This window comes from Mesoplodon bidens, assembly GCF_964165515.1.
Source record: "Mesoplodon bidens genome assembly, chromosome: 6".
Taxonomy (NCBI): domain Eukaryota; kingdom Metazoa; phylum Chordata; class Mammalia; order Artiodactyla; family Ziphiidae; genus Mesoplodon; species Mesoplodon bidens.
Window position 1 is genome coordinate 111,975,688 of NC_138162.1, and position 121,896 is coordinate 112,097,583.

The window sequence follows — 121,896 nt, forward strand, 5'->3', positions numbered from 1 at the left end:
TGTAACCAATCAAAATTATTTTAAAGAATTAAATTTAAAAAATAAAATACACAACAAAGTCCTACTGTACAGCACAGGGAACTATATTCAATATCCTGGGGTAAACCACAATAGAAAAATATATTAAAAAGAGTGTATATATGTATATAACTGAGTCACTTTGCTGTACAGCAGAAATTAACACAACAGTGTAAATCAACTATACTTCAATAAAAAAATAAATTAAATAAACAAAAAATAAAAAGTAAATTGTACTTGGATATCTGTAAAAACACAAAAAATTTATAATAGCCCCATCATTTTTCATGTCTTCACTTTTAAGCAATATGAAAAAAGTCACAGTGATTAAAAAACAAAACATAACACCTGACATTCACTTAAAAGGAGAGTAAATCCTTGAATTAGAAAAAGGCAGGAATTAAAGACACTGGTTTTAAAATATAAATAATATAATTTATCTTGAATCACAATTGAAAATAAATGCTACCTGTAACGATATTTCTGACTGTTAGGTTTTGGCTAGTTTCTATTTTAAGGCATTATTCAATATGTAAAAAATTGGATTGAGAGTTTGGGGTTAGTAGATGCAAACTATTATATATAGAATGGATAAACAACAAGGTCCTACTGTATAGCACAGGGAACTGTATTCAATATCCTGTGATAAAGCACAATGGAAAGGAATATAAAGAGGAATGTACATAGATATATATATAACTGAATCTCTTTGCTGTACAGCAGAAATGAACACATTGTAAATCAACTATACTTCAATAAAAAATAAACAAATTAAAAAGTAAAATAAGAATAATAAAAATTAAAATTTTTAATAAAATAAAAATAAATTTAAATTTTTAAAATTTAAAATTAAAAAATAGAATAAAAATATTTTTTTTATTTCAAAACTTAAAAAATAAAATAAACCATGTCAACCAAAAAAATTATTTTAATGACAAAAGGAGATCCTTGGATGCTTGGGACCATGCGTAAGTAGTAAAGGGGAATCTGAGAGTTAGCAGGGTGGGAGGGAGGGAGGGGAGCAGGGGATCAAATGCCTGAGAAGTGACTGTGAGAGTGAATGAAAACAGTACTTGGCAAAGGCCAAGGCCATGCAGATCCAAAGCCCACTTCCCTGAAGAGCAACTCAAGAAGCAGAACCAGGGTTTGGGCCATGCTGGAAACTCAGGAGCCAGAACCAAGGGAAGTTTGAGCAGCCTGTGGGGAAGCAAAGAGGGTGGGCTTGGGGATAGAGACCAGACAGAAGCGCTGCTCGGTGTACACTGTGGTGCCCCCTTCCATGTGGCCCGCATGACACCATCCGATTAGGATCACAGGCATAAAGCCAGCTCTACAACCTAAGGGTGGTCGTGCTGGAGGCAGCACAGGCAAGTGTGAGTGCACGTGCACACATATGTGCATTTGGTGTCAGCAAAGCGGATGGGGTCCTTGGAGAGACAACACACCAATATTAGTGGAAACAGAGAGCTGACCAACTAAAAGTGAGTTCAGTACAACTTAACCCATGAAAAGCAGACCCACGTGGTAATTTAACTTAAGGGCATATAGCTGTACCTCTCAATGGTCTTGGAGGACATCACTGTGTTATTTACTACAAGGTACAAGACAGAATGCTTAGGAGGACTCTTTATCATCAAGAAAAAGTTACATAGTACCCTTTATTCAGGGAACCAAGGAACTATGTGCCACTTTTAGGGTCATCAAACATTATTAACTTTTTTAAAGTTATGTTTTCCAGGAGTGTCACTGATTAGTATATTAGTGCTACAAAGATGCCATGTACAAACAAATGGCTACATAACTGAAGGTGACTATAATAGAAAGACTGAATGAGTTTATTCCCAGGGTAAATCAAAGCTGTTGCCATATATATTTTGTTTATTTTTCTACATTTCAAAAACTCGACAATTCTTGGGTCCAAAGAAAACCAGGGAAAGCATGAAGAAATGTTTTTGATCATTATCAAAAATTATTAATGACTACTAAAGTCCTTAGAGGTGTATTTAGTTGGCATCCAAAAGAGCCACTAAGAGACACATTTGAAAAATGACTTCTGTATGTGGACTGAAATATATTTTTCTTGCAAAGAACATATGTGTGTACTATATGTGTTATTAGAATAAGGAGTGGGGGAAGATAGGATGCCATCTATCTTATTTTATTGAATGAGCTTTTGTGTCCATCCTGCCATCCCCAAACACCTGATGCATCTGAAAGCAGTCCTTTCTGGATTTGCAATGCCATCTTTAACACTTCTTCTCTAGGTTATGGTGTGATGCATCTCCCTGGACATCCACCTGTAATCCTAGCTTGACCTCTAAGAAAGTTAGGACTTTAGGTTGCATGTTACAGAAATCAGCTGAAGTTAGCTTAAGCCATAAGGAGAATTTATGATAAGGGTGCAGAGTCTCTTCCATGATCTCAGGACAGAAATGCAGAGGAAACACAGCTGAGCTTAAGAAAGGCCCTGGGGCTCTCTCCATCTCACCACTGAGCTTTACTGGATGAGTCCATTTCACTCTTCTTTCTCAGCAAAGCACCCTTCTGGGCTATAATGTCCCAAAGAAGGATGAGATAGGAAAGATGGCTGCCACAGTCACAATTCCAGATATACAGAAAAACAGACACCCAATCTCCCAAAACTAAAGGTGTCCCCTGCAAAGTCTAGCCCTCCTTCTTCATAGCAGCCCTTCAAATGCCCCAAGTTCAAGGTCATGCCACCTTTGAATTCAGCCAACAATTCTTCAGTCATCTGTCGCCTGATCTGGCTGTGTGCCCCCTCCCCATCCCAACAATTATCTAAAAGAACTAGTGCCTCAATGATTGGCAATGTAGGTATTTGTAGATACTTGACAAAATCTCCAACATAATGACTATTCTCCCGTGGCCCTAGCTAGGGAGCTGGTCTGTGGGTTTCCACACCACCTAAGAGACACCTCTCACCCAGATGACATGAGCCTAGGGAGTAAAGGTACACACAAGTGATAGGAACCAGTACAAGTGGTTCAAATGTTCACACTGGGAGGTCTCCTGGAGAATAATTTGTTCCAACATTCTCATATTACAGGAAAGACACATGACAGCCAGAGATAAGAAAAGATTTGCCATGTACACAGGTTAATTGAGAGATTAAACAACAGCTGTCCCCTGATTCTCACTCTTCTGGCTCACATCATGTCTGGGGTCCAGGATCTCAGCTTCTCACAAAACTATGTGAATTTATACAATCAAACTGGGTCCCCCATGATATTTGTCCCAGCCGCAGCTTCATGAGACAAACAGGCTTCACATGCCTGCTTCCTCATCTGTAACATGAGGATAATGACAGATTTCACAGAGTTGTTGCAAGGGTAAAATGAAAGATTGTATGTATTCTCACACCGTATGTGATCAATGAATGAATCATTATCATCACCATCATCCTTATTATTACTGTCATTATGAAACCCAACTTCATAGAATAGAAGAGATTCAAGGCCACAGAGCAACAGGGTCATCACTTATTCAACAACTGAGCATCTTCCATGCACAAGTTCCTGTCCACCTGCTCTCCTTCAGGGACTCCAATTAGATGTATGTTAGACCACTTGACATTGTCCCACAGTTCATTGATATTCTGGCAGATTTTCTAGTCTTTTTCTCTGTGTTTCATATCAAATAGTTTCTATTGCTATTTCTTCAAGTTTACTAATATTTTCTTCTTTAATGTTTAATCTGCTGTTAATCTCATCCAGTCTAGATTTTATCTCAGACATTGGTTTTTTTCCATCTCTAGAAGTTATGTTTGAATATTTTTTATGTCTTCCATGCCATGGTCATGCTTTTCTCTATCTTCTTCAACTATAGAATATACTTATAATAACTATTTAATGTCATTGTCTCCTAATTCTATCACCCATATCATTTCTGGGTCTGTTTCTATTGATTGATAGTTCTCTTCATTGTGGGTCATATTTTCCTGCTTCTTTGCATGTTTGGTGATTTTTAATTGGCTAAAAGACATTGTGAATTTTACCTTCTCAAGTGTTGGATATTTTTGAATTCCTTTCAGTGTTCTTGAGTTTTGTCCTGAGATTCAGTTCAGTTGCTTGGGAACAACTTGTTCCTTTCAAGGCATATGTGTAAGATTTGTTAGTTAGGACCAGAGCAGTCTTAAGTCTAGGTCTATTCAGACTTATTGCCACTCTAGAGGCTACAACCTTCTAAGTACTCGACCCAGTCCACAGGTATTATTAGATTTTTCACTCTGCCTTGTGGGGACATGAACTATCCCTGATCTGTGTGAGTTCTGGGGATGGTTATGTCTATTCCTTTAAGAGGTTCTTCCCCCAACTCCAGTAGTTCCCTTACGTGAATGCATCCGTCCACTGCGCTGCTGGATACTTGAGGGGGACCCTCTGCAGGTCTCCAAAGCCCTCTCTCTGGCCAGCTCTCTCCTGTCCATTAGTCTGTCCTGTGAACTCTAGTTGTGTGGCCTCCCCTTGGACACTGCCAGGCTCTACCTGGGTCTCCCCTGCGGTGCTTCAGCCTAGAAACTCTCTCCTGTTCCTCTTCTCTCAGGAATCCCTGTTTTGCACTGCCTGTTATTCATTGTCTAAAGGCCATTGTTTCATACAGTGTGTCCTGTTCTTAGTTGTTTAAGGTGGAGTTGAATCTGGTCCCTGTCACTCCATCTTGATTAGAAATGGAAGTTTCTTCAACCCTTAGAAAGGTATTCCTCCTCCCTGAGCTTGGACCTCAGAGCACCAGGGATTGGTCTCCAAGGAGGCTGAGCCTAAAGCCAACACAGTGGAAGGCAGAGCCAGAGAGATGGAGAGAAACAGGGTCCCAGTGACATCATCTGGGCCCTGAATCAAGCTGCTCTGTTAGACATCTTTGCTGCATGAGAAAAAAAAGAAAAAAGAAAAAATCCCTTTGCTCAGGCCAGTTGGGGTCAGGGTTTTCTAGCATTTGAAGCGAATGAGTCTTAAGTGATTTGCTTCTCTGTTTAAAAGTACATATGGGGCCTCCCTGGTGGCGCAGTGGTTGAGAGTCCGCCTGCCGATGCAGGGGATACGGGTTCGTGCCCCGGTCTGGGAGGATCCCATATGCCGCGGAGCGGCTGGGCCCGTGAGCCATGGCCGCTGAGCCTGCGCGTCCGGAGCCTGTGCTCCGCAACGGGAGAGGCCACAACAGTGAGAGGCCCGCATACCGCAAAAAGAAAAAAAAAAAAAAAAAAAAAAAAAAAAGTACATATGAATAACCACACATGCCTTTTAGAACCAAGACAAAGGATAAGAAAATATACTGTATAAAAGGGCCTGTCACCCCGGTATAGAGTAGGTGCCTAGTAAATGCTGTTCCTGTCCTGTCCTTGGATATCTGCTTTGAGCTATTGATCTGACCTTCAAAATGGACCCAGTTCTCTCTTCTGCCACCCCTGAAACTCCCCTTTCTGTCCAATGAGTAGCAGATCTGTTCCTCGGTTTCCCTCCGAGCAGAAGGAGGGCTTTACAGTTAATATCCTGCCGCTTCTGATTGCAGCTTTAAGAGGTGTAACATTTGATAAGCTCCATTTAGCTTGGCTGGGCTGCATTGTTTAAATTATTCAGACAGATTGCTCCCTTGCCCTCCCCCACCCTCCACCCTGAGAATTTCTGCTCTCCTGAGCCTGCCGCCTGCAACTTACCAGGAAATACGGAAGGGGAATCAGCAGGGCGGTTTCTCACTGCAGGGCTGAAAATTAGTTACAGCCTGTTGTTCGACACCCATCACACCCCATTATTCCTTGCTAATTGCAAGCCTGCTATGCGGGTTAATTCTTTGAGAACAATGCCCGCTTTGATGGCCAAGGAGATGCAGGGCTGCCCCTCCATCCCTCTCCCTCCATCCTCAGCTGACTGGGCCTGTCTGGGATTCCAAAGGTCTCACTTTGAGGAAGAGGACATGTGAAGAACGGCTCGTTCCCCAGGCGTTCTGAGTGGGGGGCGTGAAGCGGGGAGCGGAGCATCTGGGGACAGAGCCTGTACCTAAATGATGACGGAGAGCAGACAGCCCAGACTCAGCACCTACCCCCCTGCCTAGGCTGCCAGCTCCTCCTGGCCCAAAACAAGGATGGAGAGCATCAGGCATCTCCCAGGGACATATCATTCACTGGGACAGTTTGCTTAAAAGACACTGAATAAATGCAGATGATCGGCAGGCACTGTGAATGGGGAAAGGTCCTGGGGGGACGATTTATGTCCATCTACAGAATCCACTGGCCTAGATTTGACAGCCATTCACTTAGAACAAGTACAAATAATTGTAAGGGAGGGCACACGGCCTGCAAAGACTAAAATATCTACTCTCTGGTCCTGTACAGAAAAAGTTTGCCGACCCCTGACCTTGAATCTGGATTAAAAGACACTGAGGCCACAAGGCCACTAAATATAGCTCGTGAGCCTGTCTTGAATTGGATCTTGGACCAGAAAAATGTCCATTAGTGGAATAGTTGGAAAATTTGAATAAGACCTGCAGATTAGATAAGAAAGTTCATCCACGTCCATTTCTTCATTTTGATCATTATACTGTGGTTCTGTAAGATGTTAACATTTGGGGAATCTCGGTATGTGGGAGTTCTTTGTACGATTTTTGCAACTCTTTTGTAAGTTTAAAATTATTCTGAGGAAAAAAAAAAGCTCTACAGGAAATGATTTCAAGGAGATGGAGGGTCTTCCTCTCCAGAATCCAGGCACTGGGAGAAGACAGCCTTAGGGTAGGGAAGCATCCTTAGGGTACGGAGGCATCCGGGAGAGGAATACTTAGAGCTCAGGAGGCTACCCTCCACAGAGGGCCCGAGGGTGAGCTGAGGGACCTAGATGCTGCAGAGAACACAGGTTTGGGGAATGGATGGGAAGTGAGGGGGGAGGGGAAGTAAGACAGTGGAAGGATGTCCATGTGGTGAGCCCTCCATAAAACCTAAAGCCTCAGGCAATTTACTAACCTTACAAAATACAAGCGTGATTAGATTTCTCATGTAAGTGAAGGGCCCAAAGTGGTGCCACCTGGCAGGAGGGTGAATGGAGCTGGCACACCAGGATGCAGGGGCAGAGACGAGCGCCATAAGGAAGTGAGGCTGGCCATTCACAGAAATCTCAAGAGGCCTCAGGCTTTACCCCGGCTGGGAAACAGGATGGGAGCCAAGTGCACTTAAATTGTCAAGGGGCAGAGAGATCCCAAGTGCTGGGTTACCTCCTCAGGCACTATGGAACACAAGATGTGCATACATCCTTGCAAGTGGTAACCCAGATCTCCCTTAAGATGCCACAACGGCATCAGGACGATAAGCGGGGCACCGGTGAATCACCCCATCAGACTGGATAATGCCCGAGTCGCTCACAGCCACTCCCAGGACTATTTGCTTTCTCCAGCCCTCAGAACCTGGGAACCAAGCTCTGGACGAGGTCCATTTGCTGTGCTATAAGCAGCACGATTGATCTCTGGATTCCGCAGCTAGTAACTAGCAACAAAACAGAAAGTCCTGCCCCTGTGAAAGCGTCTTTCAAAAAAGAGGGCGTAAAGAGAGCAGGAGATTCTGTTCAGGTACAAAAATGGCCAGACGGGCAGTGTGGCCGTGAGAATGCGCCTTGCAGACCAGCCAATGGTTGAATGATGTGGCACACCAGGCAAGATCCCTCGGACGCCCAGATGCCTCTGATGGCCAGCTGAGCTCGAAGACCCCTCTACTGCCCCTCTAAATCTGCCTTCGATGGCGTGCGAGGCTAGAAACTCCCACCCAGTTTCTCTCCCTCTCCTCCACTCCGTCTAGACTTGCTTTGCAGACTGACAACTCTCCCAGCTTTCCCAAACCTCTCCGCGTTTACTCTCCCACAGGCAAAAATTCCCTTTTGGTATCTGCTTCTTGGAGGATATCAAGGCCAGCCCAGGAGGCTTTGGCATGCCCCACTCTGTTTCATGAGTGCCTTTCCCCACATGCCACCTCTGAGACACCAATCCCACCCAATACAGAAGGAGGGGAGGGGGCAGGGTGCAACAGACTTTGGGCAGGAAGGTATTTTTGTTAATAAAGTACAAAATTTCAAAGATAGAATCTTTACTGGGATTATAAGAAGGAATGGTAAAGGATTCACTCTAGAAAAAACCCATCAAGCTATTGATTTCTGACGACTACTGTCTGAGGTGGTTATCACTTCTGTGCTACTTAGTGGCTATGTCTTCAAATGTTTGGTTAGACAATTACTGAAGGCAATTTCTAAGGAAAAGCATCATCCCCATCCCTCTCCTCAAGAGAAGTCCGAAACTATTCCAGATGAACAAGCCTCAGATTTAGGAATCATAAGGGGTTTGAAAACACAGGGTAAGAACATCAGGCTGATGTAACCTCTGTTTCAACAATGACAAAACATTCACAACACACAACTGTCAAAGCGATACATTTTTTTAGTTTGTCTTTACTTACCTCTCTGCAAACATTTTCTCCAAAATAAAAATATACCACCATGGGCTTCCCTGGTGGCGCAGTGGTTGAGAGTCCACCTGCCGATGCAGGGGACACGGGTTTGTGCCCCGGTCCGGGAGGATCCCACATGCCGTGGGGCGGCTGGGCCCGTGAGCCATGGCCGCTGAGCCTGCGCGTCCAGAGCCTGTGCTCTGCAACGGGAGAGGCCACAACAGTGAGAGGCCTGCGTACCGCAAAAAAAAAAAAAAAAAAATATATATATATATATATATATACCACCAGCTAAGTCTATTTATGAAGCAGGGAGCTGCTTCAGAAACAGCATGTTTAAATGGAAAGTAAAGGGAAGAGTAGGAAGGAAAGGGAGAGACGAAGACAGAGAGGAGGGAATGGAGGAAGAGCTGCTGCTCAGCGCCAGGCGTGGGTGAGCGTGGGTGCCTTGCATCTGGGTGCTGGAAGGGCCACTGACACTGCAGCTGGAGAGCCCCTCCAGAAGACAAAGCCAGGGGACGTCTGGCATTGCCAATCTGGCTGCTGACCAGAGTGCCAGCCAAACTGTCCATGATGTTCCCCCACATTCTCTGAATGGGTGGAAGCTGTCGGCATACAGGGAGAAACTTATTTTCCGGAGAAGCAAAGGGAAATGTCTGGAAAACCTCTCCATCTCCACACACCCCAAGGATGCTGAGGGCACCAGTGGGGGCCCAGGAGGAGGGAGTGGCTAGTGGCAGTGTGGGTGGTGTCACCCCCAGAGCAGTGGTCCCGAAGTGCCAGAAGACAGCGTGGCCTCAGGCCCAGCTCCTCCCACACCAAGGAAGCCCAAACGGTGCCCTAAGAAGAGCCAAAGAGGTCATGAACCCCAGAATGTTAGCACTGGGAGAGGCCTTGGACCCCAGGGGAGCCAACCCACTGCATTGGGCGTTAGAAAGTGAGGCTAAGAGCTGCTAAGTCGAGAGCTGGGATTCGAACCTGTCTGACGGTACAGTGTTGATGTCATGACACCCGTCATGTGACTCAAGAAGGCATTTCTGGGCTCCCTGCCTTGGCGACTTGGTCCGCACTCACTTCCTTGGCTGGATTTTGGACTCAAAGCTGCCCGAGTGATGAAATCACGTTGGTCTTTACCTAAAGCAGCACTTTAGATTTTTTTTTTAAAGCACAACTCACAGTAAGAAACATCTTTTTCATTGCAATCCAATACACCTACACATGCTGAAGTGTATAACATATCTGAAACAAAAGTCACACAAACTGATACTCACCCTATGTGCCATGCATTCTAGTACTTCCTCTTCCTGTCTCTTCTCTATCATGAAAAGAAATGTTACTTGTAGTCAAACACTGGCTAAAGGGAGGACCGTGGTGACCTGAGAGGCCCCCGAAGAGACGGCAGGTAACCAATGAGGCTGTAGTCGGATGTGGCTGGAGGTCATCATCAGGAAGCTGGAATTATGACCCCAGAGGTCCCCATAGCCTCCATGGGTCACCCCACTGCCTTAGGTCCAAGGGACATGCCTCAACTCAGATGTCCATACAGCCTTGGACTACAACAGCAACAATTTATACTTAACTCACATACATTCTCTCACTAGAAATCCCTTAGAACAACAAGCAGAATAGGTGATGTTATTCCCTTGTGTAACTGACGAGAAAAGTAAAAATCTGACTGTCTAGGAGACTTGCCCAAGGTCACCTGCAGCCAGGGCTGAGACCTGGGTCTTCTGATGCTCTTTCCAACACGACCCTCCCCCAATATTTTGATGATTCTCTGTTAACACTGGGGGAATCCTCTCTCTCCCTTTAGAAATCTCTCCTGGTTCTCAGGCTCGGGGAGGTCCTTGAGTAGGAGAAATTTCTTTAATCATCTTGCATCAGTCTATCCAACAGATAGCCCCCCAACAGGGGCTTCCAGCAAGCACATGAGCACATGCTGAGGATTTATAGAGATGGTGGATCGCTCAAGAGGAAATATGGGAGTTCTGCCTGGGAGCTCTTTTAAGCTGCTGAGGTCAGAAGGGATTTGCAAAGCCCTCCAAGAAACTTAACCGAAAGACGCCGTGTGCTGGGGGTTAATGTTTTTATTAATTGGTTGTGTTTGCAGCTTCTTGAAAATATTGTCCACCCACTGGCATCTGCCCCCAGTCGCACTATAACAGCCTCCACCCAACTCTCCATTTATCATCCCAACTGCATCAAGAGATCACCTCCTGGCCTCATCCATCAAACAGGCCACTGTCCGCAGACATTCCGGGATTTGTTGTATTTGGGATTAAATGTGAATGCTGGGGGGTGGTAAAATTAACAGGGTTTCTATAAATATAACTTCTCTGGCTCTTGTTAAAACTCTGGGGGTCACAGGAAATCTCTGGTTTCAAACAACTCCATGTGCAGTGATCCTGTTTACTTGAAATGTCTAGCCAAGATCTAACTTTGCCCTATTAATACTAAATAAATAATTTCTACAGAAGCTATTTTTTGGTCATCTTTGCCAAAAATTTTGAGAAGAGGGGCCAGCACAGAAGCCTTACACGCATGTTTCATGTAAAAGCCACAAGATCAGTGGGAACCAGGCTTCCTTATTTTTTTAAGCTGTTTTGTGACAGATAAAACTCAGCTGGTGAACCAATCCATACAAAATGACCCATCAGGGCTACCGTACTGCTATGAAAGAAAAAAAATAATCAATGGCCCTTGTTACAGATGGGAAGGCTGACTTTATTCAGGACCATCACAACAGGTGTAAGGACCAATGCAATGGGATTTCACAGTAGGCTAGAGAGATGGGGTGAACTGAGCACAGCACACCAGCAAGTGGGCATTTATAGCCAAGGAGCCTGGTGGGGGTCAGTGGCTGGAAAATTACTGGGAGGAAACATCAGGGCTGAGGGAGGATCTTGATGAATTGATGTAACAGGGGACCGCGCTGGTGGTCCAGTGGGTAAGACTCTGCGCTTCCAATGCAGGGGGCCCAGGTTCGATCCCTGGTCGGGGAACTAGATCCCACATGCGTGCCACCACTAAGAGTCCACGTGCCGCAACTAAGGGGCCTGCATGCCACAACTAAGGAGCCAGTGCAGCCAAAAGAAAGAAAGAAATATTTAAATTGACGTAACAGGATTCTTGATGAATTCGAGATAGGACAATCAGACATCACCTGGGGCATGGTGGGGGATAAGGAACCTGATCAGATGTCAAGGGTGATCAGATACTGAGGTTGGGGGGATTTGCTTAAACTGACTCAGCAAGGTTCTTGATAAAACTAGATTTTACAAGGAAGCGCACAGATAGGCCTGGGAGAAGGTTCAGGAACCTGACTAAAGTTTGGTCAAGCGAAGAGTCTTTGTCACTGGTTACCACCAAGAGGCCGTTCCATGAGCTCTACATTCTCCTCCTATCCAAGCAGCTCCCTGAAAAGAGCCTAACAAACGTATCAGTATTTACTTAAGATGGCAAATGGCTGTTAAGTTGGGCGGGCCAGATGGAGCACGTAAAAATGCAGAATGTCCAGTTAGATTTGATTCCAGATGAACAACGAATAAGTTTTATTGTAAGTCTATTCTGTGCAGTATTGAGAGCACACTTATGCTGAATTATTTGCTATTCATCTGAAATTCAAATTTAATTGGGCATCTTGTATTTTATCTTGCAACTCTACTTGGTAAGGCCCAATATGCTACCTTTTCAAGGGCATTTGATTTTTAAGAGGACAAGAGTAGACAGGCAGTTAGAAGGGAGTCTCTGTGGGTCTGTGTTGGTTTGCCAGGTAAGAGGCCTTTCTTGCCCAAGAACTTGCTTTGATTCAGAAAGAGCAGCTTGTCCGCTGTCGTCTGCCTTGTGGCTGAATGACCAAGTTCTGCGCCTCGGCCCCTAGGACGGATAAGAGCTGATGTTCCTGAGCGCCTGGCACTTGACATTCACAGTGAAGTAGATATTCTGACCCCATTTTCACAAAAGAGGAAACTGAGGGCAGGAAGATCAGAAAACAGCCCCAGTTCAACCCCAAGAAATAGTCCCCCAGAGCCAGTCGAGGTTAGCTTGGGAGGGCACCTGTTCTTCCTTGAGCCCCCAGGCTGGACCTGTGAGGGACAGAGGTGGACAGGGATGCAGAGGGATGCCCAGATGCTTAGTGGACAAACCTAATAAAATGAGCTCTCCACAAAGTGCTCAGAGGATGCTGATACTTACTGGGGGGGATAGATGGAGCCTCAGGGCCAAAGTGATCTTGGGAAAAATCTGTAAAGAAAAAGAGAAAATTGAATTTGGAGGTGAAACGGGTGCCGATCCAATTTCTGAAAATCATAATCCCGACCACTGTCTGAGCCTCTGCTTGGTAAAACTGTGTACTCTCCCACTGGGTGTGTACCCAATTCAATAGGAAACTCCAGCCAAAATTTCAGAAAAAAAGAGTTTCATCAACTTCATCCCTAGGAAAGGACCCCCTGCCTGGCTGCCACTTTCTCACAGGGCCCACTGCAGCACATAGTCTTCAAAATGGCTATTTTTCTCTGATTCGTGCTCTAACAAAATCAGCATCAGTGTCCTTCCAACCTTGGATATGCCGACAGTGTTTCTCTCAAGAGGTTCAGAGATCACAGCAGGCCTCACGGTGGTTCTCCACTGGGGTGATTCTGTGCCAGGGGAGATTCGACCGTGACTGGAGATGTATGAGCTGTTACAACTTGAGAGCGGTAGGGCTTCTCTCTCCAGGGGGCAGAGGCCAGGGATGCTGCTAGAAGTCCTACGACGTTCAAGAATCCCCACAAGAAGGAACTCTGTGGCCCCAAACCCTGGCCTAAACTGCTCAACTAACCCCTGCGTTTGAGAAGCAGCTACTGGACACCCATCCGGCCAGATGTGGGACCAGATGCTTGGAAGGTGAGCTGAGTCAGGCCTGGTCCTTGATCTCATTCACTCACACTCTGGGTGGGAAGGAAGACAGAACAACTCAAAACTGTGTGTAGGAGGCTGTGCACAGGTCCACGTGGGCAGAGAGAAGAGGAAGGGGTGATCCTGATCTCCAAAGGTCCAGGAGGGCTTCCAAGAAAGGAACATTAGAAGAGGGCTGTGACGAATGAATAGGAGTTTGACGGCAGGGAAGGGAGGAAGAGTACTCAAGCAGTGGGCCAGAGGTTCAGAGGCATGAGGGTATACGAGTAACACGGTGTGTTCCAGAAACCATGGAGGGTCTGTGCAGCTAGAGCATAGCTGCCATGAAGGAGATAGGAGGGGCCCAGCAGGGGGGGAGGGGCCCAGTCTTGGGATCACATTTGAACTTGAAAAATGACCTGTGTGCAGACAGTGAGAGAGGATGCAGTGGCGATAAAGCAGAGGGTGAAGCTGGCTGAGGGGTTGACGGTGATGGGAAAAGCTGGGACGTTTTAGGTCTTAGGGACTGATTCTACAGGGGCGGGGGGTGAGGAGAAGGGAGCACGTCCATGTGGTTGATGTGGAGTGGGTTTTCTATGGGGACTTGCATTAGTTTGCGCAGCCCAGGGGCGTCAACAACAGAGATTTATCCTCTCACAGTTCTCGAAGCTGGAGGTCTGAGATCAAGGTGTCAGCAGGTTTGGTTGCTCCTGAGGCCTCTCTCCCTGGCTTGTCGATGGCCGTCTTCTCCCTGGGTCCTCACACAGTCGTCCCTCTGTGTGTCTGTGTCCTTATCTCTTCTTATAAGGACCCCAGTCACACTGCATTAGGCCCCACCCATATGACCTCATTTTCATGTAATTGCCTCTCTAAAGACCCGATCTTCAAATACAGTCACGTTCTGAGGTCCTGAGAGGCAGGACTTCAACATCGGAACCTGGGGGGCAGGGACCACATCAGCCCCTAACAGGAAAGGACCGAGTTCTGTCTCCTCCAGCCATTCCCCGGGAGCCATCAATGTCCCACTGTTAACAGACACTGACTCAACAGCCGGGAGACTGGAGCGACGTCCAGGGACCAGGCGGCCAACAGTTTCTCTGGTTCAGAAAACAAGAAATGCCCGTTTATCAAGCAACTGCCGTGTGATGAGTACATTCCGTGGGTACATTCCATCCTCAGAGGAGGATGCAGGCCACTGCTGTCATCCTTGTCCTAGAGACTAGGAGACCAAGGTCCAGAGAGCTCAAAACACTTGCCCGGGTTCCCACAGCTCACAGGAGCGAGTTAGCCTGCGCATCTGCCCAGCTGCCCGCCAGGCCCGGACTCCACTCAGGACCTCGCACCGTATCCCTTAGGGGGACCCTTTGCCTCTGTGTCATCCATCTCTTGGCTGGCAGAGCCCAGGCCAGACAAAGGTGCCCCTACTTCGCCAGAGATGTGCCCGTGGAAACAACAGGTAGCTCCTGGGCCATCGGCGCCTCCGGTCAATATTTACCCAGTAATTCAAGCAAGCAATAAACAGCTTACAGGTAGCTTTCTTCACACACACCATGCAAGCTTCCTCAGCCATTGGACTGGGCCCAGCCCTTGTGAGTCTGGGCCGGGGCCTTCTCTCTTCGGCCCTAGGGGAGCAGCGGCTCCAGCCCTGCTGTGCAGGAAAGCCCCCAGGGGAGCTTTGGAAAATCCTGGTGCCCAAGCCACCCTAGACCAGTGAAATCAGAGCCTTGGGGGTAGGATTCAGGCCTCAGACTCCAGTGTTCTTATAAGGCTCCCCAGTGTGCAGCCAAGGCCGAAAAGATGCAGCAAGACTCCTTACCGTCCCTGTCCCCAAGGGGTGTGACACTCAGCACAGCGTCCCCTCCCCTGCACATTCCCACCTCCAGCCGCCATCATACAGATGGACACATTCACTCGTGGGTGTACACACACAGTCAGGCACACGCACGCACACGCCGGGACCGTCCCTCCTAAGCCCGCAGGAGACCAGTCTGTCAAAGGCCAGAGTTAGGTTCTCCGGGTCACAGAGCACGAGTCACTCACCCTAGTTCACCCTCCAGCACCCCAGCACGGACGACCCTAGCAGGCGGGCTCAGCCCTCTGTGCCAGCAGAATAAAGGTGCCAGGCCCAGCCCCCGAGATGCCCATTCCAGGAAGGGATATTCCGACAGGTAGCCAGCACGGAGCATCAGAGTTGGGGAATGAGAGGGGACTTGGCAATGGTGCCAGCCCCTCTTTTCTGTGGTCCAGAGAGGTGCAGGGATGTAGCTGGGGCCACACAGGAAAGGGCCGGCAGAATGACACTGACGACCATCGTAGCTGTCAGCATCACTGGCCGCCGCTCTGGACCAACCACTTCTCTCTGGGGATGGCTCTGTTCACACGTTCAACCCTCACAACCTCAGAAGTAGGGGAGGCTTTTTTCCCCATTTTAGAAATGAGGAACCTGAAACTGAGGACTTTTTTCCCTCTCTCTTTTTTTTCAATTGATGCACATAACATAAAATTTACCATGTTAACTATTTTTAAGTCTACAGCTCAGTGGCATTAAGTACATTTACACTGTTGTACAACTATCACCACCATCCATCTCCAGAACTTTTTCTTCTTCCCAAACTGGCATTAAACCCTAGCTCTCCCTTCCCCTCCCCCTCCCCCCAGCCCCTGGCAGCCACCATTCTACTTGCTGTCTCTATGAGTTTGTCTACTCTAGTTACCTCATATAAGTGGAACCAAACCGGATTTGTCTTTTTGTGACTAGATTATCTCACTTAGCATAACTTTCTCAAGGTCCATCTATGTTGCAGCATGTCCGAATTTCCTTCCTTTTGTGTTGTTTGTGGGTCTTCGTTGTTGTGCGCAGGCTTTCTCTAGTTGCGGCGAGCAGGGGCTACCCTTCTTTGCGGTGCGTGGGCTTCTCACTGCGGTGGCTTCTCTTATTGAGGAGCACAGGCTCTAGGTGTGTGGGCTTCAGTAGTTGTGGCACATGGGCTCTAGAGCGCAGGCTCAGTAGTTGTGGCCCATGGGCTTAGTTGCTCCGCGGCATGTGGGATCTCCCCGGACCAGGGTTCGAACCCGTGTCCCCAGCATTGGCAGGCGGATTCTTAACCAGTGCACCATCAGGGAAACCCTCCTTCCTTTCTAAGGTTGAATGATATTGCATTGTATGGATATAGAATTTGTTTCTCCATTTTTTTATTGGTGGGCATTTGGGTTGTTTCCACGTTTTGACTATTGTGAATAATGCTGCTATGACACGGGTGTACAAGCATCTGTTCAAGTCTCTGCTTTCAGTTCTTTTGTGTATATACCCAGAGTGGAATTGCTGGATCAAATGGTAATTTTATGTTTAAATTTTTAGAGGAACCGCCATACAGGCAGACGTCAGAGATATGGCGGGTTCAGTTCCAGACCACCACAGTAAAGTGAATTTCACAATAAAATGAGTCACACGAGTATTAATGCATATAAAAGTTATGTTTACACTGTGTTCATCAGTGGTATTGGCCTATAATTTTCTCTTTTGTGATATTTTTGTGTGTTTTGGGTATCAGGATACTGCTGGACTTATAGAAGGAGCTTGGAAGCATTCCTTCCTCTGTAATTTTTTGGAATAGTTTCAGAAAGATGGGTGTTAGTTCCTCTCTAAATGTTTGGTAGAATTCACCTGTGAAGCCGTCTGGTCCTGGACTTTTGTTTGTTGGGAGTTTTTAAATTACTGATTCAATTTCATTACTGGTATTAGGTCTGTTCGTATTTTCTATTTATTCCTGGTTCAGTCTTGGGAGATTGTACCCTTCTAAGAATTTGTCCATTTCTTCTAGGTTGTCCTTTTTATTGGCACAGAGTTGTTCCTAGTAGTCTCTTATGATCATTTGTGTTTCTGTGGTGTTGGTTGTAACTTCTCCTTTTGCATTTCTGATTCTATTGATTTAAGCCCTCTCCCTTTTTTTCTTGATGAGTCCATTAAGTGTGCAATAGCATTATCTCTAAAAAAAAAGTTATATCTTCATTAAGAAATACTTTATTGCTAAAGAATTCTAACCATCATCTGACAATGAAGGGTTGCCACAAACCTTCAACCTTTAAAAAAAAATGCAGTATCTGTGAAGTGCAATAAAATGAGGTCTGCCTGTACAGTTTTCCACAGCAGCTGCATTATTCCCACCAATAGTGCATAAGGGTTCCAATTTCTCCACATCTTCATCAGCACTGGAAGGGTGAAGTTCACACCCAAACATCTAAGTGCAAGAACTTGCTTTGAACCATTGAAATAACACATGTGGAGCTCTTGAAACAGTGGCTTAGGTGGATTAAGTGTTCAGCTATTACTGCCATTAACTGTGCTGCTACTAGTAACAGTACTACTACCATTAATATTACCTTTACTATTGCTCTCATTACTGTTGCTACTAGTAACAGTACTACCACCATTACTACCACTAACGGTACCACTGCTATCACTATGACTCCTGTCGCTGCTGCTACCACAAGGCTCCCAAGACAGGAATCAGCCGGATCTGTGTCACCACACAGCTGTGACCCCAGCCCTGTATCTGGGGTATTATTATTATCATGGTTGGCGCTGAAGGAGAAAAGATCAAGGACCACCAGGGCTTTGTGATTGACTCTCTATTTCAGCATTTCTCAGCAAGTAGACTGTTGCCCGCCTGGATCAGAATAACCTGTGATGCTGGCTTTAAATTCAGATTCTGGGTCTCCCCCTCAGACTGCCTGGGGTGGGAGGGGAGCAGGTGAACACTTGCTGGATGCAAGCCCCCAGGGGACTCTCCACTCAGTAGGACAGAGCAACCTGGCCCACTGGTGCTGGGGCAGGAGCCCCATGCATAGCCTTTCGGTTTTGGTAATAATGATCCCTCACCAAAAAAAAAAAAGAAGAAGAAGAAGAAGAAGAACAAGAACAAGAAGGTGTGATTTACCTTCTTTTCCCTGCACTTGTGAATTTCTGAATTTCTCTGGTGATCCTGTATTAGTTTTATACTGAAAAGTAAACATTTTTTAAAAGCAACTAGAAATTCTGAGGCACTTATACTCTTTTTAATAGCTTTATGGAAGTATAACCCATACACAATAACTGCACTTATGTAAGTGTACAATTTGATCCATTTTGACACATGTATGTACCCATGAACCCACTTCCATATTCACAATAGTGAACATATTCATATCCCAAAAAAGTCTGTCGTGTCTCTTTGTGTAGGCACCGTTTGTAGTGTCCTCTGGCCACTCCCTTCCGCCCATGTACTCTCCACCTCTCCCCAAGACCTCCAGCATCAGAATTTGTAGGTTATTAGGAAAAAAAGGTGTCTGTACCGTTTGCCAATGAGCACTGCTGTCAAAACAACCTTGGTGACTACCTGGAATTACAGACCAAGTCTCAGCCACTGGGAACAAACTAAGCAGGAAGCAGCCCAGGGGAGCGTGGGCTGAAGCGAACAGCGAGGCGCCACGGGGAACAGAGAGATGGGATAGGTCACCGAGTGCATTGGCAGGCAGCGGGCTCTGTGTCTGGAGTGCCCTCCTCTGGCATCATCCAACTTTCAAACTCTTATTCATCCTTCAGAATCCACTTCTCCTTCTGAGAAAGCTCACTTGGTCTCTATCCCCCCAGTGGCCTTTGCTCAGGGATGGTGTCCAATGGCAGGGAGCATCTTCTGCTGAGCATTAAACAGGCTCGGAGGACTTGGGACATCGTCCCGGCCACCTCCCAACAGCAGGAACTGTGATTTCTAAACCTGCCCCAAAAGACAGACCTCTCTCTCCTTTTCTGTAGACCTTCCAAGGAAGGGTCACAGATGCCCATGGCAGTGTCTAGCAGCCTCTTCAGTTATGGCCTTGGCTACTCCAGCCTGACACTTGGCCCTGCCCACCCTCCCAAAATCCCCCGTTGGAGTCTCCCTGGCTGGCCCTGCTCCCAGCGCCCCTGCCAGCTCCTGAGCATAAGGTCGCTGGAACCAGGCCTATGGCCCCTCCAGCCACCTGTAGGGAGAGGGCCAAGGGGAGGAAGGGAGGCAAGCAGGACTGCGGAGAAGTCAGACCCGCGTTCTGCTCTCTCAGGGTCAGGACAGCTGTGGTGCAGTGCGCACGGGCTGACTTCCCTGGGGACAGTGCACATCTGGCCTCCCTACCAGACTGCGCATTCCTCCACCCAGGGACTTTGACAGAAGCACCGCGATAACCACCACGCCAGCAGCTGAGATCTGCTGAGCTCTTGCTACGTACCCAATCCTCCTGCACACGGTATCTCAGTGACTCCTTGCAGAAACCCCGTAAGATGGGCTGTTATTCTCACCACTCCTCTCAGGAGGCATAGAGGGCCGACTTGCCCAGTCACACAGCTGAGGGGGTCAGAACCAGGATCTGTGGGCCTCCCTGAGAGTTTCCCTCCCCCGGAATCCCACACCCAGTATGTAACAAATGTAAAATCAGTCTGCACACCTGACCGTGGAGCTCTCCCTCTGGGGTCAGCCTCCAGCCTGGGCACACCATCCCCAAGGCTTTGGGACAGAGCTGTGTCCTGTGCTGTTGCAGAGCCAAGGCCAGACGGCCACAGCCCGCTGGAGGCCCTCGTCCCCGGAGCCGACCCGCAGGTCCTGGTAAGTGCTGGAGATTGTGATGGTGGCTGAGCCCTCGTCTGCGCTCTCCTGGCTGCACGACATTCTCTCCGTTTGTTTACAGGAGAAGCCTTTACTGGGTCTTCTCAGAAGAGAAGTTGACTACCCACCTCCCCAAGCAGCCAGACACAGAGCTGCCTTGTCGCGCGTAATAAACTGAAAGGTATTTTGAGTTTCTGGGCAACCACACAAGGAGGAAACAGAGAGTCTGGGAGGAGGAAGGTGAGACCAGGAGGAGGGTCTGGTTAGAGGGGACAGCATGGCAGCTGGTGCCCTGCACGTGGCAGCTGCCACCACAAAATCCTCCTGCACGGTGGCCACAGAACCCCGGACAATATGCCCCATAGCGCATTTAAACGTGTCTGCTGTGTTGTCCCGAGAGGTGAATGTCCCCTCCCTGTTATCCAAGCCTTGAGCAAAGGTCAACCTCCCCCAATAGTGGTACTTCTTTGGTGCTTTGGGATGTGAAGGAAGAAGAACGTCATCCAGTGGGTCTGAGAGAAGACCCTCCTGTCAGTCATTCCCACCCCCCGAGTCAATTCTGCCGATACCCGTGTCCTCAGCTCTTTTTAAAAATTAACTACAGGGCTTCCCTGGTGGCGCAGTGGTTGAGAGTCCGCCTGCCGATGCAGGGGACGCGGGTTCGTGCCCCGGTCCGGGAGGATCCCACATGCCGCGGAGCGGCTGGGCCCGTGAGCCATGGCCGCTGAGCCTGCGCGTCCGGAGCCTGTGCTCCGCAACGGGAGAGGCCACAACAGTGAGAGGCCCGCGTACCGCAAAAAAAAAAAAAAAAAAAAATTAACTACAGTAACTGAAACGGAAACTCTGTATCCATTAAACACTAACTCTCCATCTCCCCTCCTCTCAGCCCCTGGCAACCTCCATTCTACTTTCTGTCTCTATGAGTTTGACCTCTCTGGGTACCTCATGTAAGTGGAATCTACAGTATTGGTCCTTTGTGACTGGATTCCTCACTTACCATAATGTCCCCAAGGCTCATCCATGTTGTAGCCTGTGTCAGCATTTCCTTCCTTTTGAAGGCCAAAACGTATTCCATTGTATGGATGGACCACCTTTGGTTTATCCATTCATCCACTGATGGACACTTGAGTTTTTTCCACCGTTTGGCTTCTGTGAATAAAGCTGCCATGAACATGGATGTCAAAATATTTTTTCAGAATCTTGTTTTCAATTATTTTGGGTTTATACTCAAAAGAGGAAAGGCTGGATTATCTGGCAATTCTATGTTTAATTTTTTGAAGAACCGCCGTACTGTTCGCCACAGCGGCTTCCCCATCTCACATTCCCACCAGCAGTGCACAAGGGTTCCAATTTCTCCACATCCTCTCCACGCTTGTTACTTTCTGTTTTCTCAGCTCTTTTTACCTCACTACAGCTCTCGCCCTCTCTCCACTTACTGCCAGTGAAAAGTGGAAATATTCACTCTTTCAATGTATTTTTCCTCCAGAACTCCCAATTTCTGTACGGTTCCTTGTGCTCAATGTTTTACTTAATATAAAATAAAATCCAGATGACTTAATGCTTCCTGCCTCATCTTGTTTGGCTCTGGTCCGGATCTGGAAGGAGGTTACTTTGACCTGTATGTGGGCGTCCCGATGGCCACTGACCCTGGGCCTCAACTCTGGAAAGGGCTGGCTGTGAGCTAAGGGCTATTAAGAGGTCTTCACCTCTGTCGCTGATTGGGTAAAAAAACCTCTCCGTTCATTGGTGGAATGTGGAGTTTTTACAGAGATATCCCTAAGCTTAATCAGAAAAAGACAGTCCCAAAGAGGCCGCCACACATAAAAGGGCCGCCCTGGTGAGAACCAGCATTTTAAGATTAAAGGACCTTCAGAAGATTTTATGTCCTTGCCCTCTCTCAAAAACTCCATGGCAGAAGAATGTCTGCCCTCTTCTTACAAATATTAAAGGAGAGAAAAGAGCTTTCTGTGTATTTCTTAAGTTATACTGCTATGGTCTGAAAGTTTGTGTCCCCTCCAAATTCATATGTTAAAAATCCTAACCCCCAAAGTGGTAGTATTTGGAGTTGGGGCCTTTGGGAGGTGATTAGGTCATGAGGATAGAGCCCTCATGAAAGGGATTAGTGCCCTTATAAAGGAGACACCACAGAACTTCCTAACCCTTCAGTCCTATGAGGACACAGCCATCTACGAGGAAGCTGGCTCTCAACAGACACCGAGTCTGCTGGCACCTTGATCTTGGACATCCCAGCCTCCAGAACTGTGAGAAATAAATGTCTGGTGTTTAAGCACCACCCACCCCGCCCCCCAGTCTATGATATTCTGTTATAGCAGCCTGAATGCACTGACACATAACACTGGGGGAAAAAAAAAAAGCAGAGATGGTGGGAGGCTAGGGAAAGTAACAGCAGCTGTTGAATAGCTACTCTGTGCAAACACCATGCTCAGTGTTTTATATATTCTATATCATAGAACTCTCACACTCCTGAGGGATATGTAGTATTAGCCCATTTTACAGATTAGGAAGCCGAGGCTTACAAGGAGTTAGCAGCTTGCTCATTAATGATGGTGAGGCAAGCCCAGATGTATCCGCCCCCCAAAATTATGCTTCTTCCAAACAGCCACTTGCTGCCAACCAATACGAGCTACTCTCTGCTGTGACGGGAAGAGGGGACGTGGGCGTAGGTGCTGAGCCTTCAGCCCCTGGACCTCTGCTCCTCAGGCTCAGGGCTGGACATTCACTTTCCCCCCCAAGTGAGCAGTCTCTGGAGGTCTGGCCTCTGCTCAGAGAAGACTGACTTGAAAACAGGGTAATGTTTATCCACTTATTATGACCAGATGGTGACAGGATGCCTGGCTCCCAATCAGCGACCATCTCCTGGCTCAGGAAGTCAAATCAAGGCCAGAGCCAGACTGATACGCAGAGAGTCCATGCAAAGTGAAATCAGGCTTTTTAATGCATTTTTTGTTGTGGTAAAACACACATAAGATGTCCCATCTTAACTATTTTCAAGTGCACAGCTCAGTGGCATCAAGTACACACACACTGCTGTGCTACCATCACCACCATCCATCTCCAGGACTTTGTCATTTGTCCGAACTGAAACTCCATCCCCATTAACCCTTAATTCCCCCTCCCCCTCCCCCAGCCCCTGGCACCCACCCTTCTACTTTCTGTCGGTGTGTATCTGACTACTCTAGGACCTCCTATAAGTGGAATCATGCAGCATTCGTCCCTTTGTGGCTGGCTTATTTCACGTACCATAACGACCTCAAGGTGGAATTTAGGAATTTTAAGAATCCTTTGCACAAAGTGCTGTGGCCTGGTGAATCACCCGCTCTGCTGAGGGGCTCCACGCCCTTCGGCCTGCACTAGATAAGCACCCAGAAACCCACGCTGGCCTCTCCCCGCGGACCACACCTTCAGCAGAGCCTGTCAGAGAGCAGCGCTCCTCTTCACTTCTGCACACTTCCAGACCTCGCAAAAGCCCCCAGGTGTCCGGATTACTTTTCACTAACTGGTTTTAGAGGATTCTTCCCTGGTAAGAGCTGCACAGGCCCCTTAATCTCATCAGGATTAAATGCATTCCCAGCCACACGGGGGAGGGCGTGTTCCCTGGGGCAGGCATCCTGAATCAGCAACCGCCTCCTGGAGCTGGAGGCTTTTGGTTGCTTCCTGTAGAGCGGGGCACTTGCCCACCTTATTCTAGTCTTCTGCCCACTTGCGCCATCCACTCAACTACAAACCCCTTCCTGGAATTCTCCAAACTGAAGACGACCCCTGGGACCCTCCCCACACTGCCTCACTCCAGCTGCCCCACCATCTGGCCCACCTCACTGCTCCGAGGACAGACTCTCCATCAGTCACTCCTTGGGGGTCAAGGTCACTCATCCCTCCCACTTACCGCCCCACCCCGGCTGCCCAGACTCCCCAGGCAGCTCCACCCCACACTCCCAGGAGCAGAGACCCAGGATTGCATCACCCACACCTTTAGACCGCCAGTGCCACATGGGCAAGGACTCTGCTATTTGTCTTGGCTACACCTTTTTCATTAATTCCCCGCTGCCCTCGTTTAAGGCCCCATAAAACGACAGGATTAGAGAGAAATAAATAACCAATTGGCCGTTGGCGCTCCCTTTACAGGGAGGAGATTGGAGGGCCCTCCTGTCCCAGTTCAGAAGTAAAAATGGCATCTTTCACCTCAATAAGGAGAGGAGTCTAGGAGGCCTTGTGGAGCTCGCCAGGCTTCCCTCCGAGCCCCGACCTGTCTCCCTCCAAAAAGCCTTCCGCCCCAAGCGAAGTCGCCCGCAGGACGCCTCTACATCTCTCCTCTCATCCCATCTCCCACGTTCCGACTCCCCACTGCCTTGTTACCCGCAACTGTCCAGAGCTGCTCCCTTCCCCCCACACCGTAGGCTTCACCACCACCCCATTTTCCTTCCCGGATCCCAGACTGATGAGGTCCTCCCCTTTTCCTGCTTTCCCAAGAAATCTGCTCTACGGGGCCTCTCTCACCTTATTAGTAACTGGTGGAGAATAAAACCAAGGGATCTTCCCCGTAAGCATCCTCCTTATCTTGTCCCAAGCCTAGGGGCAGGGTGGACCACCCGCCCCAGGGGGCTGCAGGGGGAGAGGCAGGGCCAGCCTGCCCTGGTCCCCAGGGAGCCTTGGACCTCTCGTGCCCCCATCAGTTATCCTGGTCGACTCTCTGGAAGACCCAGGTGACAAACGTCATCACTTCTCTCTGCGGCAGAAGCCTCCCTTCCAGAACAACTTCTCACCTCTGCCTTGTGGAAGCCGCCTGCCTTTTCACCTTACTCTCTGGCTCCTTTGTAAAAAAGTGAGGGAACCCCCTTTTCATAGACACTCAGACGCACTGCTGTCGTCCTCTCCCATCTGGTCTGGGACGCTGACCGCCCCCCCCCCCGCAGCAGCTCACCCCACGCCTCCTCAGTGCTGCCAGGGTAACCTCAGCCGGGCAACACCGGGAGCCAGAAACCCTGAATGATTCCCTGTCTCACACAGAATGAAGCACTCGAAGCCCTGAGCACTCTGACCCCAGCTGCCCTTTCCAGAACTGCCTCCATGACCTCAGTATAAGTATCTCACAGCTGAGTACCTGCTCCTCCTTCCAAGAATGGGTACGGTCTTCCCTTCTTTCAGGGAAATGTGCACTTAAGCAAGGGAGAAGTTAAAGAAGGGGGCTATCATAGTGTGCCTGATGGTGGTGGGAGTGATCCAGGAGAGGAAGAACTGGTGAGTCTAACGGGAGAGGGGAGGTTTGCTAAAGCCACGTCCTTGAGCACCAGGAAAAAATGGGGTCCAGGCCCCAGGGCGAGGAGGGAGTGGCCTCATATAAGAGCAAGGACAGCGTGGCCATGCCCAGGCAGGAAGGAAGCAACAGATACCGGGCTGGGAGCACAGGGGGGCTTCGGTTTCCTCGGCGACAGAAGAAGCTGAGACAGAGTGGGTGGGTAGGGGTGTCGGAGGTCCAGGGAGACAGAAGGAACGAAATACAGGATGAGACCAACCATGAAAACATACGTCTACATATGCGTAGCTCTGTTTCTCCGTCTACTTAACTATCTGTCTACATACCAGCCCCCTCTCCCCCTGTCAAGCCTGGAGAGAAATACGTCGGAAGGTAATGTGAGGCTGCATCTGTTTTATGGGGGTGGGGCTCCTGTTTCCTTCTTTGCATATGTTTATATTTTCCAAGATGTATCCAGTGAGCCTGAATTAATTTCATGGTTAAAATGGAACTTTTCACAATAAAACTAAAATGAATTACAAGTTGGTATCTGAAGTAGAACAGAATGGTCTCCTTAGAGAGCAAGTTAGGAGAATCTTAAACCAGATCAGCCTTGAAGGGAAAAGGCAGGTTCTAACCCAAATATGAACAGAGTGGGGTCTGCTTCCTCCATGGGGGAAGAGGCTAAGTAGTCATAATCAATCTCAGTCTCTCTCTACACACACACATGCATGCACACACGCACACGCATGCACACACACTCACACGCATACACACCAGGGGATGTGGGGCTGGGGAGAGGACAGGGCTAAAATGCTGGGCTCGTCCCTCTGTCTGGAGCCCCGCATTCATGGAAATCCCATGTCCCTGGCTCTCCAAGACCAGCCCAAGTCTCACAGTCTGTCCAGTTGACGCCATAAGGACCCTGAAGCTGTCCACACGAGTGGTCTCTGCACGTGTACCTCTCAGGAAAGCAGCAGGGCACACAATGTAGAAACTTGCAACCTGGGAAAGAAAGACGACAGCGCACCATTGAGATAAGGCTGGGCTGGCTGAGCTTCCGGAAGAAACAAACACCAAGAATGAGCCTCAAATTTTGCCCATGACTGCTGAGAGACGATGGTCCTAGGCCGTTGAGGTTGTCGCCATCTGGACCCTGAGTGTACACGGCAGTAAACGTCACAAAGATACATGACAGAAGGCCTCTCTCCAAGCTGGGCTAATGTTCCAAGCCCTGGTTGCCTTACAGACCAACAAGAATGAGTTAAAACTAAGACAGGGCGACACTAAAGCACAGGCAACAAAAGAAAAAAAATCAGCTGGATGACAGCAAACCTAGGTGCATCTAAAGACTGGGATTCCAGGCTTTCACTTCCGTGTGGTGGGTTCAATCCCTGTTCGGGAAACTGAGATCCCGCAAGCCACACAGCGCAGCCAAAAAGAAAAAAAGACACAGTCAACAGAGTGAAAGGGCATGCTACAGAATGGCAGGAAATATGTGCAAATTCTATTTCGGATTAGGGGCTAACACCCAGACTCTATCAAGAACTCCTACAACTCAACAACAACAACAAAACCAAGCAACCCCATTAAAAATGAGCAAAGGACTTGAGTACACATTTCTCCAGAGAAGACACACAAAGGGCCAATAAGTATATGAAAGTAGCTCCACATCACTCATCATTAGGCAAATGCATATCAGAACTAAGGAAGGAAAATAAATTTAGGTTAAATAGCTGGAGGGAAGATGCGGGCAGGCCTGTGCAATTCTGAAACGGTCTATCCTGGAGGAGTGAGGCGTCTGTTTCATTGGCGTGTTTGAAGCGTGAGATTAGACTCCCTGCTCACCCCGCGTGAGTTCCGGGGCCATGAACTCGAAATCCGGCAGAGCATGCGCTGTTGCTGCCCTCCTGCACCCCTGGGCACGCTCGCCAAGGACCAGCTGTGAAGCCGGGGAGGGGCCTCGCAGCAAGCGGGAGCCCCGCCCAGGTCTCTGACCCCACCTCCCGCCGTCCACTCAGTACCGCCAGCTGCCACCTGCCTGACACCAGCGTCTTGAGAGGCCACCAACATCTCAGCCACCTCTTCATGTCTAATTGCAGCCCCTCTCCCTCCTCCGATCCTCTTCGCCTCTCTGCCTCAGTCCTCATTTCTATTTCTTTATTACCAGAATCAGACTCCCTGCTCACCCGAGGCTCCGTCTCCCGTGGCTGTTGCGGGTGTTCTCTTTTCTGCACAAGTTCGCTGCCCACGTGACCCAGCCGCTTCCCCCTTCCAGTCTGTTCTTTCCCACCAGGGCCCTTGAACCTCACGGAGCAAGGGGGCCAGTTGTTTGCTTTTTTTTAAAAAACATCTTTATTGGAGTATGATTGCTTTACAATGGTGGGTTAGTTTCTGCTGTATAACAAAGTGAATCAGCTCTATGTATACATATATCCCCATATCCCCTCCCTCTTGCGTCTCCCTCCCACCCTCCCTATCCCACCCCTCTAGGTGGTCACAAAGCACCGAGCTGATCTCCCTGTGCTATGCGGCTGCTTCCCATGAGCTATCTATTTGGGACCAGTTTTTAAGTCCCTCAAATCTACAAGACTTCTCCCATCAAGCGAGATGGTACCTGTCCTCTCCCCTGGGGTAGTCTAAACACACATCTCAAGAAAAAGACATTTATTGCCTAGACAATTGGAGATAAGAAAAGATCGTCTGTCTGTCCAAATGGCTTGGGCTGGGCCAGAGTTGGGGCATTGTCAGAGTGATTTTAGTACAGACCCTGCTAGACATTAGGCTCTTACAAACTCTAGATAAGGACCTGGTCTTTATAAGGCTTGGAGGAGTGGAAGGGAGGCCGGGAGTTGCATGAGAGTTGCCACTGTAGATAAGGAGAATATATATTTTGTTTAACCAGACCTGTCCTTTGGCTGGAAACCCCAATGAAGTAGCATCCATCAAATCCTTTTCTGATTTACACGAATCCCTGATTCCCCTGATAAGGAAAAGTGTAAGTCAACACAGCTCTGTTGTAATTGGGTGTTACCTGCCCAGATACCAGACTTTTTATCTACAGATTCTTTTGCAGGTTCCCTTCAGCTTTATCTGCCTTGTAGGTGCGACCAAATTATCATGTGTGTGTGTGTGTGTGTGTTCCAAGGGCCCATTCATGAATATGTCCCAAAGAAATGCCACAGAGAATTAGTGACTTGGAATCCAACGAGGAAAAAAAAAGGGAGGGTGGCAGGGAGATGATGGATCTATTTAATAATCATACCTAAGCCTTCCCATATTTTCTGCTCCACGGAGATATCTGCAATCCATCACCCGTAACACGGGGAAGCCAACCCCAGGGCTGCCCTGATAAGAGGCCAAGGCTGTGGTAAATCACCCCACACCTCTGGACTCAGTTTCTCCATCTATGAAAGGGAAAATTGTATCTACCACCATGTAGCTATCATGAGGATAAATGAGCTGCGTTACACCAAGTGATCTTAAAACAGGAAGGCTGGTGGATTAAATAAAGATTTACAAAGAATTATGTCTAAATGATCATTATGTATGATGTGCTTCATGACGCTGATAAATGATGCCTGGAGGGGACCCCAGAGAGAACCTACTTCCAGTGTCTCATTTTCCAGATGAAAAAAAGAGCACACCACCTCCACCCCCGCTCTTCCTCTGCTGGTCAGGTCAGTACCCAGGGAAGATAAGTTCAAGCTGCAAGTCACTGGTAGCTCAAAGTCCATCCTTCTACCCTGAAGAGTGATACTTAGAATTTTTAGCAAGGCAGAGAAACAGCTATGACACAATGTTAAGCAGCATAGGAGAATACAAACCAGGACACATCCAGTGACTGCAGCTGTGCTGTGTGTGTCCCTGGGAGAAGCAGTATTTCAAAATGAAAGAAAATACTTGTGTCGGAGAGTGGGTTTTAGTTTAAAATTTCGTCTCCAGTGTTACTGCTTTGGTACCAGTCTCTTAACAAGTTGGGACACTCTCTTTGCCACAGTGTTTTTTTGTTTTATTTATTTTATTTTTGGCTGTGTTGGGTCTTCATTGCTACACACGGGCTTTCTCTAGCTGCGGCGAGCAGGGGCTGCTCTTCATTGGGGTGCACAGGCTTCTCATTGCGGTGGCTTCTCTTGTTGCAGAGCACGGGCTCTAGGCGAACGGGCTTCAGTAGTTGTGGCACTCAGGCTCAGTAGTTGTGGTGCACGGGCTTAGTTGCTCCGCAGCATGTGGGATCTTCCCGGACCAGGGCTCGAACCCGTGTCCCCTGCATTGGCAGGCGGATTCTTAACCACTTAGCCACCAGGGAAGCCCCTGCCAAAGTGGTTTTTTTTTTGTTTTTTTTGTTTTTTTTGCTGTACACGGGCCTCTCACTGTCGTGGCCTATCCCGTTGCGGAGCGCAGGCTCCGGACGCGCAGGCTCAGTGGCCATGGCTCACGGGTCCAGCCGCTCCGCGGCATGTGGGACCTTCCCGGACCGGGGCACAAACCTGCGTCCCCTGCATCGGCAGGCGGACTCTCAACCACTGCACCACCAGGGAAGCCCTACCTGCCAAAGTGTTTTTATACAGAAGTGTAAAAAGTACAAAGGTGCCCCTGCTCTGACACCCCAATCCTGTTCTCCCCTGGGGTAACTAGCTTTAAGTTGGCAGTGTCTTTCCAGACATTTCTTAGATACAAACCTAGCTCTAAATGTTTGTATCGATGAGCTTTTTCATTGAAAAGCAAGTGAGCCTCTCTGGTCTTGGTCTTGCTACTCAACAACCAGGAACAACCCATCCTGGGACAACAGCGGAGGCGGGTGGTGTGGAGGATGTGCTCTCCACCCATAGACCAGGAAAATGTGACTGTGGACCAGGGTGAGGACAGTTCATTCACCTTTCTAAGGGGAGACTTTACTCCCAGAAAGCACTGACTCAGCCTGGCTCCTCCCGGCCCAGCTTCTTCTCCTTCAGCCCGAAAGCACCCAAGTTGTTGGCCTGTGGACTCAGCCACCACTGCTGAATCAGACGCCAGCTTGAAGGAGGGAGGGTCTGAGGCAGCTGTGAGTCAGTGTGCGTGAGTGACTTGAGAAAAACCATTAAACAAGAACTGTGGGGACAGCAAGTGGAGTGGGAAGACACTATGTGCAACGTAGTATGTTCTGTGTGTGAGTAATATTCCTGGGAAATCCACCATCCTCCAGGACCCAATTCAAACACCATCTTCATAAAATATTCATTTATTCTCAACTCTGGGTGCTCATAATTACTCATCCAAACGTTGGAATAGGGGACTTTCAGGATGTGCTGCCCCAGCACCCCCAAGTATAAAGACCCCCCTCATTCATGCGCCATCCCCATCAACACACACCCCCCATCCATTGACCCCAAAACAATTGTTGCAGGTTCTCCATATTTAGAGTTGCCACATTTAGCCAAAAAAAAAAACCACAAGACACCCAGTTGAATTTTAATTTCAGATAAACAGCCAATCCTGTTTTAGTGTAAGTACGTCCCATACAACATTTGGAATATACTTAGACTAAAACAGGATTGGTTGTTTATCTGAAATTAAAATTTAACTGGGGGGGCTTCCCTGGTGGTGCAGTGGTTGAGAGTCCGCCTGCCAATGCAGGGGACACGGGTTCGTGCCCTGGTCCGGGAAGATCCCACATGCCGTGGAGCAGCTAGGCCCGTGAGCCATGGCCACTGAGCCTGCGCGTCCGGAGCCTGTGCTCCGTAACGGGAGAGGCCACAACAGTGAGAGGCCCGCGTACCGCAAAAAATAAATAAATAAATAAATAAATAAAATAAAATAAAATAAAATAAAATTTAACTGGGTATCCTGAATTTTATCTGGCGACTCTATCCAAATTCTATATTCTCCACTGTCCAGACTACTTAATAATTTTATCTGATAATTTTATTTGTTCAAAAAGCGTATTCTAAAGACCGGGTAGTACCCTCTCAGAAATGGAAGCTTCCTTAAGAATATTTGCTACAATGACAAATAATCGTTTTTGAAACCTCCGAAAATTTGTTATAATCTTGATGTTACCTACTTCTCCCCAAGCATCCAATAAATCCTGGTCAAAATGTACACACTCAAAATAATTCCTTTGCACATTTAGTCAGAAAGGTGCAGTGGTACCTCATTTAGTCCTTGAAATAAATTACACAGATATCTTAACATACATCTCTGTTTAGATATCTCAACCATGTGTTATATAACTGTGGACAAAACTAACCTTCATCATCTCAGCTAACATTTATATAGTTTGTAGTTTATACAATACTTTCTAATTATGTTGTGCAATTGAATACAATCTATATGAAAACTCTGTAAGGTAAGCATTTATTATCATCACCATGTTCAAGTGGGAAAACCTTATTTTATTTTTATTTTTATTTTTATTTTTACTTTTACTCACAGGGACTTTTTATCAAAGAGGGGGGTTCAGAGGAACTGGGTATCCTGTTCGACAGCAACACAAAGGGTAAATGAGAAAACTAGGTCTTAAGCCAGGGTCTTCCTATTCTAAATCCTATTCTTTTTCATCTCCACACATCCCTGATGTAAAAATAAAAAAGTTAGTAGTACATAATCTTTGCAGAAAAATTGGAAAATATGGAAAAAGAAAAAATGTAAATCACTAGATGTGTCATCACCCAAAACAACCACTGTTAAAATGTTAAAATTAACTGTATCTCCTTCCAGATATTTTCCAACACAAACAGATCATCTAAGTATGTAGACATATAGATATAGATATAGATAGATACGTAACTGGTCTTTCTGCATACTCTATATTCACCACACCTTACTAAAGTGAGCTTTTCAAAATATCTACCTGATCATGTAATTCTCTTGATTAAAACTCTTCAAAGACGTCCCTTTTTTCCAGAGATAAAACGCAGAATCCTTACCATGGTTTACATAGCCATGAACTGGCCCAAGTCTATCTCTCCAGGCTCATCTTGATTCAGTCCTCTCTCACCTTACTCTACTCTCCAGCCACACTGACCATCTTTCATCTTTGTTAATCCAATTCACAAAAATGCTATCTCACTTATGTTTTAATTTGCATTTATATAAATTATTAGTGAAGCTTAACTTTTTTCACAGGTTAATCGGAAATTTTCATTTCTTTTTTGTGTGAAATGTCTGTTCATGTCCTTCATCTAATTTTCTGTTGAAGCCTTGTCTTGTTCTTATTGATTTGTAAGAGCTTTTTATATATTAAAAATGTTGACCCTTGTCTGACAGTTAAGTTGAAAACAACTTCTTCCCATGTCTTATAGTAATATCTTGCCATACAGAGTTTAAAATTTTTATCTATATAAACCTATAAATATTTTCCTTTATAGTTTCTATCTTTGATGTCATGCATAGAATTGTGTTTCCTACCCTGAGGTTATATAAATGTTTGGTATATTTTTTTCTACAATTTTTGTGGTTTTATTTTTTTAATTATATATTTGACCCAACTGAAATTTATTTATGTATACAGTATGAGACAACATTTGTCATTATACTTTGTTTACATATGGTTACCCAGTTGTTCACATGCCATTTATTGAATTATCTGTTTTTTTCTGAAATGCCACACTTATGTAGTAAACCCCTATGTATATTTCTGAACTACCTATTCCTGTTCCATTGATCTGCCTACATATTATTAAGTCAATACCACATTGCTTTGATTACAGCTTTATAATGCTTTTTAATATTTGGTGGTCAAGTCCTCTGTGATTACTCTTCTTTCATGGCTGTTCTCATCCTTTTATCTTTTCAAATAAACTTCAGGGTAAATTTGTAAAGTTCTAAAAAGTATTAGTGTATCTTTCAACATTGAGTCTCCCCATCTAAGAGAACAGTATATTTCTCCATTTATGCCACCTATTTTTTCCTCCCTCAATAGAGTTTAAAATTTTTTATGATGCTCCCATCTCTGCATTGTCAATGAAGACCACATAGGAAGCCTCACAGCCCCACCTAGTAGTAGTGAGGCAACCACACTCTCTACTGGGATGGTGTCAGAAGAAGCATAATGGACTCTCACCACCACACATGGATAAGGAGGCTACCCTTCTTCTTGTGGCGTGAGTAGAGGGCCCATGGATGAAAGTAACAAGACACCTCTGATGACCCCAGACAGAATGGCATCAATAGAGGCTTAGTGGGGAGCCTGAACTCCCCATAGTGTCAGAGACCTACTGTAACAGAAGATCTAAATAAAATCCAGTTTTGTAATGTAATAGGCAAAATGTCCAAGTTTCAACTGACAATCATTCATTATACCAAGAAACAGAAAAAATTCAATTTGATAAGGAGAACCAATCAACCAAGATGACACAGATGTTAGAATTATCTGACAAAGATTTTATAGCAGCCAGAATAGAAATGCTTCAACAAGTGATTACGAAGACACTTGAAATGAATGAAAGAGCAAAAACTCTTAGTAAGGAAAGAGAAGATAAAGAAGAATCAATCAAATGGAAATTTTAGAACTGAAAAACACATTAACCAAAAGAAAAATGTCGGTAGATGGACTCACTAGCAGAATGGAGGGGACTGAGGTAAGAATCAGAGAACTTGAGAACAGAGCAATAGAAATTATCACCCAATCTGAACAATAGAGAGAAAATAGACTTAAAAATGAACAGAAGGGACTTCCCTGGTGGCGCAGTGGTTAAGAATCTGCCTGCCAATGCAGGGGACACAGGTTCGAGCCCTGGTCCGGGAAGATCCCACATGCTTCGGAGCAACTAAGCCCATGCGTCACAACTACTGAGCTTGCGCTCTAGAGCCTGCAAACCACAACTACTGACCCCGTGTGCCACAACTACTGAAGCCCACGCACCTAGAGCCCGTACTCCGCTACGAGAAGCCACCCCAATGAGAAACCCGCAAACCACAACACAGAGTAGCCCCCGCTCGCCACAACTAGAGAAAGCCCATGTGCAACAATGAAAACCCAATGCAGCCCAAAAAAATCAAATAACTAAATTAATTAATTAAAAAAATAATCAGAAATTCATAGACAATGGGATAATAACAAAAAAATTTTAACATTCAGTTCATTGGCATCCCAGAAGAGAGAAGAAAGGGGCAAAGTGGAAAAAGAATTCAAAAAAGACTGAAAATTTCCAAATTTGGCAAAAGATATAAACTTAGAGATTCAAAAAGTTGAGTGAACCTCAAACAGGATAAATCTAAAGAAATCCATGCCAAAACTCATCACAGTGAAACTTTGAAAAAATAAAGACAAAGTCTTGAAAGCAGTGAGAGGAAAATGATATCCTATCTATGGGGAAAAACTACTGGAATGACAGTAAACTTCTCAGTGAAAACCATAGAGGCCAGAAGAAGTGGCATAATATTTTCTAAGTGCAAAAAGAAAGGAATTGTCAACCCAGAATTCTATATTCAGCAAAAATATCCATCAAGAATGAGGGTAGGGCTTCCCTGGTGGCGCAGTGGTTGAGAGTCTGCCCGCCAATGCAGGGGACACGGGTTTGAGCCCTGGTCCAGGAAGATCCCACATGCCACAGAGCAACTAAGCCCGTGCGCCACAACTACTGAGCCCGCATGCTACAACTACTGAAGCCCGCGCGCCTGGAGCCCGTGCTCCGCAACAAGAGAAGCCACTGCAATGAGAAGCCTGTGCACTGCAACAAAGACCCAATGCAGCCAAAAATAATTAATTAATTAATTAATTTTTAAAAAGCCAAACTCACAAGGTCACATACTGTATGACTTCATTTATATAACATGCTCAAAATAACTAAGTTACAGAGATGGAGAAAATTGGTGGTTGCCAGGGATTTGGGATGCTGGGAGGGAGGGGAATGAGTGTGACTATGAGCGAGTGGCACGAGGCGGGTCTTTGTGGCGATGGAAGAGTTCTGTATCTTGACTGCAGCAGTGGTGACATGAATCTACATGTGAGAAAATGACACAGAACTACACATACTGCACCATGTCAATTTCCTGGTTTTGATATTATACTCTAACTATGTCAGATGTAATCACTGAGGGAAACTGGGTAAAGAGCTCATGTACTCTGTGACTTTATATATGTATGCAAATCCGTGGTGTATCAGCAGTCAAGGGACTTTCCTATGAGAAAAGCCTGTAAAGGGAAGAGCACCGGTAATGAGTCTTCTCCTCACACTTTAGTAGCACGTATCTCTTTGAATTAAGCGTGGGTGCTGGTCTGGGATGAGAACAATGACCGCACCTTCTTCCTTTGGAAACATGGAATGTCAAAGGAAGGCTTGATCATTTAGGATGTGATATAAATCGCTTGTCCCACCATAAGAAGAAAGGAGGTTTCGTTTATTTGATTCCACAGCCTCCTCGTTTGTAAGGACCCATCAGTCAACAAGATGATGGATTATTCTGTGTGTGCAGTCCTGTGTTAGGACTTTTTTATCTCCAAGTGCCTAAAACAATTCAGATTAGTTTAATAAAGGCAGAGTTGAATCTAGGGATTAAAATATGTCAAAAGGGGGCTTCCCTGGTGGCGCAGTGGTTGAGAGTCTGCCTGCCGATGCAGGTGACACGGGTTTGTGTCCCGGTCCGGGAAGATCCCACATGCCGTGGAGCGGCTGGGCCCATGAGCCATGGCCACTGAGCCTGCGCGTCCGGAGCCTGTGCTCCGCAACGGGAGAGGCCACGACAGTGAGAGGCCCGCGTACCGCAAAAAAAAAAAAAAAAAAAAATGTCGTAAGGGCCCTCATGACCCAGCAGGCTCTCTTCCATGAGTAGAACCTGAAGATGCACGTCCCACCAGCTTTGGAGCCCAGCTGGGATAAACAGAGCTTTCTCACCATTGTCTCCAGTTAGAAAGTCTCGGGAAAATTCTGAGTACATCTTCAAATTGGCCAACTTGGGACATTTGCTCCAACTAAGCCTAAGTGTCCCATAGAAAAAAGGATTCTGCCACGTGAAGAAGGTATGAGAGAGGCCAAGACCTGGGACCAGCCCTCCAAAGGAGTCCTCTCTGTCCTTGAAAAGGAAATTATCAGGTGGTCCCCATGCCTGCAGGCTTGGTGCCCCAAAGAAAAAACAAGATGAACCCAAATGCACAATTTACATATAAACATGAGAGGTAGGAGACGGCAAATATGCACACATAGAACCTCAGCTTTATGAAGACCTTGATCTGAGAGGATGCCAGTGAAGTGTGAATAAGGAAATGCTGAACTGGTCTCTGAAGTGCCTGGAGGGGCTGGACTCAGATGGCTCTCGTGCGGAGAGACACCCAGGAGCAGTTCCAAAGGAGGGAAATGGTTTTGCCTCTTGAACACACAAGATTAATGGGAGGGTCCAATGAGAAGACAGATGTGATCGTTTGGTCACTGTCACCTGCAACCCAATGTGTTGTTGCTGTGATTTCACAGACAGCGTTAGAAGGAGGACATCCCCAACCTGAGGAGGGCACAGTGAGGGGTTCAGAGTCAGCGGGCACAGTGAGAAACGTGTCAGGGTTCAAGTGCCTTCTGTGAAACGAGGTAAAATAAAAGGATAAGAGAACGTGCACATGAAGAGCTCAGGGTGGCGTGTGGTGCACGGTGAGAACCCAGAGTACAGCCACCGTGCACAGCCATGGTCCTGGTTCCACAAGCCAACGTGGGGGACAGGAGGGAGAAGGTGTGGTCAGAAATAGGAGGCCAATCCGGAAGATGAAGCCAGAATGGGGTTAAACCAACAAAACCCCGAGGGCCACTCCAACTAGAGAGCCTGGGATTTTCGCTAAGAAACTCTCAGTAAACATTGATTAGATCCAACCAAGTTACAGCCCGGGTGATGGGAACGCTCTGGATTTAGACAGTGGTGATGGTGGCACAGCCCTGGGAATATACTAAAAACCACCAAACTCTACATTTTAAAATAAGGAATTTTATGATATGTGAAACATATCTCAATTTTTTAAAAAACCAAAGCCTGACAGGCTGGAGCAGAGAGCAAAGGTCAGAACAGAGCGGACATACAGAGTCAAGTCAGAGCCTGTCCCAGAGGCCACTTGTCTTCAAACTGTCACTACCTCTGCCCACGTCTCAGGGACTTCAGGTAATTCTTCAGGCAATGAGGTCTTCTGGAGACCCAGGCCCAAATAGAGTGCCCACCCTGACCAGCATTTAGTCACCTTGCGACCTCCTGGTCTCCAGGGGACACTCTTACCAGCAGTAATGTCACCACAGTGGGGGGAGCCACCACCAAGCACAGCATAGCCATGAGCTCCTGGGCCTGCAGGAGGGTTCCCGGACAGACAGCTGGAACTTGTCAGACGGCTGTCCACAGATCTCCTGCCTGGACACAGGTCAGCATAGGTAGCCAGAACAGGATCACTGGGCTGAATACAAGCCTCCTCTTCCGCCCACAGCTAATAACATTAATAACATTTATTTGTTTGTTTGTTTGTTTATTCATTTATGTGCCAGGCATCACACTAAGTGATTCCCATCTCATTTAACCTTCTCAGGAACCCTCTGAGATAAAAATTATTATTATACCCATTTAACAGATTTGAAAATTGAGTCCTAAAGATGTTCATTAGTTTGCTCACACAAGAGTAAGAAATGTAATTACTGGAGACTGTCTTTTAATTACATGTTCAATATCAAACAGCCCAGAAAAAGGACAGTCTTCAGAAGAAAAGTCAGAATTTTAGAGTGATCTGGTGAAGGGGGAGGGGCTGGTGGCGACAAAGACTGTCGCTTTCTACCTTGTACAGTACTTTTAATTTTAGCAGTGAATATGTAACAGTTCAACAATAAAAACTAATAAAAAGTGTGTGTGTGTGTGTGTGTGTGTGTGTGTGTTTGAAGACCAGGGACAGCAGACCTAAAACAGGTGATCCTCAGAAAGTCTCTCTCTGGACCTCTCCCTGGGGTGGGTTTTGAGTGGTTTTTAGAGAGTTCTGGCTGGCTTTGTCAGTAATTACATCATCTTCATCATCCCTGGGGTTTACCCTCTGACAGAATAGGACAACCAGGGGAGTGTATGTGACAATAAGCCAGGCCAGCACGGTAAGGAACAGCTGGCAGGGGGCTTCCTTACCCCTTCCCTAACCTGGGTTCCGGGGCACCTCTCACCACACCACCCCCTGTGCAGTGAGGGCCCGAGGGCTCCCATCCCTCCCAGGAAAGGCTGGCGGTGGCCTGGGCTGGATCCCTAGAGCCCCAAGCTAGGCCTCAGGACGATAGAGTTTCAGGTTCCCTCAAATATATAAAACCTCTGGAAAGTTTGAAACCACAAGGGACAAAAAATGGGCTTCCCTCCACCTCCCAAAAAAGTTCAGTAATGGAGAACCAAAAATACGTGAAGTTTCGTTAATGCTCCCATGATTATTTTTACTTTTTAAATTTCTGAACATGAAAACATGCCATCTACAACTTGTGTTTCTTTCCTTGACATCGCTGGCTGGGCAGGGATGCTGTGAGGCCCCTGACTTGTGGTCGCACGTAGAAGACAGAGGCAAAAGACAGCAGAGCTGAAGTTGGGAACTTCTGAGCAGGCAGGGAGACCTGCCCGGATAGAGCCCCACCTGAGGCGGAGGTGGGGTGGGTGTTGTAAGTGGCTGTTGCCGTCCCAGCTCTTCACTTCTTAGGGGGAGGGAGACCTCCTCTCCCCATTTTAGATCAGAACTCCACAAGGGGTAGAAAAAACAGTATGGTGGCTTCTCAAAAAATTTAACCTACACTGGTCCATATGATCCAGCAATTCCACTTCTGGGGATATACCCCAAAGGAGATGTTTGCACACCCCTATGCATAGCAGCATTCTTTGCAATAGCCAGAATGACCATCCACGGATAAGGGGTAAACAAAAGTGTTAGATACATACAATGGATTATTATTCAGCCTTCAAAAGGAAGGATATTCTGACACAGGCTACAACATGGATGAACCATGAAGACATTGTGCTGAGTGAAATAAGCCAGTCACGAAAGGACAAACACTGTTTGATTCCACTTACATGCGGTACCCAGAGTAGTCAAATTCATAGAGACAGGAAGTAGAATGGTGGGTACCAGGGGCTGCGGGGAGGAGGGGATGCGGAGCTGTTATCTAATGGGGACGGAGTTTAGGTTGGGAAGATGAAGAAGTTCTGTAGGTGGATGGTGGTGACGGTTGTACAGCAACCTGAATACACTGAGTGAACTGAACTTAAAAATGGTTAAGATGGTAAATTTTATGTTATATATATATATATATTTATTACCATAATAATTTTTTAACATCTTTATTGGAGTATAATTGCTGTACAATGGTGGGTTAGTTTCTGCTGTATAACAGAGTGAATCAGCTATACATATACATATGTCCCCATATCTCCTCCCTCTTGCATCTCCCTCCCACCCTCCCTATCCCACCCCTCTAGGTGGTCACAGAGCACCGAGCTGACCTCCCTGTGCTATGCGGCTGCTTCCCACTAGCTATCTATTTTACATTTGGTAGTGTATATATGTCCATGCCACTCTCTCACTTTGCCCCTGCTTACCCTTCCCCGTGTCCTCAAGCCCATTCTCTATGTCTGCGTCTTTATTCCTGTCCTGCCCCTAGGTTCTTCAGAACCACTTTTTTTTTTAGGTTCCATATATATATGTGTTAGCATACGGTATTTGTTTTTCTCTTTCTGACTTACTTCACTCTGTGTGACAGACTTTAGGTCCATCCACCTCACTACAAATAACTCAGTTTTTTTTCTTTTTATGGCTGAGTAATATTCCATTGTATATATGTGCCACATCTTCTTTATCCATTTGTCTGTCGATGGGCATTTAGGTTGCTTCCATGTCCTGGCTATTGTAAATAGTGCTGCAAAGAACATTGGGGTGCATGTGTCTTTTTGAATTACCATAATAATTTTTAAACTACATGAAGGGAGGCTCCATGGGAACAGTCCTCTGGTAAATATAAGACCCCCCTGAAGAAAGCAGGCATGGCTCTGCTTCTGCACCTCCGTTTTGCCCTGCTCAGCCCCACACTTTAGGAATTTTAATGATCTGACGCCACAGGGAGTTGTACACTAAAATCTTCCTGTGGCATAGTTTCTACAAGTTATTTGGCAGGAGAAGAGTATAAAGACAGATAACAATAATAGACACCTTACTTAGCACTTCCAAAAATATTCATAACTAAAAATTCTTGGAAGGGAAAAATATCCATTTTCCCTTATGCTTTCCCTTTTTTCCCAGGCCTTCATCTCTCTAGTTCCTTTTCCACCAAACATTTGTTCTTTGACTTCTGGCAATTCATTTACCTTTTCTGTCTCAGGTTCCTAGTCTACATTTGGAAATCAGTAATAACTTTTATGTTCTCTCCTTTCCTTGCAGAGATTGTTGTAAGAATCCTGGAGCCTGGGAAGAGGGAAATATGTAAAAATAGAAAGCCATTGTGTTTATTCTTACTATTCTTAAGAACTGCCTTTGGGAGATACTGACTCCTCAGGTGAGACTTACCCTAAAGGATGCCAGACGTGACCCAAGAGAATTACACAGCAGGCCTGTCAAGAGAGATCTCTGTCAAGGGAGCTGCTGCTCCCTGTTTCTTTCTGTGTGCCTAGCACAGCCCCGCAATCCTGGGTCATTTGTGGGGCAGGGAAACGTGGTAGCCAGTAGCACTGTACATCCCTGCAGTGTGAAGGGATGAACTCCCCATCACCAGGAGTATTCAAATAGAGTGCAGATAATCACATCGCAGGGAATTCCTGCTTTGGGTAGGAGGTTGAAATTCTGTGTTCTCTTCCAATGCTAAGAATCCTTTGATTTCTTTATTACTGGATTAGGAATCAATTGATCTGAATCCAGTGTGGGCTCCATCCGCTTCCTTGCTATGTGACTAGCCATGTTCCTAACCCCTCCGAGCTCAGTTGCCTCAGTTATCTCTTATTATGTAATCTGCCCAACTGCTCCTGTCCTGAGGAGCCCAGGAAATGCTACCCGAGCAAGGGCTCTGAAAATCTGTTATTTTTTATTGCCATGCTAGGAAGAATATAGTACTGCTGTTATTATCATTCCTGCCCCCCGAGGATGACAGCATGACCCAAGCAAAGACCACAGAGCAGCCCTCCCTGCTCAGAAGGAAAGGACTAGAGCCTGGAAGGGACTTTGGCTGGAGAAGCCGCACTCCGAATCAGCATTTCTCCCCAAGAACAGTGATTCCTTCCGTTTCTTTCTTGTTGATCTCCGGTCCTTCCGGGTGACCTTTCAGAAGCATCCCTGGAACCTTGTGAACATTGACTTTTTTTTTTTTTAATGTCCAACCAGGGCTTCAATCCCTAGCAGGGTTTCCTTCTACTTGTACACATACCAAAAAAGAAAAAAAGGCTTGCTGAATTAATGAACCACTTCCCTTATCTATTTTTCCTGTTATCTAATTCCGAGGGGAAAGCTGGGAGTTCCGAGGGAGCTGGGAGACAGCTCACAACGCCTCCCTCCCACACGCTGAGAATAGCCTGGAGTCCCCGGGACTGAGGGACGCTGTGAGGAGCCGCAGGGACACCGCTCCCACCGCGGGTGAGTCCCCTCCTGGCCCCCTTGGTGACCCCTTCATCAGGGCAGAGAGGGAGATGCACCGAGGGAGCCGGGAGGGCCCGGAGCAGGGGGCTGGAGGATAGAAGGTCGGTGGGGGAAGGGGGGCAGGGAGAGGACCAGCCAGTGTGGACTGAGGGTGTGCAGAGGCTCTCAGGCCTTGGGGACAGGAAGGATGAGATTCTTTGCAGGCCAAGCCACAGAGCCAAGGCTTGCTCTCCTACTCTCGCTCTCTGGTTTATTTTCTTGGTTTCTTTTTCTTACAGTTGGGCGTCATTTTAGTTTCGCCATTTTCTGGTTCGGCTTCCCACTTGAACAATCAGAAATTGATGGGGATGGGCAGTCTCTCAAGAAAAAACAAATAAATTCACGCCACACGAAAAGTCAAACGATCTGACCAGGTGCCCCTGGGTCCTCTTGCCTTTGCTTCCTCCAACCCTCCCAGATCGCATGGCTTTCCCCTGGGGTCCCTGCTGTGGATGCTCTGTCTTGAGAACTGGTTAGAAAGTTTAGGAGAACCCTTCCTGACCCAGGTCAGACCTGCCTGGGATGCTTTCAGGGCAGAAAATCTCACTGGCGTTTTTTGTTGGTTTCACTGGTGGGTTAGTAAACAGGCCTCGTGGCCTTCAGGATCTGATAATTTTCTTCACCTATTCACAGGTCAAGGGTCAGTCAGGCTTGGTGTCGGGTTTAATTTTCCCTTAATTCTGGAGCCAGACATGTGATGGGAAGGAGGGGGTGAAGGTGGGTCTTAACAGGTGTACCTCAATGATGGTATTTCTCTTCCCCGAGCCCACTTTGCGCTTTCAAGAGCTTGGTTGCATATGCTTTTTGCAAACAAATCGAAATTACCTCTGCTACCTATAAACCCACTGTTCGGGCAAATGAGCTTGGCATCTTATTTGTAGCTGAGAAAAGGGCTCAGTCGGAAAGAAAAGGAGATACGGTGGTAAAGACAGCGGGGCAGGTTTGAAAGCACACGGGTAGAGAATGGCCAACCATTGCTTAAAAACGAAGGCTCTGGGGGAGTTTGAAACCACGCAGGTTATCTGAGCTTCGTCCACTTGCCCAAAGGTTGAAAACACACAATGCAGTATTTTAACTCTGTAGCCTTAGGAGGACTAAACATGCGCTCATCTGGAATTGGGAAGGATTTAGCGCAAAGTCTCTTGGTGTCTGAATAGTTACTGCAAATATTAACTGCAAAGCAGAGAATGGAAACGTGTTCCTTCTGCTACGTTTCCCTCACGCCGGCTTCCAGCGGGGTGATTCAAAAGCTGTCTCAAAACTCACCCTGATCTGCCTTACTTATCTTTCCCCTGCCCAACTCTGGTTCCCTTAACCCTCCCCATTTCCCCCCAGGGCTGATATTCTCATTCTTCTGTGTGTTCTCCAAAATTAAGGGAATTTGAGAGGTTTTTTTTAGCAGGGCAAAATCAGGGAAGCGCCCTTCTGAATTGAGGGAAAAGCTTACTGTGAAAGGCTACTGGAATCCCATCACAAAATTGATTTGGCTTTTTTATTAATAGTAGCAATGTGCTGGATTTTGTTTGTTTGTTTCTGTTAGTCTTATTTGATTAAATCAGCCTAGCGTAAAAGGATATTTAAAAGCCCCACTTTATGAACCTTTTTTTTCCTACAGAATCATTAGAATTCATGTTTAGCAAACTAGACATTTCCTGTTTCTTCTAAAGCATTTGTCTCTGAAAGTGACTGCATTTCTGAATTCGATTGGCAGGGAGCGGGGAAATCTTAGTTTTGTGGGCTTGGTACTGAGGAAATGTTAAGTTGCTCTTTATCCCTGTCCTATTCCTCAAACCCAATAAAATATCCATTTCAAATGACTTTCTAATGCCTTGTTATATTTGCCAAGTGATTTATGGGACGGAAAATTCTAGTTCGGCATGTGTAAGTCCAGAGATGGTTTAGGGCTGGGGCAGCACAGAGACTGAAGCAATTCAAGCGATCAATCTCCAGCTGTCTAAACACAGCACCAAGTGGAGATTCGAGACAATTATCCGAATAATTGGGGGGGGAGGCACTTTCACCTGAACTATCTAGATAAAGGGGCGACACGGGAAAATGTGCGTGGCCCTGAGGGCTCTGCCTCGGCTCTCTCCACGTCCACGCGAATTCGGGAGATTTTTCTCTAGGTTCTCCGATTAGAGGTGCGCGTGGGAAAGGAAGGAGAGGTTTCTAGAAAAGCTTAAAAGGGGCTCCCGCCGCGCCACTGGGAGAGGGGGGCCTGCGCCGCGGGACGCCCCCGCTGGGTCTGATAAAGTCCCGAAGCCGATCTAAGGTCAATAAACCAGGCGGCGTCAGGCTCCGGCGGAGGGTCGGAAAGGACAGGGGCGGGAAGGGAAGAGAGCAATCTCGAGGCTGTCGGCGGAATGAAAAGGAGCCGAGGACCGAGGAGGTCCCCGTCCGGGCGCCGGCGTGGGGGCGCTCGGGGCCGAGCCTGGGCCGCCGTGCTGGGCGCGCAGCCCCCGGGAGGGAGTAGCGCGGGCGGACTGGGTGGGGTCCCCGCGGCGGTGACGGCGACCCTGGAAGTGTCCCGGGTCCTGGGCGAACAGACCTAACTCCGCCGAGAGTGTGAAGAAGGGAACGAAACGTTTGGGGGGAAAAAATTAAGAAACGGAGGAGGGGTGAGATGGAGCCTCCGAAATAATGAGAACACTCAAAACCACGTCTGGGAACCCTCCAAGAGCCAGAGAATTGTCCCAACATAAGAAAAATTAGGAAAAGGATGCCAGTAGTAACCATTAGTCATCCGTTTTCATCCCTTTTGTACGGCGCTTCACAGTTTACAAGTTCCTTTTACATAGAGCTCTTGTTTCTCCCACCGTTCGCATGGCGAGAGAAGAGATTGCAGGAAGATTTTCTGCCCCAAGTTACAGCACATCGCCAGGCTCCCCCGCAACGAGGCTCGAACCGGTGGCCGAATGACTCGTCCTCATCCGAGAAGATCTTCCCAGGAGAGAGCCCGGATGAGAAGTACGCAGCTCTGCGGAAACCTGGTGGATGGAAGCCTGAAAAAGCGCTTCGGGGCTGCTAACCTCCCGGATCGGGCGCCTCCGGCCGAGCCGTCTAGTGCGAAGCCCGAGTGCGGGTAGGGGACGAGGTGGTGGTGGTGGAGGGGGCTCCCCTGGAGGCTCGCGGGGTCCCCGCCGACACCGCGCCCTAGAACCCGCGGGCCTCTGCAAGTGTACACCAGCGCCCTTGAGCTTTTTCCACTCTCCTGCGCTCGGCCCACAAGGCCGCGGAGCCCCCTCTTAGTCCTGTTCCCGGCGGGGCCGACGCTGGTTTGGTTTGAACGCATTTCAACTATTGTGGCGCCTTGTAGGCCAGGCCACCTCGGACGGCTGTCGCGCCTGCGGTCTCCAGGGTCGGGTCTCAGGCCCCGGGATCCCCGCGCAAGCGAATGTCCTGAGAGTAGGGTTGGTGGGCGAGAAAGCCCAGACCGCAGGCTGTGGGGTCCGGACGCGCTCCGAGCCCTGGTGTGACCTCGGGCCTGGGCCTGGCGCTGATCAGAACGCTGCCCGGGTTGCCCTCTGCACGGGAGACCCATTTACGGAGCTCAGAGGCGGCGGGATGCTGGACGCAGGACGCACTGATGGCGGGGGGCGGGTTGGGTGCCGGGCAAGAGAAGGGGGGCTGGCTTTGCCCGCCGCCTGCGGGCCCCTCTCCGTGTGCAGGGCACTAGCGGACCCTGGACCCGCTCGCCCCGAGGCCTCTGCCTCCAGGGTCGGGTCAGCGAGGCTTGAGAAACCCCGTCTCCCGGTGTCCTTCCAGTCGCGACCGCCCCTGTGAAGTCCCTACACTGGCCAAGAATCACAGATCACAGTAGGAGTTTCATCAAAACGGTTATACTTACTTACACACACACACACACACACACTCCATCCCCCAGTTAGGCTGTTCTGCATCTCAACATCCCCGTGGAGACACCCCCCCTCCCCAGAGTCGAGGGTCGCAGCGAACCTCCGCAGACTGCAAACCCAAAGGCACTGGATCAGTCATTTCTTCGACCGGGTTAGCGGGGTAGGGGGGTGGGGGCGTGAATGGCAGGCCCCCGGGGCTTGCAGGCTTAGTGGCCACGGACACCGGGTTCAGGGAGTCTCCCTCGGCCTCGGCTCAAAGAGCCTTTCAGGCACGGCCCCGCGCGGGGGCTGGAGGTAGAGATTTTGCGCAGCTTCTGGACTGGGGGCTTATGGGGGGATCAACGGGTTCCCGGGCCTGGGCACGCTGAGGTTCTGGGGCAGTCTTTTATTCACTTCTCGGCCCGCGCCCCAAACTCGACAATTCCCCAGCAAGCCTCCTCCTGGTCTTGGAAAAACTCCCCGCAGATCCTTCCAATACGTCACGTCGCTAAACCCGGGGACAGTGCCTGCAATGCCCCCCGCAGATGCCCGCACCGGGGGGCTGGGGTCCAGGCGCCTGTGCAGCGTTAGCGAGGGTCAACGTTGGGCGGGGGTTGGAATGGCTGCTGCTTTTGTTTAGATGTTGAGAGATGTCGTTTCTCCGTTATCCACCCCACTGGTCGTTCTTAGGGATTTTCTTTATTCGTTTAGTATTGTCTTCTTAACTTACACACGCTCTGCCTTTAAATTTTCCTCTGCGTCTGGCCTGATATTTTCTCATCCCAACCCAAGACCCTTACCCCCTTATAGTAAATTCGTTTTTACTAATTCGGGTGTCCAGTTTGCACGCAGAAGTTACCTGATGATGTCTCATTGGATGAATCAGAAGCCTTCCTGTTGGCGAGGTATTTTAATTTCTGAATGTTAAACTACACAGTAGCGGTTTTGCTTGCCCTCAAAGAATTTCTTAAATCTCCACCTCTAAAGAAGTAGCGCCCTACAAAATTATTTTCCGGCTTCTAAGTGGATGTCTAACAAGACATTTGATTCTCTCAAAATCATGATGCAGTGTTGTTGTTTAATGTTGTGGAAACATTTAATACTGAGCCAGATGATTTGTCCTGCCACACCTTTTATTATGGCTTTCCACTAACTCCAAAGATTCAGCAGGAAATTGATACGGTATAAATAGATAACTTTCAGTTGTTCATCAGCTAAGATTTTGCTTGCTTTTTGTTATATCAGAGTAGTTCTAGCGTAATAATGATAGAACAATTAGTCTCTCCTTGTAGATAAGTCATAATTTTGAGCATCTATTATTTGTTTTCTATGGAATTTGTTGTTAGAGCCTACGTGAAAATTTTGTTTCCTATAATAGTGCTGATAGATAGTATATCCTTTTCTTTTTCAGAAAATAACTGGAGACCCAAAAAAAGTAGCTCATGGCGGGGGGGCTGTGGGGAGAAGTGTCAAGGTGTTTTTTGTTTGTTTGTTAAGTTTTTGGCCACACCCCACGGCACGTGGGATCTTAGTTCCCTGACCAGGGATCTAACCCATGCCTCTTGCATGGGAAGGCAGTCTTAAGCACTGGACCGCCAGGGAAGTCCCTCAAGGTTTATTTCTTTAAGAAACTTTTAAAAAGAAACTTTAAAGAAACAAGATCATTAACAGATAAAAACTTGACCATGGGAAAATCAGAACGGAGGTCAGAAAGTTAGCTATGCTTCCTCTGCGATGATTCAAGAACAACAAAAATTAGGAAAGGCAGTACCGCACTGGTCGCATGTAATAGTCCCTGTTTGTGCAAAAGCATCTCTCTGGTATTAATGGCGGGGGGAGGGTTGTTCAAAGTGTTCTAGCTTCTGGAAAGTTGACAAGCAGAATCTACGAGTTGTAGAACTACTCCCTAGAATTCAGCAGATAGTAGCTACCGACCACATCGGATACCTGCTTCCTTAAACACTATGGGAGTAGGGGCAGGATTTAGGGTTCAGGGCAAGTCCTGCGAGGAGGCTCTGGGAGGAAACCGCCTGAGGGCCCCAGAATTTGTCAGCTCTCCCGGCCCTTGTACTTTCCCCAGGCTTGGCGCGGGGCTGCCTTCGAAAACTCTCAGCTTGGTGGCCGCTCGGGTTTGCTCCAGCCGCGATAACGGAGGGGCTCGCTATCTAATCTGGACAGCAGCATGAACAATCCATTAGACCTCGGCATTTATCCGGGGCGGGGGAGGAGGGAGGGACGGGGGCTGGCGTGCCCCACCCGGGCCTAGGAGGCGCTGAGCTGGCCCATTGGAGGCGGCGGGGGGGACGGGGGGGACGGGGGGGAGGGGCGAGTGGCGGGGGAATTAATGAAGCTGAGTTCGTGTGGACTCACAAGGCGCCCCTACGTGGTATGCTTACGTTGCTGGTAAACTATAATTCTACCCATTGTCAGTGTAAGGACGAATTAGGGTCTCTTTGGGTTTGGAATATCACATTTTCTTTTTACAATGTCTTTTTCAATGTCTTTTTCAAACTCCACGCCAGTCAAGGGGCGCTGTAAGATTCCAATTTTCACCAGTATTCCCTGGGACTTGGGAGACTTAAATCCATCCACCCATTCTTTCGTTCATTCATTCGGCAAACATTTACAAAGCTTTCCTCCGCCAGGCATTGTGCCTTGTACTGACATGTTAAATTATTTGCCCAAGATGAGGACTACGCTGGCGACGTGGGCGGAACCCTAAATCAACTATTCCAGCCCCGTGACTGCTCACTTCTTTCCCCCAAGACATACAAATCAGAGACGTTGGGAGTTAGAAGGGCCTCAGAGGTTATCTGGTCCAGGCTTCAATTCAATGCAGGAATCCCTGCCCCAGAAAGCTGCAACGAGGGCCGCGTGGGCTTGAACGAAGCTCCGTGGACTGGAAAGTCTTTCCCTAGAAGAAGTCGGTCTCCGCTTGCCCACACCTAAGCTCAGGTTGCTAAGCCCCCCGTGCCACTGTGACCCCCCAGGTGTCCCGCTAACCCGGCTGGGCCACCTTCCCTTCAGTCTTCCCCTGGGAATGGAGTCTCCAGGTGCAGGATACTAACCCCCAAAGAAATGTTAGGATGCCATTGGCCGTAGTCAAGCTGGCCTGCCTCGCCTGTCCGTAGGGATTCTGTGCTGCCAGCCAGAGTATAGGCAGTAGCCAAAGAATGTCCAGAGCCTGGATTCTTGTCTCAACACAGCCGCCTACAAGCTGGGTGACCTGGACCCAGTTATTCCACTTCTATTTCTGGCATATTCGAAATAAGATGTGTGAATGTGCTTCTCAATAGCGGAGGATGTCACCTTATTCAAAGATAAAATTCCCCCTCTATAATCTGAGATTATTCTCATTTGCTGTTTAAAAACTTAAAAGCTACAAAAGGCAACTTCTGGATAATGACCTCATCACAAAGAACGTTCTGGAAACTTTAGTTCTGATGAGATACTAAGGGTGCATTGTCCCTGGGTGAATGTGAGAGTTTAGACTGTAGTGTTAGAATAATGTGATTTGAATCCCATGTCCACTACTTACTGGCTATGTTATTTTGGGCAAATTGCTTAACATTTTTGTGCTTCGGTTTCTTGTATTTTGAAATCTTCACAAACCTTAGAGGGCAGACAAGACCTCTCCCAGTCCCTAAAATAATCTCCTCTCCCAGTCCCTAAAATAATCTCCAGAGTGTAATTCATTAGCCGGGCATCAATGTCCCTCATGGGTTTGTTTGGCTTTGTTTGTTTTGTTCTTAACCTGTAACTTCAAAACACCGCAGTAGTTAAATTTGTCTAACAAGAGGTGTAAATTTATCCCAAAATTCATAAATATGTTTTAAAATTATCTCACCCAAAATTGAGTGTTGCTGGTGGGAATTTTGGATGTAACCCTTCTGGAAGGCAATTTAGCAATATGTATCCAAAACACTACAACTTTTCATATTTTTTTGACCCACTTTTTCCAGTAATAGCAATTTACCCCAAGGAAATAATCAGGGGTTTACAAGATGCTTTACTTACCAAAATTTATGTGGATTTGACAAAGGCACTTGAAACATTTATTTATTTTAAGGAAAAATAGAAAATAACATAAACTCTGAACATAGGAGTTTTCTTACATAAACTGCAAAATCCATAATGTAGCCATCAAACTGTTTTCCTTAAAATACTTAATGACATGGGAATATCTCATAATATATTTTTTAAAATAAAAAGTAGATTATGAAATACTGTGTGAAACTGGCTGGGTGGGGTGGGGAGGAAGAGAGACAGACAGACAGAAAACACTAATGTTCTCCATGGTTCTTTCTGGGTGATGTGGTTAAGGACAGATTGTGTTTTCCTTGTTATACTCACCTGTATTTTCCAAATGAACTACAATGAGCTCCTGTTTCTTTGAAATTAGAAAAAAAATATTTTTGAGAGGGGTGGGGATGATTGATCACATCCAAGACATTTCTTGCTTCTTAAGATTTCATGACTGTGGTGCTTATGACAAACATTCATTTTAGAGAATATAGCTTTAAAGTCCCCAAAACTCAATGGACTCAAACTCCAAAAACAATCCTGGACTCTAGAGACATTTACGTTTGGTAGGAGTGATTTTTCCACAATGGGGTTCTCCCTCCCCCTTTAGAAAATGTTTTCACAGTCATCCAGATTGCCTCAGAATTTCACTTGCAACCTTGAGTGTTGCTGAAATTGAAAACAATAGTCTAAGTTCTTGTAAATTTTTCCTCTTCTCAAAACTCCCTTTGCTGGCAGAAGGATGTGGTGGAATGTAAGGCCAGGTGCTCTAGTCCAGCTGCAAATAAAAGCTGACTATTCAGGCCCCAGGAGAAGAAGAGGGGAACTTGGGTAGGGGAAGCAGACCTTTAGTGGTGGCCAAAAAGCTGGAGAGAGTGTTCAGAAGGGAAGACCTTTGTGAAAGCAAGAAAGTTAACCACTGAGAACGAGACTGAGGACCATATAAATTACAAGTATTAGTGAATGTCAGGTGCCATTTTCAAAACTGAAATAGTTTTTATTTGTAGAGGAATAAATAGCAGTTTATAAAGATGAAGGCTGCCTTCCTCCCACTTCATATGTGGAGTGTGCCATGGGGTTGAGGGGAGGGTGGTAACACAAAGAAATAGAAACAAAATCCCACCATAAACTTAGGGAGCCTTCAAAAAATCTTGTACTGAGATTTTTAATTTAATGTAACACATTCGGGCAACAGAAGATAAAAGTAGCATTGAGTTGGAGGTCAATTTCATTGATGTTAATTATCATATAAACATTGAGCAAATTAAAAAATTGTAGTCTGAGTACAGTAGAGGATATCGACTTAAAATACAACTCCTATCCTCTCTCTCTAAGCTCTATACTTTTTTTTGACTCTGAGGTCAGCCTTTGGATAGTTGGTTGGTTGGTTGGTTGGTTGGTAATAAAGGAATGTGAATAGAATTTTGGTAGAACCACAAAATTTTAGTTTTTTGTAGACTGGAGCGAGTTTCTCTCTGCCCTTCTCCATCTACGAGGCAAGCAGGGCCCAGTCAGGCACCATATTTATCTTCACGCCACATTTGCCAGCCCCCTGCACCGTACAGGCATGGTGGTAGGTAATGTTTTGAAGAATAATCTCACAGGAGCACATTCTAGACATCTTTGCTGACTGAATTCTCTACAACAAAGATCCTCAGTAACAACGGATTTCTCTGTACTTGTCTCTGAAGGGAACAAACCCAAAGCCTTGAGCCAACCATATGTACCCTGCATCTGGCCAGGATACATCCTGAAGCAAGGGGTATGAGAAGTTAGGACAACCAGAGCTGGGAAGCGTGCATATTTCCAAAGCCTTCACAGAATGCTTTATTTTCTACTACCTAGGAGTTCCTTGGTCTGTGGGCCAGTAGATATTGGCTGATTTTCTTATCACTGTGCCATTTAGCATTCTCAGAAATGCCTCATCAGGCACGGGGTTTTCTTGAACACACACGGACCCCAGGGAAGTATCCTAAGTGCTCAACCTTTATATAATTTTTAAATAATTTCCAAGTGTAATTAAAATAGAGATCAAACTATCCTTCCCTTGACCCTACGACGAACTGATTAAACAAACATTACCTTGATCGATGGCCTCGTCTGTAAGATGCAGACAAGGAATAGCATCTATCAGAGTCCTTTCACATACATATCACATTTGATCCTCACATTTGATTGTTCTTTGGGGTAATCAGTGTGGATATTATTAGAGTATTATGCCCGTTTTATAGATGAGGAAACTGAGACTCAGAGATGTTGCCTTGCCAAAGGTCACACGACTAATAAGTAACAGAATAAAACTCAAAATGCCCTACTCTACCTAGTAAGTGCTGCCTTTCCCACCCTCCAGGAATATGCTGAGGATTCCTGAGATGGTCTATATGAACTGATTTGTAATTGCTGTAATAGCTGTTATCAGGATCCCTTAATTCACTCATCTGCAAATGTTGAAATCAAGGAATGACAGAGCTGCAAGGCTCTTAAAGCTGATTTAACACACACACACACCTTTCATTTTACAGGTGAGGCCCGGGGAGGTTAAGTGACTTGCCAAAGGTCACCCCACGAGTTAGTGGGATATGACCAATGTCATTTTTAAAAATTAGGTAAAACAATTGTATACCAAGCCCATTTTTATGGCTTATTTTAAGCAGGTTAATAAGTATAGCAGGCACAGCTTTAAACCCGACTGAGTAAATGCTGACCCTAGTTTATAGATTCAGCGGATAAGTAGCAATAAGGAATTATTCACCTCTCATTTATCATCCAGCCTCTCCAAGGTGCGAGTTATAAAGTGAAGCAAATAGCAGTCTGAGAGCCTCCACACATGTGAGATCAAAACAGTGAAAATAAAGTGGTTTGCAAAGCCATACATTTACAGTGTGGCTGGGACCCCAGGTCTCCTGAAATGTGAAAGAGAGAGAGAGAGAGAGAGAGAGAGAGAGAAAGGAAGGAAGGAAGGACGAAAGAAAGGAAAGAAAGAAAAGAAAGAAAGAAAGAAAAAAAAAGAAAGAAATTTGTGTATTTCACAAATAGGCACTTTTATTATACAGAACTCCATATTTGGCCTCCAGAGGCATTCAATCATTCATTCATTCTTTTGGGTGTGTATTGAGCACCTACTGTATGCAGGGCACAGTGGGAGGTATGGAGAATGATTAAATACTACTCCAGCCATCGAGGACCATTTAAGCTAAATGAAGTCACAAAATAAAGTGTGCGTGCACGCACACACACACACACACACTTGAACCTCGGAGTCAGCGGGTATAAAGGGATGTGTGGGTGGGAATGGGAGGAAAGGGAGACTGCCTGACGGCTGGGGTAGCCACAACAAGGAGCACACGGAGAGGGTGTCCTTGCCACGACCTTGTCCCCCAACAACATTTCTTTATCATGAGAATAGGGCTGGGAACCGTCACAGGCAGAAAAAAAAAAAAAAAAAAGAAGACAGTGAATTGACTGCCCCAGTTAAGAACCCAATCCAAAAACCTCCACTCAGCTACATGTTAAATACAAACAAACTGGTGAAGAGATGGAGGGGTTCTGCTAGGGTGGGAACAGCAGTTAGAATATTTGTAACATATGTTGAAAATGAATAAAATTAACAGTTGATTTGCGTATTGGGGAGGTGAGCGCTCATGAATTCTCATGTTGTTATTCAGAAGGTTTATTTTATTATTTAAAAAAAATCAATATCTGCTCCCCAGTGGTGCACCTGAGGCCCAAAGGTCATTGTCAAGAACAGGGCAGTCACAAATCCAAAGTGACTTTGCTCTCAGCTGCCCAGACAAAAGACGCCGTGAGGCTCCTCTTTTAGCCCCACCTTCATAAAATGGAAGCATTTTCCAAGATATTAACTCAAAACCCTTTAATTTGTAGATGGGGAAACCAAAGCTTAGAGAGTCCAAGTGATGAAGGGTGACCATTAAATGTATGTGAAATTATGAGTGAATTGTGTACTATGAATAATTACGCAGGACATCGGGCATAAACTGGGACGTAGGATCACCCCATGAAACAATGAGGGTCGTGACAAGGACCAAGTCCAGAACCCTGTCCATTATGCCTCCCCCCCCAACCCCATCCACAGCTTTGCTGCCTTATTTCTTTTTATTTTGAAGGCTGGAATATTTATGAGGATAGTTGAAAGCTCTTGTCCAGAAATGTCTTACGTACCAAATGCCCCTTTTGGCTTGGTTTGTCCTCTGTCTAGGAGGGGCATGAAATGACTAGTTTTAAATGTCCATGACTCACTGAGACCCTTTACTGCAGCCTGTTTCCCCCACCCACCCCCATCGGGGCTGAGCCCTGATCACCGATTCCACCTTCCTGCAAAGATGGAGGTGGCAGCGCTCACCACGTACTCGGGCTACCCCAGAGCTCCCGCCTTATCGCTCATCCTCTCACCCTAGTGGCTGCACCCGGGTGAGGAAAGCCTGGCCTTGGCATTCAGATTTATAGAGGGCAGCTATCAGTTCCTAAGGCAGCATATTGAAATGGAAAAACGGGGTATGACCAGGTCTCAAGGCACCTACTACTGGCTCTGCCATTAAATGGCCGCGTGACTCTGGATAAACCTGTAGCCCTTTCTGGGTCCTAATCACCTCATCTATTAAATGAGTGCCTTGGACCGGAATCCCAAGCCCCCTTGCAACTCCAGCTCTCCATACCAGTGTCAGTGTCAAAAAGAGGCCAAAGGTACCTGGGCCCCTAGTTACCCCCACAACAGGGGCCCTCGGGCTGAGGTGCTGGTGAGGCATCACATGGCACCTTCTGCACATGAGCTTCTCTGTGTTTGCACGGTGGAAGGGACCATGGCACATGTGTTTCCGCCACATCCCTGGTACTACATCTTCAGTCATAAAGGACAGAGAGTTACACTGTGTAAGGACGAGCTGGAAAGTCCAATTTTCTGAACTCAATTCAACAAACTTTTAGAAACATCTACTACATGTTAGAAACTATGGAAAATACAAAGCTATCAAATAAGATTTCTGCCCTTGAGAAGACTGAAATTTGGAAGAGAGGGTTATGGAGACAGGCGGACACGTGGAGCGATTAAAGTGAAATACAATGTGTTAAAGCCTGTGGAAAAGATGGGGGGGAGGGGAAGGGATTGATTCCGGGAATTGAAGTCTTTTTAAAAAAATATGTTTTAATTGAAAGGAGGACATGTGAGAAGAAAGCCCTTGCTTTTTCCCTTTTCTATCCCTCATAGTACCAATGCTTTGCTCATAGTGGCAGTATTTGGGTTCTGGAATCAAACTACTTGCCTGTAAATCTTGGCTCTGCCACATATTAAGCTCAGCAACTTACTTAATAGCACTGTGCCTCAGTTTCTTCATCTGTAAAATGGGGGAATAGAGTGATTGTGTAGATAAATGAAATAGTCAATCCATGCAATGTACTTGGCACTGTGCCTGCATATAGTAAGTGCCCAGTGGTAGCTTTTACTCAGTAAACGTTTGCCTAGTGAATGGACTGAAGTTTTATCTGCAGTCCAAGCCTTTTATCATAGACATGCAGGTGGGCCTCACATTTTGTGTTTCTCCCCGAACATACTCATTATCTATGGCTAAGACTGAGTTCAGACTTACAGGTCTGGTGTTCCCACCCTTCCACTGTGTGGGACCAGCAGTGAGCCCCTTGTTATAGAACCTTTTGAGGAACAGAATGGCACGGTTTGGAGATATCCACCTGAGGAGATTTAATGTCACAAAATGTTGGTGTAGGAAAGCACCCAGCCTCTGCCACTTACAGACAGGAAACTAAAGCGCAGAGAGACATTAAGCAATTTGCCTGTGGTCCTGCCACTCACCTGGTGGCGGATTCAGGATTAGAACCCAAGACTTCCGACTCCAGATCAATGAGCTTCCACCAGTCACCTGCTCCCTAGATCCTGACCCCCTGGCCTGAGCTGCTTTCTGCAGGGAGTCTCTTGGGCCACACCTACCTGGGATCCCTCCCTTGGCTCTCCGTCCTATGCCCCAGAGGAAAGACTACCTGTTTCCCAGTTCTTAGGTCACATCTAAGAAGGAGGGCCCTTTACCTGTCAGAGCTAACCCTTGACTCAGACTGGGTGGGCGGGGGTGGGGAGAATGGAGAAAGGAAAAATCTGAGCACTTCAGCACTTCGTGTTAAGTTGTCTCCAGGGCTGACTTACTTCTTTAATTCTCACTAAGCGAAAGTGCTTTGCAGGTACTATGTTCACGATCCCCACATGAGTGTCACCCACAGAGAAGGTGGCCCTGGGGGCTTTCGTTAGAAAGGCAGAGGGGTAAGGCCACCTGACCTAGTTCTGCAGTCCGTCTGGCGCTCAGATAGCTGCTCTTCTAAAACGGGGCAAAGACAAGATGGAGGAGCGTGGAACCGGGAGAAAGTGAGCGGGAGGTTGAGCATGAACTAAGCTGGATCCTATCTTTTCAAGCCGAGCAAGTGAAGTGTTTTTCGCTATTATAAAAACGAAGGTGAAACCTCAGAAATGTACAAAAATGGAGGGGGGGGGGGAATTCCACGCTGGAACCTTACCATCTTTACATGTAGGTGCATTGACTTTTATTCATCTATCTACCTGTCTTGTTTTCTATCACGATATAAAAATTCGAACGAACCCAAATGGAATGTTCGCCGGGGTCCTGATTTTGCTCCCCTCACGCGGGCGTGAGTGATGCCCGGGAAACTGACTCTTCCCCTGCTAAGTTGTGCTGCTCGAGACACTCCTGGCGGCGGCGGAGTCCCGCCTCGCGGGGCGCGGCCCCTCGGCTGGAGCAGGCGCTCCTCTCCCGGGCGCGCGGCCGGAGGGCGGGCGCCGAGCTTGGACGCCGGCAGGGTCTGCGGCCGCCGGGTAAGAGCGGAGGTCCGGGCGCAGGCCGAGCGAGCGTGGGGGCTCCGCCGGGGAGGCTGCGGCCTCGGGCAAGCGGGGGCGGGCAGCCGGGCGGCGGCGGGGAGGGAGTGGGGCCGCGCACCGGGCGCCGGGCCGGGGAGGCCCTTCCGCGCCCGCCGCCCCCTCCGCGGAGCCGGGTCGGGGCGCGCCGGGGGGCGGGGGCGGCCGGCCGGGGGCTGACCCCGAGCGCCGCCGAGTCTGCGTCCGCCCGCCGCCCGGCGCTCGCCGCCCGCCGCCTCGGGTTACGCGGCGGCCGTCGGCGCGCACCTCATCAATAAGGCCTGACAGGCCGCCGGCTCCGCTGCCATCCATCACCCGGCCCGCGCGGCCAGAGGCGCAGGGCGCCCCTCGCGGGGGACGGGCGCGGGCCACGGGAGCCGGCGGCCCCTCGGGTGAGCGGGACCCGGGAGAGGCCAGCGGTCACCAGGGAGCCGGGCGGACTCCACGTAAGCCCGAAAACAGCCCCGCGCGACTCGGAGGCAGCGTTTTCTATGCATCAACAAATATTTGACTTTATTCCACCTCTTAATCCCAGTGTCTTTTAAGAACGTGTTCATTTGTTTTTAAAGAGCCGCAAGGGAGCTTAGAAATGATCTATCACAATCCGCACATTTCACAGATGAGGAAACTGAGGCAGAGTGGGGGACTGGGCATGCCTGAGGTCACGCAACCTGGTGGCGATGCAAACGAGAGGCCAGGTCTCCTGACCCCCCCACCCCGATTGCCAGCCCACGCGCCGGCCACATGGGCACTGGGTAGGACCCGCGACGCATATGCGTGTTTGGCATCGGATGTGTGAAATGGACGAAGTCGTGCGCGTTGTAGGTTCTCGGTGTGCCTAACAGTCAAGCCAGGTCGCCGCCTGCGTGTGTGTACACGCGTGCGCGCGCGCACGCTGAGGTCTAGAAAGGGAACAGTAAATGAGGCAAAAGTATGGGGGGGGACATCTACATATAAAAATAATATAGTTCCTTGAGTCCATTTACTTCCTCTTCCCGTGAAGTCTTCCCTCCCCCCACCCCAAGGAATTAACATGGTTTCTCTTCTAACTTATCTGTTGCAGCACTTTCTCCTGTTGCCTGTTTGCAGGGCTCTTTTTCTCACTGGTCTGAACCAGTTTGGAGGTAGCGACGTATGTTCATCCCTACATCTCCAAAGTTTGCATGGTGCCTGGCACACAGCAAGCATTCAATACGTGTTTGCTACGGTGAATTGCAATACCTGTAAGGGAATCCAAATGATTAAGGTTCAGAGGACATCGAGGCTGAAGGAACTGCCAGATCATGGTGTTTAGTCTCATTTCGTGAGAGAGAGACTGGCCCTTGATTTACCTCTGGCCCCCAGAGTTCCCTCTTTTTTTTTTTCCCAGAATGCTACCTGCCACAAGCTCTCCTAGCTGTGGCTTCCTGCATGCTTTTTACTCCTTCCCTTCCCTTGCCACCTTTTGGTTCTTCCAGTGCTTCATTAGCAAGCTTTGGGAGGATGGGGAGGAGAGTAAGAGGGCAATAGACAAAGCCAATCTGTTTGCTCTATTTGTAACAGGAAATAGTATTTTGTGGGGTTTTGTTCTGTTTTCGTTGATGGTGGTGTTTTGTGTTTGTTAGTGCTGTTGGTTTTTTCATTTAAGTGAACAGGATGAGATTAAAGCCAAAAACCAATGGGTGTCTGTTAACATTAATATTCATTTTTCCTCCATGACCACAGAGGTTGGCGAGAGTTACAAACGATGATATTATCGACAACTCTTGGAAGGGGTAGAAATGAACACACACACACACACACACACACACCACTTTTATTGAGCAGAAAAGGTAGCAGAGCCATCCTATGGCCCTGGTAGTCAGTGGCTTTGGGCTCGCTTGCGATGTCTACTAGACCATGACTTCTGTAAATACAGATACAAAGTGTAGTTTTATCTGGCATAAAACACACTTTTTTCCCGGTTACCATCTATCTGCATGGTAGCCCTTCCGCGTGCAGGTCACGAACTGCAGCTGAGTGTAATGAAAATTGATGTAAGAATCAGAGCCAAAACAACTTATCCTGCAGAACTGTTGCAGGGCTGAATATGATCATGTGCAGGAAAGGCCACGTTTCACCAAGTGGACTAAAGGAAGTATAGTTGTACTCCCAGGGGCAAGCTCATTCTCTCAAGGCCAGGCCTTGGCTTATTCTTGCCTCATGGGACCAGCTGGACAAAACCCAGTCTCCTCTGACTGACTAGCTTCTGGCCAGCTGGGTCTCCCCGCTCTCCATCTGCTGCCAGCCAGTTGCCTGGGGGAGCAACAGTGTGGTTGAAAGTGACTTAGCAATCTCTGAGCTTCTGCCACCTGGTTCCAGGACTCTCAGGATGAGACAACAGTCACCCTCCCTGGGAAGTCACGCTTCCTGCAACAGGCAGGACCAACCTTGGACGCTGGATCCTTTTAGAAGAGACGCAAGGCTTTCTTTTACATAGAAATCACTTTTCTGAAGTATTTTAGGGGGGGAGTGAATCATGTACCAGGGATGTGAAGTCTCACTAAAGACTGGAGATGGGAGTGTGTGTGTGGAGAGAGAGAGAGAGAGAGAGCATAGGGGCTGAAGAATTTTCTCCTGTCCCAGAAATACTCTTAACCCCCGGCTTTTTTAAAAGTCTGATTTATTGAGGTGACATTTACATAGAGTAAATTCACCCTTTTTAGGGTACAGTTCTATGCGTTTTGCCAAACACACAAATGGTATAACCAGCACCACAATCAAGATATAGACTAGTTCCACATTTTTTCACTTGGCATCTCCAGCAAGGCTCCTGACCGACAGCAGCAGAGGCTTCTTCACAAGGTAAGGAAGTGCCTTGGGCAACAGGAGAAAAACCGTGAAAACAGTGGCACTGCACCCAGGTAGACGTGTTGGAGTGAAGCAGCGGAGAGTTCTTGCTGAGAGTGAGGGTATCTCTGGGGTCCTGACACTAGGAGCTTGCTGTGCAACCTTGGGCAAAACATTTACTCTCTCTGAACCTCAGTTTTTTCACCTGTATGTCGGAGATAGTTATGGTTGGTGTTTAGAATTCTCTCTGCCCCTTGAAAATCTATGATATAATTGTACTGGGTGTAGATCACAGCAAGATGGATTTGATAACCAAATGTGACACACTCCTTATGATGGAAACTGCCCAAATCATTTGAACTATTGGTTTATAAAGATGGCTTTGTCAAAGAGCCTGAGAAGGAGAATCAAACTGAAAAAGACAAGTAATTACAATGTACTGCATTTCAAAAGTGTTATATATGGGGAATAATAATACAACATATAACCTTTGGGAACTGGCTTTTTTCACTAAGCATAATGCCCTGGAGATTCATCCAAGACACTGTATATCACTGAATGGTATTCCATGGCATGGATGTGCCACAGTTTGTTTGTCTATTCATTCGGGGGAGGGGATTTGGGTTTTCAGTTTGGGATTTTACAAATAAAGCTGCTATGAACATTTGCAAAAAAAAAAAAAGATATAGGCTAGCTCCAACACCCCCCCAAAATGTCCTCCTCCCCCTCTGCAGTCACTCTCCCCCAAACCCCTGCCCCTGGCAACCTCTGTTTTCTATCCCTATGGTTTCGCCTTTGGGAAAATGTCATACAAACGGGTTCACTTAGTCTTTTGAGTCCAACCTCTTTCATGCAGCCCTAGTGAACTTGACATTCACTCCTGTCGCTGGGTGTATTTGTAGTTCATTCTTTTTTGTTCCTGAGTAGTATTCCCTTGCATGGCCTTCCATCCATTTCCCAGTTGAGGATCATTTGTGTGGCTTCCAGTTTGGGGCTATTAGGAGTAAAAACTGTAAGTGTGAAGATACCAGCAATCCTCTTTTATAGATTAAAACACAACTTACATTTAGCTTTTCTTATCCTGAGGCAAATCACAAATAATTCATATGCTGAGCAGCCATGTTCAGAGAGTTTGGGATGGGAATGTCACAGTCTCTGACAATCATATGTAGAGGTTGGGGGGGGGGCGGGGAGGAAGAGGCGGGGAGAGAGAATGAGAAGCCAGGGCTTTTGGAGTGGAATAAAGACCAATTTCTCACCTAGTGATTGTGAAATTGATCACTCTTGACAGATAAGGCTGTGTCTTATTCTATCTGCTCCGAGCCCTCCAACCCACCCCTACCCCATCCCCAAGCAGAGTGTGGGCTATGGGAACGGGACATCTCCAGAGACTTCCTGGGCTGGGGGCGCAAGGATCCTTCCCCTCACAGGGGAAAGGTTCCAGCCCCAGTGAGAGGTGGTATGAGATGGAAGGGGGAGGACGGGCGGGCGCAGCGAGCTGAGGCTCCTGGGGTCAGCTCAGCCCCTCCGAGGGTGGAACCCTGCCAGCTCTTCCCATCCAGGTGCTGATTATTCCATTTCACTCAGACTCTAGCCTCTCGGTTTTTCTCCCTTTAAGTCCCTTGCTCTTTGGCAATTTGCTGTGGATTAGCACCTCTGCTAAAGAGGGCCTGGGGCTGTGGAAGAAAGCAGACTTTAAAGGCAGGACACCCTTGTCTTTCAGTCAAACACGCAGATACAGGAGCCTGTATGGGAAAGTTGAAACTAGCGAAGAGAATTGGAATGTCAAGGATGTTGCCGTCGTTTTCTTCACTCAGGTCAAAATACAGCAAATAGCCTTTTGACAGAAATAGGTAGGTCAAGCTGTTGGAAGCTCCATGCCTCCCATTTTCTTCTGCTGTTGCAAGAAACCAATCATTTCCAAATAAGTAATAAATATCTCCATGCGCCCAGGGGTGTGTGAGAGAAGGCAGCCCACTCTCTTTGGGCACCTGCTGCCACTGAGCGGTGGTGGCCTCTAAGCGACCTTACTGTCCATTACAGGGAAGCCCAGGCCTGTGGAGAGAGGGTCCTACCCCACGTGCAGGACCGCAGGGCCTAGAGCCCTCAGCCCCGCAGCCGCGGCTTTGGGAGATGCCCCCGGGCGGGCTCTGCTTCCAGAGCTGGGGGGTGGAGGCGAGGGAGGAGATGCTGTTTTCGCACTTGGGCTTCGCGCTTCCTTGACACTTTCCTGTCTCTCGCTCCGCCGCCAGGTCGCGGCGCCTGCCTGGGCGTCTTCCCCAACTCCGGGTCACCTCGGGCTCGGTGGCCCGGGGAAGGGTGCCGGGGGCGGCCTGTGCGGAAACCGGCCCAAGCTGGCGCTAGGAACACCGCGTCTCCGGTGGCTCCACAAGTCCCGACATGAGCGCCGGGGTCTTGGACTGGCAGCGCTCCAGCCGCTGGGTCCCCGTCAACACCGCAGCCCTCCCGGGAGCGGGGCGCGATTCGGGATTGACCTCGCCCCGTCTGGTCCCCTCGCCTCCATCCGGCCCAGGCCTTTCCTTCCCAGTTCTCTCGCTGGCCTCCCCTCTCCCTGGGGGTCTCGATCTCTATTTCTGTCGCCTGGTCTCTTGACTCCTATCTCTTCTTCTTTCTCTGGGTCTGTGTTTCCCTCTCCGCCGCCCCCCGCCCCGTTTCCCTGGTCTCTGTTCCTCTCTGCTCTCTGCCTGTCCTTTCCCTGCTGTGTTTTTTCCATAACACTTCACACCACCTAAAAGTCTATACTGACTTATTCATTCTCCATCTTCCTCTTATAGAATGTAAGCTCCCCAGGCAGAATTTTTCTCTGTTTTATTCTATGCTGAATCCCAGCGCCTCAGACAGTCCCTGGCACTGAGTAGGTGCTCAGTAAAAACAGGATGAATGACTGGCTGAATGAGTTAATTGATGAATGAACAAATCCTGTCCCTCTGGGTTCTCAAGCCAGTCTTTTTTCTGTCCTTTCTGCCTGCCTTCTTCTGTCTCTCCCCCTTTTCTCTGCTTTCTCTTGTTTCTGCCTCTCTCCATCCCTCCCTCACTTTATTTTCTCGGTCCTGCTGTCGGACAGCGTCCCTCCAGCTTTCCAAAAGGTATGGGTTTGGGCCGTCCGCACCGGGAGATGGTACACCTGGCGTCTCTTGTCGGCCTTTGTCCTAGGGAACCGGGCAGCCTCCCTGTCCAATCGTCGCAGCCTAGGCGCCTAACCAGGTCCCTAGCTGAACTCGACCTCCAAAATCCTGACTGTGCGCCTGGAAATCCCTTCTTCCTGCAGACCCCAGAGTCCTGGGACTCCCGGTTTCCTTAGAGGCAGCCTAGATTTGAGCGAGAGATTTGTAGGTGGAGGTGCAGATAAACACTCTGCAGTGACTCAGACTGGGCCTGTCTCTCCGTGTCTGGCCTGGGCCTCAGGGTCCTACTCTGAGAAATGGTGGTGACTCTAAGCACCTACTGTGTGCCAGGGGATGCATTCCCCTTTGAAGGGAGTGTTGTTTCTCCAACTCCCAGCAACCCTGAGAGATGCTATTAGCAAGTCCTTTTGCAATTGTAATCATTTAACAAACATTTATTGAGCATCTACTATGTGCCAGCCCTGGCTGCTGCCCTCATAGAGCCTACATTCTGGGGTGTGTGGGGGGAGGAAGGGGTGTGTATAAGCAACCACAGATAAGCGAATTTGTAACTCCGGGGAACAGAAGGCCTAGGAATTAAGCAAAGTCACGTTTTATTTATTCCAAGAACATTTATCATGCTCTTCCTCTGTACTGGGCGCAGCCAGTGCTGCAGCTTCAAAAGCCCCTAACAGGGTAGGAGGGAGGGAGAAGCCACAAGGGAAAGAATGGGGCCCACGTCACCAAGAGAGATCCTGGAGGTGACAGCTTCGGTCCCCAAGAGTAAGGCCCCTCCGGACAGCTCAGAGATTCTGCAGGCCCAGAGCGGTCTCGGTGCAGCCTGGGCAGTGGGTGCCGGAAGCACCCGCTTGCTGCTGTTCCCCCACCCCCATCTGAAGTCTCCCATTTGGAGGGGGAGAGGGAGCCAGGCTGGGCGAGGGTAGAGGGGCGAACGCTAGGGCGTCAGCCTGGCCGCAGGGCGCCCGGTGCTCGGCGACCTGCTGGCGGCAGAGCCCGGACTTGCGGGCGCCTGGATTGGGTTTCAGTTCTCGCCTCCGCTGCCCCGGAACCTGAGGAATGCCCTCCCCATTCAAAAAGCTTTTGGCATCCTTCCCGAACTTGGTGAAAACGTGGAGACTCCTTTTCTTTCCCTTCCCACAGGCTCTTAGAGTATGAGACACAAACTGTTTTATTTAAACTTGATTTTAATTTTTAAATGCCAGATGTCCCCATTAAATGAAATTTAGAAATATTTGAAAAGCAAAACGAGGGCTTTAAAAAGCGTTTCGTTATAGAAACTCGATAATAAGTAGAATGGATGAAAGAACTAAGACTCAGACATCTAGATTCGAGACCTATTGCAGGGCGCCCCGGCTTTGCCACCTCCAACAAGTGTCTTAACCTCTCTGGGTCTCCTAGTTCCTGTTTGTATGAGGATGGGAACATCTTCTCTCCCTCCCTCTAGCGCGGCGATGTTGTTGTTTCCTCGAAAAAAAATGGAATTTGAAAGTGTTCTGTAATCTGGAAATACGGAGTGTGTGTCAGCAACGCTAGTCCTCAGGGCCGGAAGCAGCAGGAAGCGTTTGCGGTCTCCGAGACAGCATGGCTTCGCCTTGCAGCACCGAGTAGCCTGTTCACAAGCAAGACAGAATTAAGCAGCGTGGCTGACTTCTCTCCTCACGTCCACCGGCAGGAGGCTGATGGGCGCTTCCTGGGCGGCAGAGCTCGGTTCCCGGGGCGGGGGTCTCTAGCCCCCCTCCCCAAGAATTCCCGCTGCCAAGGCACAGGGGCTCGGGAGGGAAAGAAGGTCTACTAGCCTCGCAGCTTAATTCGTTCTCCATTTTTCCATCCGCGGGCGACGGCCCTGCTCCGCACCCGGATCCTCCGTGCTCCACCCGCGGGGTGGGGTGTGGGGCGACGCTGGGCGCAGTGCGGGCCCCGCGAGTGAGGACCGGTTGTCGCAGAGGGAGAAGGAATCGTGCCGAGGGCGCCAGGCCCGGCGGGGGAATTGGAGGGCCGCGTGGGGACAGGAGCCGGCAAACGTTCAGCGCGGGTCCCTTTGCCTGTCTGTGCCGGAGCCCTTAGGTACAAGCTCGCAGAGACGCGTCTACATGTCGGAGGAATTCGTTACACAGGACGAGGGGTGACTTTTCCAGTGCCCTCCCCGGTCCTGTCTCTCTGCGGGTTTCTTGCTCCCGATTAGAAGACTTTGGGGGGCTGCTGTTTTTTCAGGTGTCGTTGGTTTTCAGGGCTGGCGGCTGCCGAGGCTGATTTCTGCAGGGTGCCCGGCGGCCGTACCAGCCAGAACTGAGACTGTGGCCCCGGAGTTGCGCTCGGCTTAAAGCAAGCCCGCTCGGGTCCCGCCAGGGACTCCGGAGAACCCCACCCAGGGAGACCATCGCTGTTGTCGCTGTGAATCCCATCGTCCACTGTTTATTAACTTTTTTTCAGGGAACTAGAGTTCCGATTCCTCTCTATTCCATGTCCTGCCTACAAATACGTCTCTAAGGTATGGACCGGCTCAAGTCCCAGAGGCCTTAATGGAGCAAAAAAACCTGGCAACTTCGTCTTGTGTCCTGGAGAGATTTTTTATTTTTTTAATCGAATAGCACATCTTAGTAATTCTTATTTGTCTAAATTTCACGACTTGACTCTTCAGTAGACCCAGGCCCTTAGTAAAAAAGGGGCCAAAGACTTTACAGTATTACATTTTCCTTGTAGATTATGGGAAGGAAAAGTGGAATGAGGGCATGAATGGGGTTGGGCCATATCCCAGGCCAGCCCAGAGACATCTCCTTAAAAATAGCCAGGAGTCCGAACCTCAGAGCACACCACATGCGCACACACCCCCAACTCCATTCCCAGCGGCCTCCTGAGCGAGGGAGAAGCCTGGGAACTTAGCGGCAGCCGATAAACCTCCTCCAGCCGGCGGGCCAGCGAGGCCTTGAAATGCTCTCCGCTCCTGGCAACGGCGCGGCGGCCGCGGCGGCTCCCGCCTCGCCCAAGGGAGGGAGGGGGTGAGCGAAGGAAGGAGGGAGGGAGCGCAGGAAAACGAAACACCCTAAAAGAGCGGGCCGCTCGCCAGCCACTCTCGGGACCGTCCTTGAGCTGAGCCCTCTGGGGAGAAAAGTTGGGGCGCTGGGCCCAAAGGGAGGGGAAAACGCAGAACACAGACACAAAATTCTCGGTTCCAGGCATCTTCCTAGAAGCAAGGAATCTTTGACGGATTCCCAGGCTTCAGCCCACCAGGAGAGCGCGGACGGGGCTGGGGGGCTGGGGTGTGTCGGTGGTAGTGGTAAAGGAGCTCTGTCGCAGGCCTGGCCAGGAGCGCCCCCCTGGTGCATCCGGGGTTCCTTGAAAGGAAGCGCTTAGAAAGAGCAGTCTCTTCCATCAGGGGTCTCACAACAGCCACACAGAGCGGGGCCTGCTCTTGCCCCCACCACTGTACGGGAGGCTGGGGGTGGGGAGTGGGCCGAGGCTGGCCGCTGGTCACCCAGCTACTGCGACCCTCAGCACCCGCGCTCTGGCGCCTTGGCCGACGCGGCACTACGAAGGTAGCAGCCCGCGTGGGAGCGGCCCGCGTCCTTGGCTTTGGGGAGGACGCTCAGATGGCCGCTCCGCCAGATGCTAAGTCGCAAGGCCCAGTCTCCAGGTTCAGCCCCTTTCGCCCTCTGGGGGTCGCGCGCGGGAGGCAGCTCTGAGACACGGGGCATCGCTGGAGCCACAGATTCCCAGGGAGAAGAGAGATGCCGGGGCAGCTTCCTGCTCCTCCGAGCTCAGCCTTGCTCAGAAAGCCCTCGTAGGCCCCTGGCGCAGGCCTTTGGCTTCGTGGCTCTCTCGCTCACCCCAGGGGGAAGGAGGACCCGTTTCAAAAGCACAGGGGTCGCGTGCCCTTCTCGGCTGCATCTGAAAGTGCGCCGGTCGGAGTGTCCCCGCGAAACCGCCTTTACTCATGTCCAGCCTCCGGGAGCCCCAGGACCCCCTCCCTCTTAAGTTCCCAGGCCTGGGATCTGCAGCCCCCAATTCTGCAAGGCGCTGGCGAGGAGCTGGAGGAAGCTGGAGAAGGGACCCCTAGCATGCCACCCTCAGCTTCCCGGGCGCGAAGGGGCCCAGGCGGGCGTCGATGAGTCCAGCGGGCGCTCAGCCCTTCCGCCGCTCTGCCGGGAGCCTCAGTTTTCTCTCTTCGGCCTGAGCCCCTCTGGACCTCCGCACCTTCAGCTCAGGGAAGAGAATTCCCCGCGCAGCCGCGCTCAGTCCTTCCTCCGGGATTTTCCTGAGAATCCCCACGAGTTGGCCACGATCCCTTTGGGGGGTTTCCTTCCAATCAGCCCCGCGTCCTAGCCTCGGCCTCGGCGCCCGGATTGACCTCGCTCAGGCCGGGAATCCACGACCGATTACAGACTGCGGAAGCGGGTCTCGCCCGTACCCTTACTTCGGAGGCGCACAGGTTTCTTTCAGGGTGGTATCCCGGCCCCCTCCCGACCCCTCCAATCTGGTATGAGAAACCTGCGCAAGGGAGAGAAACGCGACCTTATGGGGGGATGGGGGGGAAGTTTAACCGAAAGCTTGAGAGCCACCGGCCGGCTGTTATCTGGAGCTGAAGGCTGCGGTAATCGATGGGTTATTTTTTACGCGGTAATAGGGCCCTCTGATTGCTCTATTAACCTTTAGACCTGTCTGAGGGACTCTCCGGCTCGCAGCCCCGCTGAGCTGGGGCCTCTAGGCACTGACGCCGACTCCAAACTCAGGCCTGCCACCCTCCCCGCCCCCGCTCTAGGGAGGGGGGCTGAGGCCGCTGGAAGAGTCCTCTCGGCCGAGAAACTCCGCTGGATTGCCGAGCTCCCCAAGTCCCTGCTAAATCCCTTGGATTGGAGCTGCGGCGCCGCAGGCAGCAGAGAAAACGCAATGATCTGAAGGGAGGAGGCCGCAGGGGCTGGGAAGCTTCGCCCTGAAAGCGTGCACTTTTATCTGCATGAACATAAAACTGAGCGCAGGAGCCTGGCCGACTCCCCGGGCTACTGCGAAGGTGAAAGGCAGGCTTAGGTGTCCGCGCTCTGATTGAGGGGGGCAATCTCAAGTCTGGTGTCTCTTCCTCCTCCCCAGAATCTGGGGCTAGGAGAATCCCACTATCACCCGGAGCCCTGCAACCAGCCGGGCACCCCCGGTGACCCAGGGCCCCACACCCGAGCCGGGGTCGCGCCCAAGAGGTCACCTTCCCCGCTATCAGCCCCGCCCCTCGCCCCCCGCGTCCGGGGCCGCGGCTGGAACCGGACCACCAGGAAGCGTGGGGAGGAGGGAGGAGGTGGAAGGCAGGGGAGGAGGTGGGAGAGAGACGAGTCATCAATAAAGCTGACCCGGGGCAAGACCGCAAACCGAATCGACCTCAGGCAGGGCGGTGGGCGAAGCCCGCGCGCCCCGGCGGTCGCACTTTGGCGTCTTCCGAGGAGATCCCTGCGCCTGGACTTTGCCTGCTAGGGGAGTTTTTTGAACAGCCCCGCAGCCAGGCGCCCAGCGGAGGTGCAGCCCGCCGCTGCGCACCCCCGCCCCCTGTCCTTGCACGTGACTCCCGCGGGCCAGTCAGCGCCGGCGAGCGGGAGCGCAGGGACGAGGGGATCCGCGCCGCGAGCTGGGGGACTCCGAGGCGGCCGGCAGGGAGGCTGAGAGAGCTCCGCCACCGCCGAAGCTCCCGCGGCGCCCAGGGGAGCGCGCGCCGGCCTCCAGGAAGCTCGAGCCGCGGCAGGTACGGCTTCTCCCGCGCCTCTCCTTGCTCTTTCCCGTCTCCTCCGCGCTTGTTTTCTTGGGAGTAGAGAGGTAACCAGCGGATGGAAGGGAGACGTTGGACATCCCCCTCTCCCTAACCTTGCCCAAAGCCGGCTCTGCTTTGGCTTAGCAGCTTCTTTAAAGCAGAGTAAGATTTGGGGGGGTGGGAAGCGGACAGGGATACTCGAAGTACTTCTGGATTCTTTCTGTGTGAACTTGAACGTATTTAATCCCCACCCCCGCGTGCAGATTTCCCAGCCCTTGCTTGCATCTCGCAGGCCTGGGCCTGGGTGGCGATGGTGGCCGTGAGAAATCCCCCTGACCGACTACCCTGGACAGGCCGCACGGCGGCTCGAACACGGAGGGGGTCAGACGGAGGAGTGTCGCCCGTGGGTGACAGAGAGGCGGTGGGAGGCGGCGCAACTGGGCCTCGGGCCCCGGGGAGGCGCTCCGAAGTCGGGAATGGCTGCTGAGCGACCGCACTTTTTATGCCTCCCAGTCTTCCTATCTGGGGTCCAGGGGACTAAACCCACACTGCTTCTGGGTGGGATTGGCTGAGGGCGGGAACCCGGCGGAGAGCAGTGATGTCCCTCAGCTGGCCACGGCTAGCTACCCCGGTCCACGAAATTATGTTCTTGGCTTTGGGCTGGGGGCGGGGGTCACCCAGGGGGGAGGAGGATGCCCAGGTGGTAAACTGCCACCAGGTTGAAAGAATGAGGGGCCTTGCGATTGTGGGAACAGGGTGGTGAGGGTCCCAGGGCCGGTGGGAGTCGCGGCCAGCGCTGCCGGGAAGGTTGGGAAAGCGCCTTGGGGAAGGATTTCCTGTGTTTCTCAGAAAAGGAACTGCAGCCAAGAGCAGGTTTCAGCCTTTTAGAGAGAGAAAGGTTTTATTGGGGTGACGGGGTGCTACTCCCCCCTCCACTTCTGGATCTCCACGTCCCCCGCAGCGACCAGGTCCGTTATTGCCAGCTCGGCTGTGCGTTCGGGTGTGACAGTTTTCTGCGCAGCAGGCCGAGGGCGAAGGCGCCAGCTGAACCGAAGCAGCAGGAGCGACCTGTAAATGCACGGGAACGTTAGGACGCTCTCGATCCTCTTGGCTCTCAGAAGCAGATGAGAAAAGGGCTCGGAGCTCACTCAGCAAAAGGAAGAAAGCTTTCCTGTCTGGCCTGTGAATTTTGGGTGAACTGGGATGGGTGATGAGCAGGAGAGGGAGAACTGGGGCACAAGCCCGGATCCCCACAGCAAGGCCAGACTTCTTCTGCCATTCTCAGGAGCTCGTTCCGCTCCCTCCCGGGATGGCCTGCGAGGTGGGTCAATTACAGAAACAAGCAAGAGTCTTTTAAAGGGAGTGGTTCATTTCTTGTCTTAACAGAAAGGTATAGAGCCGGTATTTTCTCCCCCTCCTATTGTTAAGTAATCCAACTCTGAGGTAATGTATCAGCCATTTAAAAAGGCAGAGAATGTAATAAAGACAGATGTTAGATTTATGGCATTTTCAGCGTTTCCATTTTAAAGCTTAAGTTAGCATCTGTATGTATATTGGAAGTTGGATTACAACATTATAAATCTTCCTTTCCTGCAGCTCTCTGAGAAAAGAAACTTAGGACATTTGTTTTAGAACTGCAGGAGTATTCCAGAAAATACAATGAAATAGGTCAACTATTTGATTTTAAATGCAAATACCGAATATTTTATTAAGGTAAACCTATGTATTTACTTACTGAAGCCCAGAGGTTCCTATAGGTATTAATTTTTTGCCTTCATTTTCAAAGGGGCAAGTTGGTGATCTCAGGTCAAATTTTTTAATATCCATCCTCTAACTAAACTTCTTATTGGAAGGAAATGTTCCCAAAACCAATAACTTATTGTATAGTTTTGAAAGCAAATAATAAACCACTTAGGAGTTAACATATGACTGTATAATACTTGCGCTATAGCATTATTATTATTAGTGATGTTGCAAAAGTGGTTAAAAGCATTATATTGTACGTATTAGACATTCCTTCTCCAGAGTTGTTTTACAAGAATGAAGATGACCATTTATTATAGTACATAATACGTCTGAAGCATTTTCTCATGATACATTGTAGTAAAAACAGTAGTCAATTGTATAGAATTTTCTTTGTGCCTGTTATAAAAGTTTTATAAGGCCCTGTTATAAGTGCTTTCCACATATTAATTTATAATCCTCACAATGACCATACAAGATAGTTACCTTTAATATTTGAATTTTTGCAAATGAGGAAACTGAGACACAGAAAGGTTAAGTAAATGTGTCTACAGTCATTCATTCAGTAAGTGGCAGAGCCTGGATTTAGTACATAGTTCAGTTAATATATCTGTAAGTCTACTACTGCAGTTTAAAAAAAATGGTAAGGGTAGCTGCCTCTCCTAAGGAGAAAAGTGGGCATGGACTGGACAGCCTTAAACCCCTGGAGTTCTACAGATCCTGTCCCCTACCCCCCTTTAATTGTACTTTGATCTTAAAGGAGTTTCAGAACTTGTCGATGCTTCAGTCCCCTCTTTTGTAAAATGAGGAGAGACACTTTTACTTAGCGGAATTGTGGAGAAAATGACCTGGAACTAAGCAGGTGCTTCAGAACGTGGAGCGCTTCATTTTATCAAAAAAAATGCCTGGTGAAATCAAAACACAGGATACAAGGATATAATCAAGTCCTACAAATTGTTCTTTCCCCCTGGCAGTCTCATTGGTGTTCTGATTCCATATGTGGGTGGATCACTGATTCCATATGAAAAACCCATTCGATGAATTGGAATGGTTCAGTGAGTACTGTAGTTCTGTAAAGTGACTTTGTACATTCCTCTTACTTTTCTTAATATCCAGTCTGCAAAATCTCCAAAATAAAACTATTTGCGAGAAACGTGTATCTTGTCTGATTTGATGTCCACGTGATAGATATAGCATATGGATAAGAGATTCCACAAACTTTTTCACCGAGATTTAGCAGACGCTGTGCTCACTTATAAATATTTATACTCTGCCTCTAGTTAAAAAAACAAAAAAAAGATTGCAAACAAAAATTTCTTAGGCTGCTGGGTTTTATAAAGTTTGTCCTTGTCTTCCATGGGCAATCTAAAGTTCTTTCATGGCCAGGATCAGTTGGGGATGGGGGGGCGGACAGAGGAGATGGGGCGAGATTTCTTAGGTCTAGGTTCTGCGCGGAAACAGGAAACCCTTGGACTTTTAAAATATTGTGACAAGAATATGCTAGAAATAAGGTAAAATTAAAGTCCTTCCTGACAAGCAATACAAAAAAAAAAAAATTGAGGGCTTCCCTGGTGGCGCAGTGGTTGAGGGTCCGCCTGCCGATGCAGGGGACACGGGTTAGTGCCCCAGTCCGGGAAGATCCCACATGCCGCGGAGCGGCTAGGCCCGTGAGCCATGGCCGCTGAGCCTGCGCGTCCGGAGCCTGTGCTCCGCAACGGGAGAGGCCACAGCAGTGAGAGGCCCGCGTACCGCAAAAAAAAAAAAAAAAAGAAAAAAAGAAAAGAAAATTGAGCGTGATCATAACCAGTAATTTCATGTCCAATAAGTGGGAAGCCCCAGGTCTCTAAGTCGCTCCTCCCCGAGGCTTCCCTCCGGCAGCCGGTCTGCAGAATAGCTTCCCGCGGAGTCGGGTGGCCTCCGAAGATGGACCCCCGGGAGTGGCGATTTTGTTTGCAGGGCGGGAGAAGCAACCAAGCTTAGGGGAAATGGGCTCTGAAAGCTCTGGATAAACTTATTTCCCGCTTTGTCATTCCCTCTTTAGACGCGGCTGCATCTCGGAGGAAAGGAGCCAGCCCGGCCCTCGGCCTTGGAGCCAGCCTCCCGCACCCTGCTCCGCAGGCCGGGGTGTCCTGAAGACGGCAGTGCCGCGCAGCGACAGGCCAGGCCGCGTGACCCCGGCTGGAGCCCCGTGCCCGCGCCCGGGCGCTACCCCGCGTCTTCGCGACCTCCAGTCCCTTCAGTGGATTCGGCCCCTCCTCCACCACCTCCGGGAACAACCGCAAATTCAGTTTGGGATTTTCCTGAATAAACCAGAGCCTAGAGTCTTTGGCTCAATGCTGGATTTAATACGTATATATTTTTGAAGGATTCGTGTGGGTTTTTTTTTGTTTTTTTTTTAAACTTTGATTTTTGATCTTCATTTCTGTGAGCCCCTCACTTGTACATTATTCGTCTTTTTATTTTTGTATTATTATTTTCTCTCCTCGCACTGCTCCTTGTCCTGAGGACTCGGACGCTGCGAGCGCGCGGGGCGATGTACCAGAGCCTGGCCATGGCCGCCAACCACGGTCCCCCTCCGGGGCCCTACGAGGCGGGCGGTCCGGGCGCCTTCATGCACGGCGCAGGCGCCGCGTCCTCGCCGGTCTACGTGCCCACGCCGCGGGTGCCCTCCTCCGTGCTCGGCCTGTCCTACCTCCAGGGCGGAGGCGGGGGCACCGTGTCCGGGGCCGCCTCGGGCGGCAGCTCAGGGGCCGCGCCGTCGGGCGCAGGGCCCGGGACCCAGCAGGGCAGCCCGGGCTGGAGCCAGGCGGGAGCCGAGGGAGCCGCCTACACCCCGCCGCCCGTGTCGCCGCGCTTCTCCTTCCCGGGCACCACCGGGTCCCTGGCCGCTGCCGCCGCCGCCGCCGCGGCCCGGGAAGCCGCGGCCTACAGCAGTGGCGGCGGGGCGGCGGGCGCCGGCCTGGCGGGCCGCGAGCAGTACGGGCGAGCCGGCTTCGCGGGCTCCTACTCCAGCCCCTACCCCGCCTACATGGCCGACGTGGGCGCGTCCTGGGCCGCGGCCGCCGCCGCCTCCGCCTCCGCCGGTCCCTTCGACAGCCCGGTTCTGCACAGCCTGCCCGGCCGGGCCAACCCTGCGGCCCGACACCCCAATCTCGGTGAGTGCTGAGCGCGCGTCCCCGGGCGGTCCGGGGCCGGGACAGAGGTAGTCCTGAGCCTTGTTTGGGACATTTAATTTTTCACAGGTATGCGGGGGCGGGGGCAGGGGATAGAGGGGATGCGTGAGTTTCCAAGGAAAGCAAACTGGGAGACAGAACCTGGCGGCCGGGGCGGGGCGGTAGTGGCGGTGAAGGTCACAGCCCCACGGAACCCAGATTCTGTTTAGTGAAGGCGGGCCTGCCCTCTAGATCCTTTTCAGAAAGGGAGAGACGACTGCAAGGTGGCCCCGGGCGTCGGGTGTGTCTGGGTCTATGTGCGCCCGGGCAGCGCCCGTCTGTAGGTGACTGCGGAGGCCGCCGGGCGACCCGGCTGCACAGCGCTGGGAGCAGCGGGTTTCTGCTCCCACCTCCTCTCGGCCGTTGCTCAGCGTCCTCCGCAGGGAACTGATTACATGGCTTGGGCCCAAGATCTTCTGGGCCATTTGGCGGGCCAGTTGGAGGATCCCTCGGGGGTGGCAGGAGATTTTCCTGTCGGGGAGTTCACACCGGGAACAAATGAGGGACCCTAGCAATGGAGATGGGTTAAACTGGGATCAGTGCCAGGTGGGTGCCTCGGGGCCAGAGCGTGTTGTGACCGTGTGCTGGTCGGCGGGGCATAGGTGCCCAGGGCTGCGTTGGAAGCGCACCCCAGGTCGGTGTCCGGGAACGCGGGAAGCCCAGAGGTGAATCTTTATAATGCCCGACTGAAGTGGAGACTTCGCCGCAGGTCCAAGTGTTCAGCCTCGTCCGGTCCCGAGGGCTGGGGTTAGAAATTAACAATCGTAATGGGCACAGTTTTATAGCTTCTTTGAATGTCAGACTTGGGAAGGACGTCAAACGTGTGCCCCTTGCTCCCATTTACAGATGAACAAAATGAAGTCCGAGGAAGGGCTTCGGAGCTTCAGGCTGAGAGAGAAAGGAAGTGGCAACGCTAGTTCAAAATGCAAATGACCTCTGGTCCTGTGGAATTTCAGGAAGGGACGGGATCCGGCTTGGATGGAGACGACTCTTGTAGGGGAGGGGAAGCCCAGACTTGAGCAACAAAGTTAACATTTATTGACTACCTACTAAGTGCTAAATCCTTTCGCATTTGTTCTCACTTTGAAGAGTAAAGCCTGTTCCTCCCAGGTTTCCAGTCTTGGGCTGGCTTCGAGAAGGGTCCAGGCTTTGAAGAGCTTTTAATTTATCCTCAGACCCTGGGTGGCCTGGGGAAGATCCCCAGGGGTGTCCGCCCAAATACACATCTCAGGTAAACTGATTAACCGTGGATGTGGCGCCGGGGCTAGGAGCTGTGGCTCCCAGTTTCCCCCTCCCCGTCACGGGGGAGCCAGACGGCAACCCCAGAGAGGAGGGCCCGCCCCTCCCCAGGCTCCGGAGACCCCCGGGAGGACCTTGAGAGATAGCTGGGCAGCATCTCCATACAATGGCAGCTCGAGGTGGGCGTGCTGGGCGTGGGCCCCTCTGGCCCCGCGTTCTTAGAACTCTCCTGAGTTCTTTCTAGAGCTCCCTCTAGAACTCCTATTTTAAAATAGGGAGGAATGGTCCACACAGTTTCACTTCTTCGAGCTTGGGGGGGTGGGGTGGGGAGGTTGCTTCCTAACTCTTGTGATCCTGGACTGAGAATTTGGTGCTTGGTTAGGGCAAAAAGAGAAGTCTGACATCCAAAGATGGGGGGGGATTCTTTGTGGGGGGGGATTCTTTGTGGTCATGAGAGTTACAGCCACAACAATGTAAAAAAACATACTGTGTGAGGAGTGCGCACAGTGAGTGTTTAGATTCTCAAATGTAACCCATACCAGGCCGGAGGGTGTTTAAGTAATGTTTCCCACACTCCAGTGTCAACAGATGGCAAGCCGACCTTTAAGGGGGCCCCGGGCCCCCCCGCCCTTTTTTTTTTTTTTTTTTTTTGGTACGCGGGCCTCTCACTGTTGCGGCCTCTCCCGTTGCGGAGCACAGGCTCTGGACACGCAGGCTCAGTGGTCATGGCTCACGGGCCCAGCCGCTCCGCGGCATGTGGGATCTTCCCGGACCGGGGCACGAAACCGCGTCCCCTGCATCGGCAGGCGGACTCTCAACCACTGCGCCACCAGGGAAGCCCAAGGAGGGCCCGCCCTCCTTGCTGACAAGTGCGGCCTGTCTTCCGGGTCCGCTGTGCTCTGTCCCACTACTTCAGGAAGTCCCACCTAAAGCCAGCCCCGGGGTCTGGCCAAGCAGTTGGATTTTCTCTTCTGTACACAGCCAAGTGTTTTAAGTGGTCAGGTGATGAATGGTTCCAGGTTACCTATGTGAGGGGACTGGAGGCACGTTGAATTTGTTGGCATTCACATCTCCAGCATGTTCTGCAGGTGGCACTTGCATACAGGCCAGTTCAAAGCAGCGTATGTACATGTGCTTTTTATATGTTCCTCCTATCACATGGACCCTCCTGTTAATGCCTGGTAGCTTTATCGAGGACCATCACTGACATGTTAACTGATGCTGAGTGACCGAAGGATGATGACAAGTGATTACTGAGTCCGTGGTGTTTATTGAGAGCTTGCTGTGTGGAGTTGCCACCGGGTCCTAAGATGGCAGTACAGGGTGAGGTATGACAGAGGCAAACCTAGATTCCATCTCAGGTGCCCCTGTGATCTCGGGCAAGGTACTTACCTCTCTCCGTCTCCTCTCTTTTCCTGTAAAATGGGATGGTTGTAACTACTTTTAGTGTTGTTTTAAATTAGAAAAATAAGGTAACGTTTGTGAAGTTCTTGGCTTTGGCACATAAATGATGGCTATTTGAGTAAATAGTCACTATCATGCAGAGTGACCAATTTTTCTGATTTTCTCAAGACTGAGGGCTTTTTAGGATTAGGGGGTTTTAGTGCTAAACCTAGGAGAGGCCCCCAACAAACGGGGATAATTGGTCACCCTAAACAGCCATGAAGGCAGGTGAGTGACCCAGCAGTGGGCTATGGCCATGGGCTAAGAGCACAGGAGAGAAGACAGAGGTGTGCCTCCCTCTGTCTAGGAATCTGGAAGCCTTCACCTAGGTGGTGCCGTCTGCACTTGGTGTTGAAGGGCAAATAGAAGTTTGTCAGGAAAAGTACCTGCAATTTGGTAAGAGAAAAAAAAAAAGGAAGGAAGAAAGAAAATGCATGCCCTCATTTACTGTCACACTGGTACCATGAAGTAACAGAACCCAGCCCGGCTTTGTTTAAATGACGTATTTATCACCATAGGTGAAACCACACAGATTAACTCATTCTTCACTCAGAAACTGTTTTTAATTTCAAAGAGGAGAAAGAAGAGACCACCTTCATTTCTCTAGGAAGTATTAAACGTTAGTATCAACAATAGTTCATATCGTGCCAGAGTTCTTTTGTTGGTTATTGGAATAAGGCAAAAAGCAAAGTAATGAAAGCAAACAGGGGCCTCTGTAGAGCTCTGGACTTAGGGTGGAAGGAATGACTCTGCCTTGACTGCCATGTATATAAACTTTAATTCATTCCAAGTTCAGTATGAGCCCCGACACAACCATTGAATTCATGAATTAGGCTGCACTGATGGAATGATGTGACCTTACTAAGACCAGGGACAGAGTCTCACTCATGTGTGAGTGCCTGGCACATGCTGGGCACTGAGCACATATTTCAGTGGAGATCCAGGAGGGAACTGCTGCAGTCCTCTGCCCAGGTCAAACCACACACCACGGCTGCTGAAGAGACCCACCGCAGGGCTCTGGGGAGGAGTGAGCCGGATGGGAGAGGGTTCCTGAAGCCTCGGGAAACCACTGGAGCAGTTTCCGTTGGAGAAGTCCCAGGGTGGGTAAGAGAGGGAGAGAGTGTCTGTGTATAAATATCTAAAAGGCAGAAGTCTATGTCCTTTTAACTTTGTGTTGCTCTAGGCGAGCAGATATTTGAGAAGAACACTTTTGCACACAGGATTGTAGTTGTTGAAATGGAATGTGGGCTGTGGCTTGTCTTATTCATGAACCCCTGGGCACTGAAAGTGCTTAAGGAGACACCGCCTGGCCATCTGCCAGTGGAGCTGTGCTGGGGACTCTTGCATTTCAAGGGCTCGGGTCTGCGTTGGTGTGCCTGTGAGTTAGCTGTGGCGGGATGATATAGCTGTCTCCTTTTAGAGATCTGGATCACGGTTGTTAACGTAGGCATATCCATTTGTCGGAATTCATGGACGTATACCATTAGAATAGGAGTGTTTTATGGTGTGTACCTTACACCACAATAAAGTTGATTTTTGTACCAATTAATGCTTGTAAATACTTAAGGCTGAAAAGGAAACTGGAAATTATATGAGAATATGCCTTAAAGAAAATAACATTGTGGTAGATGTTACTGGAGAAGCTATGAAAATATAGTTTATGATGGAATAACAATTCTTTTGTGTAACAGAAGACCAAGCAGTTATATTTTCAAAGGAGTGCAACAGTTTTGAATCATTTTAAGGGTTGATTAAAAAACAATAACAACACAACGAAATGCATGTATATCACTCAGTGTTAGCCAAATGGTTTCTTTGAAAGCTTTGTCTCATTCATGGTGTTCTAAGAGTTTGTTTATGGTATAGGTTGGTGGAAAACTCTGAAGTGTTTTCTGGATCTTCTGGGGACTGCTTATTAGTTAAGCCACTTGCTTTCAGAGCCAGTGCATTTATGTAAGGAACTTTGTGAGATCAACTTGTCGTAGGTAGCTTGTTTGGCTGGAGAACGATTCGTCAGTCTTTGAGAAACCAAAGTTATTTAACTTCCGTTACCAACCTGAGCAGGTCAGTCAGAGCTGGGGCTGGTCTGTGGTGTTGCCCTGAGAACCACTTAAATGGGGGAAGGTGTGTGTGTGGCTGGGGAGGGGGGCGTAGCCAGGGATACGTCACTGCTTCTAGTGAGATCTGTCACCTGCCCAGGGGTGTCCCACTGAAAGGTCAAGCCACATTTGTTAGGTACTTTCTAAGCGCTCAGGTGAAATGATGCACAGGAGACAGCTTTAGATAACACTTTCTTCAGTATCCCTCCCTATTTTTTTTTTTTTTTTTTTTTTTTTACTTAAAGGAGCTAAGAAAGCAAACATACTCCGAAGTGTGGGGAAACAGGAACTCTGATACCTGTGGATGGGAGTGTAAATTGGGACAACCTTTATGGAGAGCCCTTTGTGATATCTGACAAATTACAGAGTTGATACCCTTGACCTAGAAATTTAACTTCTAGGAATTTAGTCTACAAATATAGAATATATTCTATGGGCACATGTTTGTTGCAGCACTGTTGTGTCGTTGGAAATAATTATTCCAGCCAAAATTGTAAATAATCTATATGCACATTATTAGGGGACTGTTTGTGTTCACATGGTGCGTACAAACAATACGATATCTTGCCAGCATAAAAAATTAGGAAGTTCGTTATGTAATGGTATGGTATCCTCTTCAAGACATTTATAAGTGTGGGATGTGTGTGTAGCACTGTATTTGTGTAAAAAAAGAGAAGAAAAGAGTATATGCATTTGGAAATATTTAATTTCTCTCTGGAAATATTCACAAGGAATCTGTAGCATTGATTGCCCGTCGGGAATAACTGGAGAGGTGAGGGGAAAGGGTGAGAAGAGGACTTTCACCACCTGTGCCTTGGAACTTTTCGAATTTTTAACCACCTTAGCCAGTTTTCATTGTCCTTTCTGTGCTTCTTTATTAATCCATTAACTAACAAGAAAATACATTTAAAATACAGGGAGGTTAAAGTTAAGATTTACTTTGTTTCGTTTTTACTGGCTTAACAATTTTTAAGTGTACAGTTCAGTAGTTTTAAGTTGTTGTTTACATTCTTGTGAAACAGATTTTCAGAATTTTTTTGTCTTGCAAAACTGAAAGTCTATACCCATTAAACAACACTCCGAACTTCACCCTCCCCCAGCCCTTGGTAACCGCCATTCTGTCTCTAGGAATCTGACTACTTTATTATTTTTTTAAAATTTATTTATTCATTTATTTTTGGCTGCGTTGGGTCTTCGTTGCTGCACGCGGGCTCTTCTCTAGTTGCGGCGAGCGGGGGCTACTCTTCGTTGCGGTGCGCAGGCTTCTCATTGCGGTGGCTTCTCTTGTTGTGGAGCACGGGCTCTAGGCACGTGGGCTTCAGTAGTTGTGGTGCGTGAACTCAGTAGTTGTGGTTCGCGGGCTCTAGAGCACAGGCTCAGTAGTTGTGGCGCACGGGTTTCATTGCTCCGCGGCATGTGGGATCTTCCCAGACCAGGGCTCGAACCCATGTCCCCTGCACTGGCAGGTGGATTCTTAACCACTGCACTACCAGGGAAGCCCAATCTGGCTACTTCAGATCTGTCTCTATGAATGTGACTACTTTAGATCCCTCATGTAAGTGGAAATCATACCGTGACTGCCTAATTTCACTCAGCATAATGTCCTCCAGGTTCATCCATGTTGTAGCCTGTGATATGACTTCTTCCTTTCTAATGCTGAATAGTGTTCCATTGTATGTGTGTACTACATTTTGTTTATTCATCCGTCATGGACACTTGAGTTGTTTCCTCCTCTTGACTTGTGAATAGTGCTGCTGTGGACACGGGTGTACAAATGGAACCTTTTTAATTTTGAGCCATGTGACTATATTACCAATTAAAAAAAACATTAAACCAATTAAATTTTTTAAAAGACATAGTATTCATGAATTAACTTCCTGAAAGTCTCCTGCCTTTAAAAAAAATAGAGTTCTATATTTAGAGTTTATGGATGTACAGGAAAAGTACTTTAAAACATAAATTGTCGTTTACTGAATTCGGCTTTTGATTTTTGCTTATCCAACAGGAGATTCCTTTACTGAGGGGTCAAAAAACCCTTATCCTACTCTCAGTAATGCCTTCTGGGAGCAGATCTCCATCCGCAGTTATCAGATGTCCTCCCCCTCCCCGAACCCAACACCACTGACATGACTTCCTAAGATCCCCTCGTGGGCACATACACTGGTGACTTTTCCTGGTGTGGGCACTTCTCCCTCAGGTTATACTGGGGCCAGAATGGAAAACCACTAACCTAGGACAGTGAGGGGATTCTGTTAGAAAACCAAATTACCTTCTCCCGAGGTAAGGTAAGTCTTTTAGCCAATTCTTTTCAACCTGTCTTTTTAAGACCTTTGAGTTGTACTGAATTTAGAGCTGAAGCAGGTTGCAAACGTTGCTGCTTCTGTTTGCATAAGAAAGAGGAAGGACCACTGGTTTTTCCATTGCCTTGCTCGAGAAGTGGGCAATTCCTGCAGGTCCAGGGATGCTGCTGTTTTAAGATCTTGAAGGGGCCTTTTTGACATCTGAAAGTATTTGTCTGCTGGTGACTTCTTTGACCTACAGTCCTGCATAAGGTGCAGTTGATAAGGCTCTCTCATGGCTTGGGAATGAGTATCACTCTGTTATATTGACCTTCTATGGCCCATGACATGATCTCATGTAACACACTCCAGGGAGGACTATTTAAACGTTTTATTGGCTACTATAGAGCTACTCTTCGGTCTCCTTCTAAAGAAGGTAAGGGAAGATAATATGAGTGGGGTTATACTAGGAATAACCTCTGACCTGTTTTAATTTATACAAAATAAGTTTACAAGTTTGGGTACATTCATATTTGGAAACCAGCTAACAACTTTCAACTTTTTAGGGATAAGAACCTATATCTTGTACCATATATGCATATATATATATACATATATATATATACACACACACACACATATACACATATATCTATGTATATATATATATATATATGTATTGTGTACTGTGCATATATGCAAGTAAGTTGGATCCTTTCTCAAGGGTCAATGAGGAAGTTGTCAGGTAACAGGAACTTTTAAGTCCTTCTTGAGAATTAGATATTGTGATCTCCATTTTGCAGAAGAGGAAACTGATGCTCAGAATGATTAATCTGCCCCAATTCCTGCTGGTAGTAAACAACAGCTCTGGCTTAGAACCCAGGTAAGTCCCACTTCTAGGACCATGCTTTTTCCCTGTTTGCTGCACTTTGCATTTGCCAAGCTTAAGGGCCCTCCACTCTTCGGATCCAGAAGGTACGTGGTGTTTGAAGGACTCAAGTAAACTTCAGGAGTTTCTGTTACTTTGCTCACTACCTGCTCCCTCTCCCCAGTGTGGTTTCTCCTCTGTGTTTTCCTGTTTCCCACCAATGTCTCTCCGTCTCATTCTGATACTGCAGAATTTGCAATGCCAGGAATCCCTGCCTCACACAAGCTTCCTTTCTGCATCCCGATTTGGGTGTGCAGAGAATTAAAGAGAGATTGCCCAGAATTCAGACCCTGCAAAGTAGAAGATTCTTCTTACTCTGGGGGGACTGTTGGCTGCATAAGAAGAGCAAAGCCGTCTGGCTCTCTCAAAAGTCCCTTTTCTTAAGGAAACTAGAACCATCTTCTCCGTATTCCCTTTTCTCCGAAGGTCAGAGCTGAGAAAGGACGAGAGGAATCACAGTGATTATATTTTTTTAATGAAGATGAGAATAGGGGCATGGATCAAGACAGTGGATAAAACCCCAGGCTGGAAGAGCCCATGGAATTGGTCTGAGCTGATCACAGAAGCCGTGAGTGGAAGCTTTCTCGTTTCTGGCAGGGGGCCTAGAGTTTTATCTATTGCTACTCTGTAATCAGAACTGAGCCAGGATATTTAAGCCTCTTATCTGAATGAAGGGAATTTGGTTTTCTGGCCTTCAGTACTTTGCAGGAGCCCCCAAATTGCCTTCATGTCTTTAAATATCTTTTTTTTTTTTTTTTTTTTTTGCCAAAGGAGGAATATAATCCAGACAGGTAAGCCATGCCATGTGGTTCACCCTCTGCAAATGGAATGAATGTGAGGATGTCTTTCACTCTGTGTTGAATCATCATAGATGAACTTTATTTTGGAGGATGAGAAATCAAGGAGTTACCACCAGAATATGGTGGGAAGTTTTTTGAGGATTATTAAGCCACAGGCTTTGGGATTCATCAGTCACAGATCCAGTTTTGCTTCTTAAAATTGAATTAAATCCTTAAAGTATTTTTTTAATCTTCCTTTTTTTCTTCCTAGTTTAAATCTCCATTTCTACTTCTAGAAATCCAGTCAAACTTTATCAGCTCCATTCAGTATTGATCGATAGCAACTGGTGAGCAGGTTAATTATAATCGCAGAATAAACGCTGAAGTCTCAAAGTTCACCACTTTTGCAATGTTTCCAAACCCCTCCGGGACCATGCCAAGAGACTTTCATTGACACATTCAGAGCAGGTGTGGGAGTTTGAACCCAGGCAGACAATCGGATCTGATTCAAGACAACTCAATTTGGCTTCTTATCTGCAGCTTTTCCTATCTTATGATGTCTGTCATTTCAGATAAAAAAAAGTTCAGTCAACTGAGCTGGGAAATGGCAAGTTACATTTTCTTCTGATAAAAGTTTTCTAGTTGCTGTTTTATCAGATTGGGTTGAAATTGTATGTGTTTCTGTCAAGGTCTGCAATGACCTTTTCAGATATTTTATCAGGTATTAGGTGGGGAAGCCTTTTTTTTTTTTTCTTTCTTTCTTCCACCTAGCAGAGAATGACCTGACTTCCAAGATCATAAATCAAACCAGGCAAAGAGAGGCAATAATACAGGTTACCCATCAAAATTGAGTAGGCGGGGGAAAACAAACAACAAATAAAACCTTTCGCTAGCATATAGAGAGAACTTAACTTGACCCGAAATAAAGAATGTGGCTCTCACAGTGTACACTTAATAGGAAAATACTGCTTATTTGAAAAAAGAGAATGTTTTCCAGGTCAAAGATGGCTTCAGAAAAACAAACAGTTTTTTTTTTTTCAAATAGTATCAGTAAAACTTAATTATTTTTTCTTTTATTAAACTTGGTGTATATTTACTATGGAGAAATGAAAAACTCATAGAAACCAAGGCACAGAATTTGTAATCTTACCATCCGAAGATAACCACTGTTAGGCATTAATCCTTGGCTTCTTAGTTACCATACATATACAGGCATGTGTATATCTATATAGTTAAGCAGTCATAAAAGTTACTGTTTAGTTATTTCAGCACTGAAGCAAGTTTTTATAAGATTGGTGACCCAGACTGGCTCCTAAAGACTGGTCTCTGAAATAGAGCAGAACTGGGAAATGGACCGAAAGAACTGCCAATAATAAATAGCCAATCACATGGGAGCGTTGTGTGTAAAAGCCTAGTTTTTCAATCTTACAGTATGTTATGTTTAGCCATTTTGAGGCTAGAGCATATTTATAAGTTTTAAGTGGTTGCCCCCTGGAAGTGAGGTGACCAGCTGCAGGACGTGTTGATTTGTGAGGCTCTGATTTGTTGAGAAATGTGAGCAAGTAGCTTCCAACCCACTTTTTAGAAGGGGAGGTCAGTGAGGTGAAAACGTATCAGTCCAGCACCGAGATCCTGTCCCCTGCTCTAATCTTCCTGCTGTGTGACTTTGGACAACTTATGAAGCCCCTCTGAGCTGGAGTATCTGCACTGGTAAGGTTAAGAAATCAGGCCAGGCACAGAAATAGTGAGAAAGGGGTATTTACAATCCAGGGTCTGGGAATTCCCTGTTGGTCCAGGGTTTAGGACTCCACGCTTTCACTGCCGTGGGCCCAGGTTCAATCCCTGGTCGGGGAACTAAGATTCCTCAAGGCCCACAGTGGAAATGAATGAATGAATGAATGAATGCATGCATGAAATCAATCCAGGGTCTGATGGCAGTGCCCATGACGATAGTTCATGCTGGCTGTTACAGCAAAGCTACCATAGTAACATGTCACCTTCCTGAGCTTGCCTGGTATCCACTTGACTTCATGCAGTCTGTGTAGAGCAGGTTTCCATGGCTACCTGCCTCATTTTAAGCAACAGTATCTGTGAAATTTCAAGTTTGATGGGCTAATTTTATTTTTTCTTATAAAATACTTAACTACTAAAATGTAAAAACAATGGTGGGAAACCATGGGTTAAGTGACCTCAGAGTTGGTCTCAGTTTGTGGTTCCTTTGGTTTTGTTTTTCTGTTATTAACTAAACCCATTCAGTGTCTAAGGTCCCCGCAGGCCGTGGAGATCCACAGAGGGTAGAGCTCCGTTACAAACACCAGTACCAGACACATCATTTGCCTCATCAGACAACCAGCCAACAAATATTTTTCTCCTGCTTCCTGTGAGCTGAACACTCGTTAGGCTTTGGAGATCGAAAACGAACAAGGTGGTCTCTGCATCCCAGGAGCTTACAGTCTGGCAGGGGAGGTAAAAAAAAGTGAGAGTCTGAGTGCATGGAGGGCTATCGCGGGGTGAATCTGGGTTCCACGCGAGTCTAGGATGCCACACCGACAGAAGCTAGGCTTCCTGGAGGAGTGGACTCCTATAGCGAGTCTGAAACGATGAGTAGGAGTTTGCTGCATGGGAGGAAGGACATGGTAAGCTGAGGACACCTCTTGAGTTGTTGGCTCTTCTGCAGTGTCAGGGGCTGGGGTGAGGGGGCCATGCAGCAGGCAGAGGCATCTGGAGAGTTTGGACTTGGCCTCGGGAGGAGGAGACTTAGACAGTGGAGGGGCAGGATTCAAGGAGCATTTTGGGTATATCATTTCGGTTATAGTGTAGAAAGGCTACAAATAGTGGCTCTTGTTCATTTCGCTTTTGCCTCGCCCTTGCAAGGTGATGACCGCCTTCCCTCTGCATTTCTGCACCCGTTCCCACTTAGAGAAGGATGTCTGATGGAAAGGAAGAGACACGCTGTGAAGATGCTGTGGAGGAGCTGTGTGTCTGTGCGTGCTTTAGCAGTAGGGCTCAGTGAGGCTGGGCGGCTTGTGTCCAGGCTGAGGTAGAAGCAGCAGCAGAAATCCAGGCTGATTCTAGTTCCCAAACCAGATCCCTGCCCTGGGAAGTGGCTGATCTGACCTCAGAGGTGGGGTCCCACCCTCTTCTTCTCAGTGATTCTGCCCGTAAAGGTGAGGTGTAAAGGGCCAGGAGTGGCCTGAATAGGAATACAGATAATTACAGGGGAAAATACTGTTTATGCAGGTGTGCAAAGCCAGATGCCACAGTACCTGCGTCCCAGGAGGGTTAGAGGTGAAGATGAAGACTTTAAGTTCAATTCCTGCCTTTTAAAGAAGTTTTTAAGAATATGTTCAATTTCAAACATATGCAAAAGTAGAGAGTGTCTACTCATCCCCCAGCTTCAACAAATGTCAACTCTCGGCCAGCTGTATTTCATCTGTATCCCCCCACCCCCCACCCCCCCCCGCATTCCCCTACACTAGGTTATTTTGAAGGAAGTTCCAGACAACTTATCATTTTATCTCTAAATACTTCTGTCTGTATCTCTAAAAGATATAAGGACACTTTTAAAAAAATACAGCCCCAGGACCAGTATCACTCTGATACAGCTAACCACCACTCCTTAATCATTAAATATCCAGTCGGTGTTCAAATTTCCCATTTGTCTAATTTTCTTTAACAATTTGTTCAAATTGGGATCTAAATAAGGTCCATACGTTGCCTCTGTTGATGTCTCTTAAGTTTCGTTTAACCTATAGTTCCCCTTTTACTCTCTCTTCTTTTTCCTGGAATGTGTTTGCTAAAGAAACTAGGCTTTTCCTGTAGGTTTCCCACAGCCTGGATTTTGTTGATTGCATTCCCCTCATTTAACATGTTCCTCTCTCCCCTGTTTTTCGTGTAAATCTGTGATTGGAAAAATAGGCTAGGTAATGCTCAGCAGCCACTGACGGTCATTACCAAGATCTGTTATTTCATCAGGGGTTGCAAACGGTCGCATTCTAATGCTCTCATTCCTTCTTCTTTTATTAGCTGATACACGTCTATAACAGTTAAACATATTTTTTTTAGTTTATCAAATATTTGGTTACCCTGAGATACAGTTTGTATTGGAAAGGCAGGATAAATGCTTGCTTCTTTCATTTTACTTTTCAGTGTTCAAAATAATGAATTAGTTCCCTAGCATCCTTCCAAGATTACCAGTGAAATAAAAACTTTTTAGATCATTAAGAACTCATGGATTTAAACAGACATGATGTATGTTATTCCATGTCCTTATTATCCTGATTGATGTTCACAGGTGTCCCATCTTTTGCCAGTGGAAACTTGTCCAAATTGGCTCCTGAGTTCTTTTGACAAAATCTTGGTTTGATCCTTTCCTGCTTTCCATACTACAAAATGTTCCAAGCTCTTATACGTTTGCTCCTCCCAGACCTGGGTTTGGCTATCTCTCCAAGAAACCCTGACTCCTTTTAGTGAGAAATGGTATTTGGACGCCACTCTTAGAGTTGGCTCTGCTAATTGTGCTTTTTGCTGTTGGGTTAGTCATTCAGTATGGGGAGTTAGGAAATAGTTCCCCCGTCCACCTGAAGATAAGATAAAATACATCATGTGTGGTTGCCAATACTTCCAATTCAAATTTAGGACTGAAAGGCTTTCATTTCCCTTTATGCATCCTTTTTTTTTTTTTTTTAGCTGTCGTAAAATATACACAACAGAAAATTGACCATTTTAACAATTTTTCAGTATCATTTCAGTTGGCATTAAGTGCATGTACATTTTTGTGCATCCATCACCACCATCTGTCTCCAGAACTTTTTCATCTCCCCCCGCAGTGAAACTCTGTATCCATTTCCTCCTCTCAGCCTCTGGCAGCCACCATTCTCTTTTCTGTCTCTAGGAATTTGACTATTCTAGTTACCTCATGTAAGTGGAATCATACAGTGTTTGTCCTTCTGTGTCTGGATTATTTCACTTAGCATCTGTCCGCAGGGTTCATCCATGTTGTGGCCCGTGTCAGAATTTCCTTCCTTTTAAAGACTGAATACTATTCCATTGTACGGATAGAACACATTTTGTTTATCCAGTCGTCTGTTCACGGACACTTGGGTGGCTTCTGCCTTTTGGCTATTGTGAATCATGCTGTTTGTACACCTGTGTACCAGTATCTATTCGAGTCCCTGCTTTCATTTCTTTTGGGAATATACCCAGAAGTGGAGTTGCTGGATCATGTGGTAATTGGGTGTGGTTTTGAGGTACCACCATGCTGTTTTCCATGGCAACTGCACCATTTTACATCTTTCCATCTTTAAATCTTTTCGTCCACACCAAGAATCTCATCCTCAAAAACCCCAAAATAATTCCTCGTTTGCTTTATGCCATAACATCTGTAGAGTCTGAGGAAACCAGTACCAGTGCTAACCTTGACACTCGGTTACTGAAACCTGTTCTGTCTGTTTTGGTCATTCCTTGCCTTTTGGCTTCGGATTTACCTCCAGTGTTTCCAGCTCTTGGCTTTGGGCTCCTCTGCAAGTACACGAGCTGGTTGCTTACGGCAACTCGCCCTACCTCCTGCTCCTTGATGCCGTGCTCCACCCCAGGGGACCACCTTGGGCATCTTCAACATCATCCGCCACATCTTAGACCTTTTCCCAGTGCTCCAGTGGCCTGGTTGTCCTTTAGGGACCGGCAGGGTTGACACAGTGGGGCCAGTTGTGGAGGACCTTGAAAGTCGGGTAGAGAAGTTTAAGACTTGATGAATAGGGGCAAACATAATTGAAGCAGTAAGTTGGGAATACATACACACAGAGGTGTGTGTGTGTGTGTGTGTGTGAGAGAGAGAGAGAGAGAGAGAGAGAGAGAGGGAGGGAGGGAGGGAGGCTGGCATGGAGACAGGAGGCCTCTGGTTCAGTTAGAGGCTGTCGGAGGCTTTCTCTAGGCTGGGTAATGAGTGAGTGGTGGCAGAGGACGTGGAAGGAAAGGGCTGCGACGTCACCAGGCCAGACTGTTCCAGGAAAGGCATGGGTGAAGACAGTGGTGTGTGTCAGCTTCCATGCGCCCCTCGTTCCCCAGTTTACATGGGCTGGGGGTGGTCATCCCCCAGTCGCTGGCCCAGAGGTGGCATCTGAGTTTGCTTCCCTCCTCTGGGAATCTGAGCCATTCTTCCACCATGCCGCCCTTCCACTTAGCTGATGATCTCCCGGTGGGAGTGGGGGTGAGAAAGAGGGGATACACGGTAGCAAAGGGGACACTGGATCGAGGTAGGAATCCTGGATTTGAGGCCTCACATCCCTGACCTGTCGTGTGGACCAGGCCAATGTCACTTCTTCCCTTGTCTGGGATTCCACTTCCCCATCAGGAACACACACCCCTTACCCCCAGTACCTTGATTGGCTGCATTGAAAAAGTCTGGAGGAACCTGTGAATAGGCAGTTGAGTAAACTGTTAAGTAGAATTTCTCACCCGCACCTTCCCATTTAAGGCCTGGGGAATCAGAGGCATCACTTCCCCCTTTGCCTGGTAGCCTCCGACGGCTGGGACCGCCCGGGAAATACGTGGCCCTTCTAAGAGGGCACCAGGGAGAGCTGGGAGGCTCTTATTTGACTGCTTTCCTCTGGAGAGCAGGGCATATTCTACTGTATTCCAGAGAATCCCTGGGTTTTACTGCTCAGGTTTGGAGAGTCTTGGCCTTTGATGGCAAGGCCAAGATGGCGGGAGCGTCTGAGCTCAGCTCTGAACTCCAGAGGCCACACTGCCTGCTGTCTGTCGTGGGGAAGAAGCGCCTTGGCAAGCCACCTGGTATCTGATGGTCTCATTTTTCCTTCTACCTTAAATTCCACAATGGCTTTTTCATGCACACAACTTTGGTCTCTTCTCACTCACCTGCCTGTGGAAGAACCAGAAGCAAACAAGGGAGAATCAAAGAAATCAGGTTCACACTGCCTCTTGGTTGCCAAGAGGGAGCAGAGGTGGATCTTGTGAATGCAGGAGAGCTGGGGTGGGCTCGTCTCTCCAGGCAGCCTTTGACTCACCTGCAGGCAGATTCCCCGAGAATCATCGTACACAGCCAGCGTTCTCACCGTTTCCATGGTGCTGTCCTTTGATTGGATTATAGTTCTTCTAGACTGAAAGTGTTTCCAGGGCAAGAATTATGCCTCACTCAGTTTGGGGTCCATGATACGATTACATGGTAAATACTAAGTAAACGTTCATTATCTGAAAAGATAAAATCAGGAATTCATCACAAAGTATATGGCCCCTCTGGCTCATATATTCATACCTGCAGTCCAGGCCCACTGAGACTGGCTGGGAGGAGGGAACCATCCTTGTAAAAGGAACCTGAGGAGGAGGGGTCCAGGGACGAGCATGGCCCCATCATGATCAGTTTTACAGGGAGAGGGATCTGGTGGGACTGGGGGGTGGGGAGGGGAGGATATTGAAGAGCTGTAAGAATCATGCTCAGGCAGCCCAAACCTAGGAGGTGGCAGGAGAGAGGAGAGCAGAGAAAACTCTGGTGATGTGTTCCCAAAGGTAACAGCAAGGAAACAGGGCACCTAGGGGTGGGACAACATATCGGACATGGTGGGCCAGAGGCATGGGGGAGGGACAGGCAGGTGGGATGTCCAGGAGGCAGGTAGCCCGGGCTGGAGTCTGGGATCATCACTCTGTTTTTTTTGGTTTGGTTTTTTGGTTGTTTTTTGTTTGTTTGTTTGTTTGTTTTGCGGTACGCGGGCCTCTCACTGTTGTGGCCTCTCCCGTTGCGGAGCACAGGCTCCGGACGCTCAGGCTCAGCGGCCATGGCTCACGGGCCCAGCCGCTCCGCGGTCATGTGGGATCTTCCCGGACCGGGGCACGAACCCGTGTCCCCTGCATCGGCAGGCGGACTCTCAACCACTGTACCACCAGGGAAACCCCCATCACTCTTTTTGAAGCCATGAGAACAGGAGAGAGCCCCCAGGGTCGTGGGGAGAGTGACGGGGCGCTGGGGGGGCAGTGCTAGCCTCTAGCAGAGGTGGGAGGGGTAACAGGTAAGAGATGCCTGACAAGAGAAGCTAAGAAAGGAAGCTGAAAAAATCGACAGTTACGTGCCCTCCATTTTCACCTCGCAAAACCCACCTGAGCTCATTCTTTGATCCTGTGATGCTCTGCTGAGCCCTGATGGTGGCCCCTTGGGCTTCCTAAGGCCCCACCCCCCGCAAGCCTTCACATCCTATCAGAATTCTGGCCCTGGAGCCCATCTCCCCCTGCCAGTGTGTGGAGACTTGCAGAATTTCGCTCATCAAGTGTGTCCTTTCCAACCCGTCGAGTGCCTGAATCCACTATTTTCCCCCTCCTCGCTGTGAACAGATTCCTTGAGATCCTTCTTAGAGAGCCTCTTAAGGCACCAGGGAGAGTTTTGTGTATACGGGTAACCGCCTCTCAAACTCATCATAACAAACGGGCTCAGGAACTCCAAGATTCTCTGTAGAAACAAACTCTCCCGTCAGACTCTGTTTAAAGGGCATAAGTGCCTGTTGATTTGGGAGGCTGGTCTCTGCCTGCCTGAAGTGCTTCACAGAAGTGACAAGACACTCTCCTTCAGGGAATGTTGATATTAAGTTTCCTGCCCTGTGTAAACACATCTCCAGGAATGGCATTAATAAAGGGGACCCTTTTCCCAAGACAAAGCAGAAGGGGCGGGGTGTGGGGGTGTGGAGAAGGACCAGGAGGACGGATCTGCCGGGCCAGGGAGAGCTGGCCGGGCGCACCATCTGACCAGCTGTTCTCGGTGAAGGCAGAGCCCGTTAGCTGGGCTGGTTTTCGTCATAGTCACAACTCTTGCTTATATTTCTTGTTGGGACGTCCATCTTTTTACTGTTTGGCAGTTGCTAACGGGGCGACGGAAGAGGCTGTGGTGGAGGAAGCAGGTCTGGAGTCAGACACCCGATTTAAAATCCCAGCTTTACTACCCATTGCAGTGTTCCCCACTTTTCACGTCCGTAAAACTGAATAGAAGCCACTTCATAGGTCATGGTGAGCAATAGGAATAATGCTCATAACACATAGTACCTGACATGCGGTAAAGCATCCTTACATGTCAGTCACTGGTCACCTGTTAGTAAGTGTTCACTGTTATCATTAAACAGATATTATTTCAAACAGGATTTTTCTTCTGAATTTTTTTTCTTGAATCTGGAGTTTCCTTCCTTTTTTTCTTTTTCTTTTCTTTTCTTTTCTTTTTTTTTTTTTGCAGTACACGGGCCTCTCACTGTTGTGGCCTCTCCCGTTGCGGAGCACAGGCTCCGGACGCGCAGGCTCAGCGGCCATGGCTCACGGGCCCAGCCGCTCCGCGGCATGTGGGATCCTCCCGGACCGGGGCACGAACCCGTGTCCCCTGCATCGGCAGGCGGACTCTCAACCACTGTGCCACCAGGGAAGCTCTCAAACAGGATATTTTGGTTCTACTAATGAAAGGTTAGGTTGCCAGGTGGAATTAAATGAGGGTTTTGTATTTGTTCGAAGTTGCCTTCTTTCTCAGCATTAGTTTACATTTAGGGACATAGACCCCATATCCAACGTAATATCTGTAATTTCTTCTACATACGGGGGCACATGTCCATAAGGCCAATGGGGCTTGTAGACACGTGAAGAGTGACTTCTGTCATAGCTTTGGAATGTTTTTTAAATCCTTCCGAGGAAGGTGGAGCCAGTTGTCTGCCTCCAGCGAGAGCTGAACAAAAGGGAAAAAATGAAGAAACCACTTAGAAAGGAAGAAGTCTTGTGTGGTGCGGCTGTGGGGGGTATGTGCCTTGATGAGGCCCGGCTGGGGGCTGTCGCTGGGAGTCTGACAGTAAATGAGACCCCCTTCCACCTTGAGCTGCTTCAGTGGGGTCCAAGTCCAGGACCACTTGGTTAACATCATCCTGGAATTCAGGGAATTGTGTGTGCTGAGGCCACCGCACCTGTGCCTGAACAGCTCTGCTGAGGCTGGGCTACTTGGGCAGAGTCTTCCTTCCCTTGGGATCTTGCCGCCACAGGATTTTCCTTCTGTCTTGGCTTTTCTGAAGTTGCTGCTACCTCTGAGTTTCTTTCTGGAAGACAGAGCCGTAGGAAGACCCTGCCATGAGGAATCTCCCCAGCTGGGCCAGCAAACCGGAGCCATAGTGGTCAAGATCTCAGTGATTTATTTGGCTGTTCAGTGCACAGCTCTGCATTTGTTCCTGATTTTTAGCTTTTGTTTGTTTGTTTTTTTGTGAAGATGAGTACATAATTGATTTAAAAGAGAGAGACACAGTGGCCAAAAGGTGGAAGCAACCCAAGTGTCCCTAGACAGATGAGTGGATACACAGAACATGGTGTGTATATGTACAATGTGGGGATTCTGACACAGGCTACAGCACGGATGAATCTTGAGAACATTATGCTGAGTGAAATAAGCCAAAAATCAGTGCGTGATTCCACTTACATGAGGGACCTAGAGTAGTCAGATTCACAGAGACAGAAGGGTGGTTGCCAGGGGCTGAGGGGAGAGGGGAGTAGTTATTTAATGGGTACAGAGTTTCAGTTTAGCAAGATGAAAAGAGTTCTGGAGATGGGTTGTGCAACAATATGAAAATACTTAACACTACTGAATTGTACACTTAAGACAGTTAAATGGTAATTTTATGTTTTGTGTCTTTTACCTCTATTAAAAATAAAAAACAGAAAGACAGTGTGGAAGCTTAGCAAGTCCCCAACACTGCATACCATCTGCCTCCACAAAGGTATAAGCAGTGTTAATCTAAGAGGTGGTGGTACTATCTCTTCTGAACTTGTCCTATACGATTGCTTTTCTGTAGCAGCTTCACACTTTTCCTGAAATGTCTGCCAAGTTTGTGAAAGTTGTAAAAGGACGGGTTGGACTACTAGACCTTTGTCATCAAAAACGGTCCAGGAGCGCTGGGATCCAGCTGCTGTGCTTCAGGTGGGAAAAGGAAGGGCTGAGAGCTGGGCGCTGCGTGGCCCCCAGTGTGGAGAAACTCCACATCTTTGGATGTAATTTGTAGGTGTCTGCTTGGCCTCAGAGTTCTGAGACTAGAGTGAAAAAAGGAGAAAGAAAATAAAACTAACCCAATAAACAAGGTATAAAATATACCCTGATCTCCATGTGTTTATAACGTGGTTTAGGAACAAAATATAGTTTGGAAGGAAAGAATGCAGTCATACGAAGAGATGTAAATGACACTCCAAGACAAGGATACAAACAGGCAATTGAAGATCAATGGGATTAATTGCCGAATAAACCCACGGAAGCATCGGGTTAGTCTAGGAAGGCTCGTGACAGGAAGAGGAAGAGCAGGTGATAGGATGTGAGAAGGGTGCTTGTACCGTGAAGAAGCGGGTAGAGACTTTCTGGGGAAGGTAGCAGAGTAAAGTATGCCTCCTCCCTGAATACTGATAAATCAGATGAAAAGAACCCTCAGAATACAGTAAAACTTTCATCTCCAGTGAAACTAGGAAAATTCCCTCAACTACAGAAATACTCTCAAATATAATGGAAATTCAAACCACATCGAGGGAAAGACTTGGAGAGCTGATCCATACCTCTCAGATTTCCAGCCCGTGTAAACTTACCTGGTAAGAAAATAGATGAGATGGGAAAGGAAGAGCCAATGCTTTCATTATTTGCAGATGAAATAGTCAACTTTGGTAAACAAATATGTAAGATCACTATGGAGAAAGCTATAAAACTTAAAAGACATATTTTAAAAAGACATGGATAAGTGGGAAAAGATACTATGTTCTCGGATTGGAAAACCCCAAACAAAATCTATAAGTTTAATGCAGTCCCAGCAAACATCCCAACAGGCTTTCTTAAATACAACTTGTCAAGCTGATTATAAAATTTATGTGCAAGAATAGCCAAGATAGTTTTTATAAAGAAAACGTAAGAAGGGAGAACTTGTCCTATCAGAAATCAAAACAAGTGAAAATAAACAGGTACTGGCACAGAAATTAAGGCAATGATGTTCATTACAGCCCTGCTGTATGTAGTAGTGGAAAATTACTTGCTGAAATACAGCCAAGGCATTAGGAAAGGGGAAGCTATGGCACAAAAAGACTGGCATTCAATGATGTATCCTTTCAGATATCAAAGTACAGCTAAACAACTGTGGGACTTATGGATTAGAACATAAATGTTTTATACCTTTACAGTGTAAAACTAATAAATCCTCTTAAAAGAGTGAGATAGATCTGTACTGATATGGGAAAATATCCAAATACATGCGTTTCCATGAAGAAACTAAACTGCAGAAGAGTCTGTGTGGTATGATCCCATTTGCGTTCAGGGCAGGTGGCACTGTTCTTCCAGAATTATATCCCCCCACCTTGATAACGTAGGCTTGCCTATGAGACTTGCTTTGATCAATGACATGTGACTAGAAGTCACTTGTGCAGATTCCAAGCACAGCTTTAAGAGTCATTATGTAGTTCTGACATCACTTTTTACCCCCGCCATGAGGCTCGTATGACCCAGACAGAGGTTGCACCTTCAGCCTGGGTCTTGGAGCAAAGCACACACATATAACAGAACTGCAGCCAACTTGCAACTGACATGTAATGTGAACAGCAGAAAATAAACCTTGAATATAGTAAGCCACTGAGATTCTGGGATTGTTTGTTACAGCATAACCTAGCAAAAGCTGTCTGATACATTGTTAAACAGCACCAAAACCAAACATAAGTGTTTTCTGAATATATATATTTTTTCTCTTTAATTCATCTATATCTGTTACAAGTTTTAAAGCAGAATGTGACTTGAGCACTGCATTCCAATTCACAAAACTTGGCTCTGAGTTACTTTTCAAGGACTTTACAACATGTCTAGGTAAGCTTATAATTTTGCTACTCTAAACAATAGTTTTCTTTGGAAAACGAGTCCAGTGGATAGTTACTCCCATCAAGTTGGTTCAGTTTAACATACGAATTTCTAGAAGCCTGGCACATGCAGTCAATAACTACAGGGGATGGAAGGTTTTGAACATGTCTATAATGTGCCTAATATATCATAGAGATATGTACAAGGATGCCTGTTTATTACAGCAAAAATTGAAAACTACCTGAATATACATTAGTAATGAAATTGACAAACTAAATATGATATGTGAATATAATGGAAAACTATAAAGCAACTCAAAGTAGCTCCACATGTATCAACATAATTAAAACACAGAAGCATATTAATAAGAAAAAATAAAACTTAAGGATACAAATCATGTTATTTCTGTGAAGTTTAAAACATGCAAAAAAATTATATATTGCTTTTTAAAAAGTATGTACATATATTACCAGAGTAAAAACATTCACGTGAATGATAAACCTATTCAGGATAGAGGTTTTTTTCTACCGAGGGAAGGAGGAGACGGGGATCATGGGATGCATACACAGGAATCAACTATCTGCAGTGCTTTATTTCTTTTAAAAATCAGAAGAAAATATGGTAAAATGTTAAGATTTAACAAAGCTAGGTGCTGGCTTCAGGAGTCTTTTAATATTCTTTTCTTCTCAGTTACTGAAATATTCCATGTTTTTAAAAAAGTAAATTTGTAAACATGATGTACAGTGTGAGGGCATTCATGTAAATTAAAATTTAAATCTATACAAAGCCATACTTATAATGTTCAGAGGTACGTATATATGTGTGTAAGAGTATAAAAATGAATTGGAAGGATATACACTAAATTCAAAATAGTGGTTGGTTAAGAGATGGTGATAGGGAATAAAAGGGATTGTTATATTATTTTTGGTACTTTTCTGTAATTCTAAATTTCTAAAAATGAAAATTATAATTAATAACAGAAAATGTCTGGAAATAGAAAATTTGTTAGCCACCATTGCCTCTGAGGAGTGGGATAATGGTAATTGTGGAGACTTTTATTTTTCATGTGACATCTTTCTGTACTGTTTGAATTCTTTTTTTTTAACATCTTTATTGGAGTATTGTTTGAATTCTTATAGCAGTTATGATGTATACAATTTAAACATAAATTAGGGGGAAATAAATATATATGTGAGAAGAGTTACAATGTAGTGCCAAGTTAGATGGTTCAAAAAGTAGGGAGCTAGAAATCATCTTTTCCAAATACTTCATTTTTGAGTTGCGGAGACCAGAGCAAGAGAGGTAACGTTACTATTGCTGAACATTTTGGCCTCCAGTTGCTTCTGGAATTGGTTCTCATTACTTCCAGCCTTTAAATCTGGTAAATGTAGTTTGTGATATTGAAGCAAAGGCTGGACCCCGTTCACATCATAGGCAGAGAGTCCTGAGAAACACTCCTGCAGCTATACTTCTGTGCCCTCTAGTGGTTGGAGGACTTTCCTCAAGGCCACTGTGTGTAGATATAGATATGTCCAGGGGGATTTGGGAAGAGTCTGGTTCATCCTTTCACCCAGTCAGCTGCACTTCTCTGTCTTTTTATGTCAAGCTGCCTAAATAAGATTCTCTTTCAAGAAATGGATCTGCAGCTTAAAAAAAACAAGTGACATCAAAATCCCTGGTGCAGTCATTTATACATTTGATCTGATACTAATCTGGATAATTTTAGAACTAGGAAGGGCCTTGATGTGTGGTCTGACACCCCCATTTTACAAAGAAGATCCTGGTCATAGGCGGGTACAGTGAGTGCTGCCTGGGTCCATCGCTAGGGAGGGACCCCGTCTCCTGGCCCTGCTGTAAGTGATGTTCATCCTTATTTTTTGTTTTGTTTTATGTCAAGTGAACTCAAAGCTAAACAGAGCCCTCCTGACTCTCCTTAGAATCACATTTCATGCAAAAAGCTTGCAGGGTAACTAGGTGGATTAGCAGGAGAAGAAGATATAAAGTGCTGGTGATTGAGTTTAACCTTAGTTTGATTAAATAATCCCCAAGAAAGCCCCAGAGGGGGAAATAGTCCCATGTACACAGTTCTGCACCGTAGCACCGCTCCCCTTCTAAAAGGCGTAAATCTCCCCTGGAATGCCTCCCTAGCGTTCAGAGCAATAAAGAGGTCACATTATATCTCCATAAATCTCCCCAGCTGGCTGGCTGGCTGCTGCCATTCCAGGAGGTGAAAGGAAAGTTGTTTCCTTTTGACGGCCGCTGGGCTGGAAGGAAAAGCCTTTTCCCTCCAGACCCATTGTCTTGATCCCTGAGGGAGCTGGTCTGGCAATTTGTTCAGTATTTCCTTTCCCTCCTGCCAGCTTGTCACAAGCTTAAAGAGGGGTTGCAGAGTCAAACGGGCCCAGACTGCCTTGGTATAAGTCTCCGCCTATGACCCTGATAAAGGGCCTGGCGATAGCTCCCTCTCAGTCCTCCTAATTAATAAAAGGAACAAGGTCTACACAAGCGGTGTAAATGGGTGTAACTGAGCATTAGAAGCCAAGCCAGATCCGCCGGGGTCTGGGGCCTAAGCCTGCAGAGAAGGCAAGGCTGGGGGGCCCTTGGGACAGGAACCAGGGCGCTCTGAGAGATGACAGCGGGTCTGTTAGACTGAGAACCCGCTTGCAAAATGGTGGGAGATAAGATGCTCTCGTGGGAAGTCAAAAAAGGGAAACTTCCCTGCTCTAAATGAAACATATTACTACATGAAACAGTGACGATGCTAGTCAGGGCATAGTCATTTACTTTATTACTTTATTTAACCTATAAGAGGATTATTTATTGCAATTAGGAAATAAATTAGCATAGTTCAGGATTCAAAATGTTCACAAGAACATACAGTGAACAGTATCCCTGAGCTACCAGGCTGCACTCTCCCTGGAAGCAAGTCATTATTGTCAGTTTCTTGTCTGTCCTCCTAGAGGTATTTTTACTGTGCATACAAACAAATCTGTGTATAGATGCCTACCTCTTCTTTTTTAAGAGAGTGTCATATGCCCTGTTCTGTACCTTCGAATATTCCACAGCATATTTTGGAAAGAATTCCATATCAGTGTATAAAAGATTTTCATTCTTCACGGCTACACAGTGCACCCTACTTCAGTTGACAGTGCCTCCATATTGATGAACATGTAAGTTCTTTCCCCAGCCCTCTGCCATTGCAGGAGAAAATGCCACATTGAGTTTCCCCGTACGTCAGCCGTTGTACGCAAGCGCCAGTGCATCTGCAGGATAAATTCCTGGAAGTGGAATTTCTAGATCAAGTGTGCAAGTGTTTATACTCTTCCTGAGATATTGTCATGTTGCCCGTCTCCCTAGCCCCAGGCACTACCATGTCCTGCTCTCCATCAATATCTGCCTGCTTGTTTCCCCACAGCCCCCTCCCAGGGCACAGTTAGGTAACTGAGGCAGGCTGGCAGGAGGCCTGGACTCCAAGGAGCCAGAACCAGCGCCAGACTTTGTCCACAGCAAGATTGGCAGGCAGCTTTTTTTTTTTTTTTTTTTTTTTTGCGGTACGCAGGCCTCTCACTGTTGTGGCCTCTCCCTTTGCGGAGCACAGGCTCCGGACGCGCAGGCCCAGCGGCCATGGCTCACGGGCCCAGCCGCTCCGCGGCATGTAGGATCTTCCCGGACCGGGGCACGAACCCGTGTCCCCTGCATCGGCAGGTGGACTCTCAACCACTGCGCCACCAGGGAAGCCCTGGCAGGCAGCTTTTGATTAGCTTGTCATACATCCCCACACTTCTGGTCCTGCCCCCTGTGGAAAGGACCTTCGTCTTTCCCTCTGTGGGGTGGGAAGAACAGTCTGTGCCGTAGTGGATACCTGAGCCCAGAGAGGGCCACCTTTGTGGGAGGGGAGGCACCTGGGCCCACGGTGGAGAAGACACTTTGTCACTGGAATGAGAGGATCATGGGAAACTGAAGAAATGAAGTAGACATCTCTCTAATCCCTCGACTCCTAGGCAGAGATGCTTTTGAAAATTAAATTAAAAATTGTATTAGTGCTTGGGATTCACAGATACACACTAGTATATGTGGAAAAAAATGGTATTAGTTATTTTGTAACAGCCTTATTAATATGCATTATGCAAGTAATGTGTAATTTACATTCTGTAAAGTTCACTCGTTTAAAGTGTGCAATTCAGTGGATTTTAGTATATTCACAGAGTTGTGCATCCGTCTCACAATCAGCTTGAGAACATTTTCATCGCTCCTAGAACCCTGAACCTATTAACAGCCACTCCCATTCCCTCTCCCCCAGCCCCTGGCAACCGCTAACCGACTTTCTGTCCCTGTGTATTTACCCATTCTGGGCATTTTGTATGAATGGAACCACACATTCAGTGGTCTTTTGTGACCAGCTTCTTTCACGGTACATGATATTATTTTTAACCATCCATTTCCCTCGGGCTCAGGGCTTTTGCACTGCTGTTCCCTCTGTCTCTAGTCCTGTTCCCCAAATACAGAGATGCTTATTTAATTAGCTGCTGATTTAATGAATTTGAGCCATGTTAGAGGAAGAGAAAATCTCAACATAGTCCGTGTAATTGTCATTTTAAAAATCAACTCAAATTTTCACATTTTTTTTACTGCAGCTTAGTTTTCTTACTCATTCCCCTATCAGTGGAGATTTGGGTTGTTTCCAGTGTTTTGCCATGAGCATCTTTTTTTAAAAAAATAAATTTATTTATTTTATTTACATTTTATTGTTTGGCTGCATTGGGTCTTCGTTGCTGCATGCGGGCAAGCAGAGGCTACTCTTCATTGCGGCGCGCGGGCTTCTCATTGCGTTGGCTTCTCTTGTTGGGAAGCATGGGCTCTAGGCACATGGGCTTCAGTAGTTGTGGCACACGGGCTCTGTAGTTGTGGCGCACGGACTTAGTTGCTCCATGGCATGTGGGATCTTCCCGGACCAGGGCTCAAACCCATGTTCCCTGCATTGGCAGGCGGATTCTTAACCACTGTGCCCCCAGGGAAGCCCTGCCATGAACATCTTAAAAATAAATATTTCTCTCTTCCTCTGTCTCTCTCTGTGGCGGTGATGGGGTCCTTTTGATGTATGCTAGTGAATTATTAGAGCAGTTTTATTACTAGCAAGAGTGGGCTGGTTTTTAATGCATCACGGAGCACTCTTCCACATCCATCCATCTGTATATATAAGTATATACACACATATTCTGTCAGCCGAATTAGGATGTTTGTCCAGGAACATGCATCTTAGTGGCCAGGCAGGCAGGCCAGGGCCAGAGCCTTCAGATTTACACCATCCTACGGCTGCCTCATTAGACGCTTTAGGATGCTGATTTATTGAAATCTGATCGGTCAAAATGCACTGAGTTTCTGTTGTGTGCTGAGCACTGCAGATGGAGCAACCCAGCCCGAGAGCAGCGTGGTGCTCGCAGGGCGAAGATCAGGTCACGAAATGTTCTAGAAGCTTAAGTGAGTGACACCATCTCTGGACCTTGGTTTCTTCCTCTGCCTGTCCACGGAGTCACCCAAACACCTCTTCTAGTTTTCGAGACTGTGTGCTTGCCCTCCAGAAGCCTTAGAGCCAGCACAGGGCGACCAGGATGAGGGGCTGTTCAGAACTTACCAGGCCCAGAAAAGGAAGGGTAGGGTTTGGGCTCAGTACCCGGAGTCCAGGAAGTAGCAAACATTTTCAATGGCTGACGGCCACCCAGGGATCCCGTGGCTGTAGCCGAGCCGAAGGCCGAACCCAGCCTGAACCCAGGGAGCTGGGAGATGTCAGTGGCCAACTAGAGAACCCAGCATTTAGAGCAGTTTAGGCACCTCTTTCCTTGCATTCTGCATGCACCCTGCCTGGGAGGTGGTGGCCCTGGGGAGAAACGAGTGTGCAGGGGACCACAGGGGAGTAAGTGTGTCAGGGTTGTAGGTCTCATACCTGGAGTTCCGCCGCGAGTGGCCATACGTCTGATTTTAAGCCTATTGTCCCAGAATAATTGGTGATAAGCACCTTTCCCTCGGAAGCGTGTCATTCTGGATGATGAGGTGTGTGGCATCCAAGCCAGCCCGAGGGGTGTTAGAAAAGCGGAGATCCGGTGGTTCCGGGTTTAAGAGGGCGGAGCCTACAGGACGGGATGTCTGCTGAGCGCAGCAGCCTATAGAGACCCTGGCTAGTCTTCACTCAACGTCCGCAGGGTTCTTCCCCAGGCCCCTCGGGGAAGACTCCAGGCAGCCCATCCACTGGGTAGAAATGGACAGGAGAGACCCCACAGAGGACGAGGAGACCACTGGGCAAAGCAGTGTTCGTAAAAACACTTATTGTTAGAAGGAAAAACTGTCGACATTAGCAAGAGTTTTACAATAGAAATTATAACACAACACAGTCTTTGAGTGTTTCCTGCTTAGTTCATTTGCCTACTTTGAAGACGGTCTCCCAGCCGGTGGATCACAGGTGGGAAGGGCCACAGTGACCCTCTCCTGGGAGTCCACGTGTGTTTAACTTCCAGATCTGGCAAACGAAGTCACATTCTCAGAACCTAACACCATAGAACTCTAAATAGCCACGTGGCAGTCTGTATCCATCATGGACTTAACTTTGCACAACACAGGAGGCTCAGGACGTCATGGTCACTGAGGGTGAACTGTGAATTCTAAAGCACCGAGACATTTCTCCTGGGCCAGTGACTGACCCATCTGTCATGGGGAAATTTTTACACTGTAATTATATCCCTACATGCGGGGATTCTTTTTGTTGTTGTTGGGGGTAGGAGTTATTAATTAATTTATTTATTTAGGCTGTGTTGGGTCTTTGTTTCTGTGCGAGGGCTTTCTCTAGTTGTGGCAAGTGGGGGCCACTCCTCATCGCAGTGCGCGGGCCTATCACTATCACGGCCTCTCTTGTTGCAGAGCACAGGCTCCAGACGCGCAGGCTCAGTAATTGTGAGCCAGCCGCCCCGCGGCATGTGGGATCCTCCCAGACCAGGGCTTGAACCCGTGTCCCCTGCATTAGCAGGCAGATTCTCAACCACTGCGCCACCAGGGAAGCCCATGTGGGGATTCTTGAAGGCCACAAAGATGCAGGCTAGGAGGCATTTCCCAAGCTGGTGTGCTGGAGAGCACTGAAACACACGTGCCCTGAGACGCTTCTGTGATCAGATGAGCTGGCTAAGCAGGGCATTCCTGAGTCCTGGACTTCTTGTGGTCCTTGCCACTAACACGTCATGTTGCCACCCTAGACTGTCTTTCACGTTCTGATTTTCGAACTGTTCATGTTGATGCTGTCTGCTGCTGGGAAGAGAATTGAGTCCCCGACAGGATGGTCAAGCCATCTCTCTGCCGGCAGGAGCTGGTGGGACTCTGGGCCCACGGTTCAGAGGCTGCCCAGTCAGTCTGGGTTGAAATCCCAGCTCCTCTATTTCCTGGGCGAGACCTAACTTCTCTGAACCCCAGTGACATTCCTCTTTCTGGGCCTCCCTCCCACTCTGCCCTTGCTGTGCCCACAGACCAGGTAGGAGTGGAAGTAGATGCTTGGGAGCCTGTAGATCTTCAAGGGGGGAGCAGGTGGTCCACAGAACGGAAAGATAGAGGCTTGGCTCTTCCCACAGCTCCTTCAGTGACAGGCATGGGCTGCCCAGTGAAGTCTTCGCCTCATGTTTCTCTGTGTGATGTGTAATTTCTCTCAGCTTATTAGGGGGTATTAACTCTTGGGAATATGTGGTAACTATTGTCCTCCTGTCTGTCTTAGCAGGAGTTGCTCTTCAACCTCTTCTTTCTTTCCCTCCCTTCCCTCTTTTCCTTCTCTTTCTTTCTTTCTTCCTTCCTTCCTTTCTTCCTCTCTCTCTCTCTCCCTCCCTCCCTCCCTCTCTCTTTCTTTCTCCCTCCCTCTCTCTCTCTGTCCCTCTCTCTCTCTCCCTCCCTCTCTCTCTCTCCCTCCCCCTCCCTCCCTCCCTCCCCCTCCCTCCCTCCCTCTCTCTCTTTCTTCCTCTCTCTCTCCCTCCCTCCCTCCCTCTCTCTCTCTCCCCCTCCCTCCCTCTCTCTTTCTTTCTTTCTCTCTCCCTCCCTCTCTCCCTCTCCCTCCCTCCCTCCCTCCCTCCCTCTCTCTCTCCCTCCCTCCCTTCCTCCCTCTCTCTCTCTCTCTCTTTCTTTCTCTCTCCATCCCTCCCTGTTTTTGGTGTTTTTCTTCCTTCCTTTCAGAATGTCCTTGCTTCTTTCTGATTTTTTTTTAACCTGACTCATTCTTTAACTCTCACCTCAAGCCTGAAGCCAGGGTCCTAGGTAAATGCTGGAGGGGTGTGTGTGTGTGTGTGTGTGTGTGCATTGGGGGTTATGGTGGAAATCTATTTCCAGTACAATTACAATAGTCACCCAGAGAAAAGTTTAAAGGTCTCTCATATTATTCCGTGGCTATCCAGAAATGTAGTGCACTAAATGTTTCATATAGATTATACTCAGCTTCCTTGTTTGTAAATTTCTAAAGCTGTCTGCCCCTCGTGGATCGGGTCGGGATGTAGTGGATGCTTTCTGTGAACCCCAGCGTTTTGTTCTGGGTGCTCAGAGCCAGGGCCCCCGGCTCCGCTCCGCAGGGCAGCTCCAGCCCAGCCCTGCGGGAACCGCTTCTATTCAGCAGGAGCTTCCAAAATAGGTGCTCTAATCCTGCCAGCCGGACGTTGCCTGAGCTGTGTCCGCCCTCCCCGCAGCAGCAGCCTGTCACAGGCTGGGCCTGACAAAGCCCAGAGGACCGAAGCCTCAGGAGCTGCCCCAAAACCTCGGGGTTTGTTTGCTTCTCACCAGGCGCCAGCCCCCGGGACAGAGCCGGGCCTATCAGGAAGTCCAGGCACAATCTCTGCTGAACTTTGGATGGGACTCGGGGCTGGGGTTCAGCATGGGACGTCCGGGTGGGGCTGCGGACTTTGTTCCTGAAGCCCCTTTGGCTCCGGGAGGTCTCCGGGCGGCCCCTCCCCTCTCTTTGCCGGCCTGGAATCCCCTCTGGCCTTGATTTGCAGCACTGAGTCGCTATCCTGGGCATGGGTAATTTCCGTTGTGTTTGTGTGTCTTCCCTCCCCAGAGAGATCTAGGATGGCTGAGGATTTGCTGCTGGGGGGAGGGGGCGGGGGCCGGGTAGTGATGCAGTCCAGGCGTCATTGCAGTTTGTCACATTTAATGTAATTATTTGCTTTAAGTTGTGCATCCCCAGCTAGACGGAAACAACTTTGGGCAGAGATTTTTGCCCCAACTTTACCTAGTCTATCTCTATGTCCAGCACTTGCTACAAAGGCAAGTAGAGCAGACACACAGGGCAAATGTTTGGGTTCCCCACCAGAAACCAGATGGACTCAGCACTGAGGGGTGAGGGAGAGGAGGGTCTCTCCCACCTGGGCTCGGGCTCAAGACCCAGCTCCCCTAGCAAGTGGAAGCCCCTCTGGAGAGGGAAGGCGCGACGGACACCCCTGTGGTGGAGCTCAGCGCAGAGCCAGGCTCTGTGGCTCTGACCCAGCGGCTGGCACACGCATGGCCCCGTCCCTCAGCCTGAGCTCTCTCTCCAGCAGTCAGGAGACAAACCAGCTTTGGGGCAGCGCCCAGTGGGTGTTGCCAACCGCGATCCCCGGCCTCTGAGTCCTCTCCCTCCTCCCCTCCACCTCCCCTCTCTTCCTCTCCTGGCTGTTCTTCCTCCCAGCCCCGACTTGCCCGCTGGCCTGTGGGTGGGTACCCCGAGATGGATGGAGCCGGGCATGAGAGGTCAGGTCCCTACCCGTGATTGCGTCAGCTCTCCGTGGGGAAGCCAGGGTGGGATCCTTCAACCTCCTGGCCCCCATTTTTCTTTCAGGCACTTGGGTGGGAGTAGTCTGCCTTAGTTCCTAGGACTGTCGGTACTAAATTAGATGCCGAAGAAATCAGGCTGGGTTTGTTCCCCTCTTTAAAAAGAATTTTTTTAAGCGGGGCGTAAATGGAAGTGAGGAGTTAGACCCCCATTCTTGGGGTGAGGGCACAATTCATTTTCTGCCTTTGGTTGCTAAAAGGATCATGAATTAATATTTCCCATGAGCAGAGCCCCGACACCTGTCAACCTGCCTGCAAGTTCATTCCCTGCCCACAAGTCTCAAGCTGGGCCAAGTCTGAGAGTGATATACAATTTACAATTCTGAGAAAAGGTCAGATTCCCAGATCTCCTGGCTCTTTTAGCCGTCCCTCCCCCAATATCCAGGCACCAAGGTTCTGCCTGGTTGTCCCCACTCCGTCCCAAACCCTCCAACCCTGACAATAACCCATCATTGTTATCTCATTCGGTGTTTGCAAAGCACTTTACAACCATTGTTGTGAGTTTTTCCTCTTATTTACAAAGTACTTTACAACTATTATTACAAGTCTTTCCTCTGAATGTGGGGTAAAGCTGACCCACTTCCTAGAGCCGGATTCCCACTGCCTTCTAAGTGGTTGGTCCCATTCCCGTGATGCCCAGCACTGGGTGGGTGGGGCTTTTGTAATTCAAGGCCATGGCTGTGCCCTTCCTTATTAGAAATCAGTCTGCTGCCCACTTGCCCTCGGGAAGTTCTACCCAGTGCATGTCTGATGAAGTGGTTATTAGCAAGGTTCATACCGTCAGATGATGGTGCTGGTTTGGGGCTCCCAGCCTGTCACCTCCCACCTCCCCCAGAGGAGGAGGGTGCTAAACAGCAGGGTTTCAACCTCTTTCTCTCCCTTCTTCAGTTCAAGGGGGGAAATTTATGTATGTGTCAGATGTAAGAGAGTAAAACAGTCCCTTCCCCCAGAGTGTACTGGGAGCTGCTTGAAGTGATCAAAAAATTTTTTTTGTTTCGTTCTTATGTTTCTTTCACATTTTAAAAAGTAAGCAATTATAACATTACAGAATGGTGTTTTTAAACATGAAAAGTCCAGGGAGTTCCCTGGTGGCACAGTGGTTAAGAATCCACCTGCCAAAGCAGGGGACACGGGTTTGAGCCCTGGTCCGGGAAGATCCCACATGCCACGGAGCAACTAAGCCCGTGCGCCGCAACTACTGAGCCCACGTGCCACAACTACTGAAGCCCACGTGCCTAGAGCCCGTGCTCCGCAACAAGAGAAGCCACCACAATGAGAAGCCCACGCACTGCAACGAAGACCCAATGCAGCCAAAAATAATTAAGTAAATTTTAAAAATAAAAAAATAAAAATGAAAAGTCTATACAATTTGATTAGCCTAATAGAAGCTCCTTCCTGGTAGTCTTAGCTGCCATCACAGTGTATTTGGTGTTTTGCGTGATGCATTTTTCATTTAACATGGGAGGTAGGCATTTTTCTTTATTGTCAGGTTGTCTTTGTCATCATTGTTTACAATTATGTAACATTCCATTGAGTGGGTCGGATGGCAAGATTTTCTGGTAGAAGATATGGAAACTTTGCCCATTTGGAGGTGTGCTGGGTTGTAAGGAGATGTGGTGCGTCTGAGGGATGCTTCTAGGAAGCACGGCCTCCACCTCCCCATCCTTCCTTTGGCTGCTGTTGTAACACCTGACTCTTCAATCTGGGACTTCTGCACTTCCTACCCTAGGCAAGAAGTCTCTGCCACCGTAATGCCCAACTTGTTTAAGATATGTGGCCCAAATGAATTCAGTAATATTTACTCATTATTGATACTCTGGCCCAATCTGCCCAGCCAGGTCATTAGCATTCTGAGCTCCTGTGACATCTATCGGAGTGCTGAAATAGCAGATGCTCAGTAAGTGTTTGTCGGTGACAAATACACGCTTGCCAACCTCCAGTGCCTTTACCCAGCCTGTAAAATGGTTGCTTGACTGTGTAACCCATTCCATGTGGCAAGAAGGCATTTCTAAGGCAAGCCGCGGTGCTGGGTTCTCAAGGTAGTCAGGCCAGTAACCAGCAGAGCGACCAGGACTGCTAGGGAGGCTCCTGGGCTGAGATCCTGTCCTGGGTGTAAAACAATAAATATGAAGACAAAAGGGAATCTCCCCTCCAGAAAAGAGGAATGGATGGAGAAAGACCCTCTCCCTGTGCAGCCTTCTTTAGATGAACTGGAACATAGGAAAGAGGTTGGTTTGCTTATCTTTAAAAGGAAAAGAGTGTGAATCTTCATCGGTGAGAGGCACGTTCTGAAATATTTATGAGTGAAATGACAGAATGTCTGGGATTTTCTTCGAAAGAAATCAGGATGGGGGAAAGTGGGTGGAGGTGTACATGAGACGAGATTGGCCACAGATTGTTGGAAGCTGGATGGTGATTAATTAAGAGCTCATTTTCCTAGTTGCCACTTTTTAATATGTTTAAATGTTTTCATTGTTTTAAAAAAATAGACTAATTGGGTTGTGCTCGGTTTGGACTGGAAAGGTGATGTAAAAAGGCCTCCATCCTGATTTAGACAAGAATGCAAAGGATCAATTTAGAGGCTGTAGCGCCATCTAGTGTTGATTGCAAACACGCTACAAAATGAGGACATTGCCAGCGCCCCTCCTTGGTCTGAGGGCCTTTTGTGAGCTCCCCTGGCCTTTCCAGTCCCCTCACCGGAAGGCTGGGCCAGGGAGCAGGGCCACCCGGCAAGGGCAGGTGGAGGGTGACGGGCAGGTTGTTCACTCCACGCCTCCCCCCGGGTTCGGGGAAGCAAGCCGAGAACAGGAGTCATCATGTCATGTGCAGCTCTCAAGGCAGGTGACCTTGCTGGAGGGTTCTCAGTGTGACCCAGGTGCAAAAATAGCCTCTCTTGTGACCGGTGTGTGCTCAGCTCCCCGGCCTGAGCAAACAGCCCCTCACACCTGCACACTGTTTACTCATAGTTACTTGTTTGCAGGTGCAAATGACTGTTTGTGTACCCAGAGTTGAGGAGAGGGCCTCCACCATCCTCTTCTCCAGCCCGAGTTCCCTCAGAGCAGGTAGCGAGGCCACAGAACTAGCAGAATGTGTGGCCCTAAACCCCAGGGTAAGGGGCTAGGCTGATAGAGGGAGAGCTCTTACCCTCCTCCCCAAGTCTCCCCCCTGAACTAGAGAAAAATCCACTTTTGCCTCTGGTAGTAGGACAAGAACAATCTGAACACCAGGGTGGCTGTATTTAGGGACAGAAAATTTAGAAAGGATATAAAAATTTTCAAAATAGGAAGCATTTTGTATACATGGAATATACATGGAGTCAGAGAGACTTCTGGAAGTTCTGAGCCAGACTTTATGTAGATCACAAGGAATAAGGAAACTGGCCCAGCCTGTCTCAGCAGGATGACTGAAATGGCCACCAGTGAGATGAGTCAATTGTTAAATTCTATAGACATGGAAGACAAAGGTGATGGGGAGGGAGGGGCCTATGAGCGAGTGCAGGGAAATGGCAGGGATGGCCACGTTCCTGTGGACGGGTTCCACTCTAAAGCACCATTGCTCATAATATGCACCTTTAATTTATGTTCCAGTAAGCAAGAAAAATGTCAAACTATGACACAGCATATCATACAGATACATTGAAATGAGAAAAATGAATTACTGCCTTTTTCTGCAGGAACGTTTGAAAATTTCAAGAACTTTCAGAAAAATATAGTCCCTTTGGCTCAGTCATTCTACGTCTAGGGGAGTATCCTAAGGAACAACCAGAAATGCTAAGATTAGTTTTCAAACTGAGCGGTGTCTACAAAAGTCAGAAACTGGCTAAGTAGAAATTGAATGAGAATAGTTAAAGGATGGTGCAGTACCAGCATGGGATAATATACACTAAAATACGTTCATAAAGAATTTCTAATGTGGGGAAATGCTTTGGTATGAAGTGAAAAAACGGGCTCAAAATGATACAGCTTGACCTCAAGTAGACAAAAATATGTCAATATATAAAACATTGCAAAGGATCTAACAGAACAAAATGTTAATAACATGGTGATCTTTGAGTTACAGGATTATGTATGATTTCTATATTTTTTTACACATTCCAGCATTTAATTGTCCCGAAGTAAATATTTATTATATTTTTATTGAAAAGGAAATGGACTCTCAATTTTGAAAGGGAAAAAAGAGAGAAAGAAGGTCTTGAGTAGAACTCAGTGTTAGGTGAACCCCCCCCACCCCCAGGCTCTGAAGAGAGAGAAATCCAGGCGCTCGTGGTCTCTGCCACATGCCCTTCCCTTTCTCATGACCAGGGAGAGCCTGCTGTGTCTGGGATGCCGGGGGTAAGGTCTGCTTGCCAGGACAGCCCTCTGAGCCGGTTGCCAAGGGTTAGGGCCGAGGGAGGAAAAGCCAGACAGCCCAGAGTGATCCGTCTTCCGCTCCTTGCAAGGAGAAGGCATTATTTCCTTGGTGTCTAGATTCTCCACTGTGAGATTTCTGGCATAAACAGAGAACTAATCCTCTGTACTGTTTCCCACCCAGTAGATATGTTTGACGACTTCTCGGAAGGCAGAGAGTGTGTCAACTGCGGGGCCATGTCCACCCCGCTGTGGCGGCGGGATGGGACGGGACACTACCTGTGCAACGCCTGCGGCCTCTACCACAAGATGAACGGCATCAACCGGCCCCTCATCAAGCCCCAGCGCCGCCTGGTAAGCCAGTGCCTGGCGCCCAGCAGCCAGGCCTCTCTCCTGTCAGCTCCTGGCTTCAGGGCTCGGCCTTGGTGGGAAATTCCTGGTTTTGAGTTTGGGGCTTCAAGTCACGTTTCAGAGAAGGTGCAGGTTGAAGGGCTGGATGAGTGGCAAATAGTAATTTCTTACACCTTCAGAGTTGGCTTGAGCTACGAGGATGGTCCAGACCATTGAGTTCAACCCCCTTCATTGTGCAGAAGTGAAGAGTGAGGCTCAGAAAAGCTATGGCCTTGCCCATGGTCACTTAGATACTGAGTCTCCCCTCGGGGACCAGAGTCCAGACTTCCTGCTCCCCGACCCAGCGCTGTCTGGTGTATCTCCTGTGTTCACAGCTCCACGAGGAAGGCTAATTCATCCTTTCTGTGTTGTGACTCACCCTGTTTTCAGTTGATCCGTTGATAAACCCAAAGACCAGGGAGATTATGTGGGGCGTGCTGGGCCCTGTGGCTGGGGAAGAGTTGGAACCAAGTTTTTGTCTCCTAGTTTCCTGGTCTTTTCGACTAAAATTTGATTTTGACCAATTCGAACTAGCTTTCCACAGATATTAGGGAAAGAAGAACAGAGGGGATAAACCCTAGTGCTTCCCTTTCTTGAGGTCAGTCTTTGAAGACACTCGGACACAGTAATTCCTCACCCCCCACTCACTCCCAGCACCTGAGGCTCGGATTCGTTCTACTTTGGGGAGAAGCTTTTCTGCCTACAGTGTACAGGGCTTGCTGGGCTTTACCCTGACGCGAGTGACTGATAACGTTGCTGACGCCGCAGTTATGACCAGGATTTGCCATCCCCTGCAGCACAGCCCTTTTGCTCCCACGCCCCCAGGAGAGGCTTAGGGACGTGGCATCCGAGCATCGGGTGCGGTGGCTGGTCTGAGACTCTCACACAGCCATGCCCCACGCTCGCTGCCCGTGAAGCGAGATGCTGCAGCGCCTGCCATATCCTTGTCATTGGACCTGAAGGGTCTGTCTCTTGTGTTGCAGTCCGCCTCCCGCCGAGTGGGCCTCTCCTGCGCCAACTGCCAGACTACCACCACCACTCTGTGGCGCCGCAACGCCGAGGGCGAGCCCGTGTGCAACGCCTGCGGCCTCTACATGAAGCTCCACGGCGTAAGGGTCCCCCGACCGTGTCCTGCGCTTTCCTCCACCGCTCGGGTCTCACCCCTCTTCCTCCCTGCAGATCATAATTCATTTTCTCCTTCTTAACAAAGAAATGTAGATCTGGAAGGGACCTTAGAGACTGTCGTAGTGCGTTAGGGTTGCCATAGCAATACCATAGTCTGGGCAGCTTAAACAATAGCAATTAACCTCCATGGTTCTAGAGGCTGGAGCTCCGAGATCAGAGGCCAGCAGGGTCGAGGGAGGACCCCCTGTCCAGTGGCAGACTTCTCTCACTGTGTCCTCACTTGGTGGAAGGGGCAAAGGAGCACTGTGGGGTCTCTATTATAAGGGCACTAATCCCATTCATGAAGGCTCCACCCTCATGACCTCATCACCTCCCAAAGGCCCCACTTCCTAGTACCATCACCTTGCATGTTAGGTTTGTGCACATATGAATTTGAGAGGGACACAGACATTCAGGGCATAACAGAGACATTGCTATGGAACATCATTTCCATCTTTAACATTACATAAGTCTAATTCCCATTTCACAGTTGAAGAGACTAAAAAATAGTCTATATGTGTGGTAGTATGATATATAACAAAGGTAACAATTCAATGGATAAGGGATAGCTTTTTAAGAATGATTGTATTGACATAATCTGGAAAACAAAAAGAAAACTTGACCTCTACCTCCTACCAAAAGCAACAATAAACTTGGATGTATTAAACATATGAAACATAAAACATCTTTAAATAGAGACAATAAAAATACTAGAAGAAAATGTAGAGGGGGAGTATTTATATAACCTTGGGGATGGGAGGAGACGTTTTCTTCAGCAAGTTTTCCAAACTCTTAAGCCATAAAAGAAAAATTAGATATATTTGATTATATAACATTTCATTTTAGTGTATGGAAAAAGATACCCCAAGAAAGTAAAACCAATGTACACATACATGAGAAAAAGGATTAATATTTCCAGAATACAGAGAGCTTCTACAAGCCTCTTTTTTTTCTGGCCACACGGCTTGTGGGATCTTAGTTCCCCAACCAGGGATCGAACTCGGGCCCTTGGCAGTGAAAGTGCAGAGTCTTAACCACTGGACTGCCAGGGAATTACCAAAGCTCTTTATGTTCTAATTTGCAACAATCTCCATTACATAGTGCTTAAAAACGAAGTCTGTACAGAACACTGTACATAGCGTGGTTCCAGTTTTATAAAGAAAGAGGGAGAACATAATTTATATGTAGTTGCTTATATATACATTGAACACTTTTGGATGGATGAATACACATACTTATGTATATAGATATGTACATGTGCACACATGTTTGAGAACTTTTTAAACTGTAAGAAACAGGCTGTTATTCCAATTGCCTCATGGGCAGAGGATTGATAGTAATAAGATGGGAGGGGTTGTTATTAACTTAATCTCATGCATCTTTTCATGTTTTCTTGTTATAATGAGCTTAAAAATGTCTAAAAATAGAGAAAGCCCACGCACAGCAACAAAGAGCCAACACAGCCAAAAAAAAAAAAAAGTCTAAAAATATAGTTAAGAACACCCAGGGCTTCCCTGGTGGCGCAGTGGTTAAGAGTCCGCCTGCTAATGTAGGGGACACAGGTTCGTGCCCCAGTCCAGGAAAATCCCACATTGCCACGGAGCGGCTGGGCCCGTGAGCCATGGCCGCTGAGCCTGCGCGTCCAAAGCCTGTGCTCCGCAACGGGAGAGGCCACAACCGTGAGAGACCCGCGTACCGCAAAAAAAAGAATACTCATATTGACCCTTGAACACTGCAGGGGTTAGGGGTGCCAACCTTCTGCAGTCGAAAATCCATGTCTAACCTACAGTCTGCCCTACATGTCCGTGATTTCTCCTTACCTGTGGTTCCACATGTGCAGAGTCAACCAACCACAGATCATGTAGTGCTGTAGTATTTACTATTGAAAAAAAATCCACATTTAAGTGGACCCATGCAGTTCAAACCCATGTTGTTCAAGGGTCAACTTTTGTAAGAAGTGTATACAAGGATACTTGTTGAATCATTGTAATAATGAAAATGGAGAAAAAATACCTTTGGGAGGAAAATGGTTAAAGAAACTATTGTTCTTCAATAGGGGAATGATAAAAGGAACTGATGGAGGAATATTATGTAGGTATTAAAAGGACTGTGTCTGTAAAAAATTAGAAATAGAATTACTATATGATACAGCGATCTATTTCTGGTATAAATCCAAAAAGAATTGAAAGCAGAATCTCGAACAAATATTTGTATGTTCATGTTCACAGCAGCACTATTCGCAATAGCCAAAAGGTGGAAGCAACCCACGTGTCCACTGATGGACTGATGGATAAACAAAATGTGGTCTACACATACGATGGGATATTATTCAGCCTTCCAAAGGAAGGAAGTTCTGACACAGGCTACAACATGCATAGACCTTGAGGACATGGTGCTAAATGAAAGAAGACAGTCACAAAAGGACAAATACAGTGTGATTCCACTTACATGAGGTCCCAGAGGAGTCAAATTCCTAAAGACAGAAAGTAGAATAGTGGTTGCCAAGGGCTGAGGGGAGGGGGAAATGAGGAGTGACCATTTAATGAGCAGAGTTCAATTCTGCAAAATGAGAAGTGCTCTGGAGATGGATGGTGGTGATGGTTCATAGCAGTGCAAGTATACTTTTTTTTTTTTAAGGAGTCTCATGAAATTTTATTCAATTTCAAGGGTACAGACAAGAGGCAAATTTCACAAAGAAATAATGCAGCAATGTAATTACTGGCTTGGATGGCTGTACTTGAGGTTGTTCAGAGTGCTAAGAACTATCTGGATTATCGGCTATCCAGTTTTCTCCATTGTCCAGCTCTTTGCCACACGAGGATCCATTAGTCCTAACTAGAATGGAAATGAGGTGTACTTACAGAGGTAAAATTTTATTCTTAGGATGCCAGAAAATGTAGAACATCTTTCTGAAGTAATAGAGGCTTCAGTCTGTAAGTGGGTCACTTATTTCCCCAGTAGGTTTACCTCTAAGTCAGCTTGAAGCACAGCATTCAGGATTTCAAGCTTAAAAAAATGGTTTAAACTATTTTCATCCTAAAATATTTAAAAATGGTTACACTGACTGGAAATTCCCTGAAATGAAACAGCTCAGTTATATTTGATAACTTTGTAGCACCCCAAATTCATTCGACACATTTAATGCATAGTTCCCAGACCTGCAATAATACAACCATAACCATTCTAATCATATCATAGTTTAATAAAATATTGACTGGTCCCTCTAGATAAAGTGTACAAAGCAAAGGACTGAGCAGATCTCTTGCCACGTCTCCTCAACGGCTCTATAGTAGGCACAAGCAGTTGAGCTTTTACTTTAACTAAGGTTATTAAGAGTTACTAAATTGACAGTGATTGAGTGAATTTGTAAAGTATCCTCACCATTTTTTCGATTCATTAAGAGGTGAAATGATAATCTTAGAATAAGAATAAAAGGATTATAGGTGCATTGGAAATTTTAAATGATTGGATTTGATATGGCTGCTAATAGCCCACAGTTAAATAGAAGGAAAAAAAGTGGGGAGGGAAAGCCTTTCTGATCCATACCAAATTTCATACAATTATGCATAAGATTGTGTTTAGGTACAAATCCACTGCAATTCAAATTTTTAGACAGAGGCCAATTATAAATTCATTATTTTGAAGTCAAAAGTACTTACCACATCTTCTAGATCCCACCTAAATAAAGTCTTCTTAAAAATTTATTTCTTAATAATCATGTTTTAAACCACTAGGTTTCAGTAGGCTGGTGAATAGACATACTCTATATCAATACTAGAGGACATACTTTACATGAAAAATCATCGCAAGGCAGTTTACCAGAATTCTCATAGAAATGCACATTAGCCTATATTACATGGTACCTGTAAGTAGCATCTGAGGAAATTTTTACAAAGATAATTCAGTAGTCTAGGTAATAATGTACACTAGAACTTTGGCATCTGTGTTACCTTTTTTTTTTTTTTTTTTTTGCTGTACGCGGGCCTCTCACTGCTGTGGCCTCTCCCGTTGCGGAGCACAGGCTCCGGACACACAGGCTCCGCGGCCATGGCTCGCGGGCCCAGCCGCTCCGCGGCATGTGGGATCTTCCCGGACCAGGGCACGAACCCGTGTCCCCTGCATCGGCAGGCGGACTCTCAACCACTGCGCCACCAGGGAAGCCCTGTGTTACCTTTTAAATCAACCAATAGTTCTATCAGTTCCTGCAAGCAGCCTACTTGAATATGACAGTCGACTCATCAGTAAAATTTCAATGCCATTTATCAACGTGTCATGATGAACAACTTTAATTAAAATAAATGCATTCACCTAGGATTTTAATTGATTTTTATAGATGAGAAGGAACCGGAATGATTCTATTTATGATACATTTATAAATCAAGTAAGAATCTGGCAAGACCTCCAAAGCCAGTGGGAAATGATCTGTCTGATGCCTATGGTGGGAAGGGTATAAAGCACAGCTGTTAAAAGATGGTGACTGGCAGAGAACAAAGTTCTTCTATTTTCTAGTGACGCTGGCAGAAAAAAATACTGCTTCAAGATTTGGACACACATAAAGATACATCTGCCAATGCAAATGTCTATCACTAGGTCCCCTCTCCTTTTAAAAAAGATATATTAGAATACGCATTCTCAAATGGGTGTGGTGTCACCCCCAAGTAGGACCAAAAAAAACCCTAGTCTTTTCATGTATAAAGCAGATATAATACATATACAGCATATCTATGATATTAAAATTCATTGGGGGAATTCCCTGGCGGTCCAGTGGTTAGGACTCCATGCTTTCACTGGCGAGGGCTCGGGTTCGGGTTCAATCCCTGGTTGGGGAACTAAGATCCCACGAACTGTGTGGCACGGGCAAAAAAAATTCATTGGGGCACTATTTAAAAAAAAAATCTTTAAAAGGCTTTGGGGGTGGGGTTGATGAAAAAAAGTTTTAAGAAACACTGAATTAGTGACTCTCTCAGTCACATGCATTTCTTCTCCCCACCATCACTATGCTATGTCAAAATACCCTGTGGCATTCTTGGTATTTGGAATTTTCATAAGAACATAATGTCTCTAGGACAATACTCCCAGAATAATTAAGATTAAGAAATGTATCATCAGCTCTGAACACATTTAATTATGGCATCTAAGAGGAGAATTATCCTTAGAAACTGACAGCAAGTTAGGAAGACCAACTAACATTTATCTGATCATAATTACGAGTACAATCTTGACGTCTATATTAAGAATTACAGGTTTGAGGTTGGCACTGGCAGCTGAAATTCAAAATTGCCACTTAAAATTCAAAATGAAAATCTGCGAAGTCTTTTTAGAAAGCATTCCCTTTCTTTACACTATAGTGTCACAGGTGACTTTATCCATTCATGCGAGTACACTTGACACTACTGAACTGCACACTTGATAATGCTTAAGATGGTAACTTTTATGTGATGTGCATTTTATGACAATTTTTTTAAAAAAGTACTGAGGTGGGTGGGGATGAACATGAGGACAGGATTCTTCTGAAGTCAGGATGGTCTTCAAGAGGTGGGCGCAGGGTGGGGGGGTAGGGGGCGGCAGGGTGGGGAGGGGAGGATACTTTCCTCCACGAGTGGGAGTGCTGTTATCTGACTCTCAGTTGACTAGAAGGCAGTTCGAGTTCATGTATGCTACTGCACTTCTCTTTTTTTTTTTGGCCACACCATGTGCCGCTTGTGGGATCTTAGTTCCCTGACCAGGGATTGAACCCGGGTCCTCAGCAGTGAGAGTGCGGAGTTCTAACCACTGGACAGCCAGGGAATTCCCTGCACTTCTTTCTTAACAATTCCATGTTCACATCTCCGAAGTGGTCATCACTTGTCCTTCTGTATTTTGCAGGTGTGGCCTCTGTTAGTCCCATATGGGAGACTAGCACAGACCAGGGGCTAAACAATTTGGTTGGCCAGGCCTGAAAGAAGCCAGATGTGGGGCAGGCACACTATTTTAAAATAGTAGAAAGATGACCCTGCAGGCCTGCCCCCGACACCTGTTTAGGCATGTTGAATGGCTCAGGAGTGTGACGCCCGACAGTCACTGCCTGTTTAGGAGAATTCAGATGCCCTAAAGGGCTGTCATAAAGGACTCAGGCACTGGCCACAGGGCAGTCTCTCCACCATTGTCCCCGCTGCTCCCGACACCCATGGAAACCACCACTTGCCCCAGCCAGGCTCAGCACGGTGCAGAGCTGCTCCATGTAGGTGACTGTACATCTCCACTCTCCAGGCCGCCTCAGGGTGTGCCCATGATCTCGGCATAACTATTAATAGCACCCCCTTTTCACTCGCACAGCGTCCCAGTGTGGCTGATCAGTTAGCGGCTTTGGCACGTACTGTTCTTGCTGCTTGAAATGTCTGCCCCTCATCTACTTGACAGTCTCCTACAACCCAGGCATCACCTGCTCAGGGAGGCCCGCCTTGATGTGCCCATGTGCCACTTTCCCTCCCCCAGCCCGGGACACAGTTCAGTGTTTCTTTTCTATTTTCCCTCATCACCTATGAATCTGGTTATCTTCTATTTGTCTGTCTTTCCCAACTGTGAACCTCTGGAGAGAAGGGACTGTGTCTTTAGGTCTTTGTTTCTCCAGAGTTTAGTATAATACCCAGCATGGAATAGACATGCTCAACACACTTTTTTTTGGTAGAATTGATTTCTTGCTCAGCAGGAGTTCCAGGCCTGATTCACTCAGTCTCAGCCCCAAGGTTTGTAGAGGAATTGCATAGATCTGGCCTTCTCATTGTGTATTTGTGTGTGTGTGTGTGTGGGGGTAAATAATGTCACGGATCAGGTACAAATGGAAAACCACGTATATTGACTTGTGACCCCCTAGGTCCCCAGGCCTCTTGCGATGAGGAAAGAGGGGATTCAAACCAGAAAACGGAAGCCCAAGAACCTTAACAAATCGAAGACACCAGCAGGTGAGAAAAAGATCGATGTGTAATTATATGAATAACTCAGTAGCTCTCAGAGTGTGTGAGCATCGTGTATGCTCAGGTGGGCCAGCCCAGGCTACCAGGGTGTAATGATAGCATCGTCCATCCCCGGCCGTTCAGGACAGAATGAATAACCCAGTGCAAAAGTAACATCACCATGGGACATACTGGGAGCTTTTAAAGCAGGCTCCACTCATGTTGTGGCCTGGGTTTTGCCAGTTGCAAAGACTGCAGAGGTCCAGCTGGACTGGTCGAGGGCCTAGAGGAAAAAGGAACATGAGTCGGTCCCTCCATCTTCAGGAACTCAACTTCTTTCCATTCGCTTTGGGCTAAGTGGGGTGCAGGAAGACAGGGTCCTGTGAGTCATGTTCAGATTGATTTGTAACATTAATTTGTAAGCCAGTGTATAAATAACATCATGTAGTACTCTGTACTTTGCGAAGCTCCTTCACAAATATTATCTCATTGATCTTTACAGACCCCCATGAGACGCCATTTATGATCTCCCTTTTACTAATGAGCAAGCTGAGGCTCAGAGAGGGCAGTGACATCACAAGGGTCACACAGCTTTGAATGGGTAGAGCTGGAGTTTAAACCCAAGTGTTTTCACTTCAGGGCCCATATTCTGTTCAATATATACTCTGCCTTCTCAAGTTCTAGATTTCAGAACGAGGACTACTCGGATCCCCTACCAAGAGCACTCCCTCCTCAGTACTGCTGTCAAATTAAAGATTTCACTGGAAAATGTGGCAGTTGTGGAGAAATTAAGTCGGCTGACAGGATGGAAAGTTTCTCTTCTAACCTGAGGCCTGACAAAGTCACATAAATTTCCCTGTTCCACTGCTGAGAACATGACCAAAGTTCTCCTTTTCCAGATTCGACAGTGGCTCGCTCCTTCTGGCGGTCACGTCTTAGCAGAGCGTTCAGTGGCTCACACCAGGTCCTCGGCCTTTCTCCCTGCTTCCACATTGTTTATACGAACAGCACCTTCCCCTGGGGAACTTCACCTCTTTGCATGGTGGGGTCCCAGCGGGAGCAGGCGTCGGTTCAGGTGTACAATCCCCTATCCGAAATTCCAAATCCAGGGAGCTAGATTTGGCAGTAAAATGTAATCTGAACTGACACAGGCTAGTTATAGTCTTCATTTATCCCATGTGCGAATATTCCCATGTTTTGCTGTAGAACTATTCATGTATTTAATTACGGGGTGTTGTCCCAGACCCCGCTGCAGGTATTCTGTAATACTCAGTCTTTGTCCTTTTTAAAATCCAAAAGTTTGAATCCTGAGACACACGTAGCCCCAGGCGTCTGGGATGAGGGGTGGTGAGCCTGTCATCTGAAAAAGTTCCCTGGAAATTCTGCTACTTCTGCTTCACTGTGAGAACCGTTGCCCTGCACTGATGGAAGGACCCTGCTTCTCTCCCCAGCAAATGTAGCCAAGCCGTTAGCGCGGATCTGCCCTGGCTGTCTCCAAGGGCCGCCATCCGTTTGTCCCTGTCCCTGGGCTGGGTGTCCTGACTCTGCCTTGTTCCAGGTCCCTCGGGCAGTGAGAGCCTCCCTCCCACCACCAGTGCTTCCAGCAGCAGCGCGGAAGAGATGCGTCCCATCAAGACAGAGCCTGGGCTCTCATCCCACTACGGGCACGGCAGCTCCCTGTCGCAGGTACTGCTCGTTGGGGGGTAGACTCCAGGCGGCCGGGCCCCCGCCCGAGGCGAGGGGCTGTCTGCACCAGGATATGTTTCAGCACATCTGATCAAGCTACAGCGATTTGGACACATGACCGTGATGCACGCATTTAGCGGTTCCTCTGTGCCGGGACCCGCGTGCTGGCACACAGCATTGCTACAACCGGAATCAGAGTGTGGCCGCTGTGTGGGAGGCGGAGTGGGGCTTTCTAGGCCAGGCTGTCTCCTAAGTAAGGGTGGCTTGACCTTGGCCTTGAGGGTGGGTAGATCTTAACAGGAGGAAGGGGAGGAGGAGGCCCCTCCTGGCGTGGGCAAAGGTGTAGAAGCTGCAGGGGGCAGGGCGGGCGGGCTGGGGTTGGCGAGGAGGTCACAGGCAGGATGCCGTCGTCATGAGGTTGGCTGCGGGTCCAGCTTCACATGTGTGTCCAGAAGACGGGCCAGCAGGACCCTCATTTCCCTCTGTCAGATATGATGGCAGTCCTGCTCCTCTAGCCCGTTCCCTGTGTGGTTCCCCCATGTGGGATCAGGATGCCCCCAAGCTTGGTCACGGTCTCCCATTAACTCTGATCTCTTCTCCGCCTGTACTTGAGGTGGGCGAGTCCTAAGGAGCCTTCTGCCGTCAGGGTGAAGAGAAGCTGGTGCCCTGGGGCCAGGAGAGCCAGGAGCCACTCCTGGGCAGGGGGGGATGGCTTCCTTCTGAAAATGGAGATTGATGGTGAAAAGACTGTAGAAAATGCCTCGTGTAACCGTCAGAGGCTTCTGAGAAACCAGAATAGTCACAAAGCTACTGGGTCAGTGCTCAGAAGCAGCTGATGAGTCACGCAGACCCCCTGCATCCCACAGCACAGGGGTCAGGGGAACAGAGTGCTGCCTGATGCCTCTCCTGCCCTTTTCCTTTGGCCCTGTCCTCGTGTCCCCTTCCTGGGGTGGGAGCCAGCCTGGGCACAGCTGTGGAATGGGGCTCCCCTCTCCAGCCCAGACCCCTCCTGAGCCCCAGGAGGGGATTCCATTGACCGCATCTTATACTTTTCGCTTTCAGACGTTCTCGGTCAGCGCGATGTCTGGCCACGGGTCCTCCATCCACCCAGTCCTCTCGGCCCTGAAGCTCTCTCCTCAAGGTTATGCGTCTTCTGTCAGCCAGTCACCGCAGGCCAGCTCCAAGCAGGACCCTTGGAACAGCCTGGCCTTGGCTGACAGTCACGGGGACATAATCACTGCATAATGTCACCTCCTTCCCTCCTTGGATTCCTGCATGGACTTGGGACTTGGAGGACAGCAGAGATGAGGCTCTGGGCTCCCGGGGGCCGGCCTGCTCTGTCTGGGAATGACTCCAGACAACAACTGGGAAGAAACTTGAAGCCAATGATTTGGTTAGGGGGGCGGGCGCTGGATTTTATTGGATAGCTTTTCAAGGTGGGGGACTGGAGAGATCTGGAGAGATCCGATCTGGAAGCGCCCCCCCTCTTCGCTAGAGCACACTGAAGCCCCTTCCATGGAGTTGCAGACTCTCATTTTCTGCCTCACCCCCCGTGACAAGAGACGAGATGTCCTTCTCCCTTTGTCTTTCCACCGCTGTGGCCCGAAATGGTGGTTTTTCCACGGTGTTCCCGGCACGGGGGATCCGAGGGCAGTGCCCTCCGAGGGCAGTGCCGGGGCCCCTGCTCCAGCCTGAATCAGGGTATCTGATGGACATGTGTTTGGACGCCTCGGCCCCTCAGCGGGTCCTGCCCTCGCCCAACACTCCCCTTCCGGCTCGGCACACCTGCATCCCTCATTCTGAGTCTTGACTCCAGAAACACGGGGTAGGGCCAGTGTTACCCGAGGCTCCGTGGAGATGGAGGAGGGGCCGCTTCTCCCACCGCAGAGGCTTCGGCAAACTCGCAATCTGGCAACTTCGCCTCCCCGCAAGTTCCTTCCGCGGCTAAAATCGCTCCTTCTCTCCGTCCCCGAGGCCTGTGAAAATAAGCGCCCGTCCACTGCTCTCGGTGATTCAGCTCTGCCCGCAGCTTGAACACGTCCCCAGATCCTTCTTCCACCCCATCACGCTCAGGGGGGTCCTGAGTAAGAACAAAAACGGTTCTGGTGCTGAAGCAAGTTTGACTAGCATTCATCCAAGACTGGAGAGCCTTCTGGAGAGCATGTCTAGTGGACTCCACCGCCGGGCCTGGGGCCGCGCTGCGCGGGGCGGGGTTGTCAGCCTGGAATTTGCGCATGCGCCGTGGTTCCACGGAGTCGCGTCTGCTGCCGGGACTGCCGGCCGAGGGCGTCCGAGGGGCGCAGCTCCTGCACCCACGTCCTTTCTCCAGTAGCAGTCTTTTGTCCAGGAGGCCAAATGCTAGGGATTCCTCAACATAATTTCAAACCAACACTACACAGCTCAAGGAAGAAAGACGACGAGTGATGAGAGAAGACATCGGGCGGGCGGCCGGGGGTGGGGGGGTGGGGGGGTGCCCTACCACTCTCGCGGGCTGGGAATCGGCCTCTTCTCCACGTTGCTGTCTCTGCCCTTGGCCCTGGGCTCACGAAGACGCTTCCTTCCGTGTCCTGGCTGCCAACAGAATGTAGCAGACTGGCCTTCCTCTGTGCTACTCCAAACACCCAGCCCCCAGGCCAAATCCTCCTGGCGGTAGCAGAGAGTATCTTTAAACCCAGGTTCTGTTTTAATCATTTACATCGCTTTCTTCTAAGAAAGCCGCCTTCATATACCTTCCTTAATCCACAAACCTGCTAACGTTGTCTTAAGGTGAAATGGCTGTAAAATCAGTATTTAACTAATAAATTTATCTGTATTCCTCTTTCCCTTCTCCTCCTCCCTCTGAG

The 121,896-nt window shown here is 48.0% G+C and overlaps 1 protein-coding gene across 3 annotated transcripts; it reads left to right on the forward strand.

Moving 5' to 3' along the window:
• Window positions 1-41,618: 41,618 nt before the first annotated feature.
• GATA4 (GATA binding protein 4) lies at window positions 41,619-121,442 on the forward strand. 3 transcript variants are annotated; one of them, XM_081237603.1, is made up of 7 exons: window positions 41,619-41,699; window positions 71,947-73,060; window positions 109,066-109,235; window positions 110,255-110,380; window positions 117,289-117,376; window positions 118,926-119,053; window positions 120,116-121,442. In XM_081237603.1, the coding sequence occupies exons 2-7, from the start codon at window positions 72,439-72,441 to the stop codon at window positions 120,296-120,298; spliced, it is 1,317 nt and encodes a 438-aa protein (XP_081093729.1). In that variant the 5' UTR covers window positions 41,619-41,699; window positions 71,947-72,438; the 3' UTR covers window positions 120,299-121,442. The 3 variants fall into 3 exon arrangements, with proteins under 3 accessions (XP_081093729.1, XP_081093728.1, XP_081093730.1); XM_081237602.1 differs by lacking the exon at window positions 41,619-41,699 and adding an exon at window positions 68,074-68,156; XM_081237604.1 differs by lacking the exon at window positions 41,619-41,699 and adding an exon at window positions 68,074-68,156 and having other exon boundaries at window positions 109,069-109,235.
• The last annotated feature ends 454 nt before the right edge of the window (window positions 121,443-121,896 follow it).

Bases quoted from the DNA above. Each gene is read 5' to 3' on its own strand.
- GATA4 (XM_081237603.1), top strand. From the start codon at position 72,439: ATGTACCAGAGCCTGGCCATGGCCGCCAACCACGGTCCCCCTCCGGGG. The intron at 109,236-110,254 runs GTAAGCCAGTGC...CTTGTGTTGCAG, and splicing joins TCAAGCCCCAGCGCCGCCTG to TCCGCCTCCCGCCGAGTGGG. The intron at 117,377-118,925 runs GTGAGAAAAAGA...GCCTTGTTCCAG, and splicing joins CAAATCGAAGACACCAGCAG to GTCCCTCGGGCAGTGAGAGC.